Below are 139,074 nucleotides of genomic sequence, written 5' to 3' on the forward strand. Positions count from 1 at the left end.
CCTGCCTCTAGGAAAAATTAACAGCCTGTGTTGCCTCGCTCTGGTGAAGTTATCTGGGACATAATCTGCCCGATTAGCCGCTTGTGTTCGACTAATACCATTGCAATTTTTCTCCTAACGTCAAGACGATTTAGTCCCATCATTCCCGCGAGGAAATCCGAGGGATACTACAAAGGGTAGTACACAAATTTTGAAGGTGGAAATAATGTAATGTTATTGTAATAAGTATTTATTGCACTTGGTCATGCCATATCTTCCTCGGTCTCTTCAACCATTCACTTTCAAGTAATACATTTTCCTTATACATCTTTCTTTGTTCATCACTTACCTCTCATTTTACCAAAAAAATGATGTGTTTCATGTTTCCCGCGGGGGTCCGAGAATTTTTATACCTTTTACTTCATGTTAAATCATGAAATCAACATTGTATTTGTTAAAAAAAACTCGACTCCATATCTCATTCCAGTGCAGAGATGATGTGTTAAGTCTTCCTCGGGGTTCCCCGAATTTTTCTACCAATCATTACTGTATAACGCATTGTTACTATTATTAAACCACATCATATCGATTAATTCGACTAATTTCGATTAATTCGACTACGTGTCTCATTCCACTGCAGAGATAGTACCTTAGGTCTTCCTCGGACGTCCCCGACTTCTTCTACAATTAAAACTGCTCTCTAAACACTCCTGACACAATAATAACAAACTTTGAAATTTTCTGTGAAATCGATTCAGTATTTTGTACGTAATAGGGTATAAAAAAGTTTTTTATATGTGTAGTGGTACGCCACTACTTGATTCGAACGGCATTCTAGAAGTTTCGGCTTTTTCCAAACAAGCTTCTTAGATGTTCTTTTATTCTTTTTGTTTTTGTTTTGGCAATATCTACATAGCAACCGAAATATTCGAGAAACTTCTTCACCTTATAAAAGCGGCAGCATGAAGGAACTCGTCAGTCAGTCAGTCATCATCCAGCCGTCAGTTAACAAGGCTCAACGAGTGATCACCCGCGCTCCTCTTACCCGCGCGTTAGGACGACATTCTTCCCGGCTCTGCTCATGGACTCCATCGGGACATCATTATAGCGCCTTGGCCCCGGCCGTCGTCCCTGGCCAGCGCTACAACGGATTAAAGCGCCCTGGTTCCAGCGCCTCTGACCAGCGCTTCATCCACGCACCATGACCACCACGAGGACACGCAGCATCCTCACTGGTCTACGCAGCTCCCGTCCAACCGCCTACAAGGTCCACCACACCTTCGGCCTTCTCGTCAGCACTGGAGTACTGATTGCCAAGATCGCCAGTGCCTGACAGTCAACGAGTCCGGTCACCAGCGCCCGGCATCGACTCACTGACCCGCGCTTGACCAGCCAGCATCCGGAGAATACCACTACTTCTGTCCTACGTCCACTCTCATCACGGCTACCTGACTCATCAATAAAACACTGTGACCTTCACAACATCTTTCATTTCATGCCTCTTCACCATAGATCCCCAAATATATATAAATAGAAGAGATAAATATATACTTATTCGAACGCGAGGTCTACGGTACGCTGTTCACAGAAATACGACTTAAAATATTTCAATATATAAGTAAACATTAACATTATGATAAAATTTAACAAGATAACATTTTCTTGCCAATGTGGGTTCGGAAGTGTCTTATCAAGGATGACTTTCTCGAAGACGAATAACTACAATCCTCACACGAGAACGGTTTACCCCCAGTATGAGTTAGCAAGTGAAGTGTCAATGATGACTTTCGCGAACATACATAGCTGCAACTTGAACATGAGAATGTTTTCTCTCCAGTATGGGTTAGAATGTGATGTGTCAAGGTTGACTGGCGTGAACATACATAGCTGCAGCTTGGACATGAGTAAGGTTTCTCTCTAGTGTGAGTACGCAAATGTCGCCTCACGGTCGATCTGTCTGAAGATGAATAATGACATTTGGAACAAGAGAAACGTCTATCTTCTGCATGAGTCCGCAGGTGCAGCGTTAAGGATGACTTTGCTGAACATGAATAATTGCAGCTAGAACACGAGAACGGCTTCTCTCCACTATGGGTACGTAGGTGAACTATCAGGTGAGATTTGGAAGAACATGTTTTCTCACATTCTGGACACACGAAGGTTTTGGAATATGTGGTTTCTGTTCCATCACGTTTTCGTCGGATTTTTACGTTGTTCTTCGATTTCAAACCCGTACCTGAAAGAGATTTTTTATTTATATTCACTTAGGTGAGAACAATTCAGATATAAAAAATTAGTTAATACACAAAGTGTTGCATAAAATTACAAAAACTTCAAAGGATGCATAATATCTACATAAAAAAGGAAATTATATGAAAACTAACTCAAAAGAAAAATACTAAAAGAGAGGTAAGAGACAAAGAGAGAGACAGGAGAGAAAATACAATACAATTAGCTTAACAATTTATCGCCTTAGAGCTCAAATGTCCAATCGACCAATCAGCAAATTTTACAGTAGAGTAGGTTTTCTCTCTGTATTGACTTCGTTTGTGATAAATTGAACAATTTTCCAATTGACGGTTTGGACAATTAAGCACAGAGATAACGATTTTTTTTTCTGAATCCGTATAAATAACTGACAAAAATGTCTCCTTCAGCACACTCTATCTTATGATATAAGAGTATTCGACACATTTGGGTCAGGGAGCTAAAATAAGCGATATTATTTGTAAATGTATTCAGTAGGAATTGGAATATTTATTTCGATATTTCTTTTGTATTAGGTATTTATATTATTAGAGCAATCAATTGCATTGAAAAATAACGAGAGTCAATCGAGGACGACCCCGTAACTAAATGATTAATATCCTTCGCTCTAGATGCAGAACTAGTTGATTCAAAGAGGGCAACAGTGTTTTATTCACTTTATAACTTATATTTAATTTTAATATTAAAATCACTGGAGAAGGTGACAATCGCTCGTGTATTGGAAATATACTTTATCTCAAAAAACTTAGTTTTGAGATAAATTACTGTAGGACTTAACTAAATTCTTTTTGGACATTTTGTTACTTTCCTAGCAAACTAAGTGTAGAAACAACTTCAAATGTGATGATTTTTGGCCCGTGAGACTTTTAGGTGAAGCCTGCGACCTCTTTCGATGTGACCGAAAAAAAGAGTATAAAAAATTTACATTCAGAACGCGACAATGGTTTTCTTTCACGGTGTTTCAGATACACTTTAAGGTATTATTAGAAAACCCTGAGAAAAAGAAGATAAAACATAGCTGACAGGTACTAACGTATGCATCTACGTTACCAGAAAGCAGTTTAGACACAAATAAATAGGCGATCGAACATCCCTTTCGAATTTAATTTTAATTTCTTGTTATTTTAGGAAATAAACTTGCATAAGAATTTATTTGTAATAAGAAATTATGAGTGTAATGCTAATTAAATTGGGGACTATCCAGCGGATAATTATCACAGTTGTGGATTCATCAGCAGACACATTGAAAGAAACCATGATCGTGTTTGTAGTGCAGTTTTAAAATTCTAGTTGAAGACTATTTTGCTGTAAAAATCGGAGGAAACCATTTTCATCAGTTCTTGGGTAGTAAGTTGGGAACTTGTACAAGGATTAATTCTTTAAGTTAAAACCAGTTTTGTGCACAGAATGTGTCGATAAGGCTTTGGTAATGGATTCATAAATCTGGGTTTAGTTTTAATGAAACCTGTGAACTCGCACAAAGATTAAATCTTAAGTTGAATGCAGTTCTGTCTTTCGAATGATGTATTAAAATTCTAGTCGCGAATTCATCTGCTGACGCATTTCGAAGGAAACTATTCGCATGTTCCGAGTGGAGGTTAAATTCAAGTTTCACACCATATTCTGCAAAATTCCGAGGAAAGGCATTTGCTTGTTCCGCGTGTAACGATTATTTAAGTTCGTGGACTCTTATGCAGAATATTAATTTTAAACCAGTTTTGTGTTTTGAACGCAAATTTAAATTCGATTTGCGGGCTCATCTCAAATACAACTAACACGCAACTCAAGGGAAACTATTCTCGCGTTCCAAGTGCATTTATAAATTTCTAGTAGTAGATTAATTTGTGAACGTAACATTTTTCATTTTTTGTTTAAAGAGTTCTTGTCAGATGTGATATAAAAATAAAACAAAATTGTTTCTTAGTATGAAGAAATTATAATAAAATATCTAAGATTCCTACAAATAAGCAAATGAAAGAATTGAACGTACTTATTTTGGTTGTCGATGCATGATCGCAAGCGTGAATTGAAATTTTTTTACTGTGTAATGCGTAAAATTATTCAAATTCAATGAACTATTCATTTAAAAAACTGGAACTGATCAAAGAAGGCACCAAAATTATTTTTTAAATGTGTATTTGTTTCGTAAATTTTTTTGGCAGATTTGCACGTATTTAATTTACAGTTGCTGTTCTATCCTTCATTACTATTGATTTTATTATTACATCGTTTATTAGATCTATTTAATTTCTCAACAAAAAAGATAAGTATATATTACAAATAAAATTGACAGTGATTTTTTAATCCGTGTTTCAATAAAAAAAACATACAAACCGTCCATTTGGAGAATTCTTTCAGAGCGCTCTAAACATTCCTTTTTAATATCTTTGTAATCGACATCTATCTTCTTGCATGAAACATCAGCAACGATTTCTTCTGAAGGTCCTGGTTCTACCTTTATGGTAACTTCCCGCAGAGTTAAACGATCCATAATTGTGTCCTTTTCACCTGAAAACATAATGCATTGTCAGTTTTTACTTTTCATCGATCCCCTGGTGCTTGATATACAAAAACAATTTATTTTTTTAATTAATTACGTGAAACCATTCCCATTAAAAAGACTAAATAACTAACATCAAGTCGTTTCTGCGCGCGGAGAGGCAGAAAAAACGAACCGCCAAACAACTTGGTATTGGCCATTGAGGTATATAAGTAGAGCCAGCATTGTATGGGTCACCACGGGCTTCACTCGGTTACAAGCGCTCGCCGGGCACAGGTCTCCGGCAATAACTTCAAAATGTTCGGATTCGGGCGACATCGACAGCTGTCACACCTCCCTTCTTACTTCCCGTACGGAAACAATATTTTACACAGATTTTGCAAGTAATATAGACTCTATCAGTACACCACAATGGTCTTGGCACACGTCATAATCTCATTTACATAATCATACAACGTCTTATAGATAATCTTTAGAAATTAAGACAAATTAGACTCTTGACATAACCCAACTAGCGTATTTGGTTCTTTTGATGTTTCCTTGTCTTCCTCGGATGTCGCCAACTTCTTCTACTATTCACATACCCGTCATATATTCTCATTACGCTCCTTTCTTCGATCATTCGCTCTACATGCCCAAACCATCTAAGCATCCCTTCCTTTCTTACTCATTAAGCTCAGATCAGCCTTGCAATATTCGCGAATCTCCCCATTTATACATGGTTTTATCAGACACGCGCCTCAGTGATCTCATTTCTACAACATTCAGTCTACTTTCATCCGTCCTCGGCCAGTTCCGTGCGTCACTGCCATACATCAGGGTAGTTACCAATACTCCATTGTGGGCTGCTAGCTTCGCTTCTTTTTTTTTTTTTTTTTTTTTTTTTTTTTTTTTTTTTTTTTTTTTTTATTCAGTAAATTTTATGTATTACAATTTTTGTATACTTCATAACTCCCACACTAGGCTTATGCCCGTGTTGTGGTAGTCATAGGTAATTCTATAAATTCAAAATATATGTTTTTTATAAATATATATATACATATATATATACATATATATACACATACATACACATATATACACACATACATATATATATATATACATACATACAATCTATGTATATATATGCATACATGCATATACACATACAGCACACATATACATACATACACAGACACACATAAATGCATATATAAATACATACACAGACATACATAAATGCATATATAAATACATTCATATACATCTATATATGAACACACACAAACGTAATGTGTATTCACATATATACATACATATATAGATACATGGTTAATTTTATTATAATGGTTTAAAAGTTAGGAACTCATGTATTCTTTAAAAAAGGCTCGTCCCCTTTCAAATATCCAGTTTTGGACACGTATAATAAAAAGGGATATAGTATTAGTTGATTTTATGTCCCTGTCCAACGCGTTGTATATTTTAGGGGCGATGTACCAGAATTGTCGTTGAGCGAATGTGGTTCTAGTTTTTGGGAACACGCATCCCAGATTTGATGAAAAGCGGGTGTTTACTTGGTGTTGAGGAGCCACTAGCAAGTCATTTTTTCGTATGTAGCATAAGCTTGTCTTAATGAATAGCTGGCGAATGTCTAAGACCCTAATTTTGGTAAATAGTATTTTGGAGGGATAGGTAGGATGACATTTAAATATAATTCTGAGAACTAGTTTTTGTACTGTAATTATTGGATTAATGACGGATTCTGCACAGCCACCCCATCCCAGAATACCATATGCTGCTATCGATTGAAAAAGGGCAAAATATACGCTTTTTAGAGTCGTTAGGTCTAAGATGGATCTAAGACAGCAGAATATGTGGGAGAGTTTACGAAGTCTTTTTGTTGTTTCTTTTATATGGGTTTCCCAGCGTAGTTGGTCATCGATTATTATTCCCAAGTATTTAACTTCCTTTGAAGATTTAAGAGTTGAGCACGTGCATTGAATATTAGGTGAGGTTTCAGGAGTCTGTATGTTGAGTGAGCACGAGTGGATGGTAGGTTTGGGGCAGTTATTGGGAAAGCTATGTTTGGGTATGGAAAACGTCATGTATTGTGTTTTGTCGATATTAAGTGTAAGGAGGTTTGTGTCTAGCCAATGCTTAACTTTTGTTAGGCCAATATTAGTTTTGTTTGTAACTGATTGCCATGTTTCATCTTCAAATATTAAGACTGTATCATCGGCAAATGAAATTATCTTGCCTCCAATATTCATAGTGCATAGTGTGTTGATATATATGAGAAATAGAATTGGCCCTAGTACACTACCTTGAGGGACCCCATAGGACATGGATAATTTTTTGCTCATATATATTTTGTCAGAGTGGATAAGGGTTTGTTGTGTACGATTTGTTAAGTAGTTTTTAAACCATGTGAAGGCTATCCCTGTAATGCCGATCTGTTGAAGTTTTTTAAGTAGTAAAGGATGGGAAACCGTATCAAATGCTTTTGCGAGGTCAAGGAAAACAGCAAGTGGTTTGCGACCTTTGTCAAGATTTTGGGAAACAATTTTTGTGAGAGCAGCTATTGCATCAGAGGTATTCCTCCCTTTGCGGAAGCCATATTGGTTATCCGATAATATTTTATTATTTTCAAGGAACTTACAGAGTCTATTTTTCACCGCCTTTTCTATAATTTTAGAAATTGTGCTGAGTAATGATATCGGTCGATAATTATTAACAGATAATTTATCACCTGTTTTGAAGATAGGGATTATTGTGGCCTGTTTTAAAGAGTTAGGGAATATTCCGGTTTTAAAGCTTAAGTTGATAATGTGTTTAAGAGGTGGAGCTATAAATTTTTGAATGTGTTTGATAATTTTTGTTGAAATTTGATCTTTCCCGGCAGAGTTACTGTTTTTAAGAGATGAGATAAGTTCTATTATTTCTAGTTCAGTGGTGGGAGTGAAGTGAAAAGGGTTATAGCTGAGATTATTGACATGTATATTTTTTGCAAGATCTTTCTCCGAGACGTTGTTTTGGTCTAGAATATTTTTTGCTAATTTATGTCCGATATTGGAGAAAAATTGATTGAAATGGTCGGATATTTTTTCAGGTTCGGAATTGACATGAGTTGTTTGGTCTTCTATGTTAATTTTAACAATGGGTGAGTCGATTTTATGAATATTGGCTATATCTTTTATGATATTCCAAATTTTTTTTTTGTCATCAGTAGCTTCACTGATTTGTTTTTTGTAGTAATCTCTTTTAACACTGTTAATAATTTTTTTGCAGTTGTTTCTATAATGTTTATAAAATATGAGTGAATCATAATCATTGGGATTTTTTCTACAGAAGTTATGAATCTTGTCACGCTTTCTGATACAGTGAAGAATACCTGCAGTGATCCATGGTTTGAGTTTTGTGTCGGATTGTTTTTTTTTACTTTTTGTGTATGATGTTGCATCGGCCAAGTGGTTTTGTAAAGTATTTGTAAATATTTCGCATGCAGAAGTGGTATCGGTACAAGAATAGACAAGTTCCCAGTTTTCTTTAGAGACAGTATTTAGGAGAATGTCATAGGAAATTTTTTTTTGAGGGAGAGTATTTTGAGGTAGTTTGTGAATATTTTGGTTGATGGAAGTGATGGTTGAATAGTGATCTGTGACAGTTGATTGATATACAATGGATTTGCTGCCTAGTTTACTCTTAACAAAGACGTGATCTATACAACTACTAATGTTTGAATCTGATTCTCTGGTTGGGGCTGTGACGGCTGGCAAATATCCTAATAAAGTTAGTGTATTTAGGTATTCATTCGCTTGAGGATGCATTCTGTTGATTATGTTAATGTTGAGATCACCAATAAGATAGATGTTTTGGCTGTGTTCTATATTTGTTAAAATTTCATGCAGAGATTGTATGAATGGGGTTATATTATGTGTGCTTGGGGATCTGTATACAGTAATGATTGTTATATGATTATCAAGTTGAATTTTAAGACAGTTTGCGTTCTTAATTGTGACCTCTTTGACTGAATGTATGATGTGGTTTTTAATGTAAACAATAACGCCATCATTTTGAGTTTGGTTTTGGAGTGTATTATAGTGATTGTAGTTTTTTATCGTTTTTGGGACGAAATTTTCTTTAATCCAGCATTCGCTCAAAACAATTACATCGAAATCTGAGGCAAGGTGAGTGAGAAGAATTAAGAGTTCATCAAAATTATGGTTTATACTTCTTATATTCATAGAGAATATCGTAAGGGTAGAGTTCACTAGTAATAATTGACGTACTACTTCAGTGTCATTAGTAGTTGTACATGGAATCGGTGTTATGTTGTCTAGTAAGTCTGTTATGTCTTCCATTATTTGTTTTTTTGTTTTGCATTAAATTTAACGTTCTTGATTTTGACAGTAGCTAAACATGTGTGATAATTCAAGGCATAAGCGATAGTATAATTATAGAACATAGTAAGAGATTTATAGTTGGTTTTGTTACGACAGTAAATGTTGTTTAACAAAGCAATAAATATAATACAAAATACAAGGTAATTGATTTTGACATCAGTAAAATATTTGTTATGCTTGAGTGCAAAAGGAATAATAAAATAGTACAATACAATAATTGATTTAAAGTTGGACATGTTAAAACTGTAATTATTGTTTAGAAAGGCAATAAAAAGAATGAAAACTTTTGAGTTATTTAAATTAAAACCAGTAGAGCGTTTCAGAGATTTTAGGGATAAAGTAATAATACAAGAGCTGCAGTTGTGTATGTAAAAATTGAATGTACTCTTTGAGCAATAGTTATTATAAGATGAGCTTAAGGTTTTATATAATGTAAGATAAGAAGAAAAAATTCCAAGTAATGTGGGGAAAAAACAATGTTTCCATAAGTTTGTGATTTTAGTAGAACTAGGAAAAAATAAATTAAGAAAAATTAAAATAATTGGTAAATCTAAATAGTTATAATAGTTACTAAAGTAAATTCTAAGCATGTTGATTTTAAATGTTTTTGGTTTCTGAGAGTAGTGCCAGTTTTTCCGCATTAGAAACAAGAATGGCAGCTGTTCCGATGTCTCGACGTACATATATCTGCCCCCCTTTGATCCAAGCATATTTACATTTTTTCTCTTTTGTCGCCTGGCGGGCCAGATACCATAAGTGGTTTCCACGAAATGTCAGATGCTCTGCTATGTACACTGGTGAGCTCGGTCCGGCGATCCCCATGTTTAATGTGTTAAGTTTCTCTTCAGGACAGGATGCTTGTTTGTGAAAAGCCTTAAGGTCCGATAATAGTTGGTCTCGGTAGTAGTTAGAGGTGAATTTGAATATTATCGGTCCATTTTTATTTTTTTGCGTGGTCCTGTAGGCCGCTTCAATGTTTGAAGTATCCACTTTTGAATTGATAGTTTTACATATGTTGTGAAATATGTTTTTCAAGCTTTCTCCATTTGTTTCTGAGATACCCCGCACCTCCACATTTTTCGCTCTTGCTGTTCTTTCAATATTTTCGAGTTGGCCTTCTAGAATTTCAACTCGGGATTCTAGAGAGGAATTATGTTTCATGAGTATTAAGTTTTTGTCTTCAAGATCCCGAACGCGACAGAGAATGTCTTCATATTGTTTACTCATGTAGGTTATTGATTCCAGGATTTTATTATTTTGCGCAATGATCGCGTTTTGACTCTTGATAAAGTCGTTGTTTTCAGTTCCTGTAGGTATGTCGCCACTGGAGGCGTCGCAAATCGGTGACTTTGTGGTGGTAATACACTTCTTGCATTTAAGCTGGTTCCGACGTTCTTGTGTGAGGCGCCGATATGCAGTTTCGGTTACACCACCGCAGAGGAGATGGTATGCCTCTTTACACACTAGGCACACAAACGTCGTTCCTTCTGATTCTAAACATATTGAGCAGTTAGGCATGGTTAAATAGCTTTCTAGCAGCCCGGTTTATTATTTTAAAATAAAATTAATATAAGATTTAAAAAAAGGTTTTTTTTTTTTTTTCTCGCCGGTGTGAGGATCGAACCGTGGTCTACTTAACAAGGCGCTACCGGCGCGTTAATCCACAGAGCTACGGCGAAAGGGTAGGCTTTGGACAAAGGGTACTTATTTAATTTCCAATAAAGGTTTTTTTCACCTAATTCTATACAGATTCGGATTCCCCAGCCCTTAATTAGTCTAAATCAAGTTCAATTTCGGTTATTCGAGTGACTCCCATAAACCGAATTTTACCCGCAAGTTAGTACTGCCGGCCGGGAGATAGAGCAGTCTATGCTGTTGATTACGAAGATAGCCAGACATTAATGCTATAGCAATCATGGTCATTTATGATGAGTCATGAGGAATGAAACATAGGTACATCATAGGTACTAACAGATTAGTTACTGAAACTTAAAATATAACTTGAAATATTACATACCATATTACAATATTGCTGACGATAAAAATGCTTGGTGAGGTATTCTAAACGTCAGATTGTTTGACCATAGACAAATGCATAGAAGCCAAAATACAGTAGTGATGTGCCAAAATATAGTATACTATTGAAACTATTAAAAATACAAAATCCTCTACTAGACCGTTTTTTCAACAATTCAAAATGACATAAAAAACATTCAAGGTTAAAAAACCACATTCGCTCAAAGAAACTATATTTATTTTGCAACAAAACTCCACAAAATTCTTCCCCCAGATAAAACGAATATAAAAGTTTAATGAGTATAAACCAAGAATAAAAATCTGTCTTGAAACTTCGAAAACGACATAGGAAACTAATAAAATAGAATTAAATAAGTGTAGTCCGCCTCAGCACAGGTCCCTAGTGAGGAGGACTTAAGAGATACAATTAGTGTACACAAATCAACCATAATATTTTGTATGAACAATGTTGTCTATAGTCGCTAAAATAAACAAATATAATAAAAATCTACCAACAAGCATTATTTTTAAATTATTCCAATGTAAACAATGTATTCATGTTCGCATTTTCCTGCCTGAATCGAAACACGTGAAAATATGTTCCTGCGGTCGAAGGACGATGTCCCATTTAGACATTGGAGGGGACCCACCCTTTCCCGACGGCTGTGTGAGGAAACTGATTGTTTAACCTTCTTAGCCGCACACGTCAGGACTCTAATTTCTTTGTAAAAAGAAGCAAAATTTATTTTAAAACGATTCTAGACCCTCCAATGTCCCTGCATGCATGATTGTTAGTACGAAAAAATGTATGCATACTTACATTAATAGTAACACATAATAAAAACACATCTAAAATGTGTTCGCCTGGTGGTTTGGCATCTAAAATTAAATAATAAATAAGGAGCACAATATTTATAAGTGGAAATATGATTGAAACATAAAAATATACAAGCTGCGTATTGAGGGCAGTTTACCCCACTATCACGGGGCAGTCCCGGCAAGAATGAGCGTGGCAAGCGGCCTGGCCACAACGATCCCAAGCACCCGCGTCCCTTAGCCAGTTTTCCGAGAGTACCCTCGAAGAAATGTAAATGGGGGGAGGGGGGGGGGGAGATACTCCCAAAGACCCTAGGGAATGAAGTGAGCCTCAGGTCACCGGAGGCAGGACGGAAGGGGACCGGGCTCGCGCAAACATTCCCCAGGCCCGCTCATGATGCCGGGGGAGGCACCCGTGGTTCGTGGGACAGCCGCACCGGATTAATGTCACCTTACTGGATGCAGGAACAGGGTCTATCCGCCCCATGGTGGGGAAATGAACAACACAGTACGATAGAGTTCAGTTCGACAACCTATTCATGAACCAATTTGTTAGTAACAAATAAAAAGGCAAATAACAAACGTAGAAAATAAGTTGTGATCAACAACAAATTGACCGTTCATAATAGAAAAAAAGATTAACATAGTATTAAAGAGCTAAAACACAAAAAGAAACAGTATTATCACTATCAACGCGTTCCTAATAAATAAGGCCCAAATTCAAAAGTAAAAGGAAGAATGTGCATAAAAAAAAACAGTGTAAAGAACGGGCAAAAACAGTGTGAAAAGCCAATATACACAATAAATGAATAAAAAATAATAAAACAAACAAATAAAATAATACATGCATTGCGATCATGCCATAAGACAAAGAAAGTAGAACCAATGAGTATATAAAAATAAAAATAAAACACAAAGCAATTGCGCATAAACAATATTAAAGTTGTTATAGAGGAGTAACCGTGGAGTGACAGGAACAATACGCTTGGCACCTGAAACAAAGATGATTTTAATCTAAATCAGCAACTATAAGCACAGGCCGTCTCTCTACCCAGGACTTTACAAACTTTTTGAAGCATTCAAAATTCTCTCTGTTCAACACGAGATCGGCATTCCATGCCGGTCTTGTAATCCCTCTCAAGCCATCCAACATTTCCTCTCGGGCATCCTTCATCAACTCGCAGTGCCACAGAATGTGCTCGGCTGTCTGGTTAGTGTCACCACATGAACAGTTCGGATGAGGAGACAAGGCGAGACTATGTAGCCGCCCCCTGAGCCCCCCATGACCGGACACCAATTGCGTCATATAGTGATCCAGTTTTATGTGCGCCCCTTCCATTCTTCTTTTAACTGAAGGGAAGAAAGAGAAAGTCAATCTACCCTTCGTCGACCTATCCCATCGCTCTTGCCATACACTCAGCGTCCTATCTCGCATGGCTTTCAATAAGCCAGGAAGGGACACCGCTCCACCGGGTGTCAGTTCGACTCCCAGGTGGACAGTGGCCTTACCTCTTGTCAATGCCTTTTTTGTCAAAACTTCCCTAATTTCCAAGTCAATCGGCAGTGTACCAGCCAGAACCGGTAATGCATCATTAGCCACAGTCCTATATGCGCCCGAAAGCGCCAACAGGGGAGTCCGTTGGCCCCGCTTGAGGGCCAAGTGGATCAATGCATTATCCAGCCGGTGCTCCCACACAGAAGCGGCATACGAGACATGCGTCACGTAAACACCCCTATATATGAGGCGAAGTGCCGGAGTCCGCAATCCCCACTCAGCCGTTGAGAGCCTTCTCAATTTCAAGAATAGGGCCTGGGCCCTGCTAGAAACGCTCTTGACGTGCGCTAGGAACGAAGAAGATCTATCTAAAGTGACGCCTAAATACCTGGTGCTTTCAACGAAACGAATAGTGGAGCCTCCCATTCTGGTGGTAGGGTTTCTGGCACGACTGAGCATACCCTTCATCAAGAGTCCCACGGTCTTATGGGGAGCAAAGTTCAGCCTGTTTCTCTTATCCCATTCAAGAATTTCACGCAGACCCTCTTCTGCTTTACTCTCCACTTCCTTTCTGCTGTCCCCTGAGACCAAAAGAAACTTATCATCTGCGTAGTCGACCGATATGCATCCTTCAGGCAAGGGTAACCTAGAGGAGTCGTCAAAAAAGATGTTCCAAAGGTCAGGCCCGAGGACTGACCCTTGTGGACAGCCCATGTTAACGTCACGTATGATGAAAAAATCACCATACATCACAATAACCTTTCTGTTACGTAAATAATCACTAATAATATTGAACAGTAAAGGCGGGCAATTACGACTTTCCAACTTAGTTAAAATCATCGGCCACCACGCATGATCGAAGGCACCCGAGATGTCCAAAAATATTCCAATTACATACTTCTTGGTACAAACCCTCACCCATTCTAGCGCATACTTAATGGGCGTGCTCAGTGGACTTACCGGGGACGAACCCAAATTGACGGTCGCAGGGTGGAGACAGGGTGAGACGGAGCCTATGTTTGATGATTTTTTCCAGTATTTTACCTAAGATTGGAAGTAAAGTGATGGGTCTGTAGGCTCCGATATCTGTTCTCGGCTTGTTGTTCCCCTTTGGCATAATCCGGAGCACGCCTTTCTTCCATTCTGTAAGGAATACTCCTCTACGCAAGCACGTTTCCAACACTTGATAAAGCTCCTCTTTAGCGTGGATCCAAACATTCTTCGCTATTTTGCCGTTCAATCTGTCAAATCCCGGTGCCTTCTTCGGACCCAAGCCCTTAATTATGATTTCAACCTCTGCTCGACTTAATGGTGGCATGCCGTCTCCCTGGGCGAGGTCTCTAGGTGGAAGCCGTGACAGGTTTCTTACCTGTTGATGGTGAGCACTTTCCCGATTAAATGTTACTTTCCCCATACTTGAAATGGCAGTCCGTAGTCACCTGATCCCTTTCCCTCCACTATCTACTTCTCTTCAATACAGAATCGTTCAAAGTACTAGATACTCTCAGTATCGCCCTGGCAAGAAACTATGTTTAAAATCCAAATGCTACTTGAAATGGCAGTCCGTAGTCACCTGATCCCTTCCTTTCCCTCCACTATCTACTTCTCTTCAATACAGAATCGTTCAAAGTACTAGATACTCTCAGTATCGCCCTGGCAAGAATCTTTTTTTAAAATCCAAATGCTACTTGAAATAGCAGTCCGTAGTCACCTGATCCCTTTCCCTCCACTATCTACTTCTCTTCAATACAGAATCGTTCAAAGTACTAGATACTCTCAGTATCGCCCTGGCAAGAAACTATGTTGAAAATCCAAATGCTACTTGAAATGGCAGTCCGTAGTCACCTGATCCCTTTCCCTCCACTATCTACTTCTCTTCAATACAGAATCGTTCAAAGTACTAGATACTCTCAGTATCGCGCTGGCAAGAATCTTTTTTTAAAATCCAAATGCTACTTGAAATAGCAGTCCGTAGTCACCTGATCCCTTTCCCTCCACTATCTACTTCTCTTCAATACAGAATCGTTCAAAGTACTAGATACTCTTAGTATCGCCCTGGCAAGAAACTATGTTTAAAATCCAAATGCTACTTGAAATGGCAGTCCGTAGTCACCTGATCCCTTCCTTTCCCTCCACTATCTACTTCTCTTCAATACAGAATCGTTCAAAGTACTAGATACTCTCAGTATCGCCCTGGCAAGAAACTATGTTTAAAATCCAAATGCTACTTGAAATGGCAGTCCGTAGTCACCTGATCCCTTCCTTTCCCTCCACTATCTACTTCTCTTCAATACAGAATCGTTCAAAGTACTAGATACTCTCAGTATCGCCCTGGCAAGAAACTATGTTTAAAATCCAAATGCTACTTGAAATGGCAGTCCGTAGTCACCTGATCCCTTTCCCTCCACTATCTACTTCTCTTCAATACAGAATAATATTTTAATGACTTGTAAAATACCGTTTTTGTGCAAAAGCACCTCGGGGCGCTGTACAAATATGTAATACATTACAACAATGTTCCATGTTATCACCAACAACATGGTTTTCCAATAAGAGGTGTTATTTTGAATAGCTCGCTATTTCGGTAGATGTTACCTTTGAAGCTGTCATTTTTTGACATTTGATAAGTAGAAACTACGCCATAAATAAAAATGGAACGATACACGCTTCAACAACGCATTAAAATTATTAAAATTCACTATTATTAATTATTATAATTCCGTCGAAAAATCATCTTGAGTGATGAGGCCCATTTCCACCTCGGTGGCTTCGTCAACAAGCGAAATTGTCGCATCTGGGGCTCGGAAAACCCAAGAGTTATTGTTGAATAGCCTCTTTACCCTCAACGTGTGACTGTTTGGTGCGGTTTATGGTCCGGCGGAGTCATTGGACCTTACTTTTTCGAAAATGAGGCTGGAGCAACAGTTAAGGTGAATGGATTGCGCTATCGAGAGATGATTAATGATTTTTTTATGGCCGGAATTGGATGGTTTTGATCTGGACAACGTTTACTTTCATTAAGATGGCGCTACGTGTCACACAAGCAACGAAACCATTGATCTTTTACTGGAAAAGTTTCTTTGAATATCAAAATAACACCTTTTATTGGAAAACCCTGTATACATGAAGATCAGTACCATACTTGCCTGGTAGATTACTTGAGATTAACACTTAATTAACATTAACTAGTTGTTTATTAGCGAAATTTAAATACAGGATTTAGGACTGGCTGCATTAAACACTGATTGAAGTTTGTCAATTTGATATTTTGGAAGACTGGCATAAATGCCGTTGCAGTAATCGAGACGTGAGACCACGTAAGAAATCTACGCGTTCTGGAATTTTTTGTTTTATAAACTAGTCAAATTCCAGTTTCCAGAGTAAAGATCAAGTGATACTTCTCTAAATAGTATAAAATAATGTTGCTAATGTTTGTGCGCTTAGTTCTTCTAAATTACCCAACAGATTTTGAGAGGGTTCTCACTATCATTTACAGAATTTCTTCCGGAAGGTTTATATATATAAAACATGCATATTGTATTCATAGAAAGTATATAAAAGTCGAAGTTTTGTAATGAGATATAAACCTTATGAGATTGTTACAACTTCAAAGCTTTACACCGAACTATTATAAGTCCCCGAGCAAAGCCAGCTAGTACAATATAAAATATTATTGGAAGGAACACCAATGTGATACTTACAATGTAAAAATGTGTGGGAATTGATGGTGAAATTACAACAAATTAACTTTGTTTTTACTAAGGAAATTAAAGTACATTTTATGTAATAGGATTGATAACACTACTCTTCCATGGAAGTGTTTTCTTGTGGTTTGAATTCACGAGAGATAGTAGACAACTCAATTAATGAAGGACTGAATACTATAGTTAATAGAAGTCCACAACAGAGTGCTGATACCAACACTGTTGAGGCATGAATCTGGAAAAAATCTTTTTATTGTACTTGTTTATTATTGTGATAACACATTCCTACAATACGTTTGTATTCATTAATTTTTTTAATTACAAAAAAATATGAATATGGATCACCGTCAATGTTTAAACCGCATTTTTTTTAATAATATTAATACATGCCTTTTAAAGAAAAATATGAACACCTTGCTGAGCAACACACCTACAATACAAGAACTAAATCCTCAAACATACTAAAAATTCCAAAATTAAATACATCTTTCGGCCAGAAGAACCACTATTTCCATGCTATAAAATTATATAATGCCCTTCCTATTGAAATTAAAAACACCAAGGATAGAGAAAAGTTTAAAAAGGACATCAAATTATGGCTAACGAAACATGAAGATGAGGAAATCATTAAATTTATGAAGTAACCCCAACGCAACCTTTAGACAATAAACATAAATACTTTTTGCTTAATATATTTTATGATGAGGAAATCATGACCAACACAAATACAACAAACTACAGTCCGCCTCGGAACAGGAATACCTAGTGAGGAGGACTGAGAAAAAACAACATCACTTTATATCTTTTTTTTTACTTAATATTTTATCATTTTTACCTTACATTATATTGCCGTTAATTAAAATAATAATAAAAAAAAAAAATAATAATAATATTAATTCAGTTTTTTTATGTGCATTCAATAGATCAGATCCTACAACTGGAATTGAGTCCTCAAAACTTGAATGTTTTTTATGTGCCTTCAATAGATCAGATCCTACAACTGGAATTAAGTCCTCAAAACTTGAATGTTTTTTTATGTGCCTTCAATAGATCAGATCCTACAACTGGAATTGAGTCCTCAAAACTTGAACGTTTTTTTTCATCTGGACTTTTCTTTGATTCGTTATCCTTTTTACTTGAATAAAATCTTATTGATTTCTTTTTACACAAGTTTACCTTGATGTCTAACATTGGTTCCTTCAGTATTGGTTTAGGCATTTCATATCTGTGTCTGTTATGATAATGAATTGTCAAAATAAGTCGAGGAAAAATGGAAAAAAAAACTGAAATTTTCAGAATTTCAAAAAAAAAAAACAATGTTTACCACTGTGAACATTGGAAAAGTTACGTAATCCAGCATCTAAGTTCAAATGTTCACTACGGTGAACAATGTCAAATGTAGGAGTTCTAATCTCTAAATAATTTAAAACAAAGTCGCTTTCCGCGTCTGGTTGTTTCTGCACTTAGTTCTTTTAAACCACGCAACGAATTTTGCTAGGATTTTCAATATCATTCAGAGAATTTCTTCCGAAAGGTTTATATATATAAAACATGCATTTAAAATTTATAGAAAGTTGAGAAAAGTCGGTGTTTTTTAATTTAGTCAAAAAAAATTCTTTCGAGCACTTACAATGCTAACTCTGGCTAAACCTTATAAGATACATCAAAATAATATACAACGGAATTGTTTTATCTTAAAAAGGCCTACAGAAAAGTCCTCCTAGAGATAACATCGTGTATACATCAGCTAGTTAGATATAAATGAAAAATTGTAAACACTATTTATTTATCTATATTTATTGCCAATAATTACAAATTTGCAAAAATCATTTACTGTGTCCTATTTCCTGCTATTTTTTTCTGACGCAAATTCGTTATCTTTTGTGTGACCCCAAAAGCCAAATAAACTGATAAAACTTTTGAATAAATATGATAGTTGAGGTCTACGCATCCCATTGTGCTTTCAAATAAGAACTGCAGTGGAACTTACTAAACCTTTTGTAGATTCAATGTTGAAAAATAAATCATAATGAGTTATCTTCTATTGATTGTATCCGTTGTACTTGTGTTCACTTCTGTTCTAGGACAGCTGGAAGGTAAGAATTTTAAAAATATATGTACACTTTTTATATAGGTACCTACTTCATATTATAAATAAAACAATATTTATAATTATTACAAAACCGATGACACGTAATTTAAAATTTAGAAATACATAATTCTTCTATAAATACTTTTCAGTATATTGTATTATAATTAATTGCCGTAGTTGCTTTACAAGGACTGGGGGCTCGTGACTTTTGGATATACTAGAGTGCTAATATTACAAAACATGGCATTATTGATGTTGTTGTAGCTGAAAACGATTTTAATTTTTTTTTAGAAAATTCAATTTTTTGCATGATGATTTTCAGGAAATCCGTGCGGATAAAGTGAAATTTCCTAAAAATCTTCATACTAAAAATTGAATTTTCGAAAAAAAAAAATTGTTTTCAGCTACAACATCAATAATGCAATTTTTTTTAATATTAGCACTTAAGTACACCAAAAAGTCAAAGCAAAATAAATTTTTAATCAAAAGGTACAACCAATATCTAGTACGGATATTGGTTATTTGTTGTTTTGTTTTACATTATAATTTATCGGCCAATATAATTCAATATTTGGGAGGCAACTTTGGCATTTTTTTTAAAAGTTGATTGTAATTTAAAAAATATATATTTAGCCCTACCTACTGTGCTAATATAATCTCTAAATAGTATAAAATAAAGTCGCTATCCGCGTCTGTCTGTTTGTGCTCTTAGTTCTTCTAAACTACGCAACGGATTTTGATAGAGTTTATACTATCATTTAGAGAAATTTTTCTTGAAAGTTTATATAGATATAATACATACATTATATTTATGGAAAGCAGAGAAAAGTCAATGTTTTATAATCAAGTCGAAAAATTCTATTTTCGGGCACTACATTGCTAACGCTGGCTAAACCTTATGAGATACATCAAAATAATGTACTACGGAATTGTACATCCTACAAAAGGTCTTCAGAAAATTTATCCTAGAAAAAAATAATGTATAAGGCCTGTGAAAACTGCTTTAAAGTTCAAAATCTCGTACTTACGAACCCTTTTTCGGATATGATTTTATTGTATATTGTGGTAAATTAACTTATTTATAAAATGATCGGAAAAAATTAAATATTTATGCCTGAACATCCACAAAATAAAATAAAAGGCACTTTTAGGCCATGTGTTATTGATAGCGGAACGATTTAAATATTACACGACGTAGTGCATCGCCTTAAGAATATCTAAAGATTACAAAAACATTATGTTCAAAATGCTTTATACAAGTCTTGTTTGAAGCCACTTAGAATACAACTCCCCTATATGGAACCCGTCCTACAACATCCATATAAATACCATTGCAAGGATCCAACGAAAATTTCTCCGATCAATTAATTTTAAATTAGGAATTCCTGCGAACGACATTAATTGTGATTTTCTATTACAAACATTGCGACTTTTATCGTTAAAAGAGAGACAAATACTTAATGATTTATTTAAAATAAACAGTAACTGGTTTGACTCCGCTGAAAGTCTCGATGGTAAATTTTCATAACCAACACTTCTGCCACAGGTCACCCCATGTGGCAAGTTACGTTAGGTGACTTGGCAGGGGTGCCCAGGTTCATGGTATGAGGTTTGTCCTACTGTGTGGCGGGTCGGATTTGGTGAGACTCGATGAGGGAGATCTTTTTACCTATCCAGCAGGACTCTCTCAACCTATCGCCTTGCTCCGCACTGGGAGGGATGAATTCAAACGTCGGTTACTCCTGGTTACACTAATCCCCAGATTCCTACCCATCTCTCATACCTTTTTCCTTCCCAGATCTTTAACTATAACCCTAAAATAGCCGAAAAATATATTTTTTTGGTTTTTTTTTTGAAAATGCTCAAATCAAAAAACTTTATGTTTTTTTGGGTTCCCCATGTGGTGTAGATTCTCCAGTTTCCCGCTTGTACTACGAGTTTCCGGACACCGTGTATAATAGATGTGAACTATATCTCACTCATTTTCCATGAGTGATATTTTATTCTCCAAATATATACATAATGTAATTTTTCATTACCAATTACATTATTTTATTAAAGTTTTAAGTACTGACATTTGATTTTATATTTAATTAAATTTAATTACATTAATGACGTATTTCCCATCTCACTAGATGTGAAACGCCTGTGTTGAGATGGCAGTTTACAGAGTGGTTCAAGTAGGAATTATTTTATATTTTTACTTTCTCACTGCAATATACTTTCCACAACAATGCACAGATCATAATATTAATTACGTATAAATAACTACAATAACAAGCTAACGCTTCCAAGGGGAAGATTAGTATTCAAATCTCATAATACGAACTTACCTTATTTCTTAAAAAAAATATAAGAAAGTGCCGTCACAGAAAATCATACGATTCAATTTTTCATTGAGGTCAGTCTGGGGTTTTGTATATTGCTAAAATATAAAAATACATCTCTCTGACAATAACAACATTCCAAGCACATTTAAAAATATACATATTATTTTCAAGAACATGGAAGGTCTCCCGCAAAACTTGGCGGGACGCCAATAATCGGGTATTTTTATTCAGTATTTTTGAATATTTGGTGTTCATTTCTATTCAGCGTTTAGTCTGGAGAAGTTCACCGTATAAAATTATTGTTTTCTTCTTTAAACAATTGAAAAATGCGTTATTTACCAGAAATATGTTTCATAGTGTTAGTTTCAGTGTTAATTTGGAATGAACGTCAAACGAAAGGTTAGAATTTTAAAACTATATATTTAATTTAAAACTCATCCAATTAACCGGTGTCTTCATCCCATATAACCGTTGGGACATCGTAAATTTTGACGGTATGGTGAAATTTATGCACTTTTTATAATTGAAAATACCCTTTGAAGATTATGTGATTCAAATGCTTTTTTTTCAATGCAACTGACTTGGACATAGCCGTGAGTCAAACTTTACTCTATATGAATTAATTTAAATTTTGATTTCGAAGGCTCGTATCGTTAATATTGATTTTTTTATATGTAATTCATATTTTGGCTTTTATTAAAAATATTATTTTCTACATTTAAATATGATTTTTTTTTATATTTCATACTTTATGAATTACTCACGGTTTATTTTATTTTATTTTTTATTTTTTTATTGAATAAATAGTTAATACATAATATCAACAAACAAGTCCTGCTAAGCCGATTGAATTGGCTTGTCAACAGGTGCTTAAAGTTAGTTTCAAATACATTTTTTAAAGTTATAATTTACATCTTATATCTACAGAATTAACAATTTTTTCATACAATTTTTCATACATATTAAAATAAATCTTTTTTTTCCGATAGCCAATTTTTCACCATATATTTAACCTTATTCATAGACTGACATTGCTTTATAGTGTTAGGTAATAAATTAAATATCTTCGGTATGTTGTATTCAAACGTTCTCTGTCCGTATTTATTATTAAATTTTGGAACTATTAACCCGTCATTGCGCGTGAATCTAGTACTGTATTTATGTTCTAATTTATCTTTATGCTGCGGGGTAAATATATAGTGAATTATGATTTTTTGCCATAGTATAGCCTTAACAGGTAAAAATTTGGCACTCTGAAACAGCAACGGTGTATTATGTCTCTGTTTAAAAATATTAGGGACGACTAGTAATTTTACAATTGCGTTTTGTACAACTTGGACTTGTTTCAGATTGGTTCGAAAATAATGATTTTTTTAAAGTACAAATATGTTTTTAAACTGAATAATAATAATAATATATGGCTGATTTTTATAGCGCCGTTTTTATTGAAAATCACCTCAAGGGTGCTGTACAAATATATGTATTGAATAATAAATATAAACTGGCTTACAACTAGTGACTTACGACAAAGGCTTATAATTACTGACTTTAAACTAGTAACTTACATCTAAGACTTCTAGAGACTTATGACTTAGGCTTAATGACGTATATATTTACGTCTGTGAAATACAGTTGTCAAGTTAGCAGGTCGTGACGTCACGGGTGATGCATTTAGTTGTGGAAAAGAAAAACAATATTTGTGTACTTTAATTTTCCAACTCTTCGTTTATTTAGCCGGAGATAGATATATAAATACATTCTTCGGTTTTCCCACTATCGTGCTGTGTATAAACATATTGCTGGAAAATATTTAAAACATTTATGTTCGACGTAAAGGGACATCATTCCATTGCGGTACTTTTACGTTAATTTAAAGTTTTCACCTTTAATAGAATCCTAAATTCGGAATTATTACTATACTATGTTATGATTATTGTCTAGAATAATAATATAAGGTAATAATGTGGATTCTTCAATGTATCACATAATAAATGCAAAAGATTGTTGCTGGGTACGGCAGGCAGTTCAGTAATGTACAAAAATTGAATAAAACAGCATTCAATTTTATAATGTTTTCTATGTATTTCAAATACATCTTATTTTTAAATTTTCCGTTGAAATAAATACTTTTTTAGAAAGTAGATAAAATTATATTTCGCCAACACGTTCGTTTTATTTGGGAAATTTGAAAGAAAACTGTTCCTTCACTTTTATCTCGTTCATAAAAAAAATAAATTATTTTTAAAGTTAAACCGATTGTCACGATAGCTGCGCGAAATATTAACACCTCGACTCCGGTGGTGGGTCTGGTTTGACCCAGTGTTTTTAAAAAAAAAGATTTTGCCGCAAATATCTCGTTTAGGCTAATTTCCTTTTGTCTATTCTTTCATCAAATATTTACCCATATTTCGACTCAAAAATGATTAAAATCGGACACGTTTTAAAAAAGTTATAAGAATAATTGTGTTTAAAAACACGCAAAAACTCATTTCTTCTCAGTTGAATTCGAGCAGCCGACAAAACAGCATATCTCTCGCTCTGTCCTTCCGTCTTTGTCTCTCAAAGTCCCGCGCAGATGTTGTCAACCATTCGGGCACATTTCTAGTATTGTGATTTTTGTTTGTGACTTTGTTTTAATTTTTTTTTTCGTAGTGTACGAACGCAATTGCAAAGCAAAATTATTTATCTGATAATGAGATCAAAAAGCTACTTAACAGTTCGAACAGTGAGATCAGTGATGATGGCGACTTGGAATTCGAAACATTAGATCCAGAATTTGAAAGTGATCCGGAAGAAATATTACTAGAGGAAATATCTGAAAGTGGAAATGGAAGTGATAATGAAGTTAGTGTAGGAAATTCGAATGAATCCGTTGCAGATCAACATTTATACGTGTCGAATTTCGGATTCCAATGGAATTCTGCGCAACCAGCCAGCTTACGTACCAGAAGCCATAACATTATTTCTTCTACCCCTGGATTGAAAAACGGTAGCCAGAACATAGTATCCATCAGAGATGCTTTTGATTTGTTTATTTCAAATGAAATGGTGGAGGAAATTATTGAAAATACGAATAAATTCTGTCAGCTCAATCCGAAAAATTCCAGCTTTCCTAACATTACGAAGACAGAAATGTATGCATTTTTTGGAGTTCTTTTGGCTTCAGGAAGAAATCACGGCCGAAAGTTAGAACTAAGCGAACTTTGGACTACCGAGGATTTATTCCGGCAGCATTTTTTCCCCTCCGCTTTATCTAGAGATCGCTTCCGCTATATTTTTAGCAATATACGTTTCGATGACATTTATTGAATGATATAATATATCGATGAATTATTTTTGTGAATTTTAGCATTTTTAATATATTTTAACTAATAAAAAACTGTTAAACTTTTTATAATTGGTAGTGCTATATAATTATTTTGCCGCTGAATTTGTAATAATAAATCCATTTGGTGTTTTGTGTATGTATATAAATTTTATTAATCGTCGAATCATTTTTGTATTTTCGTATTTAGAATATTGCTTTTATTCCTTTTTTTTAAATGAAAATTGTTAATTTAAATTTGTTATATTGAAAAATAAAAGTTTTAGTATATTTTAATGTGTGTCATTCAATGGTTTTAATTGTGACAAATAAATGTGTGAGGAAGTAAATACTCAACTTGAATTTGAATGCCATTATATAATATTTTCTAATATTTGCATAAGCAATCATCGTTTAATATGGCTATAAATTGAATTTATTTTCTCTTTACACATCTTTCTATTAGAGGTACAGCCACAAGGAAATTATCAAATACGTGATTTATTTCTGGTATTTTAAATAATACACGATATTCTTGTAAATGCACACCATCGAAAATTTTAATAATTATAGAAATAAAAATGTTTGTTTCCGCTGACGAACGCTTCCTGTCCCCCTCCCCGCGCTGCCCTCCTCATTCCCCTGACCATCGCCCGGCACCCGCATCGGCCGTCGGGGCCGTCTTCGATTCAGTCGTTGATTAGCTGTTGCGCGGGATGTCCGCGCCGCTGTATATCGACGAACCGCAAAATTTACGGAACACTAATTTCTAAAACTTTCATGTTCATACAAGAAACACAGGGGATATGTTATGAGTTAATGAGGAACTACAATAATATCATATAAAAGTAAGAATATGAACGAAAAATGCATAAAAAGCCTTTTAATTTCATCATTTCAGCCGGGTCAATCTGGACCCACCACCGCCGCATGTGTTTCATTTTCAACCTCCGGGTATTACGTGTTAATTATTCATTTCGATGAATAATTCATAAATTAGTAAAATCTCAAATTGTAATTTTGAATTATTGAATACAATATTAGCGATTCTTTAACGATAATTTGAAACAGAAAAATCAGAAATAGATACGGTAAACATCTATGACAATCTAGAAGCTATGAAAATAAAAAATCCCTAAAAATAAAAAAAAGCAATTTCCTCAATAAACAATTAGACTTATCAAATAGTCTTATTCCCCTCCCCTCTGCCCACTTTAACCCCCCCCCCCCCCCGACAAAGTTGATGTTCAATCTCCCTTTTCTATCTCACCTATAAATATACATTGTTACTCTGTTATTTTCTTTTATTTTTTTTTTATATTTATTGAGTAAATAGAAACAATTTGTACAAATTTAGGGTAGTCCCATAAAGCTGTCATATGGCAGCTTGTCTGTAGGTTCTACCAATTAAACATTCTACTAAAAACAAGTTAAACAAGTTATATAGGTAGATATATCAAAAAAATTTAAGGATACATGAAATTTTTATACATTAGCCACAGCTTTACCATTTTAGGGCATAGTAATTTTTTTCAAATTAAGATTTTTATTGATTTTATTGAAAATCACTGGAATTATATATTCAAGAGTACAGCTTCCATATTTATTTAATATTCGAGGAGTTTTTAGACTCTTTCCTTCTTTAAATCTTGTGGTATGTTTGTGTACCAGTGGGTGTTTGTATTAGCTTTCCCCCATGTTATCCATAATAATAGTGAACCAAAGGAGAAATTTTATTGTAAGTAGGCTCTCTGATCCATATAGTAGTTATGTCTCTGATTGTAAATATTAGATGTGATAATATTTTTTACTCTCGCAGTTTGTAAATTTTGAATATATTTAATTTAATTAGTGCTTGCGTGTCCCCAAGTTTGAATTCCGTATCTAATGGGACGTGGACACGGTCAAGCGGCTTGATCGCAAGCACGTAGTTTATTGTCTATGGCACTTTGTGTCAAGCATTTTGACCGTGTACCGAAGCTGGCTTGCAAGCATTGCGCAATTCTACGTGCTTGCGGCGAGGCTTGATGCGAATTTATATTTTTGTGGGAATAGACAAACGACAATAGACAAATAAATATCACGTATCATAAACAATGATATAAAATGAATAAAATTGTTGTAAAATAGGTACTTAGTTATTGTTTTTGTGTTCAATTTGTAGAAATCCATCTAATTTAAAAATTTTGGAAGTATTTTAGTATTTTTTAATAATTATGACAGCGGTTTTCAAGGTCATTAATAATCAAACTGTAGAATAAATAATTTTCTGAATTTTCAATGGAGAAAACATATTTTTTGTATGAATACCGCACAAGATATTCATACAAAAAATAGCTGTAGCCTGTAATACACTTTGCAAATGCTCATGGGTAAAGCGGTACCTTAACTTGTACCATTCTTGACACCAAATTCATTTCTTTTTATTATTTTATTCAAACATAAAGCTAACGTAAGAGCCAAGAACGCTTTGTCTTTGACAGATTCCATTTTGCCGCGAGTCACGAAATGACAGGAAGGCATAGAAGTACATATACATAGACAACCACGAAATCACAGGAAGGCGTGGCCATGCTTGACGGAGAGGCTTGATGCGGGCTGTCAAGCCGCTAAGCATAGACAATAATAGACAACAATAGACAACAATAGACAAAAAACTACGTGCTTGCGATCAAGCCGCTTGACCGTGTCCCAGTCCCATAAGGATGGATTCGACCATAGAAAAATATAAGAGTTTAAGAGTGCAATGAGGCAAAATAAATTTTAAATTGTAAAAATTACAAGCTAAGGATCTGAGCTGGTTACAAATTGTTGCCACTTGTTTATCCCACTTAAAACAATTATTCCCAAATAAGTATATTCATTTATGAAATCAATTTTTTTACAGTCGCAAATATTAACAATTTCTCTATGTATACAGTCAAAACTATGAGCGGTTATTTTAGGTATATTCCACATTTTCAATCTCGGTGATCTTATATACATGCATTTAGTTTTTTTTGTCCTACATCATGAGTCCATTTGAGAAGCTCGTTAAAGTCTCTTTGTAATTCTTGTATAGCTATTAAGGGGTTTTCATTGGATACTACAAGAGCAGTATCATCAGCAAAAATGAATCTACGAGCTTTTTTGAAAATCTTACACAAAGCAATAACATATACAATATATAAATTTGGGCCTACAATTGACCCTTGATTTGATATATCTTGATTTACTAATTATATTTAAAATTTTGAAGAATATGAGGAGTTTACCTCGGATTCCTATAATTTCAAGTGCCAGTACAGTTGTTTAGACTTAAGTTGTGAATTTATATAATTAGAAAAATTTTCAAGCAATTTATTGCAACTTTTTTTTTGAAAAGCATACTGGCATTCATCAATAATACTCAGATTTTTTAAATATTTATCTAAATTTATAGATATACCGGTCGGTGGCCGAGTTGACATCGCGTTTGGGTCCCACCCAGGCGTAGTGTGTTTAATTCCTCGGCTGGCTAAGTCCTCCATCACAGTACAAGCAACATTTTCAGCTTACTGTGGTGGTAGTAGGAGATTTTCAAATATTGTCAGGTTATTCGTAACCCGGGAATGTTTGTCTTTCTTTTATAAAAAAAAAATTCCAATGCAGGTATTATAGAAATCGACCTGTAATTATTTATTAAAGAGTGATTTCCATTTTCTAATGATAGGCCTTACAATGCTATATTTTAATTCATCAGGAATATGGCTCGTGTCAATTATTCTGTTAATTAAGTGGGTAATTACAGGAATAAGTAATTTAACATACTTTTTTAAATCATACATACGAATTAAATCTACGCCTGGTGTCTTGGAATTTTTCATACCTCCGATAATTAATTCAATTTGCTTTTCATTTGCTCTTGGTAGGTACATTGAATGAGGTAAATATTCCTGCACGTCTTCAGACGCTCGGACATTACATTTATGTAGTAACTTATTTACTCCCTCACCAAAGAAGTCTGCAATTTTTTCTGCCACCACATCTGTCGAATTAGACTTTAAGAAATATTTTGATATGACTTCATAACAACCGGATTTATCTTTCCTTCCTAAAATTTTATTAATTTCATTCCATGTTTTTTTAATGTCTTTGAAACAGTGATTAAGTTTATTGTTATAGTATTTTTTTGTGTTTAATATTAGTTTATTTAATTTATTTCTGTATTTCTTGAAATCGATTTCATACTTTTTGTTGTTAGGTGAGTTTTCCATTTCCTCCAAAGAGTATCTCGTGTTTGTATATTTTCAATGAGGCTCTCATTCATCCATGTTTTGGTAATTTCGATGGTTATTAGTTTTTAATTTTGTGAAGCTACTTATTTCATAATTTTTTTAAAATTTTGATTTCATTTCTTCATTTCATTCCAGTCGGTGATTGAGATAAATAGTTCAACCTTTTTTTCGGAGAGTGCAGTATAGTAGTCAGCGTGCGATTTGTCTGAAGTGTGTTTATCGTAGGTAGAGAAATAAATCAATTAGGTAGTGGTCAGCTATTATTGATTCACATACGCATGAACTGATTTCAATTGTATCCCTCTCTCTTATACAGATATGATCTAGACAAGTAGCCGTTTGACAATACTGCTTCTCGTGTCGCATCGTTTATAGTTTTAACCATTCCGAAATGAGCCATTAGGTTTTCATATAGGATTACTATCGGTTCGAGTTCATTTAATATGTTTATGTTCATATAACCAAGTGTTAAAATGGATTCTTTAATGTCAATATTGCCCAATATAGTTTCCAGCTAATGGAGAAATCATTTTTTATTTGTGTTTTGTGGTCTATACATTGCCAATAGATGTATACGTTTATGTTTATAGATAGAAAAAGTTCCGTAAACGCATTCAAATTTAGTTGTTTCTATATTTATTTTTTCAAATGTAAGATGATCCTTCACGTATACAATAATTCCGCCTCCCGATCTTTTAGTACGACAAAAGTAGTGAGAGTTAAAAGCCGATATTTTGTAGAGATTTACATTATTTTCATTTATCGACGTTTCACATAGCGTGATTATGTCAATATTTCGCAAGGAACTAGAAATAATTAGGAGGAAAGTATCTCAATATTTTGATAAGGATCAAATATTTATGTTATATTATTATTTCCTAATACATGTTTATCGGACCAGTTTTCAAAATTGTGAGTACGTTCATAATCAATTTCTGAGGTGTCAAAATCTACGTTAAAATCACCCATATTGAATTATATTTTAATAGGTGGTAATAGTATGTAAACAAGTGTGAGGATTTATCAATGCAAATAAATTGTTTAAATATTTTTTAAGAAGTAAAAATTACCAATATATTCCTAGTTAGATTTTTGCTTTGTTCAGAAAGTTGTTAGTTAAATAATTGACAACAATTAATATTTTTTCTACATGTAAACTAACATCAATATACATTTCAATACTCCCGTGTTAACACTATAGTTACCGGACAATAAATTAGAATATAATATATTTAAGAAGAAACAAATATCAAGGATATGAGATACTCATATTTCGGAAGTAAAAGATATACATTATTGTGCTTATCAGAAGAAGATGTTAAGTATTTAAATAAAGTGTTGGTTAAAAGCATTGATTTTTTAGAATAAAAATACATATAAATATACCTAATCATAGTCTATGCGACTTTGCGCGATATGCATCATCTTTTTAAAGTAAGTGCAGTTTGTGTTGTTTGCTTTATGATTAGTATTAAGGGTCATCTTAAAAGTAGTGTTTTGGTAAATACAGTTTTGCTACATTTTTCTTCTGAGTTTTTGTTTGGGCATTCCTTCCATTCGTGATCCTTAATTTTGTAATTTAAGTTTAAACATTTTTACTAGTTTTACAGTGTTTTTTGTATAATTTTCCATAATATCTTTGATACTGGAGAAGCAGTCGATTTAAAATTTAATTTATAATTAATGGGAATTAATTTTTATAATGTAAACATAAATGAATTAATTAATTTTTAATATATATATAATGGACAAAAGAGACATCTCTGGTCAATTTTGGATGGATTTTGCTCTGCAGGTGTGATAACTGGTTACCGACACCTTTTTGCATTGATCAGTTGGATTCATTCAGTTGTATCATTTGTCAAAAGAGGTCTATTGAAGACCTCTAAGTTTGAAATATTTTTTGACAATAAATGTCACAAATCATGGCAATACGTGTGGAATTGCAATGTGCTGATTCATCTATTAATAATTCTACTCTCTTGAGGGCTGGTGACATTATAATCTCTTAGTGCGAACTCAAATATATTTTGTGTTGAAGATCAAGGAGCAAAACTTATTGCAAGTGGGATTCTCTGGTGAGTCTTTTCTGTTCATATGTATTTTGGTGGTTGGCTTAAGTCATTTTCTCCCTGCAGAGTGAATTCATTGATCAATCAATTTTTTTTCATAGGGAAATAAAATATTCCCTGATGGTCTGTGTTATTTACACGCCAGATCATCATCCAGATACCATCATTTTGGGTTTTTAAAGCCTCGATTATGTCTTCTTCTGTCAGATCTGCCTGTAGATTTCTTACGAAAATTTTGGGATTTTTCTTTTCTAGTTCTTCCGCAACCATATTTTTTGAGCGTTTTGTTAATTTCATCGTCATTTCGTTTGATGTCATATTTGTATTTTCACTTTTAATAATCAATGAATATTTCGATTCCGGGATTTCTTTTAGTCGACTTGCATAAGTTTTTTTTTCCATATAACTCGAATATTCATTTTTTTTTTCTAATTTTTCTATTAGTTTGGTTTGCAGAGAAACGATCTCGTTTTGAAATGAAGTTTTTTCGTGCATCCATTTTTCTTCTAAAAGTTTGATGTTTGGTAGAAATATTAGAGATTTCAAGTTTAATATTCTGTATTATTGCAGCACGACCAAAATGGGTTGGGTTTAATGACCGCAGCCTCCTCACTCGCGGCTAAATACTAGTAACGGTGTAACAATACTCTAATATTGTAGGGCGAACCGAAACCGGTTGGTTTGATACAACGAAAATATACAATAAAGTGGTGTTAAAACAAAGTTAATTTATTCTAATTATTACAATGATGTATGAGTATATCCACAAAGTGTTTGCTAACTATGAAAGTTAATTTATTTCTGTTTATCATTATTTAAATGATTTATTTTAATTTTAAAATCTTCTTCTTCAACATTTTCGTTAAAATAAATTCTGTGTTTTTTATTTTTATTCCTTTTTTTATTGATTAAATTGTTAATACATATCAACAAACAAGTCCTGCTAAGCCAATTGAATTGGCTTGTCAACAGGTGCTTAAAGTTTAGTTACATATATTTAACCTTATTCATAGACTTACATTGCTTTATAGTGTCAAGTAATAAATTAAATATCTTCGGTTTGTTTTATTCAAACGTTCTCTGTCCGTACTTATTATTGAATTTCGGAACTATCCCGTCATTACGCGTGAATGTAGTGCTGTATTTATGTTCTAATTTCTTTTTATGCTGTGGGGTAAATATATGAAAACCAACAAAAGTAATGCAAATAAGATCACCTTATGCCAAATTTCAATTTAATCCTAATGTTATATATGATTTAAGATTTTCACGGTCAAAAGTATTTTTGTTATTTGTTTTTGGGGTGTTATGCCGTGTTGCGCTAACTCCTTCTTTAGCCAACGTTTCGGACAACGTTACAGTGTCCATCCTCACATGTAAAGTTGATTAAAGTCAATTTGCATGAGTTCAATTGCAATTTTTAAATATTTATGTGAGACTAATGCCGTATCATCTGCGAATACAAAATGTTTAACAAAAGAGAAAAAAATAATTCATTATAGTATAAATTATATACTGTATAGGTCCCAATTTTTTTGGTCCTTTGTTTTAATAAAAGAATTATTTATTTCGATACATATTTTTCAGTTTAATTTATTTAAATATTATCTCTAAAATAATCTTTAAATAAATTAAACACATTTCCTCTTATTACAATTTTTTTTCTAGAGTTTCTAGCAGTTTTTTTAGAGTTAATTGTGTCAAAAGCTTTAGAGTTATCGATAAATAAAACAAAACATGTAATTTATTATTTAATTGATTATTTATGTAATTAGAAAAAACTTGCAGTAGTTTTTCAGTTTTTTCTTCTTTGGAAGTCATGTTGATTTGGATCTATGATAGCGAATTTTTCTAGCGAATGTTATTATTTAATTTTTTTGATAAAAATTTTTCGAGAATTTTTTCTAATGCAGGTAGTATACTAATAGGCCTATAATTTCCCAGTTCAATGTGTTTTCCACCTTTAAATGTTGGTCTAGTAATGCTACATTTAAATTCTTGTGGAATTTTTGCTTGCTTTTATTGATTTATTTTTATTTTTTTTTATTACTTTATTTATTTTCATTTCTTTACACATATTAAACATATTAATAGAAAGTTTATAATAACACAATATATAATACCAAATAGTATACACAAGAAATGAAAACCCACTAAGGCACTGCCTGAGTGTGGGTAATATAAAACGATTACTATATTTCAAGTACCTAAAGTATAATATACATTAGTAGAAAAGTTTTTTTTTGTTTATAGTTATTATAAAAAGTAAAGAGAAAACATTATGTACAATAGTTTATAAAGTTTCAGCAAGTGAGTTGTAGAAAGGATCAATAAATTTATAGTAAAAGCGTTTCAATATCTGCCTCATGAGTATATAAATGAGCAATTATTGGCCCAAGAGATTTTATGTTTCTTTTTAAATCAAATATTCTTATATTGTCAATACCTGTGCTTTTAGAGTTTTTCATTTTTTTAACAATGTTTTCAATCAGTAACTCTTGGTATAAATAAACTGTGAGGTAGTTATTTCAGTACTATATTAGAAGCTTTGTGATTGCATTTATGTAACATGTTGCTGATGCTATCCGAGAAGTAATTCACAAAATCATTTGACACAGAATCCTCAGTTCTATCTTTTAACATATATCGTGTTATAGTTTCTTTACAATCGTTTTTGGGTTTACGTCCTAAAATGTTATTTATTTCATACGCGTATGAATGTCGCGGTTTCGAACCCGGCGTGCGCAAATAAATTTTATTTGATTAATTTGTGTTATTTCACAATTAATTAATTAAAATAATATATAGTATATTTGCGGCACGTTCCAGAGTGGAAGATACTCTCAGTATCGCCCTGGTGTAAGACCACCATTCAGAATTGAAACGTTGCTTGAAATGGCTTTAGCCGTGTTTGGTGACCAGATCTGAATAGCCAGGTATTTCCCCACCTTCCTCTTCCCCATCTCCCTCCCCTCCCCAATACCCTCAGCCTCACAACATACCCCAATTGGGGATGCCATAGTCTCACTGGCTCCAGACGGGAGCAGTTGGGACTCTTGTGCGGTAATACTGTAAAAAAAAAAAAAAAAAATACCAAGTTTTTTTTGTATCATTAAAACAATTTTTAAATTTATTATTATAGTAGTTAGTTTTATCTTCATTTATAAGTTTATTGACAAGGTTTCGTGATTTTTTGTATTCTGTTTCATATGTTTTGTTTGTTGGTGTACTTTTCTATTTTTTATATAGTTTATCCCTTTTATTTATGTGACATAATAATTCACTGCTTACCCATTCATTTATTGCATAAGGACGTGTTTTCGGTTTTTGCACTATCGTTTTAGAACCAGTCTTGTAAAATTTGTTAAATAAAGATTTTATAATTTTCATATAATGAAATAAATCCTTCTCCTCTATAAGTTTACTCCGGTTATCATCTCTGATATATCTATCAAAACTCTTTTGCGTGATGATTTGAATATACTTATTTGTAAAGTCTACCTGACGTTTATGAGATTTTAAATTAATAGCAGTGATAAAATGATCGGCAATATTGTTTTCACAGACGCAAGCAGTTATTTTCTTGCCTCTAAATTTGGCAAATATTATGGTCAATACACGTGCGAGTAATTGGTCCATTTAATACAGCTTCTCTGGTTACTACATTGATGCATTTGGTAAAATAATGGTTAGTAATTAAGTTTTTATATGAAGTTATAATATTATCTTGTTCATTAAGCAAATTTAGATTTATATCTCCAAGTAAGATAATATTTTCCTTACTATTAATTGTCTCAAGATATGATGATAATTCCGTCAGAAATGAAGATTTACTGAAATTAGGAAGTCTATAGATAGCTATTATATTGACTTTAGTTTTGTCCTGGAGTATGAGCTTTCCTGTTATATTTTCAAAATGTATTGATTGTAAGGTTTTTTGTCTAAATTAAAATTTGTTTATTGTATACAATATAATACCTCCTCCTGACTTATCGGTCCTACAGTAGTTATATATTATAAATTATATCCGGGAATATTGTAAATACACGTACTTTCAGTTTGAATAGATGTTTCACATAGCATCAGAATGTCAATATGCTTCAAACAATTAAATTAATATATATACAATATATCCCAATATTTTTGTGTAGTTATATTTGAATACAAACAAGATTATCAGAAGTATTTGTGTTTTGTTTTTTTATCCAATCTTCTAAATTATTTACTGTACTACTTTCTATTTCATTATCATTATCTATATACGAAAATTTATTCTGCGCCATTTAATTCGTAGTTGAATTTGATGCAGTACAATAAGATGCTGATACAAAGTTTGGTTGATTTTACATATTGAAATATTTATATAAGAAATATCTCTATATAATGCAGTATAAGGTTCAAATTAATACTCGATATAATTACATACATTTTTTTCTACTACCTGTATTTATACTTAGCATAATACAGTAATTGTAGTGATCTTCCGTGCCAATCACCCAGATTACTTATTAATAAAATGCATTTTGGGTACTCCTTACTATTGGGTTTTATTTAGGTTGCTATAAGTATTGATACAAATGGACAGTATTAGAGTTATTATTGAAAAGAGGACGAGTTACAACAGACAAGCCTTTTTATACGTCTCGGTCATGCTGTCTCACTCAGATATGCCTGTCTCTTTCATACCGACAGACATACGTTCACCACAGTAATGAACAGTTATTATACAAGTTAATATGATAAAGCAATTGTTTTATTCAAATATACCACAATTCATTTTCTTAAAGTAAAAGCTGTTAGTATAATATAATGATACAAAATGGTTTTCCACGCGTTTAGCATTAATAATATTACAAATATTTCGTTTTTAGATAAAACAATAAAATTTAATATTTTTGTTAGGTTGATTAAATCCCATACATATATAATATGTATATTTAACACGTATTCTTGTTATCTGTTCAGTAAACATGAAAAGCGCAATATATAAATACATATATAATATGCATATTTAACACGTATTCTTGTTATCTGTTCAGTAAACATGAAAAGCGCAATATATAAATAAATAACTCCATTTTTGAAACCTAAACAATAATTAATATCTTTGGTAGGTTTCAGCCCGTGGTAATGAATTATTTTCTTGTTTTGTTTAACAACAGACATGTTGTGAGTATTTAATGTTAAATATTTAACAATATAATATTGATTGCATCTGGAGCTAATTGGTATAAGGACATTTTGATAAAGACTTAATAAATATAAATAAACTGTATGTTCACATCTGGTGTTATTTCGGAATATTTAACATATTTTAAGATTTTTTTAAAAGCTGTTGTTATATTTATGAATATGAAATATAATACACAGTGAATAAATGCATGTTTAAGTAAACAAAAATGTCATTGAAGGTGTCGTTATGATATTACTGTCCAAGAAATAATGTTATATAATAATGTTATTTTATTTAGTTATTTTGTGATCTTTTATTTATTTATTATTCATTAACGTCCTATCGGGCTTTTTACATAGTAAATTGGCAGTATATGTATGTAAGTATAACATAATACATGGATAAAATAGCGTAACTAAATACAAAAAAATAAAAATCAAATGATAATACATAAAACCTAAATAAAGTAATATTGTAAATAAAGCAAATTTTCAAGTATAAAGTATGTACCTATGTACATTAATTCTTGGAATTTGTGAATTTATAGAGTAGTTAGTATTGAGGTTATTGTTACATTAACATAATTTTTTTTTTGGTATAATCCACCTCACTAGGCTGAGCCTGTTCCGAGGTGGCGGGAGTTTGATCTAATTTTAGATTTAAAAGTGTCTTTGCTTCGAGTTTGTCTGGCAGGGACATTCATATACATTAATTCCAATAATTCAGGGCTGTCAATTAGAGATTTGATATATTTGAATACAAATAATATATCAGTTAGAACTCTTCTATCCGATAGTTTGAGAAGTTTGGTTTCGGTACGTAAGTTATTGTAATTTATAAAATCGATGGAAATATTCATTTTAAAATTGATGTACCGACGAAATTTAATTTGTACCTTTTCTAAAGCTTGAGAATGGACTTTGTAGAACGGTGACCATACTGTTGAAGTATATTCTAATTTACGTGGTACTAATGAGCAATATAGATGTTTTAAAGTTAAAAGTTTAAACACATTTTAAAACTTTGCCCCCATTCTCAAAATAAAACCGAGCATTCTCATTGCATCGCTAGTAGTTTCATCGATGTGTAAGTTAAACTGTAGACTTACGTGGAATAAGACACCGAGATCTAGAATCCGTGAAACTCGAAGAAGATTAGCGCCATTAATGAAATAAGAAAATGAAGAGGATTTTTACCTTTGTAAAAACTAATAATTTGGCATTTAATAATATTTAGTTGCAAATCATTTTCTGAACACCAAGCAAATAGTTTATTCAGATTCAACTGCAAAATAGCGCTTTTTTTATACAACAATATTATATAATATTATATAAATAATGATATTTATGTCACAAAGTGAATATTCAATAACAGAATATAACGACGTTTAGAAGTCTAGAGTCTTTATACAATGATTTTTTTCTTTAATATAATATAGAAATAGAAATGTGTAATGTTTAGCAATAATAACGTAAATTGTATTTATTGAAATGTAACAAATTCTACGAGAAAAGATCATAATATGTATTATAATAACACAATATCTACTTTGGGACAGGTTTAATGTTATTTCCAGTCAATATTCTATTTTTTCTTTTGCTAAAATGCTAATTTTTTTATACACATTACATTTCGTTTTATCGTTTGCAGAATGCCTGATGTCAATATTCCAGTTCATTTTTTTTTTTTTTTTCCTAACCGTTTTTCAAATTACAGTTTTTACAATTAGGTTCTTTATCTTTGTTAGCACAATCTTTGTAGGAATGATCACCAGCACAGTGTGTACACAATGGTTTGTCCTTTTCTTTATGAAGACACCTGACAGAAGTATGTCCAAAACCCAGGCAGTGATAGCACTGCACTAGAGGCTGGGCATCCTCTACTTGTATTCTCTGGTATCCCACATAAATTTTACCGATATATACTAGCCTTCTTTTTATTTCAGTACTAACTTCTACTATGTAATTAGATGTGTTATTATATTTGTTTTTCAAGATCTTTTTAACGTCATCTCAATTTCTGGTTTATTTATCATCACAGCCTTGATATCTTCATTCTGTTTGACTATATCTTGTATAATATCATCCTTATTATAGTCATTAGCAATGCCCTTAAGTTTTATAGTTGGTCTTTCCTTTTTAATTTCTGTAGCACTGATGTCTTTGAACTCGTCCCCAAAAGCTTTACTTATTTTTTCCGTATCGTACTTTGTCGAACATTTTATAAGTATTCTATTTTATTTAAGTTAATTTTATTCCTGATTTTATTTAGTATATTTTCCGAAGATTCCTCAGCATTGTTCGATGAAACTATTAATTTGTTTTTTATACTTTTAATATTTTATTTTAGTTTTCAGCTACTTTCCCTTATCCAAATGTTGGTTCGATTATTTTTTCCTTTGCTTCAGATAATTGAATAGTTAGATGTCCCATCCAGTTTAATATAGCACATGTTTTCGTTGTAATTAAGTAAATTTGTTCTTTTTTGAATTTATTCACTTTATCTTGATTACAATTCAATAAATCATCAATTGCCTCCTTCGCAGAATACATAAATTGATGTGGGTTAATTTTTTTGAAGTAAAAAACACTGTTTTTATTGAGATTTTAGATTATTTAGAATACACTTTATATATCGTTGTGTTTCACTGTTTATTTATTATTTACTTATATTGTTGTGTGTTATTGTCCTTTTTTCACAAACTATGAAATAGAGCACAAAGTCGCTTTTTTTTAAAGCTTAAAAACACACAGACAACGCACGATCGCGAAATCAATATATTCTGCACTTTTTACTGCTTAAATATAGCTTTATTTGTGTTTATTTCTTTAAATTCGTATGAGCAAGGATGACACGTCTAATCTGTAGGTAGATTAAATTGTGAATTATTATATAGTATTCTTATTTTCTATACTTTTTAAAATTCAGTAATTTTTATCGAGTCTTTACTTCGAATAAGTCTGAAGTATTTTATCGTGTCTGATCCAACCAAAAAATCATACTTCAAATTGTGTTCATTAATAATGTAAACATCAACATTTTTCTCCAATTCTAACATTTTTATCTTCAAAGTTGTTAAACCGCTTGTCTTTTTAACACCAAATCGTCACTAAAGCTGCTTCATTCAAATTGTTTCCTTTTCCTATTAGTTTCAATAACTTGGAATTCATTAGAGAAACGTTTGAACCCGAATCATAAATTCCATATATTTCTAATCTACCATTAAGTAGTAGTTTGACTTTTATTAATGGTGTTGCCATTCGTTATTTTGTCATTTTCATTTAATAAAGTCTATCACTAAATTGTTTACATGGTTAATTATATTTATATTAAATTTTTCATCCTCCAGCATAAGTCTTCAGGGTGGTAACGAGTGACCTTATTCATCTTTTCAAAAATTTTACTTTTTTTTCTTCATTTTTATTAGTCCCTGCATTTCCAAATTTTCTCTTAGCTAAGAAGTTTTTTTTGTTGACCATTTGTTTATACTTGCTTATATCACTAAACAAATTCACAGTATCTTGTAATCCTTATTTAGTAATCTCTAACTTAATCTCGTCGAACTTGTTTGTTGACCATGTCTTCATACCTGTTTACTTCACTAAACAAATCCACAGTATCTTCTTTATCGATCTTGTTAAGTATGAATTCTGGTAGTCCGAAAGCAATAATATCTATCAAAGTACCGTTGTCGATTGATCTTCTCATATCCAATAGAAGTTTTTCTTTTCGCATAACATAATCCAACAGAGAACCATCTTTGTATGTAAACAAAGGGGCATATGTGCCATAGGTCCTCTCTAGTCCCAGTTGCATTGTAAACACATTAGTAGTAGAAAGAGAACACTTTCTTCTTTTCTTAATACGGATTTCATTGTTCACTGTTTGTTCATTTACATTCCTGTACATTTTATTTAATGTTTTTTTCACTATTCTTAACAATTTCTCCTTTATATTTTTATTCTATTAACTATGCTTGTATAATATGTAATGTTCGGGTAGTGTAGGATAAACCAACCTCCCCACATTGCTGTAAAAATAATTATTTTATTTAATAATGTTGTATTCTAATTGAGTTTTTTTGTTTCAGTGGAAGCGGCAAAAATTCCCGTTTCCATGTAAGTTCTTAATCAATGTATAATTAAAGAATGAAATAAACTTTAAAAATCATATTTTTTTATAAAGCAAAAGGCCAGGAAAATAATCATTTTTAACATGAAAAAGAGAATTCACAATGCGAGGTGCCATAGGAAAATGGAATTCCCTGTAAGTGGAACTGACGCCCGACTCTCTCATTCTACACGTTAATGTAATGACATTCATTAAACCCACAACCATTCGTTTGCTAGTGTCATACCATTGGGAAACCCACAACTATTCTATCTGCCAAGTTTCAGCTATATCGTATGTCAGGAAGGGGGTTGATTTTCGTTTCAAAGATTATTAAATAGATATATTTAAAAATACAAATTTATAATTTCTGGTAATTTGTGGCAGTCATGCTTAAATCGTGCTAACGGCATGTGGAATTTATAATTTTTATTTTGAGTTTTTTCAATATTTTTCCAAATTTACGAACAAAATGTTTATTTTTCAATAAACGGCTTTAGCAATTTAAGACACACAAATTTAATCTTACATACCGAAAATGAATTACCAAATCAGAATTCGTTGATGTAGATTTAGTGGTAGAACAGGGTGGAAATGCACCACCTCTCCATCTAAATTATTAATAATATATGAACAGGTTCCAAAGTAGTATTTAACTGACTAAAAACAAGAAATTAATATAGCTGACCATTTCAAGTATAAAACTGTCCAATATTCTATAAAACATAAATATGGAAAATTCAATCATAGTTGTGGGACGTGACAAAAACACACGTTCAAACTTTGGCGAAAATGTCCCCATACAAAGTGATCCCCAATAGTAATAATAATACAGCAAAGAACATCGCTTTGTTGACATCGCTGTTAAATCGGACAAAATTATGGCCTACGAGTAACTTTTCCAGCAACCACCGCTTCCCCTTGTTATAGTCTATAGAGGTACGAGCTATGGAGGTAACTTGTGATTTTAAAGCAGTTAAGATTTCATACAGGCATAGCCAGTGAGTGGGTTCTCGTACTTGTAATTTAAAGCAGTTAAAATAAACTTAATATGGCGTACCTACATATATTTGTAATTTTTACAAATTAAAAAATGAAGTTAGTTCTAATTTTAGGCTTTTTACAGTTATAGAGTTACCTTGTTATAGAGAATATTGAAAAAGGGGTATACGTACATACATATTTAATGTAATTATAATTAATAGAAAGAAAAAAAAACTTAATTTTATCCGATTCAAAAGCTACAAACAATAAGGGGTGAAACAAAAAAAATAGGAATATAATCCAAAAAAACTTTATAACGAACGGGAAACCTAGATTCCTACTTTATTGGTGTTTTCTTTAAGTTTTTTATTATCTTCTTTTGTTGTTGCAACCAAAAGATATAATGATATCCTCACTGGAATCTCCCGGGCTTACTTATATTAATTTACAAAAAGTTCTTTAAGACTGTACAAATGCATACTTTTCAGCAATTATATTCTTGAGCATCTTTGGCCTGTATAATTGCATGTTTACCTTTTCAAAATGTCCAATAGATTTCATGGACTTACCTAACCAGGTAGTTGCTTATTTTTTTGGTTGGTTTTTCATTAATGTTAATTTTCTCTGTGAAGTAATGCTTTATTTTTTTTAGACTACTATAATCCTTGTTCGTTTAATAATTGTCTTTGGATGCTTTTGAAATTAAGTGAATTAAATACTTATTACTTCTTTAGCCGGTTGTTGTGTTGTCATACTTCACTATGGAGTTGTTTTTTAATAGCCAGTGCAGTATAATGTCTTGAAAATTGTCTTTATCATTTTTCTTCACAGCTATTCCTTGTATTGAATATTGTTGACAGACGATTTTACTTAATTAATTGCTTTTTGCATTTCTTCCACTTTCGTGTCATTATTTTTTAGGTTTTTTTTTTTTTAGTTTATTTTCAAAATTATCGATATTATTTGAGCAGCATTCCACGCCCTTTACCAAATTTTGGATTTTTCTCAAGATGTCCAAAAATATGTTATTATGTATAATTTTAGTTAATTTTTTGTTGTACGTATATGCTCATTGTATGAAATATCTGTTCATTAATATGAATTACGTTCAATATTTCCTATCCCAAAAGTAGAACATTTTCTGTTATCATTGTTATCTAATTTAAAATAAAATGTGCCTATTAGGATGAAGAGCTACAAGCCAAAAATGTGTACATTCTTTGTATACCTTATACTGTAGGTAATAGGCATTAAAATCGCTTGACAAACGGAGTTTAGAAAAAATCGATTTCAAGCACAAAACTAGTTTTTATTTATTTTGTAAATAATTTTATAAGAAATCAAAAAAGTTAATCAAGTGAAACTGACACAGATAATCTTGGCTATAATACTGTATTTTTTTTAAGTTATTTCCTTTACGCGTTCATTCATTTCTATTGAAAAAAAAAATTTTTAGTACTTTACATTTATATTTTTTACTGAGTAATTTATTTTTTTATTTGTATTCTACTCAAGCGAAACGATAGGAAAACCTTCAATTTATCTAAAGTATATTTTTTGGTATTCATAATGTACACCAATTCGTTAAAAAGTTTAATCAAAAAAGTGATTTAGCATTCAGCTTCGTTTAACCATGTCCCACTTTTCTGTATGTTTGCCAATAACCTTATCTTGTTTTGTCTAACATAGGAATTTTAATGGTTATATTCATATAGATAATGATCATATTATGAATATAGATAATGATCATATTATGAATTTTATATACAACAACACACGGTGAGCACATCAAATATTCGCTCTATACAAATTAATAGAAAACCAGTGAATTTATATACTCAAAAGCAGCGAAAAGTATATTAAAACGTGGCTTCAATTGCCCAAAAGTGTAACTGGTCTTACATCTTTAAAAAGAGTGATTTTAAAGTGTCAAAAGTGAAAACAAAATAATAATTAAAAGTGACTCAGTGCAAATATCTGGAAGATTATTATTGCTACCTGCCTTGTCAACTTACTGTCTCGCAGTGTATTGTAACTACATAAGTACTCATAGACATATTACATAGGTACTCGGAGTAAACCAACTTTTCAGGGGAGTGAAACCATTGCAGTTAAATAATTAAATAAAAATAATAACCTTTTTTCTACTTGCAATCCAATGTTTACCATAATGGATGTCGAATCATTTATAACAAATGTAGAAAATGCTGTGGCTGCATTTAATACCTGTTTAACGGATCCAGCAAATAAGTTCACGAAAGACCAAATAACAAAACTAACCCCAATTACAAGTCATTTCTTAATAGCTATTGGTAGATTGGCGCAAACGGTGTCTAATAAAACTGCTAGTCTAGAGGGTGAATTACGGGCTTATAAGGAAATCGGAATAAATATCCCAGCCCCACAAAACAACCTCGACATTTGCGAGGTAATTTCTGAAATTAATGAGCGTAGCGAAAGAGCTAAAAACATCATTCTTTGTAATATACCCGAAAGCACTGAAACGACTGCGGCCAACAAATTAATAGATGACAAAAACAAGGTAACGGTTTTAATCTCTGCTCTCGATGATACCGCAAACCGTGATATGCTACGTGTTTACCGCATTGGAAAACCAAGTGTTGAAAAACCAAGGTCCCTTAAAATAGAATTCAATAACTCCACAACATCCAGAACATTACTAAGTAAACGTCATCTTTTAAAAAACAACACAAGGATATACCCCGATGCTACAATTTTTCAACAAAAACATCTAAAAAATCTAAGAGAAGAACTGGAAAAACGAAAGACAAATGGCGAAAATGATATTACTATAAAATATGTAAACGGAAACCCTAAAATAGTGCAAACACCGCCAAAAAACGATGCAAACTCAAGATATACTACCAGAACGCGCGGGGACTACGCACCAAATTAAATGAACTACGTTCTACAATATCGCTACACCATTACGACGTATATGTGCTGACAGAAACTTGGCTCGACTCGGAAATAAAATCAACAGAACTCGGACTCAACAACTACAAAATTTTTCGCTGCCATAGAAACTCTAAATCCAGTTCCAAAACAAGGGGAGGCGGAGTACTAATTGCAATAAAGAAGAAATTGATGTCAAGAAAACTCAAAACAAAAAATAATACACTCGAACAACTATTTGTACAAATTGATACCACTGTAGAAAAGATAATAATTGCAACTTTATACACACCGCCACTATCTGATGCCGGAAACTATCGAAGCCACAGCGAAGACGTTGAAAATCTACTCTACAAATATCCTAACTCTAAAATTATTATTCTCGGGGATTACAACCTCCCTAACCTAAAATGGAAAACAAGTGATAGTGGTTTCATTGTTAATGAAAGTCAAAATGATCGTGCACGTGAGATTTTAGATATGACAAATTTTTTAAATCTTTTACAACATAACTTTATATACAACATAAATGATCGCTTACTAGATCTAGCAATATCAAATTATCCTAAATTGTTCATTGAGAAATGTAATGATCCTCTGTTACCTGTTGATAACCATCACCTCCCTCTTTATATTAAGTTAAATATATGTGGCGTCGAGCCGAAACCCGTTGAAAAAACTCTCAACTACAAAAAAGCAGATTTTGAATCTATAAATTCTCATCTTTCGCATGTTGACTGGTCTTTTTTGTCTGATGTTAATACTGACGATTCCTTAGAAAATCTATATTCAATATTCTCCACCACTATCAAATCATATGTACCACTATTTACTCCTAAAAAACATACATATCCAACTTACTTCTCATCAGAACTAATAGCCTCACTACAACAAAAAAAAATACTTCATAAAAAATTCAAAAAAACTCTGAAGAAAATCGACTATACAAATTTCAGTGAAAGTAGGAAAAAATGCAAAGATCTCTCTAAAATCTGTTATAAAACATATATAGGGTAAAGTGGGTGAATATGGCACCATGGGTAATATGCCGCACTTAGATGTTGGTCCTTCTAGTTTCAAGTCCAATACAGAGATGGCTCCACGAGTCATTGCAACTTGTCAGTCGTCCATCATAGCAAGCGTGTTGTAGTTGTCATCGTGTCAAGAGCAGGATTTATTGTAAAAAAATTAAAAAATACAAGGTATGTGCCGAAATAATTACTTTGAAATATTTAAGAAGCCCATCTTCAACTGTGTGTTAAATAAAACCCCCGCTTTGTATCACAATTGCCGTTATATTGTTCGATTACATAGTTCAAGCCGTCTCGATGTGCTTGCCGGCCAGCCGCCATTTCTGATTTATTTGTTCGGTCGGTGCATGTGCGAATTTATATGTGTAGTGGGGTAATATGCCTCACTGAGGCTGGGTAATATGCCGCGCGCGGCATATTACCCCACATTAAATATTCACTTTGTTGCGCTTATTTTTGTAGGACGAAATAAGACGTATGTATCTTGTTTGTTATAGATGCCACGTAATTACGTAAAAAAGAATTTGCGGGCGCAGTGGAGTCTCGAAAACCTGAAAGCGGCCATTGCAGCTATAACGAATAAAACTGGGTTTTTTCGAGAGATATCAAGAATTTACAACGTTCCAGTCCGGACTCTTAAGCGCAAAATGAAGGAAACAAACATTACGAAAGTAAAGCTTGGCAGAAAATGTGTTTTAGGGGAAGAAAATGAAGAAAAGCTTGTGTCGTACATTAAGAAATTGGAAAAAAGTAACTTCCCAGCCACGATGCGTGACATACAGAGATTGGCCTACAGTTTTGTTATCAAAAATGGCATAAAAAATAATTTTAATGCTACTAAAGAGGAAGCGGGTTATGATTGGATGATCCGTTTCCTTAAAAGACACCCAGATATTTCTATACGCAAGGCACAAGGGTTATCCGTAGCTCGGATGAAAGGAATGAATAGGACAGAAGTTAACGACTACTTTGATATTTTAACGAAGGCCTTCAAAGAACATGGGTTGTATAACTCTCCAAGAAAAATCTATAACACCGACGAAACTGGCATGCAACTAAACAATTCCCCTGATAAGGTACTTGCGTCAAAAGGATCCAAAGCCGTATGTTCGGTAACCAGCGCTGAAAAAGGCGAAAAAATTACGGTGCTTAGTTGCGTAAATGCGGAAGGGCAATTCTTACCACCTTTTTGCGTTTTCAAAGGTAAAAATAAGAAACCAGAATTTGAAGACGGGCTACCACCAGGAGGCCAAGTGGTGATGAGTGAAAAGAGTGCCTACGTTACATCTGCCATATTTTTAAAATGGCTACAAACGGTATTTGTACCAAGAAAAGATCAGGGAAAAGTCATTTTAATTCTTGATGGTCATTCCTCACACGTATCCGATCCTGATGTACTTGATTATGCATCAAACAATGATGTGGTTCTTTTATGCCTCCCAAGCCACACCACCCATTATTTGCAACCCCTGGACCGATCATTCTTCAAACCGCTGAAGACATATTGGCGTGATGCATGTGCGACATGGATACGGAATAATGCAGGCCGGAAACTCACACGATACCAGTTTCCTTCATTATTGAATACCTCCTGGTCAAAAGCTGCTAATGTCCAAAATGGTGTTTCTGGCTTCAGAGCATGCGGAATTTATCCACTGGATAAAACTGTTATTCCAGATTATGCTTTTCGATATGATACAACAACAGCTACTCCTGACAGTCCTGACTTGCCTGTATCAACGGTTGGTGTTGCCGTACTACTACCAACAGATAGTGCCATCTCAGATCTGACCACGACTGCAGATTTGCCTAGGTTCGAGCCGATTTCTGGTACTGTGCTTGCGTCTAACCGTAATCAACCTACAACAAACTCACCTACTTATCCGACTGAAGATCTGGAAATAACCACTGCTGCTTGCGCTTCCTTCGAGGATATTCAATTAATCCCCTCAATTGCCGGTCCTAGTGGGAATGCATCTAAACGTAAGCAACATGCCCTGATATTGACGTCACCTGACGTGATTGCTGCAAAACGCATAAAGAAAGAAAAAATGGTTTCTGCCGCTGCAAAGAGATCCGCAAATGTTGCTAAAAGAATGACGCAAACCGCTAAACCTAAAAAGAAAACAAAATCAAAGAGAACCGAAAATAAGCAACGAAAAAAACATGTAAAATCTTCAAGTAGTTCACCTTCGTCTCTAGAAATGATAAGCTCAAGTGACGATGATACGCAGATAGTTAACGAAAGTGATTACTGTAAACAATGCAACGGGTATTTCTACGCAAAAAACGAGACGAAATGTGATTGGTTAGAATGCACGAAATGCTTGCGCTGGTTGCATGAGTCGTTTATTTATTTTATTTTATTTATTTTATTTATTTATTTAACGCCCAGAGGGCTTTTACATGTGGGTGGTACAAATTTAATGACAGTTTTGAAACATAAGAAAGAAAAGAAAGAAATAATAAAAATAAAATTACATAAGTATATGCGAGAAACAAAATTAAAAATATCAAGAACATAAATTAAAAAATACAGCGATTTGACTGGTTTACAAAAATATAACTTCCATTTAGGAATAGTATTGAAATAGGTCTTTTACATAATCCACAAAATTCGCAAAGTTAATGTTAAATATATCGACATCACCTAAGTATTGGTTTCCCATAGTGTGAAACCGTTGTATTGGGGAGTTCGCAATGTAATTTTGCTTATGTGTGTTGCAGTGGAATAGTGTATTTTGTCGTGTTGTTATTGTAGGTATTCGTAAGTTTATGAGTTGCAGAAGTTCGCAACAGTCGAATTTAGAGTTTAGAATCTTGAATAAAAAAGTTAAATCGTTTATTTTACGCCTGTCTTCCAATGTGTGTATATTTAGAGTCGTGTACAAGTTTTGAAAACTTTTGTAACGATTGTTCTGCTTAACTATTTTAATATTTCCTACTTATTTCCTTAATTTTTAAATAAATGTTCTGTTTAGATTGTTCTACGTAGCCTATTATACGAACACATCCAACTTTCTTTTGTACTTTGATTTTGATTATTGATAATAAAAGCGTTGTATTACGATATTGACTTTTATTAGATTGTATTTATGCTGGTGCCATATTACCCAGATCGGTAGTGCCATATTCCCGAGATCTTGGGGTAATATGGCATTTTCCATTTTTTTTTCAAGTTACTATTTTGCTATTAATTATTCACTTTTGTGATGAGATACCTACTTTTTGTATTAGTTAAAAAGACGAAGTTTCCATTACACAAAGAAAGAAAAGCCTAATGTTCATATTGTTAGAGCTAACCACGTTGAAAAAAATCGGTGCCATATTCACCCAATTTACCCTAAATTCTATCGAGAACACAGCCTTAAACTCGAACAATCTCTGGAAATTTATTAAAAAAATAAACAACGACAGCACAGACTATCCTCCAGAAATGCACATGGACGACAAATACGCCAACAATACGCAAGACATTGTAAATCTTTTTTCTGACTTCTTTAAAAATGTTTATGATGATGAAACACTAGAAGAAAATATTCCTTCATACACATTCAAAAAAACCACACATTTAACAGACTGCTACATCACCGAAGAATCTTGCAAAAAAAAATTAAATTCCTTAGACATAAACAAGTCTGCAGGCCCGGACACCATCCCGCCAATTTTCCTAAAACAGTGCTCCTCCGTATTGTCTAAACCACTAACCATTTTATTTAACCACCTACTATCCTCTGGATATTTTCCCGTCTACTGGAAATCCAGCTATATTATTCCAATATTTAAAAAAGGTGACGAGACTGACATTTCAAACTATCGACCAATATGCATACAATCTGTATTACCCAAAATCTTTGAATCTTTAGTTTTGGAAGAAATATATCCTACACTAACAAAATTAATAAATGACAAACAACATGGCTTCATTAGAGGTAGATCAACTACAACAAATTTACTACTGTTTCAAAACTATATATTGGAGTCTTTTTCTAAAAATAAACAAGTTGACTGTATATATACTGATTTTTCGAAAGCCTTTGATAAAGTGTCTCACAAAGTACTGATCCAAAAACTTCATGCTATAGGAATCAGAGCAAATATGTTAAGCTGGTTAAGTAGCTACATATCTGGTAGAACTTTACTTGTTAAAATAAAATCTTTTTTATCTAAACCATTTTTGGCCACTAGTGGCGTACCGCAAGGTAGTCATCTTGGCCCAATTTTATTTATTGTTTTTATAAATGACATAGTCAACTGCTTTGAAAATGTCAATGTACTGCTATTCGCCGACGATATTAAATTATATAAAGAAATAACCTCATTAAACGACTGTCAAGTTCTTCAATCTAATATAGACATGCTAAATAAGTGGTGTTCACAAAACAATTTATATTTAAATGTAGAAAAATGCAAAATTTTGACCTTTTCCAGAAAAAAAACATCACAATTTTTTGGCTATTCAATAAATAAAACAAATTTAGAAATAGTAAAGGAAATGCGAGATCTTGGCATAATAATGGATGAGAAACTAGACTTTACGGCCCACATTCAACAAACTGTGAATAAGGGTATGAAAACATTAGGTTTTATATTAAGAACAATTAAAAACTTTAAATCTTTACAAATCATAAAACTATTGTACATATCCCTTGTTAGAAGCCTGATAGAACATAACTCCATAGTTTGGTCACCCTTCTACAATGTACATATTCATAATGTTGAAAGAATTCAAAGAAAATTTCTACGCTTCGTCAATTTTAAACTTAACATCCCTTTAGAACACATAAATTACCAGTCATTATTGAATCATTTAAATATTCCGACATTAGAAAACAGAAGAAAAATAAACGACCTAACCTTTTTATTAAAATTATTGAACTCTAAATTCGATTGTTGTGAACTCCTGCATTTAATAAATCTACACATACCTACACGAACAACTAGGCAAATATCAACATTTTACATACATACATCTCATTCCAACTATAGTTTTCACTCTCCAATACAACGTTTACACAGTCTTGGTAACAAATACTTAAATAATATAAATGTATTTGACAATAATTTGAACTTGGCCAACTTTAAACGGAGTATGTGCGAACTATTTTTACATACTTTGTAAACTATTGTTATCAACTAATTTTATACCTTCTTATTAACATTATCGTTGATTTGGAGGATTTTGGCAAATTTTATATTTTTTGTCGCACTTATTTACACTCTATCATACCTAATTTTTTAAACTCTTATATTTTATGTAACCTATATTTTGCTAAATCTGACATTTTTATATGTAATCTATATGTATTTTTTTTTTATATAAAATGTATGACTAAAAAAATAAAGATGTACATTATTATATGTAAAAGCCCTATGGGCGTTTAAATGAAATAAAAAAAAAAAAAAAAAAAAAAATATTATTTTGTTATAGTTGAATTCAGGAAAGAACTTTTAAATAAATTGTTGACTTGGTTGTGAGTGGTTTAACTATGTAGCTGTGTGACAGTTCACATGTGAGTGGTATATCTATTTCTATGATTCACTGTGAGTGGTATACCTACTCTTACTTATAAATATTCCCTAATACGCCGCTGCAGCGTTGGTATGGCTCTACGGTGAAGAGGGCCGTATATTGCTCGGGTTAAAATCTTACTCGTATAATAATATAATAATATTCATGCAAGATTTTTTTTAGACCGGCACCACTTTGTTGCAATCCTCAGAAACTCCGTCATTTTTGCGTTTCGCGTTTTGTTGCTAACTTCACGTTTCATCAGATGAGATTTGCGATATCATTGGTCCCGTCTGTTTTGAATTGCTTCGGAATTCGGCTAATTCGATTATACATTCCGTATTTGCTTTGTTAAATCGATATTTCTATTTAAAATATACCTGCAAATGGGTATTACTGCTTTCTTACAGTTTCATGACACGACTGTTCGATATTTGTCAAATCAACCAGATTGTTAACAAAGTCCGCGATCTCCGTCTTACAACGATCGTATTACGTTTCTATACCCAGGGGTCGGATTGTTTAAAAATCTGTCAACTTTTAATACTGTCGTATTACGGCCGGTATACGCAGTACGCATGCACGTGATTATGAGTAACGTTTTCTACTAACCCGGAACTATGCTCCATATTATCTATTATAAGTAAGACGGAAAGGGTTATAGGGAAGTGGTGTAAATATTATATCAATAGGTAAATCACATCACAAGGTTTAAGATGAATGATATAACTATGGTCTAAGAATTTGTGGTTTTGAGATGAGATCTTTACGTGAGATTGGTTTTCCTTTACAATTTTAAACTTAAATCTCACAATTGTCAGTTTGATAGTCTTTTATTTGCCGTTCTTCACCGGTGACCAAAGAATTGAAAACAATTTATAAGTTTTTGGCCGTCCGATAAAGAACTTGTAGTTTTTAGTCACCTCACATGTATCACATCTTCTGTGTCAATGCTTGCTTTACCTAATTATTTTATCTGACTAAAGCATGGTTGTGCCGAAACCGGTTAACATATTTCATTTGATATTATTTTATGAGAGATTTGAACAATAATACCATATTTTATTTTACACAGCTCCGGTTGTACTCTGCCGCCCTTTCCAACCTACGGAATATACTCCATTCCAAACTACAATAAGACCATTGTACCGGGAGATTTGATAGAAGCATTCACCATTCTGACTTACTCGTGTACAGGCTCAAGACAGCTCAGTTCCAGCAGAAATTACTCCGTGTGCGAAGGAAATAACAAGTGGTCAGCTCGTCCAGGATGCCACAGTAAGAAGTGTCTGCATGTGATTTCTATTTCTATTGGTATCCTCTAATCCACTGACTGTAGCGGGTCTAACAGCCAATTGCCTTCCCTACTCAATAGTTAATCCGGAAACGGATAGAATTGTTGCCTGAAAAGGACAGCTTCATATTTCAACAGACATTGTTATGCCTTATTTATTGTTGGTCTCATTAATGATTACATTTCCAGAAAGCTGCACTCTGTACTCTTCCTACACACTGGATTACTCGTGCTACTCTTCCGAGGTAGGCAGCATCCCTTGCCGAAGGAACATGCTCAGTGGTTCATCTGTTCACTTCACCTGTAAAACAGGACACATGCTTTCTCCAATACAGAAACTGGGCAGTATGAAATGCCGAGATGGCAGGTGGAATATCCCAATACCCAATTGTATACCAGGTGACTCGTTCAAACCATTATTCTGCTAGCTATACTTATTGTATGTTAGAATTCTATGGGAATGAACGCTTGAATCCTGATGGTGAGGGTGTGACTGTGGATTCCGTATGATACTGAGAGTGAGAGTGTGACTGGATTCCGTGCGATACTACATTAGCTTGCGTGCACAGTGCATAAATGTCAATTCCTACTTCAGTAAAGGGTAAAGGTATATCTTATCACATTGCAAACAATTTAATCTTGACAAACGTTTATGGCACTCGATATTTTGTTAAATCGCACGCTAATAATACCCAAAAATTCAGAAATTTGTTTCTATTATTTGTAGTATTAAAAACCTCATTTTAAAGATTCACAGCTCAACGGAACGCTTCTTTCACCTACATAATATGACGTATTATCTACCTCCAGCATGGAGTTTATTTTTTGCGTGAAGCTGGGAAAATATCACAACGGATTGTCGAATTGTGAATACGTTGAACTTTCTGCCTGGAACATGGGTCTTATCATGTTAGAGTTGGAAGTTAGAGCCGACCGAAGTAATTTACTATTCCCGAGAGCCGGCAATATATTAATTCATTTAACAGTAGTCAACCTGTCAATAAGGCTATATAAATATCTCATGTCGCACTTAAAACGAGCACAGAATGTATCAGGTAATTCAGCGAAAATAAAGGTTTAAACACAACTAATATTGCAATCATAAAACCTTTTAGAGAAACCCCATTTAGGACATTTAAGGTAATGATCCAGCAAAGCGACATTAAAACTATAATGAACCCCGATTTTTGGCCCCAAGGCAACGTATTCAAAAGTTTCAAAGAAGTTGCCGAGTGAACTACGAAAGAAACAAAACAAAATGAATTAGCTAAATATCACTTCGATCAATGGCCGATCTGTAAAAAGAGTGGATTGAGATCTCGGCAAAACTCACCCTGAATTCACGAGTTATGGTATGAGGACGACCATATGGCGGACTAGCTATAATAAGAAGGAAATTATTCAAGACAGTAATGATCGACTGTGATACTCCCAGAATAATAGCGATCGATATCACACTAGAACTGGAAAAAACTCAACTGAAAAAGTGAACTCAGTACATTGAAGTTACCCACCGCTTTCCCACCCCGGTATAGGTGACTTATGGTCACCCCTTCGGAGTTCTCGCAAGAATCTAATTTTTTTGAATAAACGGCTCTACAATTTAAAGTGAAGTTAGACCTTCAATGTCCCCGCATACAGTGTTAGGAAGCGGTGAACTCAGTACAGAGGACTCACAAAAGCTGGATGCTTTACAAAAACAGCCGTATACAGCATAAAACAGACAATCGAATACTACAAAGCCAGAAAAAGCCATGTTTCCTTGATTTATACAAAGCTTTTGACAGGGTTAATCATAATAAGTTGTGGAAAAAACTGACCATATAACAAGTACCGCCGCAAATTATCAATATATTGAGTACATGGTATATCCAGCAGGACAATTTTGTCAAATGGAATGATAGCCTATCAGAATCAGCTAAACTAAAGTCCGGGGTTATTAGACAAGGAGGCTCAATTTCCCCAGTGATGTTCAACGTGTATATAGATGAGCTCAGTAAATCGTTGAATAAAACAAGAAACGGATGCTATAATGACGGGGTATTTACGAACAATATTAGTTGTGCTAACGACATGATCATACTAGCCCCGTCGGGAAGATCAATGAGGAAACTCCTGGCCATATGCGAAACACACGTTCATAGTCACGGGCTAATGTGCGTCAATGAAGGTACACACATGGCGTCATGAAAACACTCCGAGTTCAGTATTGGTGATGCAGCGTCTCACAGATGGGGGACAGGGAAGGGTGCATGGGTACACATAGTAGCAGGGACGAGTAAGGGCTACCGGAGATCGGAAAACATTCTTGTCCAGGCCGTCGCCCAGTGACAAGGCGCGCCCCTACACAATAGAAGGAGAATTTCCCCCAAACCGCCACCAAGTGCTACGTGTTTACCATTTCATTTTATTTTTATTATTGTGTCATTTATTTAGATGTATGCTTTTACAATTCACACAGTAGCAAAGCAGCCTGAAGGCTGGTATAGTTGTTATTGCGTTACAAGGATACAGAAGCTATCCCGGATTGGATATTGGATGCGGGAAGGTTTGCCAGGCATTGAAGGCTTACTTGCACAACTGCAACTGAGCTGTACTTTCAGTTTCTGCACGTGTATCCTGCTCATGTTATCCAGCCTATGTATGCCACAGGAGTCACTCAATCACTTAATTCCAACTGTTTTTGTATTTACTACTTGTAGATTGCGGGAAAGAGAAGTCAGACGCGACCACTCTCATCGTCAGGACCGCTGTAGCCAAGAGGGACACTGTACCTTGGAATGTCTCGGTGTTCCATAAAAAGGGTGATACTTTCGAACAAATATGCGGAGGAACCATAATCAGCTCTCATGTCGTCATTAGTGGTAAGATACAGAACAGTATTGAAAGTAAATATGCGTGGTATGGCATTACAATAAATAAAATGCAATCTGCAGTACCCGTATTACAAGAGGTGTAGGCATGGCAGTAGAATAATATGCAATCTGCATTACCCATATTACAAGAGGTATGGGCATGGCATTACAATAAAAATTAATTTAAATTTTTTAAATTTAAAAGATAATCTCCCTTAGGTAACATTATGGTCTTATAAATAGTAAAGGTTCACGGGTATATTTATTTATTTTTTCTTTGGAATATAATACTTATTTAATCATTAAAATGATTGTATTTTTTGCAAATAATTCTTAATCCCTGGGTTAACCATTTTAACCTTACCCTTTCCGAGGTAGATAAATTTCTTCAAATACTACCAACGTTTCCGTAACATTTGAGTTATTTATACATTTCCTAGTGGAAAGTTTTTTTTTCTATAAATTGGTGAATTTTTTTTTAAGTCACAATCGCTCTACATTGAATGTAGAACGTATATTATGTTAAACTAACGTATAGTTTGAATGTATAGTATAGCAGTATATTGGAAGAGGTTGGGCAATGCTTTCTAACTTCGTGTGTAGTTAAAGGCGGTTTCGTTCAATGCGGCACTCGTCTGTATCTCCATAACTGAGGGGATTATGCCAACCCGATTTTGTAACCAGGTGGGATGTTCTCTAGTTCTCTCCTTCGCCATGGGCTAGCTGTCCATTGATATAATGAGACAATCTCCAAAGGTTGATTCAGCCACTGTGTATGTAATATCTATACCAACGGTTTCTGAAACAATTAGGTTTTTTAGCAAGTAGATTATAACTAAACACCGGGACAGATAATCTATCTTGAAGTTACTCAGTATCTGAATGGTATTAAATAATAATAATAAAGTGTTTATTCCGGTATGTGGGGAGGTTAGTGCAGTCCCACACATTCCATATAGAGATACAACTAAATATATAATCAAAAACAAAAAGATAGAACAGAAAAACAAAGAAAAGAAAACAGAATTAATTGAAAATAAAATAGAATAAAATGATAAAATAATAGAAAGTTGAAGCCTTTAGGGAGCCGTGACTATATTAGGCGCTAGTATTTTTCTCCAGTGTGCGTCAATGCTGGAAGATGGAGTGAGGCGGGTTTCCATAGTGAGGATATTTCCCGAGCTTTTTATCCTTTCCCTCATTCCTGCCACCCTGGATCTAATAAGGGCTGCATATTCGGGAACTCGCCTCTCCGTGAACATACGGGAAGCGCTGCAGTATCTGGGGAGACAAAACATTGTGCGGAAGGCGTTGTTGTATTGGATCCGTAGTCTTTCTATACTACTCTTTTTGTAGTTTGCCCATAGTTCGCACGTGTACAACGTTGCGCAGAAGGAAAGGAAGAGCGTCCTTTTTACTGCGGTACTGCAAAGGCGAAATATTCTACTGAGCATGTTTGCTTTAACGCTGAGAGCTCGCCTTTGTCTATCGATATCATCATCGTCTATCAGATTACTGGGGATTATGTGTCCAAGGTATTTAATCCCTTCGGTCACCTTCAAGTTCACACCGTTCAAGGTAGCTGGAGGAATATTTTTCGGGCCTTGCCCATGTCTTATGACCAATAGAGCCGTTTTAGCGGGGTTATATAACATATTTGTTTCTTCAGCATGCTCTTCACAGATTTTCAGAAGAATGCGCAGTCCCCTTATGTCCTTTGATGGTGCCATCAGGACCATATCGTCCGCATAACTGACGTTATTCAGACACTGTCCTCCGATGTGGCAGCCTACTCCTGCATTGTTAAGCCTTTCGGTGAGTTCGTCCATGTACAGATTGAACAGTATCGGTGACATGCATCCTCCCTGTCTGACGCCACTCTTTAGGAGGAAAGGTTCGGAAAAATCATCCTTCCATCTTACTAGGTTTTCAGGCTGTCTGTGCCACGAGTCGAGGATATGTGTGACCTCCGATGATATGCCTCTTTCTCTGAGTTTAGCCCATAGCAGAGGGTGAGAAACCCTGTCGAAGGCCTTGCTCAGGTCCAAGAAACATGCATATGAGGTGGTCTTCTTATTCCTGTTGTATTCCAGGGTTCTTTTTACCGTTAAAATAGCAGTATCGGTAGCAGTTTGCTTTTTGAATCCCATTAAGTTAATGATCATTTGGACATCTGATCACCACCTCGCTTGTCCGATTCTCTTCCTCGTCTCCCAGCTCCTGTGCGGCACCACTCCTTGCTTTCTAGCTGGAGTGAGCTTCCTTCGCCCCTCTTCCTCCGTATCTCTCTTTGCTTGTATTAGGGCGCATATAATCTAACAATCGTTCTGTGCAAGTATCAATGCGTTGATGCCATTGGAAATGCTATGAAAATATAATCACAATATCATACCTGATTTAGGACGGGTTGTTTCAGAGAATTTGAACAATTCTTCAAATTTCAAACTTAATTTTCAAGCTCTGTTTAAGTTCTTTTCAAATTCTGTTATTATTTTAGTTCTGTAAAGTAACTGTACAATAATGCTATGATATTAGAACTTGAATAAGACATTCACAGAACTCGCAAATGAACGTTGAAATTTGATAAATTGTTCAAATTCTATGAAACAACCCATCCTTTGTTATGTTTTGTTACATAAGTAATGTTCTTTCTTCTAGCGGCTCATTGTTTCTATGACAACGATGGCATTTCATACCCAGTGGAGTTTTACCGTGTCGCTGCCAACAAATATGAGCGGTCGTGGGGGCACCCAGATGATTCTGAAGAGCAAACGTCAGAGGTTTGTAGGAAGTACCTTGCAGCTATACTATATCTTATAGCTATAAGAATTAATTTTACCGACATTTTAGGTCACGCAGATTCGTATACATAACAGGTATGACGGAATGGTATTGAGCCATGCTAGCGACGTGGCTCTTCTTTACCTTAAAAGACCATTTGATTTCTCGGAAAGCGTGACAGCGGTCTGCTTGGACCTTAATAACGAGGTATTGGACAAACATCAACTTACTCCGCACAGCATGGGCAAGGTACAGTACAAATATTTTTCTTGATTAGTCCGCCTTGGGAGACCAGAGCACTCCTCCCGAGCGATCTATTCTGCGGAAGGCCTACTGAAGGCCAGTCTATCCATATGCCTATTGATCTGTTCCATATTATTGAAATTAATGGAATTGATACTCCCTCTCTTGCTGATGGCATTTATACTCCCCTCATATTGCTTTCTTCTCGCAAACTAATTATTTTGGACGTTCTTAAATGTGAATGATCATGCTCATCTTTTGCTGATGTGCATGTCCGAGTAGTTGAAATCCTTAACTAAAAATCCGCGGCACATCCCGGAGCGGTAGATTGCACTAGTTGCTCGAATTGACTTTCGCCATTCGACCTAAATAGCTCAACTAAATAGCTAAATAGCTCAACCTTCCCTATACAACAAACTAGTCCTACTAATGGAATACTTGCCCTGCGTTAGTCGTATATCTCCTCAATCATCAACCTAATGAATATTTGGACTGTAACGATTTGTAGGTAGCAGGATGGGGCATCACCGAGGAAAGAAAGTCCTCGGATGTGCTTCGAGTCCTGAACCTGCCCGTTATCGAGGACAGTGTATGCAAGAAGGAGTTCTCAAAACACAACTTCCAGCGCCATTTCACTTACGACAAGTTCTGCGGTGGATATACAAATGGTTTGTGAAAAACGTTTGTTTCACTTTTAATTCAACACCGCAAATCAATTTTGTTTGCATAATCTTCCTCCTAACACAAATATGTTTAAAATTATTTTTCAAAATTAATTAGAAATTACAGATTGCGTAGCTTTGAATAAGGACTGTGGGTGCAATAAATATTATCGGCTGATATATTCTATATATTGATATCTTCCTGGTGGATATATATCCACCAGGAAGATCACTATATATGGTGGATCGATGAATCTCGTCCATATGTTTCAATATGAAATGTTTTTTATAATAAGCAAGTTAATTATCGTAGGCACAGCCGTCTGTAATGGAGACAGTGGAGCTGGCTTGGTGTTCTTCTATGGAGACTTGGTGAAGCGATGGTACTTACGCGGGGTGGTCAGCATTGCGCCAGTATCCAAGTCAGATTTCAACTGCAGAGAAGACACCTATACCGCCTTCACCAGGGTCTTTGCCCTGAAGGACTGGCTCCTGTCTGAGTTACACACTAATTCATTACAGAATGAACTATACCAAGGTGAGATGTTATAAGTCATTAAACTTTTAAGATTTTATCATCAGCTTCATTCAATAATCCAGGGGAAGATCGATGGAAGACATAGCAGAGGAAGGGGCTGCTCTTCGGAGTTCAAAATCTTGGTGAATAGAAATTCAAATCTCAATTCATTCTTTTCACATCAGTTCAAAATATTCAACGGAATTTAACAAGGGTCACACCTGGGACCTGTATTGTTTTTTGTTTGTTTATTAACGATATTACCACTGTTTTTGATCAAGTTTTGATACTCCTAGTGATTATAATGATTTGATTTTGGGGAATTATGTCGTGTTGCGCTACCTCCTTCTTTAGCCAACGTTTTGGACAGCATTGCAGTGTCCATCATCAGGGCAACGCAACACGGGGCAACGCAATACAGGGTAGCGCAACATGGCATAATACCCCAAAAACAAATAACCATAATACTTTTGGCCATGAAAATTTCAAATCATACCTCCTCCTGGTGATGATCATAAAATATTAAAAAAAATCATTACTAATAATTTCGACGACCACCAACTTCATCAAATAAAACTTGTAAGGCTACAAGAGTAGTGCACTCGTACTGATTATCACCTCGTACTCAATATTGATTAATGTCAAACGATAACTTTCAACCGAATCTAAAAAATCATCATTTGCAAGACCTTGGTATAATATTTTAAAAATATTTTTTCTTTTGTATCTCGTTTAAATGTTCAAAACAAAATACAAATAAAGAATTTAAAATGTCAAATATTGAAGACAATATTAGTGATTTTTAAACGAAAATCTGAAACAGAAAAATCAGAAAAAGAAACGGTCACATCTGGGACTCGAACCCAGGACCCTTGTCTTTCCGGGACAATGCTCTACCAACTGCGCTAAAGGGTCCCATTAGCGCAGTTGGTAGAGCATTGTCCCGGAAAGACAAGGGTCCTGGGTTCGAGTCCCAGATGTGACCGTTTCTTTTTCTGATTTTTCTGTTTCAGATTTTCGTTTAAAAATCACTAATATTGTCTTCAATATTTAAATATTACAATTTGAGGTTTTACTCAATAAAAAATATTCCGAAAAATTAAAATGTCAATATTTCGAAGCGCATTTAAGTTTAACAATGTATGGTGTTGCCATTATGTTTAGGTATCGTCCATTCTTAGTTTTTTTTTTCATTTCTACCAACTTTCGTATTAATTATTTGCCTAAAGTAACCTGTAATACTTGTTCCTTTGCAGAGCCCGCCCTTCGCTCATCACCCAAAGAGTAAGTTTTAAAATGAGTATTGATACATATTGATCCTATGCGGTAGACATAAGTCACAAGTCAATGTCGCGTCATTGCGCATTGTGTAGACAGCCATGCCACTGTTTGTGTAATACAAAAAACACCCACTTCAAACCGAATTTACACTGTTTTCTGTCAATAATGTTGCTATTGCAATTGGTATTAGTAAAATTAATTTGAAAACACACACAGAATTTGTGTTCAAGTATTTTTTATTTATTATTCTTTATTTTGGCTTTCACCCATTAGAGGTGATCTAGGCCATACACAATTAACATTTTTCTTATTAATAAATACAAAAAATTACAGAATAAAATTGTTTGCACATCATAAACATAACATAACGTAACATAAATAAACCAAACATAACATAACATAACATAAACATAACATACTTAACATAAACGGTACAGAGCTGGTAACAGTAAGTTATCACAAAATTATAAAAATAGGAACCTCTGTACAATATAAGTGGGCGCTTATCGATATTTAACCAAAGATTTTTCTAAAATTAGTATATTTACATTCTTTATTTTCTGGAAAAATTTGTTAATTTGAAAAAAATTAATTAGGGTGATTATAAGGTAGGTCAGATTGTTTCGAAATACATAAAAAGTCATCCTAACATCACGTGGCCAAGTGCGTACATTATGAAATAGTGACAAAACAGCAGAACTGTTTTTATGATTCAGTAAAGATTCATTTTTAAAATGTGTAATAGTCGTGTTTATTAATAAAGGAGGTAGGAATTTAAATAACTATACGCAAATCTTATGATTTCGGAGAAAATTTTGGTTTTGATTCAAAAGTAGAGAAATTTGGAAAGATAAGCTTTTAGGCGCGGAGTCTTCTGTTCACAGAACTACTAGTTTATGTACCAGACCAAACAGGAGAGAAACCAAGGATTTCTCGATTTCATTTGATTCTTCTGGAATGGGAATGGATGAATCAGGGAATCAATTCCTTTTTGTAACAATGAAATATAACAAGAAGGGCCAAGGAAGTGAGGGGGAGAGGGGCTGGCTCGTTCGCAAGCCGTTGTTCAATCGAACCGGTTCACCGAACTGGATCTTTATAGAGAGCTGGAACTAGTGATCTGGCTCTTTAAACTGAGCCGCTTCACCCACTTGACTGCTATTATGAAACAGTGACGAGACAGCAGGACTGTTTTGAACGGTGAAGAAACAAACTGGATTTTGAAACGGTAACAAAAGTCATATGAGAAGTCACTTGGTTCATTTTTGACCTCAAACGTAAACGTTTGAATATGCGTTTATCTAAATTATTTTGTATCTACAAAATAAATTTGAGTAATCTATAATGTAATTATTTTCGTATTTATTAAACCACTAGTTGACAAGTACCTACCCGGCATTTGCTCGAGTTTTCTCTACATTCTGTAAATATAATATGCATGTTTTGTATATTCAAACCTTCCGGAAGAAATTCTCTAAATGATAGCATATTTTAGAAGAACTAAGTGCATAAACAGACATACACGGATAGCGACTTTGTTTTTTACTGGTTAGTGATTTGTATAAAAAGTATGAACGTTCAAGATTTGGGATATAATTTATTATAATAATCAATGTCAAGAATGATAATATTCTTCTGCATGGCTCCTATATCATATTTTACTGCATCTAAACTAATGTTATGATGCAGGGCTAGACTCCTTTTGTTTTAATATTTTATTCATTAATTTATTCTGCATCATCACATTTATCCTCGCCGATGCTCTAACCTAGTTAGGAACTGGGCGATTGTCGCTGGTATTGGTTTTAGTAAAATTTCGAATCATAATTTAAAATTTAAAATCTGTACCGGGCGGAAACAGAAAAATACAAAAGACTTCCTTGCCTGCGGAGAAACGAGAGTGGGCCTGATCTCTCGGCAGACGACAGTCACAGTTTTCCGGAGTGAAATTGTTTGGGAATGGTTTCCCTTTAATCGGAGTGGCGAAGTCTAATTTTATACGCGGAGATTGCATAATAAAATCGTATAAATGGTGTAAAATACGAAGTTCCATAGTGGAATTAGTTCGGTGGCTCGTTCGAATATTGTAACCACGCGGCATCATGAATCGCAAACGGAGTCAGAAGTGTTATCGGGTGTGATCTGCTTGAATCCGACCCATCCTTTATGGGATGAAGAAGCCAGTGGCTTAAAATATTGTGCCCGGTTCCCGGATACCTAAGGATAGTATTCTTTCTCGCGGTTTGGCACTACGTCGACCGCATTTTCATCAGGGCCGTATTGAGGCCTATTTTTCCTTACATAAAGGGAATCCTCGCCAGGATACACGGATGCGACCGCGGGCACCAGATACCTCTTCCTCAGTCGCCAGATTACACATTTTCCTGCCACGGACAGTCGCCAGGAGGCGGAACTGAATCTTCCTCTTGCTCCGGCTGGAGTCCCTAGGAGCTCAGCCTGAGGAGGTGCTGCTCCAGCTCGAGTAGGATGTTACTTAATTAGCTAGATAGATAAAGCGTGGTCGGAACCTTGGGGGTAAGCTTATATCTAACTTTTGTTATATTGTTTTCGTTATAACTCACACGGTAGAGTGTATAGACTTATATTGTATTCGAAATAATATACATTAATGTTACTCTAAATCTTCTTTCCTTGACTCTAAAGTACACATTATAACCTGACACATTTCTGGTTTCGAACCCAACCCCCTGAGAACCCTGGGATCACAAACATTCTTGTGGGTATCTAACCCTCAAGAATTGGCGCTTCCAGTACTGGATAAAGTTTGTGATTCCACATTCATTATTATAACCTAAAATGTCTGGTGAGTCAATACTCACTGCACGTATCAAGTAACCATAGCAACTACTCTACGTAGCACTATTTACTTTAGATATCTTATAGTGTTAGCTAACATATGCATTATTTTAGTAAAAATTATTATTTCTTATCCATAAGTATCATTGAATCGCTGACAGCCCTGAATTGTTAATACCAAGTTGCGATGCCTACTCAGCTCTTCCAAGTGCAATTAATTTAGTGGGTAACAATAAACTCACTACTGACTATTATCATAGACACCTCATACTTCGACTAATGACAGGTCTTATACAAGTCTAGTATAAATTAGTTCAACTATTATTACACTGGTATATATTTCTTTTGAATTATGCATTGTCTTGATATTATTAATTATTAATAACTACATCACTTGTAATAGTGTTTTTGTTCTTGAATTTATTGCAATTATTATCCTGTTTACCACTGTACGCTTGTAATTCGATTACCACTTTATTGTAAAAGCCATTTTATGGCGTTTGAATTGAATAAATATGGCTGACGGTGAGTTAATGCTAGTTTCACACGGGCATTATGATGATATTCTCGTAACTAGTATGTGGACTTGGCCTATTTCACCATGGTGAAACATATTTTCAAATGTTTATGTTTCAAAAACTAACATATAATTTAGTGTATTAATAGTTTATTGTTTGACGTAGATCTGGCTGTCCACTGCCAGTTGTCCCACTCCACGGGCAGTACAGCGTCTCTAAGCGCGAGAAGGCCATCGTTCCCGGAGAGAGGGTTCCTGCAGACACGGTGCTGACGTACTCCTGTGATGAAGACTTAGTCATCTCGGAAAAGTATTCCGTTTGTGGACAAGACGATAAGTGGTCCAAATCACCGGTGTGCAGCAGTAAGTCACTTCTTATTTTGGTTCATCGATCAATCATCAATAGAACTGTTTATTTTCTACAACTATTATAAATATATATTTATGCCTTTTTATTTTGAAATCAATCATTGTGTGTTGTGTTTTATAACCTGGTGTGTCTGTGTGTCTATAGGTAGCAACTGCACCATGGAAGATACGGGGATAGCAGGAGTATGCAAACCATTCGCCAACTGCCAGACAGCAAAGGAGGTCAACAGTAAAGGAATTCGGCCACAGGTTCTAACTTTTTTTCTTTATGTGACATTCTTTACTGTTTGAAATCAATCTGCTCTCCGGCCATTTAACTTAAATCTTAACATATAAATAAAATATTTGCATAAAGTGATAAGCAGGTACAAGAAGACATATGAATGTGCGTGTGGCGTGTATTGGATACTCAATAGTTGATATGCGGATGTGTGCATTAGATGCTTAACAATTTTGTGTGGTTGGTTCACAGAAGTGTAACGAAGATTTGGTGTGCTGCGCCGAGCCTGTCTGTCCGCCGCTGCCAGAGGGAATGGTCACCCAGACATTTAGTGGTTCGAGAGCGGCAGATTGTGAGTTTCACAAAACCTTCATTAAGTCCCCACTAAACCTTAAATTATCACCTCTCAATAGATTTTAAATTAGAGTGTTGTCCAAGTAAGACAGAGGTTCTGGGTTAGATCCCCAGTTGCGAGTTTTGTTTTGTTTCATGTTTTGTTTAGATTATATTTATATTCATTTCTTCTTCAATGATTAGATAATATTACATTAATGTGTATAACTGTGTCATTACAACAATACTACATGTAAACAGTGCACGGTTTTGTTTCTGCTCCAGTTTAAAACATAAATAAGAATACTTAATTTTATACCTGTGCGTATAGGAAGTACTAAATTACAAGTGCAAATCGAGTTTTAGTGTAGTGATAGAATTCCAAGTGATTCCAATCTCGCAGTTAAAAGATATATCAAAAACAAAATAATTATAAATCTGTCAATCGAACTGTCGATTCGTTAGTTCGCACTTGCTTCTAGTGTGTGTGTAAGTAAAGTTACCTTCACATTTACGCATACTATCCCGAGTACGTGATCAGGGCAGCTAAACTTTTTCATATTTTATATTTCTGCTTCGATCTACTAATTATGGATTCGTGTGATCCCTACCATTTTATTACGATGGCAAGTAATACAATAAACTCTATGAACAGTACCATTATGGATCCATCGAATAAATTTACCAAAGAGCAAATGGCTAAATTAACTCCTAAACTTTCGGAACTTTTGGGGAATATTAGTGTTGTTGGTGCGAAAGTGGGCTTCCTGGAAGGAGAGCTGAAGGCCTATACAAACATCTCACAACAGAAGCCACCTCAGGTCCAACCTCTACCTAACACCATACAAGACCTACCTGGAATTTGCGAAACACTAGCGGAAATGGAGGAGAGAAAATTACGTTCTAAGAATATTATAATGTTTAATGTACCTGAGTGCTCAACTGGTACTCAAACTGACTGCATGAGGGAGGATAAGAACAAAGTTTTGAGTATTCTAAGCAAAGTTGAAAATGTTGATACCTCTGAAATAAAAATGTTCCGTTTAGGTAAAAAAGAAATGGATAAAATACGTCCGATCAAGATTGAACTGTCAGATCAACATCAAGTGAAACTGGTTCTTCAAAAAAAGGCGATAGACTACAAAAATTTCAGTATTAAAACCAAAAAAGACTTAACATGGGTTCAGCGCCAAGAAATTCAAAATGTATGGAAGGAGTTAGAAAACCGGAAAAATAAGGGAGAAAATAATTTAACCATAAAATATATTAACAACTCACCTAAAATTATCAATGTTCAACCAAAAAACTCCAGCCATATAAACGCCTCATCTACTACCAGAACGTCAGGGGCATCAGAACAAAATTAAAGGAGTTCAGAGTAAATGCTCCATCTTTCTCAAATGATGTCATCATACTCACTGAAACATGGCTAACATCATCAATCTTCTCAGCAGAGCTAGGACTACATAGGCACCATGTCCACCGAGCAGACCGGAGTCAGAATACCAGCTCCAATACAAGAGGAGGTGGTGTCCTGATAGCGGTCCGCAAAAATATTACTTCGAAAGCACTCAAAATCAAAAATACTGATGTGGAACAATTGTTCGTATTGTTAAGTGGTGATTTCAAGAAAACTATTATTGGAACTGTTTATATTCCTCCTAATGCCAACATATCAATCTATAAAAAACACTGTGAAGATGTTGAGTTAGTAAAAACAAAATATCCAAATCATCAAATAATTATTTGCGGTGATTATAATTTACCTAATTGCAATTTCAACGTTTTAGACAGTAATTTTAATTCAATACCAGCAACCGCCTGCGAACGAGTCATTCTAGATATGTCTTTACTTTTTAATTTAACCCAATATAACCATGTACGTAATATTAATAATCGTGTTCTTGATCTAGTTTTGTCAAATGAAAGCAACGTAATTATAAATGAATCATTAGAGTCTATTCTTCCGATAGACAACCACCATCCCCCACTAGCAATACTTATCTCTTGTACTAAAGAAGGCAATCAAAATAATTCAATTCCTACGTATAACTTTAAAAATGCGAATTATCGGGACATAAATGATCGTCTCCACAAGGAAGATTGGTCATTTCTTAAGGAAGGCGACATTAATCAAAATATTGAATCTTTTTATTACTTGCTGGATAAAATTATTACAGATCTCATCCCACTCATTCATTTTAAAGAATCAAAATATCCGAGATGGTTCAACAAAGAACTTGTTCAATTAACTGCCCTTAAAAAAGTTTTACATAAGAAATATAAAGAAGACAGGTCTTTATCAAATTATATTGAATTTAAAAACGTTAGAAAAGATTGTAAAATCTTATCAAAAATGTGCTACAATTCTTTTATTAATAATGTTGAAACTTCAATAAATCATAATGTAAAGTATTTTTGGAACTATGCAAAATCAATGAAAAATAACAACTTTGGTATACCCGCCAACTTGGAATATGCAGGTAAAAAGGCCAAAGACACTAAAAGTATCGCTGACCTTTTTGCTGATTTTTTTAAAAGCGTTTATGAATGTGAGACACCAGTTTCTGCTAGTACAGTATCAAATTTTACTACTGATCATAATCTTAATTTATCTTTTATCCACATAGAATATAATGATATATTGACTGAACTAAAATTACTAGATCAAAGCAAAAGTGGTGGACCAGATAAAATACCTCCTGTATTTTTGAATAATTGTGCTACCAATCTGGCGTATCCTTTATATTTGCTGTTTAATCAGTCTTTACGAACAGGATGTTTTCCTACTAAATGGAAATTCAGCTTTCTTACGCCTATTTTTAAAAAAGGCGATAAACACGAGGTGATTAATTACAGACCGGTGTGCCTTTTATCAACAATTCCTAAAGTTTTTGAAAAAATTCTTCTTAAAAAAGTTATTTTCCGATTAAACCACGTCATTTCTCCTAAGCAACATGGTTTCTCTACTGGAAAATCTACCCTTACTAACTTGTTAACCTATCAAAACTATATATCTGATTCCATGTCTAGTAAATGTCAAGTTGACTCTATTTATACCGATTTTAGCAAGGCGTTCGATAAAGTCAATCATGAGTTATTGCTGAATAAACTCCATAAATTCGGTATAGGTGGTTCACTATATAAGTGGTTTAATAGTTACTTGACCGACAGATTACTGGCTGTTAAAATTGATGGCACATTTTCATACAAATTCACTGCTACGAGTGGTGTTCCCCAGGGATCACACTTAGGACCAATCCTGTTTTTATTATTTGTCAATGATGTATTGTATATTTTCAATGATGTTCAAGTGTTAATGTTTGCAGACGACCTGAAATTATTTAAAGCAATCAGAAACATTAACGATTGCCATATATTGTCAAATAACTTGTCAAGATTAATTATATGGTGTCGTGATAACCGCTTGCAACTTAACATAAGCAAATGTCAAATTATGAGGTTTCATCGAATAAAGTATCCAATATTTTTTGATTATTCCATTAACAACATGTCGTTAGTATCTGTCTCGGAAATTAATGACTTAGGTATTTGGTTTGACACGAAACTTAACTTTATCAAGCATATTGAAATAATAACCAATAAAGCTTTGAAAATGTTGGGATTTATTTTAAGGGTATCTAGTGATTTCAATAATGTAAATACTGTAAAAACATTATATATGTCACTAGTAAGGAGTCATGTAGAATACAATTCCACGGTTTGGTCCCCAAATTATGAGGTTCATTCACATGCGATTGAAAGAATCCAAAATAAATTTTTAAGATATGTAAATTTCAAAATGGGCATTCCTAGAGAAAACCTAAATTACGATAACTTACTTTGTTCATTAAATTTAATAAAATTATCTGATCGCAGAATTATTTCCGATTTAACCTGTTTGTATAAAATCATTAATTCAATGTTTGATACCCCTGATTTATTATATGTAATCTCTTTTCATACTCCAAGCAGGTCGGTCTCAAGACAGTACCTACCATATTATTGTAGCAATTCTATGTCAACGTCCCAATATCATACTCCTATGCGACGGATTCAACAGCTAGGAAACAAATACTCAGATGTTGTTGATATATTTAGTACATCAATTTCAATATATAAGCATACCCTATTGAAGCTTTTTTTTTCATCGAGTAGTGGAATATTTGAATAAAGGTATTTAATTTGATTTGACTAACATATAATAATTTTGTCAACTGAAATAGAAAAAAATATTTTGGATTTTTTATATGTTGTGCCTGCATTCTGTGTAGATCAAATCAAATTGAGTGATATTTTGAATTTATATTTATTTTTCTGCAATTGTTTTAATTGTCGTTTCCTGCACTATTTTCATGTATAATTTCGTAAATATTTTTTATATATATGTATGTAAAAGCCTTAATAGGCGTGAAATAAATAAATAAATAAACTTAAAGTTATTCCAATTAATTCAAATATTTATTACCCCAAACACCAAGGTTATCTACAGGAAGTTACTTTCTAATGATAAGAACTAAGGTATTAAAGAGATTTCATCTTTACTTAATAAATAATGTAATACACCTACTGATACACTGTTATGGTTTGTACATTGAAGCATGACTCTCCCCTACTAGAACAGATCTCATCAACTATGGAAGAAGGGAGAAGTTTCCATTCTGTCCGAGTCGGGACGGGATGAGGGTCAACACATGTAATGTTCAGTTCAGTTTCTTATTGGGTAAAGTTATGAGGCTGACAGAGGTATCGAAGCCTATAGGAACTATCTGCATCTGCTTTATTAGGAATATCTTCCACTGGGATGAGTTAGTCAGTCCATTGAATAACTGTGCTCTCAAACTGTTTCCTCTACAGACTGCGTAGGGCTCGCTGAGATGCTGCGCCCCTACCAGCGCACTGCTATCGGCTGGACACGAGGGGATTTGTGTCCAGCTATAGGGGACACCAGCATAGTACACAACAAAACACCTATGCAGTCTACCACAGAGGCCCCGCATTTTGTAAGTTACAGACATTATTACAAACTGTTTCCTCTACAGACTGCATAGAGCTGACTGAGAGTCTGCACTCTTCCCAGTGCACTAGTATCGGCGTTGCAACTGTTGCGAGCTGTCAAGTCGGAGTAATCAATATTACTCTAAGTCTAGTGTCACAGAGCTACCAACAATAATACTACAATATGTATTTGCAAATTGTATAGCGCCGTTTTTGTTAAATATCACCTCGCTGTAGACTTATATTTTTACATCCCAACTATGCACATAATTAACTATCCATCACGCCAATTCAACACAGGGTAAGGCAGAGAGGATAGACAGCCGCACAACCGAATCAAGTTAATGATTCAATGGATTGTGCCATGTTTTCCTCGGGTGTCCCCGACTTCTTCTGTCACAAACTTCTCGTCATCTGTTCTCCTTACTGACTCCGGCTTGCTAGTCAAGAGCCTTACCCCTAGACCACAGAGGCCGTCAATTATATTATCCTCTTAATATTGTTAGGTAAAACTCACACTTACACTACCAAAATCTACACATCTGCCCTGATGATGGATACTGTAACGCTGTCCGAAACGTCGGCTAAAGAAGGACGGCAACATCAAAAGTGTTGTAAAAATTATAATCCTACGAACTGCACTCGTACCAGCCACACAACATACTCCATATTGGAGATGCCGTAGTCCCACTGGTTCCGGGCAGCTGGAATCTTGTGTGTTAACGATGTAAAAAGAAATAATTCAAAAGGGAAAATCAGACATTACTTTTCTAGCAATTTAAAACAACACTTGGTCAGAGAATAATATGAAGAGTGCTTCTGTTCCCAGGGACTGTTAGGTACTGGTGAGAGAGGCTACATCGACTGGCGGACGACAGGGGTGACATTACTGAGCGATCGGTGGCTTGTGACGACTGCACGCGCCATTGAAACCACTGGGTGAGTTTATTGTTTTATTATTTTTAAATTCAAATGGTCTTTTAAATAACCATCAAAGTGATGAGCTAAATAATTGTATGATTTGGTTTGATATTTTAATAAGATGAACGACTGACCCCTTTTTCATTTGCGTGTTTGAGTGAGAAAGGTTTAAATCTCCTGTTTAGGGAAATGTTCTAGATTTTTCAATAAATTCGACAAATTAATAAATCTGCTGAAAAAGTTCTAAATTTTTTATTTACAAGAATCTAATCACTAAACCCTTAATTTTAGAAATTAATAACGACTTGAAACGACATTTTCTGTGTAAAATGATCAGATCTGAATAGCCAGGTACTTCCTCTCATCACTATTTTCAGTATCTCAACCGCTCGCTCCGGGCGGTTGGTACTCTTGTGCACGTACGGCACAAGACCGAGCAGAGAGTTTACCAGTACAGAGCAAAGACCTCCACAATTAGAGACGTTAAATTTAGATTTCGGGGAGTTAGCGAGAAGGATCAGGATATCGATCCAAGAACAAAACTCATTAAAAAATATTCAGGTGATGTACTGATTGTATTAGAAGCACATAAGAGCATATATTTACTTGAAGTGATGTTAATTTATCAAGTAAAATTAAATAATGTGCGACTATCACCACTTCTTTAGTTTCAGATCCGGGAATATAAAGTTTGTTGGACTGGGCTGGAACTTCAATCCTGACTCTAGAGATGAGATCTACGATGTAGTTAAAATAGTCCTCCATCCAGAGTTCAACTCCACTACCTCCCTAGTTTACAACAACATCGCTCTGATGATGGTAGACAGACAGTAAGCACTTTTCATAATCGTTTTATATATTAGCAAAAAACCACGCAAAAGATTACTAAAAATAATAAAAGTCTTAGGACCGAGTGTTGTCCGGAAGTTAACTTTAACATCTGAGCTATCTCCACAATCTTCAGATCTACCACATTTCTTCGATACGTTTTATCAAAACATTTATTTTATCAACATAACACCTCTTGTGATAATTTCACCGGGTTGGTGTTAAAAAGCGTTAAATTCTGTTGTTGGTAGTAATGGCGGTCGGTGACTACTACGTCGGGATACTCGTATAGGTCTCGCAAGTTAAGTTGGCTTCATCACAGTACTCACACAGATGCAAAACTTACATACAGCGTGTTTCGATTTAAGATTGAAAAAAAAAAACAATTGATGATTATTTCACAATTGAGAACTCTAAGCCAAAGCGTGTTGAAGTCAGTCACATAAAACTTATTTTGTTTTACGACATCGTTATTGAAATATTGAAGTTTATCATTTTTTTTTCTAAACTAATGTGATAATTTTCAGGATTGAATTCAAATGGGTAGGTATTCTTAAAAAAGACAATGGTATTGCTAACAATTCTTAGTCATTTATGTAAGAATGCTGTACATAACAAACTTCCATCGATAATGACACAAATTCACGGAAATTACGGCAATTGGAATTTATACCTAATTGTTTTTCGGGGAATAATTATTATTCTGAACTGAATATTCACTTGCACACTTTAAAAACACTCTGTAAATCTACTAATTCGAATTAAAAATGATGAAAACTATTTATTATTTCAAATTCAAAAATTGGTAATTATTTCACTTGCGATATGTAGGTGCACGTATGTTTAAATCAAATTACGAACTGAATGAACAGGACACCCCGTAAGTATACCCCGTAACGGTATTGTTAAAACTTGCCTCTCTTCTAACTAGTTACAATAAGTGAGCGTAAGCAAGACAGAGAGCCTTATCGCGTTAGTGGGCGGCGCTTGACGTTCACACAGATAGACCAATACATCAATTCTAAGCATTTTTATTGCTTCCTTCTTTCGTTGCGTTACCTATACTTACTGACGCTAGCTCACAAACAAGATGTAATTAGGTACCGTCTTAAATTATCTCCATAAATCCATTAAGTTCCGTCACTCAATATTTCCAGTATCCAGAATAATATTTTTTCCGCAAATGGCCGACACACAAAACTTTTTCGCATAAATGATTCAACTATACAACCACACAATTCACTATTATCATTTAGAACACGTTGGCGAAGTATCCATCTTATTTTGGGTATGCATTTTGATTTATTTAAGTTATGATTAAAAAGTAAATCGCAGGTTAATAGTATCCAATAAGATTTCGATTTCAGTATAGAGGTGAGGCGTATTTATCCTACCCAGTAAAAGTACCGGGTATTTCCATGCGATACTTTGTACTTGTGACAGATCTCTAAAATACCTGGTTCCAAAATACTCATGAGTATTTTATACCGGGACTAAATATTTTTAATAGGTACTTTTACCAGGTATTTTTGATAGGTATTTTTGACAAGTATTTTTAATAGGTATTTTTGATGGGTATTTTTAGTAGGTATTTTTGATGGTTATTTTCAGTAGGTATTTTCGATGGGTATATTTTATGGGTATTTTTGATGGGTATTTTTAGTAGGTATTTCTGATAGGTATTTTCGATGGGTATTTTTGATGAGTATTTTTGTTGGGTATTTTTAGTAGGTATTTTTGATAGGTATATTTTTGTAGTAGGTATTTTTGACGGGTATATTCGATGGGTATTTTTGGGGTGTATTTGTGACAGGTATTTATTTTTTTTGTGGGGAATAATGTTTTTCAGAAATTCTCTAACAAATAAAACGGGGTTCCAAGCTCCTGTAGAATATTTGTGGGGAATATGTGGGCACAGAAAGAATTCATGTGAGTTCATTAGAATTAATTATTCTGAATCAATCCTCAGGTCGGTATTGAATACTTTTGAGTATTTTGTCACCGGTATTTTTTTGTACCTGTACTCATTGTACCCAGTAACGAAAAGTACTCATAGGACCCACCTCTAGTTCAGTATTCAAGCTCAAACCAAACTGTCAAAGCAGCGCGCGCATACAATCCAATGGATTAGTAATAGAGTATACGATTCTGTGCATTATACATATAAGCATTAAATACGGGTTTTGTACGTTGGATACTGTCATTAATATCGTATAAAGTTGACGAAGATATTGGCTTGCAGGTCTCCGTATGCATGCGCCGAAAGAACTTACGTTCTAGCATATTGGAAGCGTTTTACAATTTGCTTCTATACCACAGTAGATTATATAGGTGTGTTTTACGCGTTTTACAGTATTTGAGAATGTATGTGTATTTAGAATCGCCCGCGCTGTTTGTAACGTGTCGTTTGTTGTACGTACACAGAAACAGGACGATAATATGCACAATATCTTATAATAATAATATTTGTATGATTTTTTTACAGCGCCGTTTTTGTAAAAAAAATCAAGGTCGCTGTAGAAATATTAAAATATTCAAACTGCAGTATTGCTGTTTACGGGTAGAAGTCCAAATCTTTTTACTCTAAAATGCGGAGCATCCACAGCATGTATGGACGGACCGCGCCTGGTTGGTAGGTAATGTTCCTAAAGTAGTACCCGCTAATACTAAAGGCATGACATAACTGTCCAAAGTGACCCATACAAAAGGGTAATTTCATCCAACGCCGGTTCCCTATTACTGAGAAATATAGATTTCATACACAGCCCAGCCACACCAGTATTCCCAGTGCACTGAAAAAAATGAGTTAGCTAAAGTGTTAAGCTAATTGAAGTTGTGTAACCATCGCCTAAACTTGAGCTACTAGTACCAGACTACTTTATGTGCAGATACCGTCGTTGTTTAGTAAAATGTGCTTGAGCTATTACAACCAAACTTTAATAATAGCATACTAAAAGATTACTTACCTAAACAAAATAATCGGTTTGGTTAAAAGCTAAAGTAATTTACTAAACCTATATCACTTTAGTAACTCAAGTTTATGTGTTTATAGTAACTCAAGTTCTAGTTTGGTTAAATGCTTTGTTCAAATAACCAAACTGAGGTTGGAATATCTAAATTTGGTATTTTTACATAACAATTAGTTGCTTTGCACAAACTTGAGCAAAGTGCAACAAAACTTTAGTTAAATCTCCCGAACTTTGGTAGATCTTATCGTCGTCGCTAGCGGTCCGCGATGACGCAGTTGCTTATTTACGACGCAGTTCTCAGTTCGCCACAGTTTGTACCATACTTGAATTGACGTTTGTTGCGCGCGTTGCGAATTTATTTTATACTAACCGCTGTTCCTAGTTCCTAGTCATAATGGCAGACAACACCGTGGAGGATTATTTAATTTCTTGGAATCTGGAAGCTTACATAGAAACATTTAAAGGTGAGTTTTCTTTTTTCATTTTTTTATTGATTTAGAATTTAGTTCATGGAACTATGATATATTTTATGATAATATCCATTCTTTTTGATTTAGAAACTGGCACCTTCATTATTCTTTGACTCAAGTACGCAATAGATTTAGTAGATTTGTATTTATTATGTACCTAGTTTGAAGAGTATGTGTGGACGCTATAACCAAGATTGTGTCAGGAGTCATGACACAGGTTACAGAGAGTGGTATATAAAAAAAATAATAATAATTGGATAACTTGTATAGCGCCGTTTTTGTGCAAAATCACCTCAAGGGCGCCTTTATTTCTTTGTTCGTTTCCGCAGGTATTATTTTGTATTGAACGAATGTTGTTTGAAACTGCAGTATTTTCTAAGTTACAGTTTTACCCTAGCCAGAAACTAGAACCAACCAAACTAGCTTTAAAATCGTACCGATGGATTGTCAATCATAGCAGGTTATGTTTAATTTTAATAAATGTGTATTGCAATTATTAATTCGGACATAACATTTTGAACATTGAATTCCATTGATTTTTTTTGGGAGGGATATGTTTTTTTAACTACAGAGTGACCACCCATTGTTTATGTTTACATTGGAAATTTTCATATAAATGAAATAATTTCATTATTAAAACTATTTTATCTCCGCTTGATTCATGATACAGGGTGTTCGGTATCTGCTCTTGTATAAATATACATTTTTTTAATGAACAATTTTCATTCCTTTGAAAAATATTTTTTTATTTTCTTGTTTTGAAAATTTTTCATTTTTTCGTCGTTTTTTTCTTTATTTCAGAACAAGCCATAGACTCGAAAACACTCCTGATAATATCAGAAGATGATATTAAAGAATTGATTCCAACTGTAGGGCACCGGGCACTGTTTACAGCACACATTAATGCGCTCAAGGATGTTATTAATCCACCTGTCATAAGTGTAAGTTTTTAAATTTTGATGACATATTGTTTACCTAGGCCTTTTTTGGCTAACCATTTGGAAATAGTTGTACCGGACGCGATTTTGATACAAAAATAATAATTCCTGTAATTAATGAATAAATCGACTGCCGGGGGGTCAAGCAATTCCAAAGAGATAAAACAAAGCTTGGCCCCTTCACCCCTTCTTTCCCCTTTGTGTATATACCTGCTTTTTGTTTCAGATTGAAGATATACCTTCAAATTCCAAACAAACAACGCCCATATATTATTAACACGATGACTTCGTTGAAAATGACATTTTCTTGTTGGAAAATATAAACAAATCACAAGGAATAACGCAAGAAGCTTTTGAAGAGCAAATTTCGAATGTAAGTTAAATAATTTTAGTAAGTTTCAGATACCTAAGTAACCTAGGTTAATTGTTTTATACATTCCGATATATGTATTTTAGTAGTGGCAGCGTAGAATAGCCACCTGTGACTAATATTATGATGATTATAGAAGTGGTTATTAGTTATTTAATCAATATGCAATTTTGTTTTCTAGGACTTACGCAATCATCTCCTATCAATCAATGAAGGGCAAGAACTTTTAATGCAGTTTGAGTCAAAGGGTCTGTTGGAAAATTCTGCCAGACTATGCAGTACTATTATTATAAGTAAGGAATTGCAGGGTAATCCAGATAGATCCATTACAAGCAAAAGATTTTATGAATTTGCTTTTCAAATCACCAAAGTCTTTAATAAAGAAAGCGCAGCTGTGTATTTCACCACATATGTGTGTTTTGGGCCTACTCAAAAAATTATTGCTAAAGGTAAATTACTAGACACATACAGGCAGCGCCGAAAAGAATTTGCCAAATCAGGACACAAACAATTTTTACTATATTTAAGAAAAAATTATAATAAAAAATGATAATATAAATGTGTGTATGATCAAACGTGTTTTCTTTTTAAGGCTTTGCTGGTAGCTGGAAACAATAGAGACGATTCTTAACAAAATAACTTTTATATGAATGAGGTTTTTAATAAGTACATTCTAGTCTTACAAAACATAATATTTATTTATTTAGGTTTCATCTCTCAAAAGGGTTGTAATAAACTACCTGCAACTCAAAGTATTTAACCCATGATTCTGAATAGTGGGTATAATCCTTCGAGTTGATGTTGGTTACATTTACACCCTGCATTGTTTTCAGCTAAACTACCACAGTGTATTCCTCTAGAGACAAAGCCGAGACTTTTGCCGACAGTCTCGAAGAACAATTTTCCCCGACCACGACCTACGATGACCCTCAATTCGTTTCAACAGTAGAATCAACAGTCTCATCCATCCTGACAGAAACCCCCACAGACAATCCAATCCCGTACACAACCCCTCAAGAAATTTCCAAAATTATGAAAATCTTGAAAACAAAAAAATCTCCCGGTCCCGACTTAATATCAAATAAAATTTTAAAATGCCTCCCCTCCAAAGCCATTTGCTCCTTCACTGCCATCAGCAACGCATCCTTTAGACTTCGTTTATTCCCACAAGACTACAAAACTGCAGACGTTATCCTTATCCCAAAACCTGGTAAAGACCCCCTTCAGGCCATAAACCACCGACCGATTAGCCTGCTTCCCAGTGCAGGTAAAATTCTTGAAAAGCTAATCCTCGCTAGACTGAAAAAAATAGTCGCCGATTTAAAAATCATCCCCGACTTTCAACACGGCTTTCGATCGGGCCACTCAACTCTCCACCAACTTCTGCGGGTGGTAGAACAAATTACAAACGGATTCAACTCTCGCCAACACACTGTAGTCCTCTCCATAGACGTCTGCAAAGCATTCGATAAAGTCTGGCACAGAGGTCTCATTTATAAAATGTACCTCCTCGGTATCCCCCTTTCAATGCTTCAACTCATAGCTAATTTTATTAAAGACCGTAAATTTAGAATCAAATTAGATGGAAATTTTTCCACAGTGAGATCGCTAAGAGCAGGTGTCCCTCAAGGCTCTATTCTCTCGCCAGCTCTTTCCAATATATACCTAAGCGATATCCCCCGCCCCAGCACCAAAAAAACCAAAATAGGCAAATTTGCAGACGACACTGAAGTCATGTCGACTTCAGTAAGCGAAATGACCGCTACACGACGCGTCCAAGACCACGCGTCGAAACTAGAATCATTTTTTAAACAATGGCGAATTAGCATCAATCCCTCAAAAAGCGCCGTTTGTGTTTTCTCCCGTAGACGCCCCAAACAACCCCCTAACATCCACTTGTTCGGCGAAAACGTACCTTGGAAAAAAAACATAAAATACCTCGGAATAACTCTAGACAGCAGACTAACTTGGAAAAAGCATATCACCGAAACTCTAAATTCAGCCAATAGAACTCTTGCAGCCCTTTATCCCATGATAAGCAAAAACAACAAAAAATTATCTCCAAGGAACAAAGTACTAATATATAAATCCACTATAAGACCTAAACCCACTTACGCTAGCCCTATCTGGGCACACGCTTCAGAGCCTCAGTTAAAAAGACTACAAACATTTCAAAACAAAGCCATTCGCATTGCCCTGGGAGCTCCTAGTTGGATGAGGGTTGCTCAACTACACCCGGACTCTGAAGTTCCCCTCCTTAAAGACCATATCTTAAGTCTCGCGGAATCATTTTATGCGGGCCTCCCCACCCATGAAAACGCGTCCATCAACTGTCTCGCACAGTACGATGAAAATATAATAACTACCTTTAAAAAACCCAAACAAATCCTCCGTAAACCTTAAATCCCCCCATATTGCAGCCATGTTACCTTGCAAAAATATTTTCCAAAAACAACCAAAATTAAATTAAAATATCCTACAACCAATATTTAAAATCATGGTGAAAGAGAAAGGGGCCTTTTTGGCCCGGAGCTCGGTATGCCAATACTTCATAAGTCATAAGTCAGCTAAACTGCAAAACTGCACTTCCTATTTAATATAGATATAATCTAACCAAAAAGCTAAGCTACAGTACCTAAAGCTAGCTAGCAGTAGAGAGGTAAAACACCTATATCGCGGTAGGGCTATTCCAACCGAAGTTTAGGTAATCAACCTAACCATTTTGTAATATTAACTAAATAATAAGGTTACTACATCTAAACAGTTATGTTTTTCTAACCAAACACTACAAAATGGTTTAGGTATATAATTTTTAGTTTAGGTAACACAACTAAACACAGAAAGCTGTCTCAACTAATTAGCTTAGCTAGAATATCTGAATCGTTAAGCTGTCATAAATACAGTTTAGGTAACACAACTAAACACAGAAAGTTAGAAAGCTGTCTCAACCGATTAGTTTAGCTATAATATCTGAATCGTTAAGCTGTCATAAATACAGTTTAGGTAACACAACTAAACACAGAAAGCTGTCTCAACCGATTAGTTTAGCTAGAATTTCTGAATCGTTAAGCTGTCATAAATAAACTGCTGTTTAGCAAACAGTTGCTAAAAGTTCGACAGTCACCACAGCAACTAAACTGTTTAGTAGATAATTACTGAAAATTGAGTAAATAGTACCTAAACATTTCTTTTAGTGTGGTCGGCCAAACACAGGCAGGCTACGGCCGGTGCTACTGCTAGCAGCGCTGCCCGGGTTCATGGGGTGAAGTTTGTCTAGGTCTTGGCGGCGGGTGCGTGGTGCGTGGTGCGTGGTGCGTGGTGCGTGGTACGTGGTGCGTTCAGTTGCGTGGCAGGCCGGGTCGGGAGAGACTGGTTGAGAGAGACCTTTTGACCTCTCCAATCTCTTTGGACTGCCTCGACCCGTCACCTTGCACCACCCTCGTAGGGATGGATCAAACGTCCATCACTTCTGGACCACATATTCATACCCACCCCTCTCATACCTTTTTCCTTCTCAGTACTTCATGTCCATCCTTATCTTGATAAGACCCTCCACGTGGTATCCCCAAAGATAACATAAGCCTCCTGTGTGGATCAGCCGGAGAAATTAACATTTTAAAATGATCATCAATCTTTCACTTTTGCATATTTGACGCATTTTGCATTTTATCTCGCCGATCACCAAGTTGCCGGTTCCTTAGTTGGTACTGCAGTTAGTTCAGAAATTCTTTAACTGGCACGGGAAGCCTATAATGGCACAGATTACGCCAAGCGTTATTATCACTATTATAATATTGATTTATGGATATTTGTCAAATTACCAGGAGAAATAAAATTAGAAGAAATCGTTAACAAATTTAAACTTAAATTACGAAAATACGTGATTGATTCATTCTAAAAATGTAGTTTTTATATTTTAATAATACATATGTATGAGGATTGTATGTTCCTATATAAAATCAACAAATAAATAAATCCAAGAATACTATTATCAATGCCCTGATTGTCTCGATAGAGTCCCCCTCAGTAGTTAGTCCCCTTAGGGAACCATCAAACATCTCCACATTTAGACAATCTTATTTATAACCATTTTTGTGGATTGCAGGATCCAATTCACAAGCAGAATTTTCCCGGCTTGTCTCCACACGGGCACCCCTCTCCCCAGCAGTGGACTGATCAACACTGGATGGGATGCCACATCGAGAGCTTTAATTAAAGTAAGTATTTATTTCTCTGCCTCGATGATGAAGAAACTGGGAACGTACAGCCCGCAATACGGCCTGCGATCAAACCTGAATGCGTTTTATTTTCTGGTATATATATATTTTTTATGTTAAAAACCACATTACTTTTCCTTACACACGCCTTATTTTTAACACATAACATATGTGTTAATTACACTATTTTAATACAAAAATTACACCAACAGTATGCAAAAACCTCATCAAAATGATTATTATTTATTGAATCTGGGTTGGTTAGGAGAAGTACCCTTCAGACACTATTGTGTGATGTAAGATGTGAATAAAGTGTTTATATTAATGTTAGTGTCTTATTTAGCAAACTTACTGAATTATGTGATAGTAAGTTTACTAAGTACTAATGACTTATCCTATTATTTTTGCCATTTGGTGTATTTGTTTCCACTGAATAAAATTAACAATGAACAAATCATTAAAAAATGCCTACATTTCAGACATCAATGAAGATAGTCCCCGAGGACGAGTGCTCCGGAGTGTTGCCTACTGGTGACAATTTTCACCCAGATGGTGTTAAGCACCATATGGAGGTCTGCGGCCGCCCTGTCAGATCAAGTGGACCATGCGGGGTATGTAACGTTGGGATGCATTAACAAACAAGCTTATAATAGTATTAGAAACAATGCACCAGATTCAAACCCTCTCTCTTAAATGCCAAGATACTTATCACATTATTATTCAGTCATCAAGTGCGCCCCACTTTTGAACGTGGCAGCCACCTCTGGTCTGGAGCCCCAAAATAATTGACAAAAAAAATTAAAATAAAATAATTCAAAACAATTGAAGATGCTCCTAGGAACAAGCGTAATTGATCTCTTCAATCAGTTCATAGTCGAGAAATACGCCAAACACGCGTGCAACATTTTTAAAAATTTGATATTTCTCATATGACAATAGATTGTTTCAATGACAATTTTTTTTAGTTCAACAGCTCGTCTTAGGAACTATTTGACGGCCTCTGTGCTTCCTCCTTCCTGCAACATACACAGAATCCTGAAAGATGATACAGCTTGAAATACCGTTAGTTTATTTTGTGACCAGATCTGAATAGCCAAATACTTTCAACCTTCCTCTTCCCATCTCTTTCCCCTCCCCACCACTCACAACATAAAATTCTAATTGGTGATGCCACAGTCCCACCGGCTCCAGTCTGTTAGAAGCAGTTGGGACTCTTGTGCTGCATTCTGATAAGAACAAAGATAACATATGAATGCTGAAAATTAAGTCAAATTCTGACAAAAAGTGGTCTTCAAGGAACCTGTTTTACTTCATTTATTTATGAAACAATCACTAATACAATATACCTATCATTTAATAATCTACAATTCTGACTGTGCTCACAATATTATATTATTTGTTCTCAGGGCTTCACCACCGGCGCTCAGTTGTCCCTGTTCAACGGCCTCAGGGTGGCCTGCACCCACTTGCTGGTGGGGATAGCATCTGGATTTAGTGACCCAACCTGTATTGTCACTTACACAAGAATATCTAACTACATCGCCTGGATTGAGAGCATAGTGTGGCCTTAATTTTAAATTCGTTTCCTTTTTAAATTCGATACCGTTAATGAGGCGCTACACCATTTTTATTCATGTATATATAATGTATTTGACGCTTGCTTCCCTAGGAAACCTCCCAACAGAGGTGGACGTAGATATCCGAAGTGGTTCACTAGAGATACCATCAGGAGCATTGAGAAAAAACATGCTCACCATAAAAAATGGAAAGCTACTGGTGACCGAGATGAGTATGAAATGTTCAGTAATCTCAGAGCAGTTGTTAGAAAAAATGTTCATATAGCATTCCGAACGTATGTCGACTCAATAGAGAGTGATATCAAGCATGATCCCAAGGCATTTTGGGACTACGTAAAATCACTGCGCAAGGATGGTGGTATAACAGACATCATGATGCATGGTGATCGGGAAGTTAGAGGAGCGGATGTAGCCAATGCATTTGCAACCCATTTCCAATCAGTGTACAGTAATGAGCCTCCATTACTAAATCCCATTTCTGCTTCCAAGTTGAATGTGAAGGGAGCCCAAAACATTGATATAAGTCATATAGACGAATCAGATGTTAAATCTTCAATTAATAACATGAAACATACACATTCACTTGGGCCAGACTTTCTTCCAGTATTTTTTTTAAAAGGATGTGTTGAATTTTTAAAAATGCCACTAAGTTTTATATTCAACCTATCTTTAGATACTGGTATATTTCCTGATTCCTGGAAAGTCTCAAAAATTTGTCCCATTTTCAAAAGTGGATCAAAGACATCTGTCGAAAATTTCAGGCCAGTGGCAATACTTTCCGCCCCGGCTAAGTTATTCGAATCGATAATTCATAAACATGTGCTGTTTCAAGTAGAGCCTTTCTTAATATCGGAACAGCATGGGTTTAGAAAAGGTCGATTAACAGATACTAACCTACTGGTACTCACAGATTATATTTCCAAATCTTTAGATAAGGGCTACCAAGTAGATTGCTCATATAATGATTTTTCGAAGGCATTTGATACCGTAAACCATGACATATTATTAAATAAATTGTCAACTATAGGTTTTTCTTTACGGTTTCTCATATTCTTTGCAAGCTATTTTACTGGAAGAAAGCAATTTGTATCTCATGGAATATTCTTGTCAAAATTATTCCTTGTGCTGTCAGGCGTTCCACAGGGCTCTAATTTAGGACCGCTCCTCTTTCTGATTTTTATTAACGATATTACAGAAAATATTCTGCATTCCAGGTCACTTCTTTTTGCTGATGACCTAAAACTATTCTTGGAAATTAAAACTTTAGAAGACTGCATTCGACTCCAATCGGACATTAATAGAATTGTTGACTGGAGTAAACGGAATCGGATCGAATTCAATGTTTCTAAATGTTTCATTCTTTCTTTCACACGGGCACGTCATACTTGGTTTTACCGGTATACCATGAATGCCCGAAGTTTAAAACGTGTCTCCACTATGAAAGATCTTGGCATCATGTTTGATAGTAGGCTGACATTTCATGCTCATATCGAAATGACGTGTAGTGCTTCACTGAAAATGCTGGGCTTCGTCCTACGCACTGCGAGGAATTTTAGAGACACCCGGGTTCTCCATATGCTATACATTGCGTTGGTTAGGAGTAGGCTGGAGAGTGGGTCGGTGGTTTGGAGCCCACATCAGGTGAAGTATTCCCTTATGTTGGAGAGAGTGCAGAAAAAATTTCTGAGATTCCTTTACCTGAGGGAGTATGGCTACTACCCGTGGCTCTATCCTACTGACTTTCTCTTGGGCATGCTCGGTATGAACCATCTACGGGTCAGAAGAGATGTGCATATTGTATCACACTTCTTCAAACTGATTCGTGGATGGTTTGAAAATCCGACTATCATGGAGAGTATTAGTCTCTATGTTCCTGATGGTTATCTCCGTCACCGACAGCATAGACTGTTTTATCTCCCGGCCTGCAGGACCAACTTGCCAATGGTCATACCGGTGGGGAGAGCAGTCTTGCTGTTGAACAGAATTAATTCGGATATCGACATATTTAGCATCGGTGAAGCTGCCTTTAAAAGGCAAGCTCTATTGATGCTGGTATAGTTTATACACCGCTAACTATTATGTAATACCATTTTACAAATATACTTAAAAACGAAATAAAATGTAATTTTGTAATGTTTTTAAAGAAATAAACAAATTGAATTGAAAAAATTGAATTAATGTAGTGGTGCGCAACCAGTTCCCGCAGAACTCTCATCCACCACCTGCATCCCCTGGATTGAGAGATGTGGCCTTATGGCAGCAGCGCTCAACCAGTTCCCCGCAGAACTCTCATCCACCACCTGCATCCCCTGGATTGAGAGATGTGGCCTTATGGCAGCGGCGCTCAACCAGTTCCCCGCAGAACTCTCATCCACCACCTGCATCCCCTGGATTGAGAGATGTGGCCTTATGGCAGCGGCGCTCAACCAGTTCCCCGCAGAACTCTCATCCACCACCTGCATCCCCTGGATTGAGAGATGTGGCCTTATGGCAGCGGCGCTCAACCAGTTCCCCGCAGAACTCTCATCCACCACCTGCATCCCCTGGATTGAGAGATGTGGCCTTATGACAGCGGCGCTCAACCAGTTCCCCGCAGAACTCTCATCCACCACCTGCATCCCCTGGATTGAGAGATGTGGCCTTATGGCAGCGGCGCTCAACCAGTTCATACAGAACTCTCATCCACCACCTACATCCCCTGGATTGAGAGATGTGACCTTAAGGCAGTGGTTCTCAACAGATGCCCCGCAGAACTCTGGTGCACAGTTTTCCAACCCTTGACGATTTCTGCCCGCTAGTAATAACTTATTTATTCCTAACTGTCTTAGCGCTCAGTTATTTAGAACTGTGTATTCTAGAAAACAATATAATTAATGCTTTCAGAGTAAATCACATTTTTACAAAAAAAATTTACAAGTTTATGTATTCGTATTCTTGTATCTAGTGAAAATACAGAAAATATTAATCTATTACACGCAGCTCCAACTCAATTATTTAAGAAATCTTAATTAAGATCCTAGTCTCTTTTTGGATGTGAACTTGCACAGTTCTGTGCAGCAAAATTATTTTTAACACACAGACATTGCGCAATTAAGTTCTAGCAAAGAGACGGCTCAGTGAGAACGCGGTGCTGTGTAGACCACCGAAGATGAGGTTAACAAATGCCCGCTGCGTTCATTCCCCGGCGGGATTGATAAAACCGCAGGGCGACGCTTGAGGCCCTAGACTGGCTCACTAACCTAGATATAACTCTGATCCCTCCTCATACAAAAGAAGGAGAATTTAATTTCTGATACATTCACCTAAGTAAGTGATGCCTACGGAAGCACCAGATGGTTTGATCACTGCATTATGACACAGGGCTGAATAGTGCCGTGAAGAGTGTGAACATCACAGCCAATGCGATGAGGTCAGATCATCTCACACTAACTGTCCAAGTAGATCGCAATCTAATACCTGTTATATCCAACAGACAAAATAAACTAGAAAATGGGCGGCAAAGTCTGAAAATGATGATATTATTTACAACGCCCTGGCAAAGGATTTTCTGTCAGTAATAAAACCTTCATGTGTCATAAGGTACCAGAGACTTAACTGTGATAACAAGGTTCAAAATACAGAACTAGATTCTCACTACGGCACTTTTGTAAAAACACTGAGAAACTCCACCAGACAAGTGTTTCAAAATTAAAGACATTGTTCGTGGGTGGATTAACCAAGTCGCATATTTATGTAGTCATTCAAGGATTGCATTTCTTCGTCCATGGGGCGAACTTGACGCCCTAGACTGGCTCGTAGACCTATATGTTCCCCTCTGACCCACACACCATACGAAAGATGAAGAAGGAAATACCATGAAACCATCTATAACTTGTCCACCTGCAGCCAGTGATGACCTGATCACGAATGTTACAGCTGCATTGGCCATGTGCCATTAAGCATACCGCCCTAGGAAAATGTCCAGGGAACGATGCCTTTGGTATTGATACGCAAGAGATATACGCAAGAGATCAGCTCTTTACTATTTTAGCCGCCATATACTCCAGCCTCCTAAGACACACACATATACCGATGGACAAGAGTCAAACTGTTATCGTGCCAATCTTGAAATCCAATCAACTGGATGCATCAATATTAGGAAATTACTCACTGATTTCCTTGGCGACAATGATTTCAAGACCATTTGAAAAACATCTAATTTGTGCTGATATAAGAAAAACTATTTACCCTGAATAACCAATTCAAAAGCGCCTCAACAACCGACATGGCTATTTATGGAGTCAAAAAACCAATACATAATAAACCTCCTTATTCCTTAAAAGCGAAGTCAGGCAAAGGAGTAATATGTCTCCTACTCTATTTAATGTGTACATAAACGACCTCCTTCGAGAGCTCAATGATTCACGTATTGGTTCTCATATCTGCGGACAAGGGAGGAACAACATCAACTACTCAAATGACATAGTGGAATTAAATCGAGGAGATGACTTATGCGAATATGAAAAGCGTGAAGAGAAAATATCATTCATCGTCGTAATAAAACACAACAAGGAGCCACTAAATATTCCACCAATCTGGCTTGAAGGGAATGTGGTGCTTATGGCCTCGCATGTTGAATACCTGGGAAGATACAAAAGATATGGAACGACAAAGAAGATCCATTACTATACAGGCCGGAATGCTCTGAAGGTGGTTCTACCACTGTAGCGATGAGTAAGGAACATACTGCACTGCCCTGTTAAGCTGAGGCAGAGGCAACTTGTGTTACTTCAGCACTTCTGCAGTGCCTCCACAGAAGGGAGGGTGCACTCATTCCCCGCTTACTTCGCCACCGACTAGCCAGCTTCCCCAGCAGGACACGGAAGTCAACCGACGTCATCCGAGTGGCTCCACTCAATGAGCGAGGGATGCAGATGACGACCTCCCAGTGGCTCAGCTCTCCACTCAATGAGCGAAGGATGCAGATGACGACCTCCCAGTGGCTCAGCTCTCCACTCAATGAGCGAGGGATGCAGATGACGTCATCCGAGTGGCTCAGCTCTCCACTCAATGAGCGAGGGATGCAGATGACGTCATCCGAGTGGCTCAGCTCTCCACTCAATGAGCGAGGGATGCAGATGACGACCTCCCTGAAAGATGTTCCCATAATTCATATTATGAGTTATTGTTTTATTTTATCATTACCTATCTACATATTACGTTTTTCATTCTCTTTTCAGTATCTTTATTGTGTTCCTTGAATGTAATCATTTATTGTACAATATGTAATATCGAGGGCAAACAATGTTTTCTACAAAAAAAAACAAAATATGTTTTGTGAACAAATAGGTTTTGTTTAAGTTTATTTTTCTTAAAATTTGTTTTACTTATTAATAAATGTTTTATTTTTTTAAATATGTTTTTTTAATACATACTTACACATTTTTTTACAACAAATATACATTTTATTTCTACATCTTACAGAATGTATTATAAAGAAATAATACTAATAATAGCTTTTGTTCACCCTAGAGAGATGCAGCTCTTGTGTTCGGTGAGGGAATTCATTCTCAAATAATAAAGTCATGTATGTAATAAAATATTGAAAATAGATAAGAAATATCATATAAATTCGCCGTTTTTTGAACAGATTTTAAAATAAAATACTGTTGAAAGCAGATGACAGACTTTTTGAAATCTTAGTATTACAAATCAACATATGAAGTTAAAAATATGAAGTTGTTGAACGCCAAAAAAAGCATAAAGTTTAATGTCGCTTACTGTCAAGGGTTTTGTTTCAATGATTTTGGGGTGACTGCCGAATTCAACAGTGGGGCGCACTTGCAAGTGGCACAGGATCAGTAGTTGTGTACGCTAACTTGAGGCTAACTTGACTCTGGCTTGGAAGGAGTCTCCTTGCCTGAGCTGGTCACACCGAGTTACTCCAAGAGTATCAATGGAAGGCATGTTGGGAAGATTGCTTCTGTTGAAGAAGACTAGATTGTCATTTCGATCACTTTTAGAAGTCATCAGTCATGACTTGGAAGTAAAATTTTCTATTTTAGTCAGAATATTGGGAAACACTTCCTTGCAAAAAGAGTAGTGGAAGAACGAAACAAACTTCCACAACATGTCATCCATTCTACTAATATAAACCCATTTAAAGCTTCATTCGTTTTCGGAGAGAAGAAAGGATTAACTTATTTTAAATTTAAAGCAACTCAATTACTGTTAAACTTATTGTTAAATCAAATATGAGCACATCAGTAGAATGATTCACGAATAATATGCAATTTATTTATTAATTTCTTTATTTATTTATATATTTTAGGAAAAGTTGACAGCAAATCTTTAATTAAACAACGATACAATAATAATATAATTAATTATGCCAATTATGAACTTTCCTCTGATGAATAGTTAATGGTAAGGTGTAGAATGTCATAGAGATGTTCTCTCAAATTTATTTCTTGTTTAGTTAGAAAATATTAAAATAAAGATGGGTGGGGGGGAGGAGCAGGAAATTTAGGATTAGGATTAAGAGGCAAAGGACGTGAATATATAGGAATTGAACTTCTAGTTTGAGTATTGTTGATTATTGAGTTTTTGTTTTATGTCGCGTAAAGTCGAGTTAAAAATGTCAATATGGTAATAATTTAAGTTAAATGAATGTGTGGATCTGTAGATAAATGAGTTTTGTTTGGAATTGGTCTTACAATGAGGAAGATTAAAAGTAAGCGACTGTCTGCTGTTGCGATTGGGAACATGGAATAATAGGCGTTGAAGAAGATCAGGACTATCGATTAAATTGTGTGTAATTTTAAATAACATTACCGAATCTGCTATATTTCTTCGGAAAGTTAACGTTTGTATATTGAAGAACTTTGCAGAGTCTTCATTACTAATATGAGATCGAAAAGAGCCTAAATTAAGGTACCTTAAAAATCTATTTTGAACACTTTCAATTCTATTTTTATGTATTGCATAGCCTGGGTTCCACACTTGTGATGGGTATTCAAGGACACTACGAACATATGAAAAAAACAGGATTTTGAAAGTAGTAATATCTTTGAATTGTTTACAGGAACGGATTATGAAACCCAGCATAGAAGATGCGTTTTTGACTACGTGGTTCATTCATTCATTCATCTACAAATTCAGTTTACTATCAAGTATAACCACAAGGTCTTTAATTTCTGGTTTGGTAGATAAAGGTTGATGATTAGGGGAAGGGAGGGCAAGATGGAAGGCTTAACTTTAAGATGTAAAAAAAATATAACAACATAATATCAATCACATATAATTGTCTATGATTTGACTCAATAGCCGTTTTTGACAGCACCGTAAATAATATCAATATAGTGTCAATAAAACAACCTAATAACATAACCCGCTTAAAAAAACAATATATAGTGATACGCTAGACAAAGTGGCAGTATTTGTGACGGTGGCAGTGAAATTAATCATTTGTAAATTGAAATGCAAAAAGAGTATTGTCATTGTAACCCAAAATCAACTTTGGTGAAAACATACAATAACCATAGACAATACAAAACTATTTCGCCGTAGACAATTTACATAAATTAATATATACTTAGGGGTATTTTTGTTCCAACATTAATAAAAATATAATTAATAAACCAAAAAAAAAAAAAAAAAAAAAGAAATAGAAAATGGCAAATACAAGAGGAAAGGGAGTTATAACGGAAACCGAAGAAAAATTTAACATTGATAAAATTATACAGATTATTGAAAAAAATTTGAATCCATGAAAAAAGAAATTATATCAAAAATTGAAAAACAAACCCAGGACACTCAAAAAAGCATTGATTTTATGAGTAGTCAGTACGATGAACTAATAAAAAAACTAGAAATAACAATTCTACAAAATAAAAAAATTGAAAATGATTTTGAAAACATAAAAAAGGAACACCAGGAAAAGAATATCATTATTAAACAACTTGAAATAAAAATTTCAGACCTCGAATACAAATCTCGGTCTAATTTCTTAGAAATAGCGGGCATTCCCCAAAAAAATGGAGAGCAGCAGATGGTGATAGTAAAAAGAGTTGCGGGCGGCGGCAGGAATGGAAATCCAGCACAATGATATAATTGATATAAAAAGGACACATGATAGAAGGAAAAATGCGCCACCGAAACTGCTAGTGGAATTTGCGGAAAAAAAGACAAGAGACAATCTTAGTATAGCGCCCTTCGTGGCAGCAGGACGCGTCCTAACGCGTCCTACAACCGCTTTGTATTTTTTTAGTATTTTCAAGGGAAATGAGGCAACATCCCTTTGAAATTATTTGTAAAGTCAATCAATCAACATTTGAACTTAAATAAAAATAAACTTTATAATTATTAGAACTTTATAATATGTGATTTGAGTGCAGTGTTTTAAAAGAGAATAATCGGACATTTGCTCAAAAATATTGGACATTCGAAACGAACGGCTATCGGTAAATGCACTCCAGATGTTTTCAACGTAATTCTCGGAAACTGGGGAAGTTTGGACCGTGGCAAGTTTTTTTTCTAAGCCCAGGGTAATTTATTAACTGTCGATTTTTATTGCGGGCAGAATGCACCACTTCAACAATTACCAGGAACAGGATTACATGGAGATAAATGATGGACTCGCCGAACGTCACAGCAGTGCTGCCAGGGTATCTTATCCATGTGAGGTGTCAGCGCTTTATTATTAGCAGCAGATACATACCTGGACGCTGTTGTTGGACGCGGTGGACTCTCTTGCTGCAGCAGCTGGTCCAGTTCCTTCACCACCTGGGATTCTTGCTGCAGTCTCCATCTTTTATCTTCGTAGAACGTCACAGCGGTGCTGCCAAGGTCTAGTATCTGTGAGAGGATAGTGTGTCAGCGCTTTATTAGCAGCAGACACATGCCTGAACGGATGACGAACCTCATGCTGGTACTGTTGGTGGACGCGGTGGACTCTTTTGCTGCAGCAGCTGGACCAGTTTCTTCACAACCTAGGATTCTTGCTGCAGAGTCTCCATCTTCTATCTTCGTGTCACCTGTTACTATACTTCATTTTACTTAACTTAACTTCACTCTATTTTTGTAATATTTATATTTTTTGTAATACCTGCATCAACTGTAAAGCGCCCCTGAGGTGATATCTCACAAAAGCGGCGCTATACAAATTATCCAATAAATAAATAAATAAAAAATCTTCTTTCTAAAAGGAAAAATATTAATTATGCAGCTATAAAAGATATCTCCACCGAACCAATCTATATTGCAGAGGAATTGAGCCCATATCAAAGGGAACTGCTCTGGAAAACGAAAAAATCTGCCAATGAAAAAATGTACTCCTACGTTTGGTTCAAAGATGGAAAAATAATGACGCGAAGAATGCCAACCGAAAAAATAATTTATATAAAACATGTAGATGATATAAAAAATATTGTATAACAAAAGGGCACAAAAACGATTACGAAAAAAATATAAAAATGGCTGACATTATATTGACCTCGGAACCAAATGATCTATCGAATTTAAATAACAACTCTTTCAATATACTACACAAAAACATGAGGAGCATAAGAAAAAATTTTAATGAATTGCAAATTTTATTGAAATATTTAAAAGTTAATTTTCAAATAATAAGACTTACTGAATGTTGGATAAATCATAAATACATGAAATTGGAAATTGCTGGATATACAACCTACTCAAGTTTGAATAACAAAAAACAAAATGATGGTGTAATTATATACATTAAAAACGAAATAAAAGCCGAAGTTGAAGAAATTATTATCAAAAAATGCCAATTGTTTAAAAATTAAAATCAGTAAAGAAAAAGCTATATTAGCAATCTATCGATCGCCCTCAACAAGAAACATCGACCCATTCCTTAAATCTGTAGACGAGGAACTCTGCCTTCTTAAAGAAACGAAAAACATATTTATTATTGGAGATGTAAATATAAATATTTTAGAAAATGGACACCCTAAACAAATTCAATATCTGCAGATGCTAGCATCCCATGGACTGGAAAGCTTAATAAATGTTCCTACTCGAAAAGTGGACAACAGTGAAAGTTGCATAGACCATATAATGAGTAAAACAAAAGACATTACTCAAACTGTTGTATTTAATTCAACTATAACCGATCATTATACAACTATGCTTTCAATAAAAATAAACAAGTCAAATAAAATGAAGAAAAAACCATTAACAACAGAAAAAACAGAAATCAACTGGAATATCATTAAACATAATCTACAATGTACCGATTGGAAAAAACTGCAAAGTATGAACAATACAAATGATGCATGGAATTATTTCATAGAACTTCTTCAGAATAATATACTATCTAATACCACAAAAATTACTAAGAAAATCTCACACAACAATGTACATATTAAACCATGGATTACACAGAATGTTATAAACTGAATAAGAAAAAGAGACGAGTTACACAAGAAACTTTAAAAAATTCCATACAATATACACATGTTAAGATACTACAAAAGATACAGAAACATTTGCAAAAAAGTTATTATGTGTACAAAAGAAACCTACTATAAGAAAAAAATTGTAGATTGTAAACAAAATCCCAGGAAAATGTGGCAAATAATAAATGAAATAACCAGTTCTAAATCTGCCAACGTTACATCAATTGACGTGCTGAATATAAACAATGTTCCCAGGACATACGCTGATAATCCTGACCAAATACTTGAATACGTCAATAATTTTTTCATAAATGTAGGATCAAATCTAGCAAAGCAAGTTACAAAATGTAATGAAGATGTACAAATAAACGAACCACCTGAGCAAGGAAATCAGCTCAATTTTAAACAAATTACAGCTGACGATATCAAAAACACAATTTCTTCTTTAAAATCTAATATTTCTTCGGGGGAGGACACAATCTCAACCAACGCAATAAAATATCTCTGTAAAGAACTTATCGAACCACTTACATACTTAGTCAACATGTCTATAACAAATAGCATATTCCCTACAGCCCTCAAAAAAGCGATTGTTATACCAATATTTAAACAAGGATGTAAAAATGACATAAACAATTACCGACCAATAAGCCTACTAAATGCATTTTCAAAAATATTGGAAAGAACACTAAAAAAACAACTCTTATCCTACTTAGAAGACAATAAAAAATTATCAAAAACTCAGTATGGATTTAGGGAGAACTTAAGTACTAGTGACGCCATAGAAAAAATTACCGATATGATCACTAAAAGTTTAGACAGTGGAGAAAAAACTTTGGCAATCTTCATAGACTTACAAAAGGCTTTTGACACAATAGATCACAAAATACTTTTTTCAAAACTTTCAAAAATTGGTATGTCATGTACAACACTAAACTTACTAAAAAGCTATATGACGGAGCGTACACAGAGCGTCCAAATTAACAAGAGAAAAAACAAACCTCTCCTAATCAACCATGGAGTACCACAAGGAAGCGTACTAGGTCCGATATTATTTTTAATATACATTAATGATATCTGTAACCTAGAAACAAGAGGAAAAATCATTAGTTTTGCTGATGACACAGTAATTTTATTTAAAGAAAAAGATTGGATAAATACCTACAAAGAAGCTGAACACGGACTTGGTCTCCTGCAAAACTGGCTTAAAAGAAACTCCCTGACGCTTAATGTTAATAAAACAAAATATCTGACATTTTCTAAAACAGCCAGAGGGCAGCCGTTAGAGGACCTTAATCTAAAATTACATTCATGCCAAGGAATTTATCAAAAAAATCAAGGCTTATCATGCCTCTGTCCCACTATAGCACACTCCAAAAGCATCAAATATCTTGGAATTGAAATTGATGATAATCTCCGTTGGAACTCACATATAGATGTAATTACAAAAAAACTAACCAGGTACCAGAGATGTGCAAAATGGGTACCCAAAACCATTTGAAATGCAAAATGGAAATGGGTCAAAACTTTTCCATTTGAAAATGCAAAATGCAAAATGGTTTTTAGAAAAGCATTTCAAATGCAAAATGCAAAATACCTATTTTCAAAATGCACTGAAAATGCAAAATGGTTTCTCAGATCAAACAATTAAAATAATTATAGAATTTTTAAACAATTTTGTGATTTAATAATGGACATCAATGTAAAACAAACATATTACATGATGGTAAATCCAAAAACACCACGACTACAGATTATGAAACCACAAAAAATTTGCGCGGGACTAATAGTCCAAACCGATGACCGTAAAAATCCCATCCCATAAGCCACATGAACCAAATTAGTAATGGGCTTTAACCCCAAATAAGATTTGTTAAAAAACGCATTCATCCAGATTTCGGCCCGGGAGGAGTCCTGGAAAGCGACGACTTCCGGTGTCATTTTTGGGATGAAAATATCCGACGTGCCACATTACCAAAACTAACGGCAAAAGTTGATTGCAAATTTGTTATGAAAAAAAAAATCGTTCGGCCAACTTTTGTGTGGGGAGAAGTACCTAAATTCGGCCGAGGAGAACCTTGTGGTCTACGCGATTATTCGAGCGAAAAATACCTTTCTTCTAGCGACATTTCGGCCGAACGACATATTCGTAAACAGGGAATTTTTCTCTAAATTCTGACATCGATTTCATTCGTGTGGCCGATGAGATATTTTGCCGCATTTGAAGGATACCTACAATGTCATTTGTTAGGTATTTCTCCCTACACAAAAGTTGGCCGAACAATTTTTTTTTTCATAAAAAATTTGCAATCATCTTTTGCCGTTAGTTTTGGTAATGTGGCACGTCGGATATTTTCATCCCAAAAATGACACCGGAAGTCGTCGCTTTCCAGGACTCTTCCCGGGCCGAAATCTGGATGAATGCGTTTTTTAACTAATCTTATTTGGGGTTAAAGCCCAGTAATAATTTGGTTCATGTGGCCTATGGGATGAGATTTTTTCGGTCATCGCTTGGACAATATTGTTGCCAACGTAAAAACATAGAAACTGCTTTCTAACATTTAATATTACAGCGTCATGGCCCCATGTTCAGTATTTGAATTGGTATTTTTTGTAATGGTATCACTCAATTGCTAGGGCTCCTACCAGGGAGCAACTTGACAAATGTAAATTATCTCTCATAGCGAGGTTAAGGACCGACTGATATTTGGGGCTTATGAAAAAAAGATGAGTGGAGATAGTAGGAAGAATGTTGCAAAAAAGCATTTAAAATGGAAAATGCATTGAAAAAAGCATTTAAAATGCAAAATGCAAAATGGTTTTTAGAAAAGCATTTAAAATGCAAAATGGAAAATACCCATTTTGCATTTTGCATTTCCATTTGAAATGGATTTATTTGAAATAAAGCACATCTCTGCCAGGTACATATACTTCTTTAGAAACATTCGCAATATCCTCAATATATACGATATTAAAAAAGTATACTATGCTTTGTGTCAATCACAAATAGAGTACGGAATAACTGGATGGGGGTCTGCCTTGAGCACTCACACAGAGCGGCTCAATATAGCACAAAAAGGAGTATTAAAGACTATACTGATAGTTCCGCTTAGAACTCCGACAGAAGAAATATTCAAAAACTTCAATGTTTACAATGTACAGAAACTATATTCAAAAAATATTTTATTTAAACTGAAAAAAAACATATCCGAATACTCCACTGCCCAACATAAATACACAACCAGGGCAAAAAGCGAAAATATCCTGATTACTCCCAGTTTGAACACATCCTTTGGACAGAGAAATAATAAATACCATGCTATAAAATTGTTCAATGCTCTACCAAATGAAACCAAAAAAATAAACGAAATGAGTATATTTAAAACAAAAGTCAAAACATGGCTTAGAGATCAAAGTAATAATCAACTTACAAACATTATGAAGACAATGTAAAGACAATTCAAAACTAAATACAAAAATTTAAGAAAAACTACAGGCCGCCTCAGAACAGGAAACCCTAGTGAGGAGGACTGTGAAAAAAAATACAAAAAATATACTTATATTATACTTTAAACCTACATAATGTAAAAATTTTGCTATTGATATTAATAATAAAAAATAATAAAAAATCATTTATTTTAATAAGTCTTCGGAGAGATCTTACATGCTTATAAAATTGAGTTATTAAAAATAATTAAAATTGAGTATAAAATCTGTTAGGACTCATAAAAGAAAAACAGGAAATATTCCATCTTGCCCTAACCCTGAGGGCAGGATGGAAAGCTTATAAGGGCAAGATGGAATGAATAGGATATCCTTACATTTTACAGTTGACACATAAAAGACAACCGTTTTCTATGTCTGAACATAGTTCATGTGCCAAACCACAACACTGTGGACACTGTACCCAGTCCTCTGTGGGCGGTTCCACATATGCTTCTCCACATAATACACACAACACATCGTCTTGTGTTGACTGCTCCGGATGTTGTAGTATGTTCTCATCTTTTTCTGTCCTTTTCCCCTATATTTTACCCTTTCCTTTGTTTTCCTTGCCATTGATGACCGGATTAAGGACTAATTTTGGTTTCGCTTTCAGCTCCTTATTTTTTTCAATAGTTTCTTGGAATGAAGAACTAGTTAGGATTTCTGATTTTTTACATATCAATTTTCGCTTCTTTATTGTAGGAGTAACTTTTGGTGATGGAAGTATTTTAATTGGAGAAATTTAGTACGAGGTGGATGGTTGTTCCAAACTCTTATCAATAACACCTAAACTTGTTTTAAATATACTGTCTTCTGACATCGTATTCTGTGTATTATCAAAATTAAGTTGCACTTCTTCATCCTGTTTTTTTTTCATAACCATCATGGACAGTAGATGTTTCATTGGTAATATTATCTATAATATTGACGAATAATCATTTGTGTCGGTATTTTTGTCTCCCTCATCAGTCACAATGAAATTTTGTTCGCCTTCAATTACTGGAGCGTTTTCATAAAAAGTGGCCGGTGCAAAGTCTAAATCTGTAAACAAATGTCTATACAGGGTGTCCGGAAACTCGTAGTACAAGCGGGAAACTGGTGAATCTACATCACATTTGGAGTCGATTTTGTAGTATATATTTTTTTGATTTGAGCTTTCGTTATCGAGTAAATTGAGTTTGAAGTTGATTTTTTTTTTTTTTTTTTTTTTTTTTTTAATCAAATTCTTATAAATTATTACTGAAGATCAAAGTACCCAACTAATGAAAACTATTTGAAAGTAAAACAAATGAAGAAACACGGATTTGAAGCATTATTTTGAAATCACCCTTCATTTAACCCGGTGTAATCATAAAATATTTCTGCTCTGCAGGGTTAAAACATCTGTTGTTCAACCCTAAACACCAGAAAAAACTTTAACCCTGAAATAGCCGAAAAATATTTTTTTTTGGTTTTTTTTTTTTTTTTGTGAAAATGCTCAAATCAAAAAACTTTATGTTTTTTTGGGTTCCCCATGTGGTGTAGATTCTCCAGTTTCCCGCTTGTACTACGAGTTTCCGGACACCGTGTATATGGGAAGATTCCAGCCTTTCTGAACCCACTAGTGGCATTTTGCACAGTAGCACTTTTGTTCATAGGCGATGCATACTAGCCTAGCTATATCAAACTGATTTAACCTTCTTCCAGGATGATTCTTTTGAAAAGTGTCTAGGGCTCGCTCAAAAGCCACTTTGAATAAACGGTAAACCGAGACGTCCAATGGTTGCAGCTTGTGGCTTGGTGGGGGGAATACCGAGCATGAATATATATTTTTCTCGAGCTAAATTTAAAGCTTCTAGATTTTGATGAATAATATGATTATCTGGAATTAATTAAACAGGTCTATCTGCTGTTGGTCTTGTTTTCTCAATAAATATTTGTAGCTGTAAGCTGCGCGTATTGTAGTAGTTACAGCTTCGTCCATCACTATCTGCATTGTTTCTTCAGTTCAAGATACTATGTTTCTCTGTGTTATATACTTGAACACCATCTTAAAGAGAATAAAGAGAATCATTCTCAATTAGTTGAAAAAAATTAAAACAGAAATCAAAATAATTGCACGCGGGCAAAATGGAAACTATTCCATCTTGCCCTAAAATGCAATTTTCCATCTTGCCCACAAGCTAACTGCCAATAATAATATCAATTTCTTAGAAAATCCTTTAATTTTTTTCCTCTTTAAATATCAATTCATACAATCTATTCCTTATAGTTAGTGTTTATAAAAACAAAATGGTAGTATTACTTACTTTGTATGAGTAATCACACTTTTAAAGTCCACTGATTTTGTAATAATTCGTCGCGAAAATACAAAACACGCGTGCAAGTCGCTTGATGGCGCGAGCCGAACCGAGTCACCGGACATAAATACAACATGGCCGCTTTTATCTGTGTGCGTAGAGACACAGGCACTTTGTCGCGTGGTTGGCGATAGGAAGATAGTTTCCATCTTGCCCGCTCCTTTCATCTTGCCCTCCCTTCCCCTAATTTAGTATTCGTGAATAAATATGTTTTTGTTTCTAGTAAAGCGTACGATGAAGCATTTGGATATATTTAATTCCAGACAATGGGCATTAACATACGCGTTTAAACATTGTAAATCCTCTTGCAATAATTTACAATCCAAACAAACTTCAATAGAACAAACAATAAACTATATCTAATGTGATATTCTTTTAATATGAAATAAAAATACATGATGAAACAGTTGATATCATTTTTTAATTGGTCCCAAATATATTACAGTGATATAATAAACATTACATATTATTTCTGACTAATAACACGCCAATTCACCGAAGGAGTAGGCAGAGAGGGTAGAATACCCCCCACGTACAAACACTTCTGTCCAAGCACACAATCTTTGTTTCATCCACAATCATGCATACAGAAATCCAAAATAATGCTTTTGTATTGACAGTTGTGATATAAAGTTTTGCAAATGACATCAATCTTAAGAAGTAAGTTCACAACTCTCAGACAGACGGTACCTTTATCATTAAACCAAGAGGCACTCCTTGTCCTGAAAAGTAAAAACCAGAAAATGTTTAATCTTCATCTTTAAAACACGTGTTAAGTGACATTACCTGCAGAATTCGAAAGGTCTAGGACGGACGATCGATAAAGCCAATACGATATGGATCCAATCTGTCATCTATGGTCAGTTAGCGATATTTGCGAGCACTGTCAGAATATGATTCCGACAGTCGGTAGACAAAAGCCGCTACTTTTAGCGCGACCTCCGAGGTAAGCTGTCAATATGGACAACTATTTGGGTGATGTCATTCATTATGGAGAATAACTGGATAATTAATGAATGGGGGTGAACTAACTAAGCTCTTAGAACTGAAAAAAAATCGTAAACACTACCATCCACATTTGCGTGATATATTCTCCTTACACTCCTTTCTTTGTTCATTCGCTCCACATGCCCAAACCATCTAAGCGTCCCTTTCTTAATCTTACTCACTACGATTACATCAGTCATTCATTGGCAGGCATTCTTTGCGAATCTCCACATTTCACCCGATCATACATGGTTTTACCACACATACGCCTCAGGGATCTCAGCATTCAGTCTCTAAAAGGTAATATTGCTAATTCAGAATTAGAAATATAAGATCGACAGAAATAACAGACAGTTAACAAAGATTTTTAAAATACAATAAAAGAATTTAATTTTTTAATTTTTTTAAAGACCGTTATCTTTTATTTTCGTTTAGATGTATTAGTATTTTTTTCTTCTTCAATGATATATTACACTGTTGTGTATAACCTTTAAAGAAATGTTTTTCCAATAAAAATTGAACATTTATTGTCTTCGGACCCCCTTAATCAGCAATTCCAGTGATTAATTTTGAGTAAAAAACATAGACGCAAAAATTTAAATACATAATCCATTATAATACATAATACAATGCTAAAAAGTTCTTCCATACTGCTGTGCGGAGATAGCTGGGGATGCTTTCCTAAAGATGAGTTGACTTGGGCCATACGTACACGCGACGTGAGTTTTGTGCGCGTAGCAAACGCGTTGCTCGGGAGTATCTGCCATACTATTGTATTGTGTTCATACACAACGCGACGCGTCATCAATGGGTTTGACTTCAGTTGCACGCTACTGACAGTGTTGGTAGCACGCTATAACTACCACTCGTTTGACAGAAATGGTGCCGGAGGATGATTTGAATGTTAAATTTGTTGTGGAGATGGGAAAATAATAAAGTTTATGTAACCATAATTTACTGCAATACGTAAGAAAAGATTTAGCGCGTCAATTTGACATCATTCTCAGGTAGTTGTTCCTTGTCGGAGACGAATGCCCAATATTGATTTCATTATATGCATTGAGTTATATGTATATAGAGTTTACATTCCTTGCAATATCTGTGTGAAATATTGTTCCCGTGCGGCAAGTAGAAAGAGGGGTGTGGCTGCTGTAAATGTCGCCCGAATCCTTTAAAAAACAGCGAACTAGCTCAATGAACGAGTCGAAGGCGGCCGCGCACAGATGCGCAAATGCTCCACGCATTTTAAACATTAATAAGTCAAACGATTAGGGTAAAACCCTACTTACTGATGAAAAGTTATACCATTGCTTTCTGTATATTTTCCAGCATGACTTGTGCAATATCTCAGGGTGCATGAAGGTATTTTGAAGTTATCGCCGGAGACCTGCGCCCAGCTATCGATGTTACCGACTGATGCCCGTGATATCTCACAGTGAACAATGAGCAATGAACCGATATGCGTGACGAACGCCAAAGCTGGCTCTATCTATATACCTCAATAGTTGTATAGGTGAATTCAAAATAATGTCTTAGATATTTTTTATACTTATAATGAAGATAATTGACTTCATCGCTTAAGTCACTGGAGATCGTATAAACTCGACGATTGCACATTTAAAAATGATCCATTTCAGTATAATTGGGGTAGCGCCGTGTACGGAAACCAGCGTTAAAGAGTAGCATACTGGTAGGCGACTTGTGGTTACATCGCAGTCACGTAGCTTGTAAATACATCTGTGTGGGAAGGGCCTAAATCCAAAAATAAACGGGCAACGGTTACCCACTATTAAATTAATAGAAGGAATTCCAATATAATTACCTTATACGTAAGCTGAGAATGTGTGTCTTTCTTTCTTTTTTAAATTAATGTCTACTTAAAACTAATTAAATCAACACTTCATTACAAAATTTCATCCCTAGATATCATTCCTGTACTGAAAAAACATCAAACAAAAAGCAAATTTTTCTCATATTTTCAAAAATCTCTTTAAAATGAAAATTTACGCAATTCATGTGCAAAGTTATCACAATCTTAAGCCGCAAAGATAAAATTACCCATTAATCGCTCAGGCCTCTGGCGTATTGACCGTCATATTTCTTAAAGACGATGTCGGAAGTTCGGAGAAGTTGTGTGTATTTCAACTTTGCAAGAAAATCCAAATAAATAGAATATTTTTGAACTGATCTGAAAACTAAAAATGTTTTTGAAATGTGATCAAATTAGCTTTCAAACTTTATTATTAGAAATAAACATATAAAAATAATAATAATTTTAAGTCAATCGTGAAAAATTTAAAAAAAAATGGCTAACTGAATTAAAATTGTTGATAACCAAAAAAATGCAAACTCTTTTTAGCCAAATAATTATAAATATTACAGTCACCTCTCTTTTGTGTCGATTCATGTAAAAATAATAATTAATAAAAAATCACAAAGTTGGATATTTTTTTCTCAAATTTCATTCGCAACCGTTATTAGTTAGATTTCTTACTATAATAGTAGTGGAGACACTATTTCACTAAAGCGGTTTCCAAAAGTGGTTAAGGGTTACAGTTAGCCTATAAAGCCTTAAAAGTTACCCACTAAACTGCAAACTTTCCCATAAAGTGGCAAAATTTAACCATTATTGGTGAAGTTACGCAATTAACGAGAAGAGCTACACATTTTCTATCGTAACACATGGGACACACATCCGTTGCATGGCGGGCGTCATATTTTTTAATAACAATATGGCAACCTTATTTGCACGTCATGAAAAATTACAATTATTTAATTTAGCTGCAAAATTAAAGGAGAATGGGCGAAATTGCCCGATAAAGGACAATTTTACTGTTTAAGGAGTGAAGTTACCCTTAAGGGGATAAGTTATTCATTAAAACATCGACAGACACTTGCCGGCAAACAGAAGTTCGTATTTTGTTTTGATGAAAATTTAAAACTACTCCTGCAGAAATTACGAATTCCCCGTCCATTATGTGTTATCACATCTACTCAAAAACGACGTCGTGAATGTGTTATTGAGCAATGTTACTTGTGAGGGGCAAAGTTACTTATAAAATTTAAAATTACACGTGAAGGGAAAAGTTAGAAAGTTACCCAAGAAGGGCAAAATATCGCATCAAGTGACAAAGTTACCCATGAGGGTTAAAGATACCGATTAAGGTTCAAATTTAGTTACCCTGAGTGGAAAATTTTAGCATTAATGGTTAAGTTACCCAAATGTGGGCAATGTTATTCAGTTGGGGGCAATGTTACCCAAATGGCAAAGTTTTTCATTAGGAGGCAAAACGGAAAAATTTTGGCACAATGTTAAACTATGACGATATGTTGATTGGACTAGGACGAGGAATGTCCGATGCTCTGGATGACTCCAAGCAGCTCCCGGTAGAGGAAACAGGAGCGAGAAGTCGGCTTGCAGATCTCCCGGTGGTCCAAGGAAACCCCAAACACGCTGCCCACTCCGGGGTCTGCAAAGGAAAACAAAATCATTTTAGAACCAGGAACTCCTCGTGCGGGAGCACATTTACAAACGGGTGTGTTGAACTTACCGGCTGACTGCAGCGGCACGATCCTTAGGTAGATGGCCCCCATTAAGGTCCTCCGCGTCTCCGTGTAGGACAGGATAGCTGGAGGCTCCCCCCCACCACGCACCAGGAACCAGGAACTCCTCGCGCTGGAGCACATTCACAAACGGGTGTGTTGAACTTACCGGCTGACTGCAGCGGCACGATCCTTAGGTAGATGGCCCCCATTAAGGTCCTCCGCGTCTCCGTGTAGGACAGGATAGCTGGAGGCTCCCCGCCACCACGCACCAGGAACCAGGAACTCCTCGCGCTGGAGCACATTCACAAACGGGTGTGTTGAACTTACCGGCTGACTCCAGCGGCACGATCCTTAGGTAGGTGGCCCCCATTAAGGTCCTCCGCGTCTCCGTGTAGGACAGGATAGCTGGAGGCTCCCCCCACCACGCACCAGGAACCAGGAACTCCTCGCGCTGGAGCACATTCACAAACGGGTGTGTTGAACTTACCGGCTGACTGCAGCGGCACGATCCTTAGGTAGATGGCCCCCATTAAGGTCCTCCGCGTCTCCGTGTAGGACAGGATAGCTGGAGGCTCCCCCTCACCACGCACCAGGAACCAGGAACTCCTCGCGCTGGAGCACATTCACAAACGGGTGTGTTGAACTTACCGGCTGACTCCAGCGGCACGATCCTTAGGTAGGTGGCCCCCATTAAGGTCCTCCGCGTCTCCGTGTAGGACAGGATATTGAAGGTTACACCCGCCCTGTCCCACCCCGGTATAGGTGACTTATGGTCACCCCTTCGGAGCTCTCGCATGAATCTAATTTTTGAATAAACGGCTCTACAAAGTATATAAATGAAGCTAGACCTTCAATGTCCCCGCATACGGTGTTAGGAAGCGGTATGCGAGCGCTTACAGGTATTAATCCAAGGACAACACAGAACAATAAGCATTAAACAATCAAGTAACAAGTGTCAGGCAAATAGTTGGTGGAGGGAACCCACACTCCAGTACCTGTAAGCACAAAAAAGAACAAAGTGAAATAATAGAGTGACGAGGGAGTTTCGCCGAGCCACGTCTGGCAGTCCTGTTGAGAGATTGGTGGTGGTTGGGGTGACTGGTGCAGGTCAGGACTTCCACACCCCTTAGCCGACCACCCGGTGGTGCCCTGAAGATAAGTATGGGAAAAAGAGGGATAAACCCTAAAGAACCTAGGGGAAAGAAGCGTCAGGAGGTCGGAGGCAGGGTGGAGGTTACCCCAATCCGCACAGTCACCCCTCTGACCACCAACGCTCCTCAGGGGTGGCGCAGGTGATTGGCGGAATCCCCCGGTAAAAACAAGAAATTAAAAGAAGCTCCAGCAGTGCATGCGGGGACGAGGCCCGTTGTCCAACCCCTATTGGGGAGAAGTAAACAATACAAGACAAACAACGAAGTTCAGTTCTAGCCTGTAAACTCGTTGCCGTTACTGAAAAAAGAAAAAAGAACCGAAAAAAAATACATGTAAAAAGAAGAGAAAAGAAAAGAGAAAAGGAAAACAATAAACAATCCAAAAGTGCCACTTAAGGACATCGGTAGATTAAGTAAAACAAATTAGAAAGTGTAAAAATAAAATCTGCATAGTCTGTAAAGAGGACAGCATGTGAAGTATAAGATAACATAAAAGTAAAACATAAGAAAAGAAAATTGAAAATAAGAAGAAAAATAAGAGACAAGTTATTTGGAAAGAAATGTAAACGAAAGAAAATCATCTGCAGCAGCTGGTACAGTAAGGAAAGAAAAATAAGAAGAACAGAATGGCATAGACAATAATCGGAGAATTGTAAAAGAATTAGTCATTTATTTATTTATTTATTTATTTGGAAAAGTTGACAGCAAATCTGTAATTATATAATGATACAATAATAATATTATTAATTATGCCAATTATGAACTTTCCACTGATGAATAGTTAATGGTGTTACAATGGTGTACAATGGCATAGAGATGTTCTCTTAAATTAATTTCTTGTTTAGTTAGGAAATATTAAAAATATTAAAATAAAGGAGGGTGGGGGGGAGGAGGGGGAAATATAGGATAAGGATTAAGAGGCAAAGGACGGGAATATATAGGAATTGAACTAGTTTGAGTTTTGTTGATTATTGAGTTTTTGTTTTATGTCGCGTAAAGTCGAGTTAAATATGTCAATATGGTTATAATTTAAGTTAAAAAAGTGTGTGGATCTGTAGATAAATGAGTTTTGTTTGGAATTTGTCTTACAATGAGGGAGATTAAAAGTAAGCGACTGTCTGCTGTTGCGATTGGGAACATGGAATAATAGGCGTTGAAGAAGATCAGGACTATCGATTAAATTGTGTGTAATTTTGAATAACATTACCAAATCTGCTACATTTCTTCGGAAAGTTAACGTCTGTATATTGAAGAACTTTGCAGAGTCTTCATTACTGATATGAGATCGAAAAGAGCGGAAATTAAGGTACCTTAAAAATCTATTTTGAACACTTTCAATTCTATTTTTATGTATTGCATAGCCTGGGTTCCACACTTGTGATGCGTATTCAAGGATACTACGAGCGTATGAGAAATACAGTGTTTTGAAAGTAGCAATGTCTTTGAATTGTTTACAGGAACGGATTATGAAACCCAGCATAGAAGATGCGTTAGTGACTACGTGGTCAATATGTTTATTGAAATTCAGTTTACTATCAAGTATAACCCCAAGGTCCTTAATTTCTGATTTGTTAGATAAAGGTTGATGATTAATTGAGTATTCGTGTATAAATATGTTTTTGTTTCTAGTAAAGCGTACGATGAAGCATTTGGATATATTGAATTCCAGACAATGGGCATTAACATACGCGTTTAAACGTTGTAAATCCTTTTGCAGCTTGTGACAGTCTTCGATTGATTTTATAGGTGAGAAGATTTTCATGTCATCTGCATATAGGATGGTCTGCGAGTGTAAAAAGCAGTGACCAATATCATTGATATAGATATTAAATAGTAACGGTCCTAACAGGCTGCCTTGAGGAACTCCCGATGTTACAGCAACAGAGTCGGATTTAAATCCAGCAACCACTACTATTTGACTACGGTTGGAGATATAAGAAGAGAGCCAACGATAAAGATTGCCGTGAATACCAATCTTTAAAAGCTTGTTCAACAAGGTTGAATGATCGACCTTGTCAAACGCCTTACTATAGTCGGTATAGACAGTGTCCACTTGTATTCTGTTATCCAAATTATCCTGCAGGTACTCTGTGAAGGTTAAAAGATTTGTGGTTGTAGATTTACCACTAATGAAACCGTGTTGGGTCGTATTCAGGCTGGGCTTAAGAGCAGAATATAGTTGGTCATAGACTATTTTTTCAAAAATTTTGTTAAATATACAAAGTTTGGAGATTGGCCTGTAGTTTTTAACGTCTGTTTTTTTGCCATTTTTGAAAATAGGAGACACATAAGCAGATTTCCATATAACAGGGACAGTGCAATCGGTTAGGGAACGATTGAAAATTAAAGAAAGGGGTAAGGCTAGATTGTGTGCACATTGTTTGATAAAGATTGAAGGTATTTCGTCAGGACCGGCACCTTTGCGAATATCAATTTCCTTAAGGTATTTTAAGACGATTTCTCGTGTCACCTCAATATTGCTTATATTGGATGTATGGTTCCCGACGTCAGTTGGATCAAGGGTAAGTGGATCGGAGGGTTTACTGAAAACTGAACTGAAATATTTTGAAAATAAATTTGCAATTTCCGTTCCATTATTGGCTTTCAGCTCTCCAAAATACATACATTTTGGGACACCTTGGGATGCGTTAGAAGATTTGACGTGGCTCCAGAAGTTTTTAGGGTTTGAGGAAATATTGTTTTCAATATTACTCAAGAAACGGGCTTTGCTTTTCCGACATAAGTCTTTGTGCCGTTTACGAAGCAGGGAAAATGCGTCATAGTCAGCCTGGTTCTTGTGTTTTTTATATTTGCTAAAGTATTTTGATTTTTCCTTAGTTACCTTAATAAGGGCAGCACTGTACCAAGGAGGATATTTCGAGTTCCACGAAAGTTTATGAGGAATATGAAGATTTATGAGGTATTTCAAAAACGTATAGAAACCGTCAAGCGCTGGTTCTATTTGAGAGGTAGAAAAAATGGAAGCCCAGTCAGCTTGTTCAAGGGCGAAATTAATTGAATCGTAGTCTCCACGATTATATAGAAAAACTTTTCTTTTCGCATTTGTCAATGAAGGAGTTTCCTGAAATGGCACACTAATGGATAGAGCTTTATGATGTTCATCTTCGGGAACTAGCGGGTCGTCATTAGATTCGACGGAGATTAGTAGATTTGACAGAATCAGATCTAGGATATGGCCGCTTGAGTTTAGTTCACCGTTATATTGAGAGAGGTTCAGAAAATGCGTACAGTCTACGAAGTAATTACTAACGTGAGTAGAGTAATTACTAGCTGCATAGTGAGCAGATGGCGTAGTTTAGATCCATGAAATTTCAGGAAGATTAAAGTCACCTAAGATAATAAAAGAATCATTGGGGTTATTTGATACTACGTCTGATAACATGTTCAGGAAATTTTCGATTAAATATTGATGTTGAGTCCCTCCGGGGATGTACACGCAACATATATGGACCAAACTGTGAGGTGTAGTATTGGTGCGAATGGTGACCCAAATGTCTTCAGCACAAGAAGTCCATTCTGGTCTGGCGACGCTGATCAGCTCCTGTTTAATAGCTATCACTACACCACCGCCAAGACGCTGACCGGTGGAAGCGTAATCGCGGTCTCTACGATATACATAGTATCGAGGATCGAAAAGTTCTTCGTCTCTGATACCTTTGGTGAGCCATGATTCTGTGAGGGCAATTAAATCGTAATCGTTTGAAAAGGTATTTTGAAGGATCGTCGTAGTCTTGGTACGAAGACCTCTGCAGTTCTGGTGATATATTGCTAAAGACATGGGGAGTATTCGAATAAATATTAGTGAGTAGGCGGTAAGTTATACATATAAATGATAACTTCAATAAGTGAGTTCGGTTATAGTGGTCATGCAGTTTTACAAAGTAAGTACATCTAACACAATAATTTCTTGGTATGGGTGCATAAAGTAGTTTAAAATAATAATGGTATAAAAATCTTGTAATACGCATCTCTGGCTCGGCTAGTGATAATATTATTCTGATGTTGATATAATTAGATGGAGGTAGATATCCATATTTGAGGTAAGAGCGATTAATAATACTATTCAGTTTATATTTGAGTGAAATATTTGTTGACAAATGAGTATACGGTAATTTGCTTACCACGGCGGAGAATATAATTAGTGTGTGTGAGACCGCGATTGTCCGTCGAGTAGGTCTGATTGTCGGGAGTGCAGGGGGTCGCCAACATGCGGTAAAATGTATTCCAGGTTGGTTCTTGAGAAGTGTTGACTGATTTAGAAAAGAATTAGAAAGTTTGTGGGAGAGGGTGAAATGGTAGAGGGAGGGTGAGTGTAATAGGAGTGGATAAAAGGAGGGGGGAAATGTATGGAGAGACACATGAGTATATGAAAAATCCATTTTACGACGCGAAGAGAATGCAGATCGACTCAGGCTATTTTCTTTAGGTCCTCTTCCTTGAAAATTGGTATGGGAGGCGAAGTGGGATATTTTCTACATGGAGCAGGAGCAATACACCAGGGGTTCTCAGTTATCACGCTAGTCAGCGACTCTAAGCACAGACCATCTCTCAACCCAGATCCTAGTAAACTTCCTCAGACATTCGAAATTAACTCTGTTAGAAACAAGATCGGTGTTCCACACCGGTCTAATGGGGACATTCAGACCGTCTATCATTTCGTCTCTGGCATCCTTCAAGATCTCACAGTGCCACAGAATGTGCTCGGCCGACTGGTAAGTATTGCCACAAGCGCAATTAGGATGGGTAGACAGGGCAAGGCTGTGAAGCCTCCCCCTGAATTCCCCATGTCCTGAGAGGAGCTGCGTCATGTGATGGTCCAGTTTGAGGAAGGCCCCTTCCATTCTGAGTTTAACTGATGGGAAGAAGGAAAAGATCCATCTTCCCATGCTCGACCTATCCCAACGGACCTGCCACTCTCTAAGCAAAAGGTCCCTCATCGTCCGAAGCAGTCCAGGGAGAGTTCCCGGTCCACCTGGTGTCAGAACGACACCAAGATGGGTTGCCGGGGATCCTCTGGAAAGTCTCTGCTTGGTTAAGACTTCCCTAATCTCCAGATCGATTGGCAAAATGCCGGCCAAAACTGGCAAAGCATCCGAAGCAACAGTACGGTATGCGCCAGATAGTGCCAGCAAAGAAGTTCGCTGGCCCCTAGTAAGAGCGAGGAGTATAAGGCAGTTATCCAGGCGGTGCTCCCAAACAGAGGCAGCATACGAAATTTGCGCAACGTATACGCCCCTGTACAGAGCACGTAGTGCCGGACTGCGTAGTCCCCATTCAGCGGTGGAGAGTCTCCTCAGCTTTAGGAACAGCGCCTGAGCCTTGCTTGAAACATCTTTAACATGAGCCAGAAATGAGGACGATCGATCGAGTGTTACACCTAGGTACTTGACCGTGTCTGCAAATTTGATGTTGGTGTCTCCCATCCGGATGGTAGGGTTTCTTGTTCTACTGAGAGAGCCCTTCATCAGGAGACCCTTTGTCTTGTGGGGAGCGAAGGTCATCTTATTCCTCTCCCCCCATTTAAGGAGGGTGTTCAAACCATCACCAGCCTTTTCTTCAATTTCCTTTCTGCTGTTCCCCGAGACAAGATACATCTTATCATCCGCGTAGTCGATCATGATACATCCTTCAGGCAAGGGTAACCTAGAGGAGTCGTCAAAGTCAATATTCCAAAATTCAGGTCCCAGAACGGAGCCCTGGGGACAGCCCATATTTACTTCGCGTTCTATAGTAAAATCACCATGGGATATCGAGACAGTTCGTCCCAATAGGTAGTTGTCAACCGATTTAAACAGGCGTTTTGGACAATTCCTACTTTTAACCTTTGTGCGTATCATGTCCCACCACGCGAAGTCGAAGGCACCAGTTATATCTAAGAAGATTGCTACAACATACCTCTTTGTGCAGACCTTCACCCAGTTAAGCGCAAACGAAATGGCGTGCACGGTGGATTTACCCGGGACGAAACCAAATTGAAGTTCACTGGACGGTGAAAGTGTACTGCGAAGTCGCTGCCGAATTAGTATTTCCAGGATCTTGCCGAGGATTGGGAGCAAGGTTATCGGGCGATAAGCCTTTACGTCGGTGAGTGGTTTGCCGTTCCCTTTAGGTATAATCCTGAGCACGCCCCTCTTCCATTCAGAAGGGAAAATTCCTCTTCTCAGGCACGATTCCATCACTTGAAAGAGCTCCTCTTTAGCGTGGACCCAGACATGCTTCACTATTTCGCCATTGAGTCTGTCATGCCCTGGTGCCGTCTTTGGACCCAAACCCTTAATTATAGCACCAATTTCAGCTCTAGTGACAGGAGTAATTCTATCCTCTTGGGCGAGGTCTCTAGGTGGAAGCCGTGCCAGATTTCTAATCTGTTGTTGGTGGTCACTTTCCCCAATTACTGACTCTACAGGGACTAACTTGCCCAAAAGTGTGTTGAGAGTAGAGGCCACGTCCACAGTCTCAGCGTCCCTCCCATCAATATTCCCAATTAGACTTGACAAAAACCGATCCGATCCCTTGCCGGATTTTTCAATTGCGCTGTGGATTTCCCACGGGTTGGCGTTGCCCACATCTTTAACCCAATTATGCCAGGCAGCTCGTTTCGCAAGGAGAACCGCATGTTTGAAAGTCGCCCTGGATCTCCTGTACAGCATCCCCTCCTAGACAGTCCCAAGGCCCTATAGGCTCCTTTATAGGCCCCCTTTAGCGAAGTCAGCTCAGGTGACCACCACGGCGTTCTAATTTTCGTCTTTGGGTTTGATCTGCCCAGAGAAGAATTAGCCGCAGATACAACGGCGGAATTGAAAAAGTTCCCCAAATTGTCCGGATCATTAGCTGCTACGTAATGAAAATCCCTTAATGTATCTCGTAGCGCCTCCCCAAAGTTATCCCAGTTCGCCCTAGAGGTGTTGAAATTCCAGGAAATTGTAGGACAAAAATTGTGGGACAGGATAGCTGGAGGCTCCCCCCACCACGCACCAGGAACCAGGAACTCCTCGCGCTGGAGCACATTCACAAACGGGTGTATTGAACTTACCGGCTGACTGCAGCGGCACGATCCTTAGGTAGATGGCCCCCATTAAGGTCCTCCGCGTCTCCGTGTAGGACAGAATAGCTGGAGGCTCCCCCCCACCACGCACCAGAAACCAGGAACTCCTCGCGCTGGAGCACATTCACAAACGGGTGTGTTGAACTTACCGGCTGACTGCAGCGGCACGATCCTTAGGTAGATGGCCCCCATTAAGGTCCTCCGCGTCTCCGTGTAGGACAGGATAGCTGGAGGCTCCCCCCCACCACGCACCAGGAACCAGGAACTCCTCGCGCTGGAGCACATTCACAAACGGGTGTGTTGAACTTACCGGCTGACTGCAGCGGCACGATCCTTAGGTAGATGGCTCCCATTAAGGTCCTCCGCGTCTCCGTGTAGGACAGGATAGCTGGAGGCTCCCCCCCACCACGCACCGCCCCCAGGAACCTATCGTGCAGCCGGAGCACGAAGTCACTCTCTACAACAAAGCAATACAGCATGCAGTGAGCTATTATCCGTATACTCCATTTGTTAGCTTATCGGAACAACTCATATTCTCTCAGAGAAATCCTTATCTCCCTTACTGTCATGGTGAGAAATATCAACTAAACGGTGTTAGATAGAAAACACACCAAGCTTAATACATATTCAAATATAGAAATTAACCAGAGAATAATTCAAATGTATACCTAAACGAAACCAAAGGTTCTGACTGCAATTTGAGAAAAAATTATTTAAAACTTATTTTATTATTTTTATATGAAATCACAAAAAAGGTTGCAGTGATAATACCTTTTTTTTCATTATCAGTAGTTTTAGTTCAGTGATATACGAAAAAACTTTTTAGGTTTGATTTTAAAATTTTAATATTTATTAAATTATGTATTTATTTCTAACTCGCTGACATGTACCCCGGCGTTGCTTGGAGTTAACCTTAGGAGATAGACATATACCATCATGGACTTTTCTGTAGGTCTTTTTAGGATGTACAATTCCTTAGTAAATTATTTTGATGTATCTCATAAGGTTTAGCCAGCGTTAGCAGTGCCCAAAAATATTTAATTTACGACATGATTACAAAACATCGACTTTTCTTTACTTTCTATAAATATAATATGCATGTATTATATGGGTCATTCCGCCGTTTCGTTCAAATCGCATGTTCTTGCAAAAAAGTCATATGAAAAATAATGTTTTTCAAGAAAGTTTTATTGGAAAATGTAGTAATTAAAAAAAGGAAAAAGTAGTATTTACCGGATTAGGCATTTGTTACTTAATAACTTTATGGTATACAAAAAACATGCTAAAATCTCATTACCTTCCCCGTGTAAATGAGGGACCGGTAAATTGATCAATAAATAAGAACATTTTACACTAGTAAAATCACTACATTCATTAATCGACCTGAATGTACAACTAATTTTGCATATTTATTGGTGTTTAATTTATTTTTAAAGTTACTGTATCATAGAAAGAATTGAGATTTTGTTTTTGTCCAGAAAAAATCGCTGTCGTCTTCCGCCAAAGCGGTAATTAAAATTGTGACCGTGTTTGTCACTGTTCGTCAGCTGTACTCCACCCCGCGCCTCCGTTACTAATCAGTGTACCAGTGGGGAGGACGTGCGTCGCTGAATAAAGAAATATCTGCGATCTCCGTGCTCGAAAACGACTTTGTCACCGACCAGGCATCATTACCTTCCAGCATTTTTTAAAGTAAGTACATGTTTTAAAAATTCGAATCATGAACCTATAAACTATAATTAGTCGGACTATTTTTTATTGAAACATAAAGATTTGTAATGTCATTATTAAGCGAGTTATTAAGGAAAGATTGTCAAAACCTCATTACCCTCCGTCTCATTACCTTCCGTATCGTAAAATTTTTTGCCGGATGGTAATTTAGAGGTGTGGAGGGTAATGATAAATTTGTAAGGGTTATTTTTACGTGCATCTGGGACCATGTTTGGGGGTTCATAAAAGTTAATATTATCAATAAAAGCAGTTTCTTGCGTTCTAGCGTCGGACAATTTCAGTTTTGGTGAAATACATATTTTCGTTTTATCTATTTACTGATATGGAAAAAGAATCTGTTAAAATTTACCCTGCGAATTTTTATTTGAAAATCGATTTTTTTATTCAATGATATAATTATAATTATTCAAATGTAAAAGAATAATATATCAAACAAATGGTTTAACTATTCCCCTACAGTCACAATTATTTTCATTACTTCAGTTGTCTATTAAAACAGATGAATTTTTACAAAATTTCAAGTTTCTAAACAAATCCAGATTTGAACAAAAATCTATATAAAGGGCATTATTAAGAGTCCAACGCAAATTTCTTGATTAAAAAACCATATCATTACTGTTAGATTTTAAATCATTTAGGGAAAAAAATATTAAACAAAGATATAAAAGTAGTGTAACAATTTTTGGGCTCTCCTGTAAAAGTAACGAAATTGAAATTATCCATATTTGTTATTCAACTTCTCACTTGATCCGATACTTATGATAATTTTTCTTTATTATTTGTTACAGGCTAAACACCATAATCCACAATGGCAAAGTAAAATAAAAAACTGAAAAAAGAAGAAAAGTTATCCAAGGACAGGCTGCGTAAGCAACAAAAATATGCTGAGATTAAAAACAATCCGGAACTGTACAGTTTTCAGAAAGCGAAAGAAAAAAAAAGATACTTAATGCGAAAAGCGCAAAAAAAGATTTGCAGCATTGAAGATATGAGTGAAAGAGCCCAGAGAGAGCAAAGACGAAGATGGCGAAAGAACTCTGTAAATTATTGGAAGAAAAAAGAGGAGCAGCGTAAAATAGAAACGATTACAGTAGAAAATATGCCTCCAATTCATGAAAATGTCAAGGAAGTACCCAATAATGTGCAAAATACTCTAGATCCTGACCCTCTCGCAGTCGAGAATGAACAACAAATCATTAAAAAAAATGTGCGTGGTCTAACGAATGTTAGAAAATTGAGGTATAGATCATTGAAAATCATTAAGACGTTACAGGACCAGATAAGCAAACTCAGGAACGAGAAAAGAAACGAACAAAAGAAATTGAAGGCGTTGCCTGATGCCCAATTTAATTGGGAAAATTATTGGAAAACATGAGTACACACTAGAGTACAAAGTAATTTTTTTGAAAAAAGCTCAAGGGAATTCCAAAAAATTTGTCTGGCCAACAATTAGTGACGACGATTTCATTTTGGAATCACAAATTCTTCAGCGCTTGCAAGATCCAGATGAGAATGAAAGGGGACAATTCACTTTCAAAAATTTGCCGAACTTTGATTTGAAATAGTTTTCCAGCAAAAACTTTCACAAGAATGATCTCAAGTTCCTTAAATATTATGTTCCTATTTAGATGTAAGACCTTTATCTTGTACTTATTAGTTACATATGTTGTGTTTGTTTTAAGTATCTCTGATTTTATTTTAAACTGCATTTCAATTGACTTCTGATTTTTTCTTATTTTTAATTATTATTTTTATTATTTCTATTTTTCAAATATTACAATGTTTGCTTAGGAATGTGAAAATTTTGTATTTCTTGTGTACAAACCTACTTATAAAACGTAATTATAAAGAATTTGACTATTCCTTATAATTTCTGGGTAAGTAGTATAATAGGAAAATTTTAGTTGTGTTGGGTTTGATGTTCCAGCTGCCTTTTCTTAATTTGTATTTTGATATTTTTTTCCATTATTTTTTAACAATTCATACAGATATTGCAAAAGCATAAGTAAGCAGAACTGATTACGTATGAAAAAATGTATTTCTTGTCTCCAATGTTCAAAAGTCTGAATAAAGCATTTAGTTTTTCACTATAATAGGTTTTTCTTCTTTTTCCTAATCCGCTCACCACGTCAAATGATACTTAGCATGATTTGAAATCTATTTTATTATTCAATTTCTATTCAAATTTCATTATTCACAGACATTTTAAGAACCTTAAACATGTTCACTACCATCTATTAATATTTCATTACCAAACTTCATTACCATCCAAATGTTTAAATGACCATCCAACAGTTTTTCATTACCATCCACACCTTCATTACCTTCCATCAATTTTCTTCGAATCCAAGTGTCGCAAAAAGGTGCCCTTTTCACTTTTATACATCTGATAGGTACGGGAACCCATTTCTATAAAAATATATAGTAAAAAGGCAAAAAAAAAAAATCCGCGGAAACAGGCAAATTTGAACGGAACGGCGGAATGACCCATATACATAAACCTTCTGGAAAAAAATTGCTAAATGATACTGAAAACCCTATCAAAATCTGCTGCGTAGTTTAGAAGAACTAAGCGCACAAACAGACTTGAAAATAGCGACTTTTTCTAATACTATTTAAAGATAATAACATTTGAAGGCATATTTAATCCCCTTTCAAAAACAGTTATTAGTTTTATTTATTTGGATTTTATTGAGAAGCGGAAATACACACAATTTCTCCGACTTTCTGACAGCATCTTTAAGAAATGTAGCGGTTAATATGCCAGAGGCCTGAAGGGTTAAGATGAACGAATAAGTTTGTAAATAAATAGTAATAAATAGATTTGTCCGCATGAAATTCCATTCATTCAAGAAATTCATACAAACAAAATATTGTATCGGTGATCAATATTACATTTGTATGACTTTTTTTAAAGAAATTAGTTTTTATACGCACGGAGAAAAATGATTCTATTAAAAAAGTGACGGCATACCAAATTCCTGATAAAATATTAGTCATTCAGAATATATCGAGAAGAATCGATTCTTTTCATAATTAATATCATTACGGAATGCAACAATGTCAGTATTTGTACGAACATGTGTTCCGTCGTCCTCATAAAACAATCGCTTTTTACTAATGATACTTTGTAATTAAGTAAAGATTCAAACCAAACAAATTTTTATTTGGGTGTTGTTAAAAGGTAAATAATTATTTTATTCTTTCATAGATGTCAGTAAAAGCGATGTAATGTCTCCCTCCCAAAACACTAATATGATTTATTATAAATTCAATGTCAAATTCAGTTGAAAAATGCCAATAAACGGTGAATTTTGTCTTGAGGTTATTTAAAGTGTCTTTCTTCACAACCACCAAGTCCTAATTATTTGACACTTTGTTCGGAACTCTTTCAATTCATTCGTTATAAGCCTGCAGTCCCATTTTTTACAGCAAAACGAATAATTTTTAATAACCACATTTTTATAAATTGATAGAGTTCACATCAGTAAGTTTTCTCAGTGTTGACAAAACCAAAATAAGGTATTCATATTGCATATATACGAAACATAACTTTTTTTCTTGCCGTCTATGAATAACAGGATATGAATAATTTTAAGTTTACCAGCTGGAATGAACCTCCAAAAATTATATCCTACACAAGGAACTTTGTTGTTGAATTCCAAAACAATCGTTTATCTAATTGGATTCTATTAAAGGTTAAACGCGACGCTAGTTATATTCTACGTGTTCATCAGTGGCGGTTCTTCCCTTAGGTCAATTGGTGTTTGACCCCCCAAAATTATAAGACAATGTGCATCAAACAATTGGTCTTATTCATAATTTATATAAAATGTAACGCGAAACAGCGGCGACGGCGAGTGACTAGTAGTGACATCTGTTGTCTCTAATAGAAGCTTTCATTCACAAGTCCACACGATTCGCTGGGTCAATTTAAAGAATGTCCACTTTGGCATCTTCTGTCCCTATGCGCGCCATAGAATAAACGAGATGGCACTATATTTTCGTCAAATTAAAAATTAGGTACCGAAGAAAGCTTAGGGACGCTTAGGTCATGACCGCGAGGGAGACAACACGATGAATATTATATGTTTTACAGAGATGGTGACATAAATAAATATCGGTATTTCATTTTACACGCTTGTAGTGTATGGAACAATGGTTGTTTTTCAATTGGATAGTTCGGGAAAGGTTTGGAATAATTATTTATGTTGTTATCGATTTAGAATGAAGCTGAAGAATGAAAAAAAAACAAAAAACGTAAAAGATCATTGTCAAATAGAATCAAACTCTTATTTTATTTACTTTAATGTTGTGCACATCTACATAACTTAATATCTTAAAAATAATTTGCCGTAAGTACGTGGATTGTGTATTTATTTCCAATTTACCATATTAACATAATATTATGTATTTAGAGTCCGCGACGCAAAAAAATGATATAGATAATAATGTATGGGCATTTTTCACAATATCAAATAAAGATTAGTCACACATTTTTTCAAATAACCTACCACGACTGGATCCTTTCGCCTCTGGTGTTCATAGATGGCCTCAATCAATTAATTTACTAAAATACGCTTTTTGCAAGATGTTGCTTTACAATATTAAGACAAATTATTTGTTTGCGTCCGTACATACGCAATATGAATAGGAATAAATAGTTTTGATAGTTTAAACAGTCAATTCTTTCGAAAAAGGCATACAAATACAATATTGTACCGATGATTAAACAATAAATTTTGTACTTGCAGCACGTTGCAGTAGTAATCTCAGTATCGTGCTGCTGAAAGACCACTAATCAGAATGAAAAGCTCCACACAAGAGGCCATGAGAAAAATAATTTCACTCAGGGCCTATGTCATCTTTTTTAAAACTAAATGAAAGAGAGAAAGATCTGGAAAGAAAGAAGTAATGAATAATGTGTAGGAATCTGATGGTCAGTGTGTCCAGAAGAGGCGGAAGTTTGAGTTCATCCCTCCCTCTGGGATGGGTCCGCTGTCAAGACCTTGACAAACCTCACCCCATGCACCCCTGTTGAACCACTTAGGGTGGCCTGTGGTAGAGGTGTTGGTTTTCCAATGATTGGGGGGGCTGTACCCATACCCGCCTCCCAGCTTGGAACAGCTTCAGCCGTTGCTAACTTCGCTAGTTATACATTTATTTATTTATTTGTTAAAACATACACAGTACAATTAGATACAATAAGATATTTTTAGTTATTACATAGTTGTAGTACCTATTACGTATGTCCATAAAATATCATTACGTAATTTCGCCTGAGATTGTTATAAAAGGAAGCAAGTGTGTGGATAATAATAAAAATAATAAATAATAAATGAATTGAAAACAAGAATTATAATAAGCTCACGAATTGTAATTGACTGTTAATAAATAGGAGTTTTGAAAAATGATGAAAAAATATTTTTGAAATATGTCATGCTAAGAAATTTAATAAGTTAGTTTTGTATGTTAGAAAGGAATCATGAAAGATGTCTAAATATAGTAATTTTTCGTAATGGGTGTATTTTGTGATTGCGCGAGTAATAACTGAATTGTTTGCTGCATTGGCTTATTGGTTTATTGTTGGCTTCAATATGAAATAGTGTAGCGATATTGACGGATAGCAATTCGGGACTATTTATTTTATTATTTAGCAGATTTTGTAGAAACAACAGGTCTGACAATGTGCGTCTTTTTTGTAAAGTTAACATATTATTTGTAGTATTGTTGTATTTCTTGAGTAAATGTTTCGAAAATTTATTCTGTATACTTTCTACTAAATCTATGTATACCTTATATTGAGGATTCCATATTGTGGAAGCATACTCCAGTGGACTTCTGACCAATGAACAAAACAACATTTTCAGAGTCTTAGCACTTTTGAAAACTTTGCATATTCTTAATAAGAAACCTAGCATTCTGTAGGATTTTGAAATAATGTGTTCAATGTGCTTGTCAAAAATTAATTTGCTATCTAAGTAAACACCTAGATCTTTACACGTAGACATAGGTTGTAAAGGTTTGTTATTCAAGTTGTATGGATAGATGATTTTGTTTTTATTTCTAGTAAATGTAATCGAGTGACACTCAGATATGTTTAAGGACAATAAATTTGATTCACAATATATGCACAAACTTTGCAATTCCATACAATCGGATAAACACTGTATAGCTTTATAAATTTTCATGTCATCCGCGTATAAAACAAAGTAACTATTTTTAAAGCAAACGTAAATGTCATTTATATAAATATTAAATAAGAGTGGTCCAAGATGCGACCCCTGGGGCACACCTGAGACGATTTCCGTTAAGCAAGAAGCAAAACCATTGACAACCGTGATTTGGTGCCGATTATTGACGTATGATGCGATCCATCTATAGAGGTCTATATTTAATGAGGGGATGGCATTAGGTAAAAACATTATAATTTGGGAGTGGTAAATAGTTAGGGAAAAATCCGTGACTACAAATCCAAAGGTTGCGAGTTCGCGTGCACAAGTAAATTTAATTTAATTAATTTGTTGTTATTTCACATCTAATTTATATAAAATAATATTACTTGCGGCATTTTCCAGAAGAAAAAATTCGTGTAGGTACCTTATTAAAGTTACACTATGTATTATTTCTTTTTATTAGTATGCATATTAGTTATTGGCAAATAATATAATAAGATAAAGAGGCTTTGAAACGTGCAGACCGTGAAAGGGTAGTCGGAAAAAGATGATATTTCTGTGAAACGTACGGAACGTAAAAAGACAGTGAAAGGACCATGAAAAGACCGTGAGAAGAAAGTGAAAGGACTCTTGGAAAAAGGTCATATTTCTGTGAAACGTACGGCACGTAAAAGACCGTGAAAGGACCGTGAAAAGACCATGAATGGACTGTGCAAAGACCGTGAAAGGACGGTGAAAAGACCGTGAAAAGAAAGTGAAAGGACCGTGAAAGAACGGTTGGAAAAAGATCATATTTCTGTGAAACGTACCGTGAAAGGACCGTGAAAAGACCGTGAAAGGACGGTTGAGAGCTTGAGAGTTTGAGAGCTTGACGGTTGAGAGTTTGTTTTGACGGTTGACGAGCTGAGTGGTTCGTTCAAATCTGGAGAGCCTTCCGGAATTCGTAGCGGTCAGGTCCAGTTGAGGTGCAGCAACCAAAGATTCGCCAATAAGGAAGTGACCCGGGGTGAGAGGAGTGAGGTCAGATGGATCGGTGGAAAGGGGAGTGAGCGGACGAGAATTGAGGCATGCCTCGACCTGCGTTAAGACAGTATATAGCTCCTCAAAAGTCAATGACAAGTTACGGAGAACTCTAGTCAAATGATGCTTGGCTGACTTCACTGCGCTTTCCCATAATCCGCCAAAATGAGGAGATCTAGCTGGAATAAAGTGCCATTGAATAGAATGAGAACCAAAAAAATCCGAAAATTCATTCTGAGTCGAAGAGTTCTGCAAAAAAGAGGTTAAGGACCTGAGATCATTTGAAGCTCCTGCAAAATTCCCAGCATTGTCTGAGTAGATATGAGCACATTTTCCACGTCGTGCGATAAAGCGATTGAAACATTTGAGGAAACCCGTAGTAGATAAATCCGTAGCAAGCTCAAGATGAACTGCCTTGGTAGAAAAGCACACAAAGATACACAAATAAACCTTGAGAGTTATTTTACTACGAATATTTTCAGATTTAATGTACGAGTAATAAGGTCCTGCGTAATCAACACCACACGTCAGTCCTGGATTTGTCAATAGGCCTTATAGGCCGCGGCCTAGGGGCGGCAGAGTTCAGGGGGCGGCACTCGCTCGCTTTGGTAAGCCGTGTATGCGATTAGAAACAAAAAAGTCCCTGTGGATAGACAGAGTTTTATAACTATTAGACGATAAATATCATTTTTTACAGGCGCTCATTCCTAGTACTTTAGTTAGATAGTTACTTATATTTATATTACTGCCCGGGTGGCAAGGGTAAAGGGTGGTGGCGGATCGGGGGCGGGTGATGTGATGAACAGTCACCCCCGCTACCCGCCCGCGCCCGTACGAACGCATAATATACCGTATCACGCGCGCGCCGGGCCGGCCTGCAGTGCAAAGCGGCAGTTTCGTGTGTATACTTGTGTCAATTAATTGTAGACTCTAGACCGGATGCAGCACACATAGATAGCACTTGAAGTGAAACAACACAAAACTGCGCTATATAAATGCTATGTTATTATTATCAACTGACACTTGTGATTAGATATGTTTTAAATAATGGAGAGCCATGTGAGAGATTTCTTAAATTCTTACCTTCTGTAGGACACAAGGCTCAAGATATGTTTGATGCCATTACTTCAGAGCTAGAAAAGTTGAACATAAATCTAGAAGACTGCCGGGGTCAGTCATATGATAATGCCTCGAACATGTCAGGAATTTATAATGGTTTACAAGCCAAAATTCAAGAACAAGCACCACTTGCCATGTTCGTCCCTTGTGCAGCTCATTCATTGAATTTGGTGGGAACCTCGGCCACTGAGTCTTGTACAGAAGCCTGTCACTTCTTCATGTTGCTGGAAGAGGTATATACTTTCTTTGTGAAGTCAACCGATCGTTGGAAAAAATTGGCCAATAAAATAGGAAAACGAAAGACGCTGAAGAGAGTAAACCTCACACGTTGGTCAGCAAGAGCAGATGCCTGTCAAAGTGTAAGAGATTCCTGGGATGAAGTACTTGCGGTTTTAAAAATGATTGAAAATGACGCTACACAGAAACCCATCCCACGAATTGAAGCAAAGGGAATTCGCCTTTGAGTGTGCCTTGTGAGTGCTCAGATTCAGAACTCATCTGTTGATGTACTGACGGTGTCTGATCTTTATGGATCTCTTCTCGAATTTACAATAGCAGAGCGAGAAAACTTTGATTTTTTCGAAAAAAGTGCAATTGAAATGAGCGCACCTAAGCAATATCAGGGCGACATTAAGAGTAAGAGGAACCCTAAGAGAAAAAACTTCATAGACGAAGCATCAAATGAGGAAATTGAAACAACTTCCAGAGACTCTTTCAGAGTCAACACCTTTTTGGTAATTCTGGACAGACTGAGAGCTGAATTAGAGAGAAGACATGGTGCATATATAATTTTTAAAGAAATTTTTTCATTTTTAACAAGAATGAGTGAACTTTCAACATAAAGAGTCTCAGAAAAAGCTCAGTCTCTTGTGCAATATTACTGTAATGATTTAGAAGACGATTTAGTTCAGGAATGTGTACACTTTTGTAGTCACATTTCCTCTAATAAGACGGCAGAGAAACCTGAATTGACATCATTACTGAATATTTTTAAGTTTTTGAGGAAACAATCTCTGTGTAATGTTGAAGCAGACTTAATGAATACCATAAGCTATGAAGATATTATAGATGATTTTGTCAATAAAAAAACCCGAAAAAAATTGTAATTCTTTTTATTAAATTTGACTAATTAAATTAAATTGTACTAATTCGTTTGTTTATTTTATTTTTGAATATCTACTTCCTACATTTGAATATTTATTTTTAAAATTGTGTGTCACCTAATGGCAGCCTAAAAATGAGTGATTATGTTTTTTTTTTTTTTTTCTTAATTTTTTTGATAATAGATATTATCGGTGGCAATTTCCAAGAAGGGGGTAGGGGGCGGCGCAAACGAAGTGGCCTATACTCGTGAAAAGTACAAATACGGCCCTGCCACACGTAAGAAACGGGCGTGTTGGTTGCAGTCTAGAATGCGGTTGGTTCCCCATTAATGGTTGAATTGTTGTAGGTTTGACCTGAAAAAAACTATACATTTAGGAAGAACACTGCGTATGGTGCGTCTTCCACAGAGTGGCCAAAATTGTAAACGAATGGATGCGAGTAACGCTTGCGGTCCAGCATTTAATAATTGACGATGAAAATGATTTATAATTAGGTTAGTCAACTGGTGATTGGAAGGTAAAACTTCAGGATGTTTTTGATTATAGGTGAAGGTTGCATTTGATAGACGTCCGCCAACGCGCAGTACATTCTCCGAGTTTAAAAATGGGTTTAATGAGAGAAGTTTACTATTTGACAAAAGACCTTTTGATTTTGACTGTAATGCCTTTATATCTGATGCAAAGCATTGCCTTTGAACTATTTTAACAAGCGTTGTCATTGCAGTAGTTAGTTCAAGTACAGTTAGTTTGGTTGTTTGAAATTTAAAATTGCGGAGAACATTGGTTTTGAAACGAATACAATAAGCTACTACTCTTTGCAATTTATGTAAAGTATGATGTCAATGTTATGTATTTGTGTTATGAATGCTTGAGTAGTGGTTTTCTGTTCCGGAAGTTCTGGTAAATCTGGGATGATGGTAGTTGGCCAATGTGTATCATTTTGAAATAGCCATAGAAGACAATTCCACCAGAGGTTGCAAGATGCAAGATCCATTGGAGAAACGCCTCTAGATATGAGATCAGCAGGGTTTAGTTTGGTTGAAACATGTCTCCATTGTCCATGAGAGGTTGTGTCTTGAATCTCCGATACACGATTGGCGACAAAGGTTTTCCATCGTGTGGGCGATGCGGCGATCCACGCGAGAGTTATCGTAGAATCGCACCAGTAAGAGGTGGATCCTTGAAATGTTGATGAGTCTGTTACCTCCTTCATGAGTTGAGATAATAAAAGAGCTCCTGATAGTTCTAATCTAGGTAAGGAGATTTTTTTCAGAGGCACCACTCTTGAGCGAGCGCATAGCAATCTGCAGATCCAGATGCCGTTTTCGAATGTCCGTATGTAAATACATGCTCCATATGCGCGTTCTGACGAATCGCAGAATCCGTGTAATTCAGAATATTCCTTAATTGTAGGTACATGTCTAGGTATAGATATTAGATTAATGTCTTTCAACTGATGTTGAAAGTTGAGCCATGAAGTTTGAATATGACTTGAAACGTCTGAATCCCAGTCAATTTTTAATTGCCATAAATCCTGGATGAACAATTTTGCAGTGATATTTATTGGAGCAATTAGACCGAGAGGGTCGAATAGTTTCGCTATTTGTGACAAAAGATTTATTTTAGTTATAGATGAATTTACAGATGATGTGGCAGGTTGATATCTAAGTGTATCCAGAGTAGAATTCCAACTCAGACCGAGTGTTTTGGAGGTTTCAGATTTTCCCAGTAATGTCGAATCGACAGACTGATTGAGGGATTTTTCGTCTGCGATGAGATTGTCGTCATTGGATTTCCATTTTCGTAGATTCATACAGGCAGAACTTAATATAGAGTTTATACTTTACTTGAGTTTTAGCGTTGTCTCAAAATCATTACTTCCTGTAAGGAGATCGTCGACGTAAAAGTCATGTAGGATGCGCTAACTTGCGTCTGGCGACGATTCTTGTGAATCCAGTGCTAGTTGCCGTAGACACCTTGTCGCTAAATACGGAGCTGATGCCGTACCGTACGTAACTGTGTTGAGTCTGAAATGAGACAATTTGTTTGAAGATGGGTTTGACCAAACAATTCTTTGTAAATCACGATGTTTGGGAGTTATTAAGATCTGACGGTACATTTTTTCTATGTCCGCGGATATTACATATCTGTAAGTTCTGAAACGTAGGATTATTGAAAGGAGATCATCTTGAATGGTCGGTCCAACCATAAGGATGTCATTTAGAGAGAGCTCTGAGGAGGTTTTCGCAGATCCATCAAACACGACCCTCAGTTTGGTGGTTTCACTGGATTCACGTAGAATAGAATGGTGAGGTAAGTAGAAATGATGGTTAGAGGATGAAGTGTTGTCCTTAATAGATATTTCAGACATATGGTTTAGTTGAATATATTCATTCATGAATTCAGAGTATTGCAATTGTAATGGAGGTGAGAGTTTCCGTTCAACGGAGAGCCATCGTTTTGTAGCTGCGTTTAGCGAAGAACCCAAGTTTTGTGGGTTTCCCTTGAGCGGAAGGATGCGGCTTATCAAGATTATTCTTCAAGGATGCGGCTTATCAAAATTATACTTCAAGGATGCAGCTTATCAAAATTATACTTCAAGCAAGCGGCCGGTAATCTTTAATTTCGTGCTTAAGGCAATTCAAGATCCTTTCTCTTTGAGGGTCCATCATCAACTGGAACTGTCAAGATTGATCATAATGGACGCGTCATGTCGTGAGCCGATTCATTGATGGATGGAGCAGTTACTTCTGGCTTCTGTAGCTGTCGTCTTGCTATCCGACTTACTATTGCAGTGGTCCATAATTACTACCCTGCGCTTTCGGATTTCTTCAAGGATATCAGAAGATGTTCAACATTCTGGCGTCGCTAGATCTCCATGGCTTGCTGCTCATCTTGGCGTCATCTATAGGCATGATCAGCTCTTGCTTCTGCCATAACCTGGAGGGCTTGGATCCTTCTAAGAGGAACTCAGACTATTGAGACACGATGAAAAAAAAAAAATTGTCCTTTGGAAAAAAATTTTTGCTGAGGAAAGGGGATAATGTAGCAGTCTCGCTTGTTAAGTACCTACCGTACCGACAGTCAGCATTCTCAAGTTGCCGTCTTGTTTTTGCGAACTACTCTGAAGGACGCGGCGCAGCATTTGGATTTGGTTCTGTCAGTTGTGGCTCGAGTCTCGGTGGCACGGAATGTTTTGAAAGACTTGCCGACCTGGCGGACCTTGAATATACGTAAGAGGTCCTCTAAAATTGAGATTGATATTTAATACTTTAGTTTCTTAGGGATTACTCTGATAATTTATAAATTTGTTCAGAATTATCTAATTCTGAGCTGGCGCCCATTCGATTATCATTCAATTCTACATTAGCATTCTTCAACATTCATTATCAACCAACCCTCGCTTCTCTTTCTAAGTTTTAATGTCTACCCTCTTCCTTGTGACATATTAAACGTATCAAGAAAAAACACAAGTGTTTTAATGAGAAGCGAATCTCTCAATCTATCTCAACGGCAAGCCAATCCTTGGCGTGAAACGAAAGAAGCCAACACAAGCCGATCAGCCTTACAACCTGACTGGAGGCTTCTGGAGTCAACACGAGGACGCTGCTCATGGTCCTTCGCCGGATTGCACCAGCAATCATCACCCAGGCCACCACAGGAGAAATCAGCAATCATCACAGCAAGCACCAAAGTTAAGTCAATCCTTTCAACTTTCCCTCCTCACTGTGTTAATACTTTTGCTGTTTCTCAATCATAACAGGCACGAATCTCTAATCATCTGACAATGGCGGACAACCTGAAGGCTCTCATAGCCAGAAGGGGTCAGATCAAAGGGCTGATAACGAAGTTACAGTCATTGTTAGATAAAGACCAAACGGATCCGTCAATCATCCTAGTCCGATTGGCAAAAATCGAACCGTTGCATGATTTATTCATGGAAATTCAACTTAGGACGGGTTGTTTCGGAGAATTTGAACAATTCATCAAATTTCAACGTTAAATTTTCGGTTTCTGTGAAAGTTCTATTCAAGTTCTGTTTTTATATCATTATAGGCTAGTTGCTTGATAGAACTGAAACAAAAACAGAACTTGAAAAAATCTTTCACAGAACTTGAAAATGAACGTTGAAATTTGATGAATTGTTCAAATTTCCCGAAACAACCCGTCCTTAGAATCAGTATGTGTGATGAAAGTTTGAATTTCAATTCGGATGATGAGACCGATCGCTTTGAAACAATATATTTCAAGGCCATCTCCGAAGCAAAATCGCGTCTGACGATCGATTCCAAACTTAATTCACATCAATCACAATTAAATATAAATTCCAAAATTCAATTACCAATTTCGAAACTACCTACTTTCTCCGGAACATTCTCTGAGTGGACTTGTTTCGAAGAATCTTTTCAATCATTAATTGAAACAAACCATGAATTATCTGCAATTCAGAAATTTCACTATCTTAAATCGTGCTTAGCCGGAAACGCTTCCAAATTATTAACATCTCTGGAAATCTCATCAAATAATTATCATATTGCATGGAATTTATTAACAGATCGATACGCAAATAAACGCTTAACAATTAAAACCACATCCAAGGTATATACAATGTTGCAAACATTAAATTTGAATTTTCCAAAGAAATTCAAGCTTTTTTAGATCAAATTTTAATTAATTTACGGGCTTTGAAAAATTTAAACCTACCTACAGAACATTGGGATGCCTTACTAATTCATTATTTATCAAAAAAACTTGATCCAATTACATCTCGTGAGTGGGAACGAATTCCTATTCCAGAACCAAATACTTACGTTCATTCTATGGAAAAATTCATAAAGTTTTTAACCGATAAATCTAATATGCTTCAATCTATTCCAAAGTCATCTGTAACAGCTCATAAATCTGATAACATTAATAGCAAAAAACCAAATTTCACTTTTGTAACATCTCCAAATTATTGTTGCAATGTCTGTTCTGAAAATCAAACTATCCATCAATGCCCTAAACTTCAGAAAATGACTCTTCAAGACAGAATAAATGCATCTAAGACTTTTAAATTATGTTACAACTGTCTAGGAAAGGGTCACTCTTACGAACAATGTCAAAGCAAATTCCGTTGCAAAACATGTAACAAAAAACGTCACACTCTGTTTCACAAAGAAGTTCAAACTGAATCTGAACAAAGTTCAATCATCTCCGCTACATCCATGGCAAACGAATCTCATGCCTTACTATCTACATACTGTTATTCTCAATGTGAAGAATGCGCAAGGACATTTCATCCAGGCCAGAGCTTTACTCGATTCTGGCAGTCAAAGCAACTTCATTACCACAAAATTAGCTACGCAGCTAGGCGTTCAGCTAATAAAGTCAGATAGCCCAATTACTGGAATAACCGGCTCATCATTCAACAATAATTTCAAAACTAATATAACCATTGCTTCACAATATAAAAAACGTTTTGTAAAACAATTATCTTGCATCTGTTTAAATGAAATTACTCCAAACATTCCAGTACACAAGATCACTATCAACGCAACAGCTACGATCCCATCACACATGAAGCTAGCAGACCCAACCTATCATGAACCTGCATCAATCGACATCCTTCTTGGCTGTGACATGTTCTGGAGTTGCCTAGAACAAAGGCGAACAAACATCTCAGGAATGCAACTTCAACAAACCGCTTTCGACTGGGTAATTACACACACCGACACACCAGCTAACGAAGGTATTTCTTTATTTTCCATTAAAGACAACAATGCCCTTCATGATCTCATGACTAAATTCTGGCATATGGAAGAAAACCTTTCTCATCCACCTCAGTCCTTAGAAGAAAAGGCTGTCGAATCCCACTTCATTGACACACATTACAGAAATGAAGACGGTAGATTCGTCGTGGCGCTTCCGCTCAAGGGAAACCCACAAAACTTGGGTTCTTCGCTAAACGCAGCTACAAAACGATGGCTCTCCGTTGAACGGAAACTCTCACCTCCATTACAATTGCAATACTCTGAATTCATGAATGAATATATTCAACTAAACCATATGTCTGAAATATCTATTAAGGACAACACTTCATCCTCTAACCATCATTTCTACTTACCTCACCATTCTATTCTACGTGAATCCAGTGAAACCACCAAACTGAGGGTCGTGTTTGATGGATCTGCGAAAACCTCCTCAGAGCTCTCTCTAAATGACATCCTCATGGTTGGACCGACCATTCAAGATGATCTCCTTTCAATAATCCTACGTTTCAGAACTTACAGATATGTAATATCCGCGGACATAGAAAAAATGTACCGTCAGATCTTAATAACTCCCAAACATCGTGATTTACAAAGAATTGTTTGGTCAAACCCATCTTCAAACAAATTGTCTCATTTCAGACTCAACACAGTTACGTACGGTACGGCATCAGCTCCGTATTTAGCGACAAGGTGTCTACGGCAACTAGCACTGGATTCACAAGAATCGTCGCCAGACGCAAGTTAGCGCATCCTACATGACTTTTACGTCGACGATCTCCTTACAGGAAGTAATGATTTTGAGACAACGCTAAAACTCAAGTAAAGTATAAACTCTATATTAAGTTCTGCCTGTATGAATCTACGAAAATGGAAATCCAATGACGACAATCTCATCGCAGACGAAAAATCCCTCAATCAGTCTGTCGATTCGACATTACTGGGAAAATCTGAAACCTCCAAAACACTCGGTCTGAGTTGGAATTCTACTCTGGATACACTTAGATATCAACCTGCCACATCATCTGTAAATTCATCTATAACTAAAAGAAATCTTTTGTCACAAATAACGAAACTATTCGACCCTCTCGGTCTAATTGCTCCAATAAATATCACTGCAAAATTGTTCATCCAGGATTTATGGCAATTAAAAATTGACTGGGATTCAGACGTTTCAAGTCATATTCAAACTTCATGGCTCAACTTTCAACATCAGTTGAAAGACATTAATCTAATATCTATACCTAGACATGTACCTACAATTAAGGAATATTCTGAATTACACGGATTCTGCGATTCGTCAGAACGCGCATATGGAGCATGTATTTACATACGGACATTCGAAAACGGCATCTGGATCTGCAGATTGCTATGCGCTCGCTCAAGAGTGGTGCCTCTGAAAAAAATCTCCTTACCTAGATTAGAACTATCAGGAGCTCTTTTATTATCTCAACTCATGAAGAAGGTAACAGACTCATCAACATTTCAAGGATCCACCTCTTACTGGTGCGATTCTACGATAACTCTCGCGTGGATCGCCGCATCGCCCGCACGATGGAAAACCTTTGTCGCCAATCGTGTATCGGAGATTCAAGACACAACCTCTCATGGACAATGGAGACATGTTTCAACCAAACTAAACCCTGCTGATCTCATATCTAGAGGCGTTTCTCCAATGGATCTTGCATCTTGCAACCTCTGGTGGAATTGTCTTCTATGGCTATTTCAAAATGATACACATTGGCCAACTACCATCATCCCAGATTTACCAGAACTTCCGGAACAGAAAACCACTACTCAAGCATTCATAACACAAATACATAACATTGACATCATACTTTACATAAATTGCAAAGAGTAGTAGCTTATTGTATTCGTTTCAAAACCAATGTTCTCCGCAATTTTAAATTTCAAACAACCGCACTAACTGTACTTGAACTAACTACTGCAATGACAACGCTTGTTAAAATAGTTCAAAGGCAATGCTTTGCATCAGATATAAAGGCATTACAGTCAAAATCAAAAGGTCTTTTGTCAAATAGTAAACTTCTCTCATTAAACCCATTTTTAAACTCGGAGAATGTACTGCGCGTTGGCGGACGTCTATCAAATGCAAACTTCACCTATAATCAAAAACATCCTGAAGTTTTACCTTCCAATCACCAGTTGACTAACCTAATTATAAATCATTTTCATCGTCAATTATTAAATGCTGGACCGCAAGCGTTACTCGCATCCATTCGTTTACAATTTTGGCCACTCTGTGGAAGACGCACCATACGCAGTGTTCTTCGTAAATGTATAGTTTTTTTCAGGTCAAACCTACAACAATTCAACCATTAATGGGGAACCAACCGCATTCTAGACTGCAACCAACACGCCCGTTTCTTACGTGTGGTGTTGATTACGCAGGACCTTATTACTCGTACATTAAATCTGAAAATATTCGTAGTAAAATAACTCTCAAGGTTTATTTGTGTATCTTTGTGTGCTTTTCTACCAAGGCAGTTCATCTTGAGCTTGCTACGGATTTATCTACTACGGGTTTCCTCAAATGTTTCAATCGCTTTATCGCACGACGTGGAAAATGTGCTCATATCTACTCAGACAATGCTGGGAATTTTGCAGGAGCTTCAAATGATCTCAGGTCCTTAACCTCTTTTTTGCAGAACTCTTCGACTCAGAATGAATTTTCGGATTTTTTTGGTTCTCATTCTATTCAATGGCACTTTATTCCAGCTAGATCTCCTCATTTTGGCGGATTATGGGAAAGCGCAGTGAAGTCAGCCAAGCATCATTTGACTAGAGTTCTCCGTAACTTGTCATTGACTTTTGAGGAGCTATATACTGTCTTAACGCAGGTCGAGGCATGCCTCAATTCTCGTCCGCTCACTCCCCTTTCCACCGATCCGTCTGACCTCACTCCTCTCACCCCGGGTCACTTCCTTATTGGCGAATCTTTGGTTGCTGCACCTCAACTGGACCTGACCGCTACGAATTCCGGAAGGCTCTCCAGATTTGAACGAACCACTCAGCTCGTTCAACATTTCTGGCAAAGGTGGTCTAAGGAGTATCTATCTCTCTTGCAGGAACGAGCTAAATGGAGGACCAAAACCCCAGACGTGCTGCAACCAGGCCCCTTGGTGCTGCTCTTTGAGGACAACTTACCTCCTACCAAGTGGGCTCTTGGTCGCATTCTAACATTACACCCTGGCACTGATGGCATCACACGAGCAGCTACTGTCGCTACCTCTAAATCGACAGTAACAAGGGCTGTCAACCGGCTCTGTCTACTACCCGTTGACCAGACAACATCACCATCGTCATCATCATCATCATCATCTCTGTCACCTTAGTGACTTTCCTGCAATGACTCTCCAGTGACATTCCCCACAGTGAAACCCAGTGAACTTTACTTTCATCGACTTCATCATGATTTTGTTAACAAACTCAGTTTGTCAAAGCCGGGAGTATTGATTTGAATTAAGATTGAAATCCGGCTCGAAGGACCATGAGCAGCGTCCTCGTGTTGACTCCAGAAGCCTCCAGTCAGGTTGTAAGGCTGATCGGCTTGTGTTGGCTTCTTTCGTTTCACGCCAAGGATTGGCTTGCCGTTGAGATAGATTTATTTATTTATTAATCTTAAGTTAGCTCAGATTGAGAGATTCGCTTCTCATTAAAACACTTGTGTTTTTTCTTGATACGTTTAATATGTCACAAAGAAGAGGGTAGACATTAAAACTTAGAAAGAGAAGCGAGAGTTGGTTGATAATGAATGTTGAAGAATGCTAATGTAGAATTGAATGATAATGTAGAATTGAAACCTATCTGGATCACAACAAGCTATTTACAATAGAAGTGAGTCGTTCGCGATGATGAGTAGGCTCAGTGAACCGGATCTTTACACGGATCCGTAAGATCCGGTTCCCAAATCAGCCGCTCACTCGTTCGCGGATCAGTAGTGACTCACCCGTTCGGGAACGGTGAGCCGGTGACCCGCTTCACTCGTTCGCGAACGGTGAGCCGGTGAGCCGGTGACCCGGTGACCCGCTTCACTCGTTCGCGAACGGTGAGCCGGTGAGCCGGTGACCCGGTGACCCGCTTCACTCGTTCGCGAACGGTGAGCCGGTGAGCAGGTGACCCGCCAGACCCGAAGAGCCGACTCACCCGTTCGTGAACGAAGATCCGCATACATCGTTCAACGGATCTCACGGCTCGCGGGTCACTACTGACGTACTGACCGGATTGATCATATATACGACATAATAATACTGGTATTGACGCTTGCATAACATTTTAGTTGTTGTGTCGGCACTTATTTAGTTTATTATAACAGGAACAAGGAAGAGTTATATTATGTTCATGGTTTATTTTCAGTTAATCATTGATATCGAAATAATCGTAAAAAAAGTGAACGACGTTTAACTATTATTCTCACACCAAAGTATTTTGTGCACAACACAATTTTTGTATTATTATTACACTTATTTAGTACACAATCAATTTAAAATAGATTTAAGTTTATTTTTATTGTTCTATATTTTAATTCCATTCACCAATTGATTTTTTTAAACTTAATTTAAAGAAACTTTTTCAATAGTATTGATATAGATTATTGTAATTTAAAAATAACACATCTGACAATTTTTGTGGCCGCAGAAAAATGATTCCAAATTTCACTCTTTTTTCTTGTGGAAATCATGGTAAATTTAAATTAAAGCTATTATAACGTTCGTAATTATGTTTTCCGAGTAAAAAAAACTAAAAAGCGATAAGAAACGTGATTCAACGATTACCGTACGATTGAAGTTTGACGTTTTGTACCAAAAACCTAAAAAAACAAAAGATTTCTCGATTTTTTCATTCTAATAAAAGGGTATTCCAATAATATTGGGAATCCGCTTTGAATGTATTCCAAAATATACGATATATAGATCGATTTTTCTGAGCAAAAACTTTGTCTTCGAAATAAATAATATTCCCAAAGAAGCAAAAATGTCGGAATGTTTCCTCACGATAGCAAGGTCCCATCTGACGAAGCGCAGTCCTGAGAAATGACCTTTAAAGCATTTATCTTTTCAGCTCATTCTTCCGGAGGGAGCTTTGTCAGACGCAACCTGTTATGAAAAATCATAAAACCCTAAAAATATTTTAAATGCAACTTTTATGAAAGAAAAATGAAATCTCATGGTTTCATGTTTAAATACTTTTATTTTATAAGCAATAATTATTAGCCTAAAACACTCATCCACATTGAAAAATCTCCTGATAAAAGATACATGACGCCAACGGGACTTGAACCCGTGTCCTTTCAATTTCCGGTCGACAGCTCTGACCACTGAGCTATGGCGGCTTATCTCTTATCCGCGAAATAATTCAATATATACTAGTGTTTCAGGCTAATAATTATTGCTTATAAAATAATTGTTACCCTGTGTGCTATGCATAAAAAAATCTTGTCTTAAACATTAGTTTACAAAAAAATATATATATATAGGTACTTTTAATTTCACCAAAACATAAAAATAACACATTGTATAATAAACGATCCAATTTGATTTCGGTCGCAATGTACAATTAAAATAAATTTCACTAGCGAATCTTAAACATCTTAGGACACTGTAGAGTGTAGAACACAGGTCGATTTTAATATCTGTACCATTGTATAATATCGACGACTACACGTATGTATTCTTTTATCGCGAAGAACTTTATTTTTATTTTATTTATGGAGGGGGGGGGGGTTCAATCGAGCAGGTTCACTGAAGCGGATCTTTCAGGTGAACGGGACCCAGTGAACCGGCTCCCTCAACTGAGCCGCTTCGCCCATCTCTAATTTACAACCAAACAATATTTGACGTGACCACAGACACAAGATTTTTTTATTTTTTTTTTTATTCTTTATATTGGCTTTCACCCATTAAGAGTGATCTTGGCCATACATTACAACATTTTTCTTATTAATAAATACAACAAATTACAGGATAAAATTGACATGATTGACAAAACAACATTGATAAAACAACATAACATAACATAACGAAACATAAATAAACCAAACATAACATAAACATAACATAAATATAACATAACATAAACATAACATAACATCAGAGATGTGCAAAATGGGTACCCAAAACCATTTGAAATGCAAAATGGAAATGGGTCAAAACTTTTCCATTTGAAAATGCAAAATGCAAAATGGTTTTTAGAAAAGCATTTCAAATGCAAAATGCAAAATACCTATTTTCAAAATGCATTGAAAATGCAAAATGGTTTCTCAGGTCAAACAATTAAAATAATTATAGAATTTTTAAACAATTCTGTCATTTAATAATGGACATCAATGTAGAACAAACATATTACATGATGGTAAATCCAAAAACACCACGACCATAAATATACCACTCTCACCACGACTACAGATTATGAAACCACAAAAAATTTGCGCGGGACTAATGTTGCCAACGTAAAAACATAGAAACTGATATCTAACATTTAATATTACAGCGTCAAGGCCCCATGTTCAGTATTAAAATCAATATTTTTTGTAATGGTATCACTCAATTGCCAGGGCTCCTACCAGGGAGCAACTTGACAAATGTAAATTATCTCTCGTAGCGAGGTTGAGGACCGACTGATATTTGGGGCTTATGAAAAAAAGATGAGTGGAGATAGTAGGAAGAATGTTGCAAAAAAGCATTTAAAATGGAAAATGCATTGAGAAAAGCATTTAAAATGCAAAATGGTTTTTAGAAAAGCATTTAAAATGCAAAATGGAAAATACCCATTTTGCATTTTGCATTTCCATTTTTAAATGGATTTATTTGAAATAAAGCACATCTCTGCATAACATAACATAAGCATAACATAACATAAACATAACATACTTAACATAAATGGTACAGAGCTGGTAACAGTAGATTATCAAAAAATTATAAAAATAGGAACCTGTGTACAATATAAGTGGGCGCTTTTCGTTATTAAACCAAAGATTTTTCTAAAATTAGTAGCGTTTTTTAAAAATAGAATTATGAAATTGGCAATCATATAAACAAACACAGCATATGGGAGTAAACAAATGTGATTATAAAACATAAAGATAAACATAACACAAACATACTATGAACATAACATAAACATATCATAACATAACATGCACATAACATGAACATAACATATCATAAACATAAACCTACCATAAACATAACATGGGTGTAACATAAACATAACTTAACAAAAACAATACAGAGCTGGTAATAATGGGTAATTACAAAATTATAAAAATAGGAACCTGTGCAAAATAGTAGTGGGCATTTTTTGTTATTAAAAAGAACAGATTTTTCCAAAATTAGAAGCATTATTTTTTTTAAAACAGTTCTATGATATGAATTTAAACAAATACAATAAAAGAATCATGAAAAATATACAAATGCATAAAGAATAGTGTTTTAACTCAGTCAAAATATGCAGAGTTGGGATTAGTAAAAATAGATGAAAATAGGAACCTGAACAAGTGAATACAAATGAAAGTGAAAGAAATTTGGTTTATATTTATTATTATGGTCAGATATTAAGGCCATTTTTATAAATAAATTTTGCCAACAAATGGTAAATTTCAGGAGTGTTTAAACTAAGAAGGCAGGGAATACTGGTAGGCAATTTAATATCAAGTTTTACCAATTCATGCATGAAATTTGGAAATTGGTCATTGATAGGACACTCAAAAAAATTATGGTCCAGAGTATCCTCTGACCCACAATCACAGTACGGCGAACTGACTATGTGGAACCTGGCAAGATGGCTAAGACAAGAAGTGTGACCCAGCCGCATTCGGGTTAAGGAAGAAATATATATTTTTAGGCATGGTAGTGTATTTGTGAAACCAGGGCTTAACAGGAATAGAAGGTTGAATTAATGAGTACTGGTGACCTTTTATCAGAGAAGATTTTTTCCATTCAGAAGACCATTGGAGTTGGTACTTAGTTTTTAGAATAGGGAAATGGTCTCTAACCGGAATAGGGATATCACTTAACGGACCATGGGCAGTGGCTTCCTTAGCAATATGATCAGCCATGTCATTCCCAGTAATACCGAGGTGTCCCGGTATCCAGGCTAGGACCACTGATGCATGAACCAGTGACATGGAATGCAGTAGGTCCCTGATCGAGCAGATTAGAGAGTCGCTACTGGAATTGAGTGGGGATGCGCTTATTTTTTGTAGTGAGCTAAGCGAGTCTGAAAGGATGAGTGCGTTTTTAATATTTAATGATTTGACGAGTTGAAGAGCTTTTATGATAGCTATGCATTCAGCAGAGAAAATGGAGCATTCTTTGGGAAGTTTGTGTGGGAAACACAATTTTTTGTGAGGAACATAGACACTGGCCCCGCAATGGGAGTCCTGACTGAGTTTGGAGCCATCTGTGAAAAATTTTATGTAATTTGGCCAGTTGTTTTCAATAATTGTGTTAAATTCTGCATTATTTAATTGAGTTCAGTTTTTAATGTTTTTTTTTACTTATTCCTATAAAGACACAAGATATTAGAGACGCGAAATTCATGACAATATTACACTATGACGTGCCATAGACAAAAATATTTAACATAAAAGGTGGCACAGACAAAAAAAGATAATGTAAAAGGCTCTACACATCGAGATTATAATATGAAAAGTGAGAGTTTAGGCTTGACTGAAGTTAAATAAAACAGGACAATCACAAGATACGACACGCAACAGTAACTGTGTACACTCAGCTTTACATTGAACTTTTTCGTTACGTTACGAAATTCATAACAAACGTTACAAAATTGTAATAAGAATTAGACAAAATGGGGTTATAAAAAGTCAATGGTTTGATAAAATTTAAAAGGGTTAATATGTAAGCTTAGCAATGTTTGTACCGCACATATTAAAAAAAGATGAGTAGAAAAAGACTTGCCGTTTTGTGAAAAAAGGATATAATATTTCCTGTTACGAAATAGTGGTCCCACTAAATAAACACGTTGTTACTGATTTTAACAATTAATGTTGTGGCGGAGGAGTCAGACCAACAACCAATCGGAAAGAGGCTAGTGTTGCCCATGTTAAATTTTACGAATGGGTTCAAAAATTATGGTAGAAGTACTAATAACACGTAACTAAAGAGTAGTTACTAAAAAGTAAATGAATATGTCTCACTTTGTTTTTTGTGCATAAATTATTAATTAATTATGAAACCCCATAGAAAAATTACTTTGTACAGAAACTGCATTTAATTATGACCCTAAAACTTACAAAAAATCACATCTTATAACGTTATTATTGCATTTTATGAAGTATAAACAAATGAGGTGGGTAGAGTGGCAATTTTATTTTGTATGGAAGGTAAAAATCGATATTTTTTAATAAATTAAAATATTTGCGAATAAATACGATTGTAATGTTTATTCTTCGATATTTTAAAGCCTAATATTTATTCTACAAAATGGTGCATATTTTTTTTGTATGATGAATTAAAAACATGGGTAATTTTTTGACTGTTTCTAGGCACACTTTATTTTTCCAAAATGTACACTTTTTTTGAGAAATACTCATCTAATAAACAATAATTGTTGAAAAATACATACACAATGAATAATTTGGCGGGTTTTGAATAAGATGACGTAGATCTTTACTAATTAAATGTGCCGTGAACTATTTCAGTTTTTTCAGAGTTCGCAGGTCATACTTTTAACCGTGATACAGGAATTAAAGTCTAAAATGGAATAGGTTTAAGACTTAACAATTTAGAACCTTTGGAAATTTAAAAAAAAGGTAAATTCGAAGGGGAAATTCATTAATAACCAATAAAATATAACCGTCAGCCCAATTCTAAGTATGTTTCCCATTACTTCACTTATCCCATACTCCCGCCCCCCCACCTCTCTCCTAAAACTGACGCACTATCCCGCCATGGGTGCCCGCAGAAAATTTTCTAGGGGGGGGCAAAATATTTATAGTAATGTATTAATTTAGTTTTAATTTACTGTAGCTTATTTGTATGGTGAATGAACGGATAGGACACTGTAGTAATGAAGGGCATACTGTAGCAACAATTTTTTTTATTTTATTTTAAATAAAAATAACATTATTTGACTATTTTCAATCAATCTAATATTCCTGCAATATGTACATGTGAAAATATTGAAATGGTCACAGAGTATGTATATTTAGGTATTATTATTGATTGTTTTTTTGAAATGGGCCTTACAAATAAATAAAGTCTGTGAACGTCTGAGATCTATTATTAACCACTGGAGCGACAGAGAGAATAATGAAAAATAGCTTCACTTGCTCGCCACCTTTGAAAGTTAATTTGAAAAATTTCCGACCACATTAAAAAAATCATTACTCCATATTTGTATATGTAAACATATAAAAAATAATTTACTGCTATATAGCCAATAAACTCACCTATATTTTATTAATTATTTTGTATTTGTATAATTGATAGAAAAATTATAAAAAAATCGTAAGCTTTGTAAATGCGCGAATTTTGTGCGTGAGTATATTTGAAATTGCCGCCAGTGGATATTTTGAATATTCACATTGAATATTTTCTACGTTTTATGTTCTCTATGACCTGTTCTACAACCACAGATCCAAATATATACTAGAAAATCATTTTTTTATATGCTGACATCAAGATAAAAATAATGCGTGAAAATTATTTTGTGTTATTTGGTACGTGAACCTGTTAAATTTGAATGAACTAAATTATGATATTTTATACATTTACCACAAATAAGTGGTACTATATTAGGAAGATACATTAACTGTTTACAATTACCAATAAGAATAACTGCCCTACTTGCTTTATTTAAGTCATTTGATCGTTTTATACAGATAGCCTATTTCACGATGTCAAAATCAGAGTGCTGCTTTTTAAATAATTGTGACTGAGAACTGGAGATTTTTATCCATGTTTTTGTGTTTCGTGATAGAACAAGAAACAAAGATTTAAAAAAAGCCCATATCATAGCAATAAGCTTTGCCAATCTTTCAGGATATACTTTGTAATTTGATAAAATCCTGTGGAATTCTGCCATTTTGTTTGGGAAA

General features: G+C 35.5%; 2 protein-coding genes across 2 annotated transcripts; both read left to right on the plus strand.

Annotated features, from left to right (window-relative positions):
• The first annotated feature begins 19,130 nt into the window (after positions 1–19,130).
• Positions 19,131–84,485, plus strand: LOC149414324 (uncharacterized). Its single transcript, XM_089644134.1, has 19 exons — positions 19,131–19,259; positions 40,481–40,508; positions 52,019–52,221; positions 52,427–52,636; positions 54,940–55,101; positions 57,751–57,872; positions 57,943–58,122; positions 58,625–58,784; positions 59,092–59,316; positions 60,552–60,579; positions 64,077–64,273; positions 64,425–64,528; positions 64,752–64,851; positions 69,690–69,835; positions 70,660–70,769; positions 71,420–71,581; positions 80,432–80,543; positions 81,023–81,154; positions 81,950–84,485. The coding sequence occupies exons 1-19, from the start codon at positions 19,193–19,195 to the stop codon at positions 82,112–82,114; spliced, it is 2,613 nt and encodes an 870-aa protein (XP_089500260.1). The 5' UTR covers positions 19,131–19,192; the 3' UTR covers positions 82,115–84,485.
• Positions 84,486–126,031: 41,546 nt separating this feature from the next.
• Positions 126,032–131,350, plus strand: LOC149414325 (uncharacterized). The gene is made up of 3 exons (XM_089644135.1): positions 126,032–126,068; positions 127,760–128,457; positions 130,856–131,350. Exons 1-3 carry the CDS (start codon positions 126,032–126,034, stop codon positions 131,348–131,350), a joined length of 1,230 nt encoding a protein of 409 aa, XP_089500261.1.
• The last annotated feature ends 7,724 nt before the right edge of the window (positions 131,351–139,074 follow it).

Source organism: Hesperophylax consimilis, chromosome 20 (genome assembly GCF_061612785.1).
Source record: "Hesperophylax consimilis isolate HC1 chromosome 20, BYU_Hcon_1.0, whole genome shotgun sequence".
Taxonomy (NCBI): domain Eukaryota; kingdom Metazoa; phylum Arthropoda; class Insecta; order Trichoptera; family Limnephilidae; genus Hesperophylax; species Hesperophylax consimilis.

What these genes read in the sequence shown, in the direction of transcription:
- LOC149414324 (XM_089644134.1), top strand. Translation starts at nt 19,193, where the DNA reads ATGAGTTATCTTCTATTGATTGTATCCGTTGTACTTGTGTTCACTTCT. An exon ending in CTCTCATGTCGTCATTAGTG is followed by an intron (nt 55,102 to 57,750) that starts GTAAGATACAGA and finishes TCTTTCTTCTAG; the next exon opens with CGGCTCATTGTTTCTATGAC. An exon ending in CAAATCACCGGTGTGCAGCA is followed by an intron (nt 64,274 to 64,424) that starts GTAAGTCACTTC and finishes GTGTGTCTATAG; the next exon opens with GTAGCAACTGCACCATGGAA.
- LOC149414325 (XM_089644135.1), top strand. Translation starts at nt 126,032, where the DNA reads ATGGCGGACAACCTGAAGGCTCTCATAGCCAGAAGGG. An exon ending in GGCTCTCATAGCCAGAAGGG is followed by an intron (nt 126,069 to 127,759) that starts GTCAGATCAAAG and finishes CAAACATTCCAG; the next exon opens with TACACAAGATCACTATCAAC. An exon ending in CTCTAAATGACATCCTCATG is followed by an intron (nt 128,458 to 130,855) that starts GTTGGACCGACC and finishes GTCTTAACGCAG; the next exon opens with GTCGAGGCATGCCTCAATTC.